This window comes from Semicossyphus pulcher, unplaced genomic scaffold (genome assembly GCF_022749685.1).
Source record: "Semicossyphus pulcher isolate SPU_LCO1_2020_fin unplaced genomic scaffold, fSemPul1.0.p SCAF_16, whole genome shotgun sequence".
Lineage (NCBI taxonomy): Eukaryota > Metazoa > Chordata > Actinopteri > Labriformes > Labridae > Semicossyphus > Semicossyphus pulcher.
Genome location: NW_027211670.1, coordinates 9203651 through 9325707, shown reverse-complemented (window position 1 = coordinate 9325707; position 122057 = coordinate 9203651). Strand labels below are relative to the sequence as shown.

Genomic DNA, 122057 nt, shown 5'->3' with positions numbered 1-122057 from the left:
GAAACTTTTCAGGCAAGTGTGAGTTGTTTCTCCACAGGACATCGGGGTTCTCCACACAGGCCGGCCCTGCGCGGGGACGCTGACCCGGGAGTGTTAACGGACCTAATGTTCTGATGCTCCATTGCAACTTTATGGTTTAAATCCCGATGTTGTGCACCACCCAGATCTGCATGGATTGTTGTTTTACAGCAGGAGGAGGCACGCTATATGTACTGCAGAAGCTGTACTGCACTTATGTTGAGTGCTTCTGCCTGTGTTCCTGCACATGTTGTAAATGTAGGATTAAATAGTGCAGGAATGAAGTTACATGCTATGTGAAGGTCCTTATGGATGCACAAAAGCACTGTAAAGCCAATAGTCATTCTGTCAGTGGGGAGGCTTCAGCATCCACCACATGACCGCATGCGGTAAACCCCTGCAGTACAACTCTCGCATGTACTGTAAAGCCCACCCATCTGCAGTCAGGGCCTGGATCGTCCACAGTTATCTCTCTCTGCCTCTCTGTGCACCCGGCTCCCTTCCTGTCCAGGATAAACACGCAGGGATCAGACCCTCCACCTCGCTGCAGCAGTTAACTTCAGCCTCCGTGAAAAGCAGCACGACCGCATCAGCACCGGAGAAGTTTTACAAGCCCAATGCTCTCCGTCCTGCCCTGGTTCAGCCCACCTCCTTTTACCCCAAAGGCCCCATTCCCCTTCACAGACCACTCCCCCAGGCCCCATTAGCACTCTCAGGTTGAGGTTTTACTTTAAGAAAATGTTCTCTTAGGCGCAGCTGCTCCAGAGACAGAAAGCATTTCAAAAGAGGGGAACCACAGAGCAGCTTATTTTGAATTTTGCTAAGTAGCTTAGTTAGCTGCACACCTCTGAAAATATTCAAGCTTGTGAACATTTTGTCCTCAAAGTCGATGTGTTGGAAGCAGGAGAATTGGGCAAGCGTAAGGGAACCGGGTGTTCAGTGGTCAGTACCGACCAAAAGTGGTCCAAGGAAGGAAAACTGGGGAACCGGCGACGGCGTCATGGCTCATTGATGCGTGTAGGAATGGTGAATCATGGCTTTAGAGCCCCTTTTATAGCATCAAATAACAAATTTAAACGAAACTTCTCAGAAAAATAAACACTTAGAAAATTAAAGCTACACGGTCGCAAGACGCAGTAAGATGCAGTATGCACATGACCGGTAGGGGCAGTGTAGAGGCAGCGGGGATGTGACAGGGTCAACATAACAGCAGTGAAAGTTCTGAAGACAAGCTGATAGACCAAGTCCACAATAAACACGGCTGTACGATGTGTCATTGCCACTGCAAAGCAACACACATGCCTGTCAAAATAGCTAACGACCAATAAGTTTCATTTTAGAAGTCGGCATGGAAACCTCCAAGTCCGGGACTGTTACGTCCGCGCACGGAGGAAAATGTTGGAGAAACGGAGTGGGGGACGGTGCAGACGGTGTGTCCTGTCCATCAAACATACAAAACCTTTCTGCTATGATCTCAGAATAGTAACCTACTCAAGTGTCACCATGTATGTCGTTGACACCCTGATCATACGGTAGTTGCGTACGGCCTACGACCTCTCTGGTGAGTACGAACATGACAAAGGAATTTCACTTGGTAAGGAAGGTAAGGTTTTTATCTAAAAGACGAGGCTGCGATGATGTATCAAGTGCAAGAAGTTACCCTGTGACCAACCGACAGAAAACTCAACATGTTTGCATGAAAGTGTAAAAACCCAGTGTTTCCCACTTCATCTTACAGACTTTCACATTCCTTGCGATCGTCTGCAGAGAAAAGGGAAAAAGAACAAGGGTCCAATAACTTCTCTAGAATGTGGGATGTGTTTCAAATCTCTGAGAGCTCCAAGTGTTCAAGGGGCAAATCGAAGACGTTAATACTATGTTTTGCCTCCAGTCTGAGACTCCTCACTGCCCCCACTGCTTTTTGTTTGATGTTAATAATGACATTTCTTCTCACTGATTTCTTCCAGCTATTCCTCTTTTGCACTCTCTTTCCCCTCTTCCTCCCCCTCACCTCTCACTCTTCCTCCTCGCCTATCTGTCCTCCCATCTTTTCCTTAATGTATCCCTGCAGACGAGCAGGCCACGCCACAGCCATAAATCTCCGCTCTGTATCTGTCCATCACATCCCATAAAAGTCTTATTCGCCCCAGTAAAAACTCCAGCTTCTCTCCCTGTGAAGGTTTTTTTTTCGGGTGGTGAGGATCCCTGTAAATAATTTGTTGCAATGTATTTTTACAAATCATCCTCCCAGCGCAGTGTCCATCTTGTTTCAATCACCGCTCGGTATGGATGATTTGATGCACAGCATGCGCAGATTGTTACAAGGTGGACTGGAGCTGGAATCAAGGATGGATGCACGCATGTAAGAATAGAAGAAGACTGTGTGTGCATAATGCATCCTGACCTCTGGGTCAAATTGTCTCCACCTGTTATTTTCTATCCTGTTGCTTTTCTTCTTTTTTGGCAAATTCAAAGGTACAAAGAATCTTTTCAGCATGTTGTGAATCGTTTATGGAGCTTGACCTCGGACCTGATAAATACAACCCTGCAAGGGAACCAGGATGAAAGAGTTTCCATCAAAAGCTGCTGAAAGATCAGTAAAGTGCTCGTCTGTAAGCTTTATTGGTCGAGCGGACACAGAGAACAAACTGTTACTGACACACGTTGATGATGTGATATATATTGGTGTAAATCCAAGCGACACGTGGTATGGTGGTTAGCACTGTCGCCTCACAGCAAGAGGGTTCCTGGTTTGAACCAAAAGGAAGGGGCCTTTCTGTGTGCATGTTCTCCCTGTGTCTGCCTGGGTTCCCTCCGGGTACTCCGGCTATCTCCCACAATCCAAAGATGCTCGTTAGGTTAACTGGTGATGCTAAATTGCCCGTAGCTGTGAATGTGAGCGTGAATGTCTCGTTAGCTGTGTGCCAATTCAGGGGCTGCATCCTTCGAAGGACGTATTTGAAGGGCTTTGAGGGCTGTCCCATTTCGAGGGCTCCTTCAGATGCATCCAACAAATGCGTCCTCCTTCTGGGTGGGTGCTACCTTTACGGACCAACATATCCTGAGATTGTGGGATCGGGATTGTGCGCCAATTCAAATGAGATGGCGGACTCTTAAACAACAGGAATGCACTGTTATATGTAAAAGTTTCTGGATTCAACTCAATCGAATAGCTCGTATTACACATGTTAAAATAACGAAAGGGGCCTTGTAACAAATTATCTATAAGATAATAGGTTAGGTTACGTGACGTTAGTTATGATAGGTAGTTAGCCTGCTAGCTAGGGGTAGTGTTTTGTGACGCGAGGGTAAGGGCGGGACCAGCTGGTGACACAAACAGGAAATCCTCTGTAAACCAGACCGTCTCATTTCAGTTCAGCCTTAGCGTCTACACAGGCGTCACTCGAAGGATGACTCCCCTGAACTGAGACACAGCTTATATTTTCAGCCCTGTGATTGACGGGCGATCAGTCCAGGGTGTACCCAGACCTTGGCCAAGACTGCGATTCATAATCCTAAATCTGGCTGGAATTAGGCAAAAAATGCACTATTGCTCAAGTCAGGTTCAACCTGAGACAGATTTAGATTGGAGTGAAAGTAGCTATAATATTCATTTTTGTACCAAACAACAATGTAACAAGCGTCACCGGTGATCCTACAGGAATGAATTAGTAAAATCTGCGGCTCCCTTCAGCTGTTCTGAGCTTTATAGTGAGTTTCAGCTCTCACACTCTGAAGCAGGAGTCTTTTAGGTTAAGCCTCTAAGAATCCACTTTACACTACCCCCTCTGCACCAAACAGTCGAAAAACAAAGTTAGCGAGTAGCAGGTGGACAGGATGAAACATTTACCTCAGGAAATGTTAGAGACCAAAAACAGAGGTTGAATCAGCTGGCCAGAAACACAACTCCAAATGGATGACGTCAATATTACACAAGACCATGATCTAGTAGTGCATAAGCCTGTCCATAAAAACATGCAAAACGGAAAATTATAAGGTCACCAACAATGTTTTACACATTGGGATATGCTTTGTCTGGAAATTTAAGATGTTCTCTTTATTGAGTCCTCATCAGGTTGACAAGGAAAATGTCATTTAGTTGCTATTAAAGCATCACTCCTGAAAGATACTTCCTACTGCAAAGTAATGTTACTGTAACTTCTGAGAGGTAAAGTCTCTGTGAGTGATCATCTGTGAGTTATATTAATGTTCCCTGAGTCCCAGCACTTAGTGAATCTATGCTAAGCTGATGTAAAACTACTGACGCCATCAGCCATATGATCTAAATGGAATCTCTTATCACAGTACGCCCAAAGCCAGAAGATGGCAGTGCAGAGCTTCAGTTGGTGTCATTATCAGAGCCTGTCGTTCTGCCACATGTCTCCCAGCTTGAGACGCATCGGTGCTTCTCAGCCTCGAGGTCTGACCCAACTATTAAATCATAAAATACAGCGCCTTCAGGACTTCACTGATTTAATTGTAGCCTTTGTGCTAACTGCACTTAACCCTGATGAAGAATGTGCTTTACATTTAAATGTACTGTAGTTCAGCACTTTATACTTTTTGTGTGTGTGTGTAAGTGTGTCCATTATCAGTGTAATTCTGTGTGCTTGGCTATTACCAGAGCAGACAGACCATCAGATTAGTGTGTGTATAAGTGTGCATGTGATATATGCGTGTGTGCTGTACCTGCCTAAGGATGCCAGCATGTTTGCAATTATTAAAACTCTGCGCTCTGCTGTGACTGTGCGTCTGCAGACTGAAGCAGAAGGTAGGATATTCTGGTTCACAGATAGGGGCGAAGATGCCACTTCACAGGAAATATATATATATATAAGTAGAAAAGCAACATTAAAAGTAATGGATTTGGATTCTAATACAAGACTGAGGGGAGGTGGGATCAATTCATTTGTGTCTCCAAATTCTGATCATTGTACGTCACAAGCCACACTAAAAGGTAGGGTTTGATCATCATGCAACCTGTTGTGCTTTGGATGACTGCAGAGCCGGCTGCGGTTCTGTGATTCCACCCGCTGAGGTTTAGCTCGACTATTGTGATTATCTGCAGCTTAAGAGCTGCTTTTAAGCTTTCAATTCATCCAATATCAACATTAATAACGACTGAGTGCTGAGAGGAACTCAGCGTCTGTCACATTTACACTCCGTTCTGCTTCCTGCAGGGGAGCGCAGCGCTGTTCCAAACCCCTCACACTGACGACACACGGCAGTGTGTGGTTGTGAGCGCGCTCAGTTGCGCCGCTCTGTTCACTTAGTGTCGTGTGGAGAGAAAATTGTGAAAGGCAGTAAAAATTCCATTACAGCCTGTGTGTGTATTTCTGTGCTGATACGTGCATTGGTACAGGTGAGAGTGTATGTCTGCTTAGTTTAGCCGTTCTGTTGTGTGTGTGTGTTCGTGTTTCCATGTCTATATGAACAGGTGTATAGTTGCAAGCACTGTGTGTGTATGACATCTGCCATTACCTCACTGTAATAATAACACCACCATTCTCACTAACGAAGATTCCATCCTCAACTTTTTGATGACAGTGAAAGCTCCTCCAGCTTTGCCGCGTGTGTGTGTGTGTGTGTGTGTGTGTGTGTGTGTGTGTGTGTGTGTGCTTCCCTGCCAAAGACAAATGCCCCAGGAGTCACAGCTGAGCCGGCTGGTGGGAGCTAACGTTTCACGGCAGAAAATGTGTCATCTTTTTCTCACTGTGATGGATATTATATCCCTGCCTCCTCCAGGTGCCAAGGCTCTGTTTGACTGCGTGCGAAAGTGTGTGTGTGTGTGAGCATGTTTCCTGACTTATTGCACCCTCACCGTAATTTCATTAATCACAACCCTCCGACATTCTTCGCCCCGTCAAAGAGCAAAGATGAGAGACAGATGAGCTTTGTTTCCACAAAATCCTTCTTTGATTTCCGACAGCGCCCAAACCGCTAAACGGGATACAAAACATGATCTCTTTTGACTCCCATTCAAAAGGCCCGACTGGCGCTGCAGTCGGCAGGCTGGCCTGTATTGTCTTTAGATATGGGCTAGATCGTATAGAATGTGCATGTGGTTTTCCTGGCTTGGTAAAAATGCAGGAGGGAGAGGAAGGGAAATGTTGAATAGACATTACTGGAGCCATTTATTTTACACTGCTGAAGGGTATCGGTATCAGGGAGGGATACAGCCCATTTACTCAACTTCTGCTTTCCTGAGTTAGATTCTCCCGTTCTGCAACACACACTGATTTTTGTTCGTTCACTTATATTTCATCATCTTGAATGTGCACTTAACAGTCGTTGGATTAAATTGCTGTTCTGGCTGAAGTAAGATGTTATAAAAAAGAAAATAAACCAAAAGTATAATTTAAAAAACAGAACTGGATAACACTTATAAAGACTTTGAATCTCAGTGAGAGCCATTGAAACTTATGTCAAATTGAATGAGTATAAAAATATACAATGTACACTTACAAATAGTTATCCAAAATTATATGAATGATAATGCAGCTCAAAGTAGACCAAACATGTGCAAAAGTACATCTTTGTCTTTGCAGCTAATTGCTTAATGTTAGCATGCTAACACGCTAAGCTAAGATGATGAGTGGTTTAAACATTATCCTCTAAAAGTGGAGAAAACACACATCTGCCGTGTCATGGTTCTCTGTAAATGGTAAATGGACTGTACTCATATGGTGCTTTTCTAGTCTTTGCGGCCACTCAAAGCTGCTTTTACACTACATACCACATTCACCCGTTCACACACTCATTAATGGCAGACGCTACGTAAATTGCCCAACTGTCAATCAGTTATCACATTCACACCGGGAGCAATTTAGGGTTCAGTGTCTTGCCCAAGGACACTTCAACATGTAGCCTGAGGGAGCTGGGGATCAAACCTCCCACCCTCTGATTGAAAGACGACCGACTCTACCACTGAGCCTCAGCCGCCCCCATGTCCAAATACTGTTCCGTGATTTCTGAGTCCCTAAAGACACTGCGGAAAGTTCTTGCTTACATTTAGAAAAAAAGTTTGGGCCCAGAAACGCATTGTTCTCAGTCTGCAGTCCTTTAAAGATTATTTTTTGGGCTTCATGCCTTTATGAGATAGGACAGCTGAAGAGAGACAGGAAATGTGGTGAGTAGAAAGTGGGGGATGACATGCACCAAGTGATCAACAGACTGGGAGTCGAGGTCTGCCTGGGGCGCCTGCTCTCAAACTAGCGGCCCTTTAAACTGGTTATGCTACAGTGTTGCAAGCCTTCAAGTCTCCGCTAAACATCAGCGTGATAGCGTTGTCACTGTTAGCATGTTAGCATGCTGATGTTAGCATTAAACTCAAAGTACTGTTGTGCTTATGCCATGTAAGGCTGCTAGCATAAGGCAAACTTACTTCCTGGTTTGTCTGGCATTGTCCCAGTTTCAACCTGAGTGTCCACAGACCGGAAACACTAAAATGTCCTGGTATTTAACTTTCATGACCAAATTTTATACGATTTATACGACAATTAAAATAAAACTCATTATACAATACTTCAATTCACACTGATGTTTATTATGTTCTGTGTCAGTATCAGTGACTGTATATATAGATGGATGACGCGTCTCCATCTACTTTCATTGTACGGAGTTGATACCAAAATAGCCCCTGTGATAGGCGCTGCCATCTTGTGATGGTGACGTCATTTGGAGCCACAGATGGCGGAAATCGGCGGGTGGAGCCGCCGTAGCCACTTCCGCTAAAACACATACTTAAGATAAACTTGAAAAATGAAGACTTGTTTGAGAAAGATTTATTTGGGGTGTATTTTGATTTTATAGTTTGACCCATGTCCTCATCTGTTAACATGGAGAAGGCGGACTTTATGAGCTATACTGCAGCCAGTCAGTTTGGCTTCACTTTTAGGGAGCTGTCATGTTGTCCATCTTTTTATACAGTCTATGTTCAGCACGGTTAGAGGTCACACCAAAGAGAAAGTCAGCAATCTTGTTCCTTCATACTCCTTTGTAACATGAAGTGGTGCGTTCATGGTGCCTATGGTGTTGAAAGAAGCGCTTGTTATGTTTGCTCATATGAGTGAAATATCATGACTGATTAAAAAAACTTGAGAGAAAGTGCATTAGACATAAGGGTCCTGGTTAGGGGGTTTGAAATTATGTCCACTCTATGCTAGCACGGTTAAAGAGTCATACACTTAATAATTGTGGGTTAAGGGGTTGAGGTGTTGCTCTAAGTGGATGTACTGACCTGCTGTCAGCTCTATATTAGTCTGGACTACTATAAATCCCTTTCGTTAAGTATAAAACCAGCTTTAGCCGTTCTGTCTGGTCATCAGGACGAGCTCTCCCGTGGACTATTTAATCACCACAGCATCTGGGTCCAATGCCCATTTCGCAATGACTTGATAACATTTGCAGGCCTACTCTAAAGAAGGGAACATCACACTTTTGGATGGTCGATGTGCCAAAGTCCATAAAGTTACACGTTTTCGATGGATCATTTCCTGCAGAGCTTCTGTTTCTTCCTGTGGGCATGAAGTGGTTTGCAGGGAGCGGAGCTTCTAGTCATGCAGCACTGATATGAAAACACAACTCAGCACATGGATGTGATGTGATGTGAGGATAAACCAGCTCTCTTTATGGTTATTGTTACGGATAATATCTTTCTTGACTTAGTTTTCATGGTGGACCAGACTGAATGGCAACAAATGGCTTTTTCTAAAGAACTTCCTCCAACTAAAGAACTAGAATTGTCCATACATGAATTATTCTTCTTATTCAAAAGGCTACAAGGCTACACCCACGAACTTGGGTCATTCCAAGTGTTTTGGGCGGTGTCATCTCCTCAATATTTATGGTCAGCATTGTTGTGTATCTGGCTGAATTCCCGTGGTTTTTGATTCATGCTTTAACGGCTTGGAGACGGTTCAATCTTGGGCCGTCGGTTTGGACATATCCGTAATCACTAAATCATCATAATTATGCGCACATACAGAAAAACATGCAATCAGAGGCTTACACAGGTCTGATGGGAAGTGAAAAAGCATTCCTGTATCCATCCTCCATACGAATTTCAGAAACAGGAAGTGGTTCGTGAGAGTTCTGGGCTAGCTTCCCAGACCGAGACCGACTGACCCGGATCATTTCCAACAAAGATGTTCAATAGAAGTCGAGTTCTTTGCCAGAATCAGGTCTTATCAGGGTGTAGAAAAACATCTACTGTGACGTCCGCGCTTTGTACAACACAGAGCAACCTCAGTGGACAAAGCCAAGCATTATCCACAGCCGTTCCTGTGTTGGTGTATCTAATCATGCTAAATACTGTTTATATGTTCAGTGTGGAACTGATTTAAATGCATATTTTCTCTAAGCCCCTGGCTGCAGTGGTGATAGCTGTTGTTGAAATGCTACTTCGAACTCAAGGTTATTTATTTCTTCAGGCTGTCATCGCAAGTCTGTCTCAAATCAAACTAATCAACAATCAAGTATAGAAGAAACTGCAGCGATACTATATGAAAAAAAAACACGACATATGGAGGACATAACAAGCCTTTCTAATCTACAGGAGCCAGGCTACCTGGCACCAGCAACATCAGACCCTTACATGTGTTTAAGGAAAAACTGCCATGAAAACGTTCATACATTTATTTATCCTACATCTTTCATAAGCACTGGAACAAAACCTACAGTCTCCTACAAACCTCTCTGCCGAAAGCCCTGCTCTCATGTCGTAATTGGAGTGGTCAACCTTGATTTTAATCCAGTGCAAATCTGCCTTAATTATTATTTGTTCAGTTTGAAGTCTACAGCATGAATGGCCTTCCACATGTTGTTAAAGACAGAAGTGCGTTGTTCAAAGTAATCCCACACGAATCATAAACATGAATTCTTTTCAGACGTCTCAGAGAAAGAAGTTCTAAAAGTAATGACTGGTTATAACGCATGTTTTGTTTAAGGGTTCTGGGTATGAGGGATTAGGGGTGCAACAAATCACTATACTCAGATTGTATCACGTCGCAGATCAGATTCTAGATGCATCTTAATGTAAAAATCTGACCACAACAGACAATTTCAATACCATTATCTGTGTGACCCACATTTAGTGGACATTACAAACTCAAAACATTAATCCTTCTGTAGGCTGGTGCATTTCAAGTAGCAGCTTCAGCTACATTTTCTACAACTACACTTTCTGACCTAGTGTTGCAGCTCCCAATCTGTAAACGTAATTGTCGTTCCGCATGACACCTCTTATCATTACAGTTAAGAGGCAAACACAACTCTGTCTTGTCTTCTTTCACTGCAGCTTGTCATTGGGATTTAGTAAAACTGTATTTTACACCATGATGTCAAACTGATCCACAAATCACACTGGAGAAAATCCACTAAAGTAGAAAGTGTGTAACGGAAGTCGCTCTCCATTACTGTCATGTTGATTATTGACAAAGTATATTTGCACAGCATGATAAATATCGCACATCTTTAATATTTGCACCGCTAAAAATTGCACAGTAGTGAATTAAAATGTATTGATGATGTTTTGATCATAATAAAGGTAGTAGGCAGGCAGTGGTAAGTTAAAGCACTCTATTGGCATTGCTTCCGGGAGACCCGATACTCCATTGAAAAGGAGTGCCTAGCCATGAAGTGGGCCACCGAGTCTCTGAGATACTACCTACTGGTGCGCCAGTGGTTGCACAGGATGAAGGATGCAAATATGCGCACCGCTGGCTGGTACCTTGCCTTGCAGCCATACAACTTTACTGTCAAGTACCGGCCAGCAAAGTCCAACGCTCTAGGTCGCTCTAGCTGTAGAAAGTATTTCTTTGATTAATTTAGGATAAATTAATCACCTGATGTGATTTATTTATTTATTTTTCAATTGTGTGTATTTATGTGGTCTCAGGATTTTAATATAGTAATAGAATATGTCACCGGTGGAGCAGCCCTGGGTATGGTAGCACCCACTGGGGCGAGCCTATAAAGCGCTACGTTCAGTCCATTGTGGGTAACTGGGCATGGTGGTTAGAGGCGCTGCTATTTTATTGTTGTATGTCATCTTTTCACTGTTAATATTGTAAATAAATGCCCGCTGCCAGGGTTTGCTGCATCTCCTGCCTCTGCCTCCTTCACATGGTCAATACCGCTCCTATGGTCAATCTTACATAGTGCAACATTGATTCCACTTTTTCTCGTTAGCTACAGTGGTCAATAAGCTAGTTATTAGCCTTCTCAGTAGCACACATTGTGTTAATGACAGACCTGCAAATACATGATGTGAGACATGCATGTGTTTTTGTTTATATCTGTTATACTGGAGGCCAGTGAGATAAAAGAGAGGATAAAAGTCAGTTCACAGATATTCATCCACTGCAGGTAAACATGGAACTTACTGTCAAATGAGGCGTTGGCAACAGGCTGTGACTCAGTGGTAGACTCGGTCGTCTCTCAATCGGAAGGTTGGGGATTCGATCCCTGACTGCTACAGTCACATGTCGTAGTGTCCTTGGGCAAGACACTAACCCCAAATTGCTCCTGAAGGCACAGCCATCGGGTATGAATGGGCATAGATACTGATTGTAGATTGGCACTTTTGCCTTTGCCATCAGCGTGTGCCTGGAATTTGGGAAGCGATTCTTCTTTTGTCCCTCACAAGATGGATGGGAGTGAGATTCTTTCCAACACAACGCCCTTAGTGGGCCTTAGCCGTTAGCGAAATGCATGGAGAGGCATTGATAATGCTAATAGTTTCTATTTCTAAAACAACAGCACAGGTTAAAAGCACAGAAGACTCCTGACATTAGTACCATGAGCATTTAAAAGGTGATATTAGCATAAAGTGTATGAAATTCCTACTGTTTGACTGCCCGCACAAGTGCTGTTCATTAAGAGTAAATCTTCTTTCTCTCCAGTAAACATGGTGATGGATTGAAGAACTAAAAAACAAAAGTACAGGTCAGGACCCCGGATCACATGTTAGTCACAATGAGGTCAGTTTTCCCACAGAGAACTTTATTCTCCGCGCCTTCATGCATTAGTTCTCCTATAATAACATTCTTCTGAATTGAACATGGAAGTGTCAGAGCAGGATAGATGTAAGGCAGACACAATGGCTGCTACTGTGTGTTGAGCCGTGTGATTGTGTGCTGTTTGTATTTTCATGAGCGGACCATTAACCGGCCCCTTACAGAGAAACTCTGCAGGGTTCAGATGTGTTTTGTTTTGCTGTTGATTCAAGCTGCGTTGCTCTGAGGCGCCACAGTCATCATGGGTGGCCACATTGAGCCTTTTGGCATGGCAGGCACACATACTAACTTACCCTGTGGTATACAGTGCGACCTCTCGCTATGTCTCACATACACACATGCTAACATCAAAAGAGACAAAAGTATGCATTTAAAATCCACACATAAACTTCTCAAACACACGTGAGCATACAAATGAAGTAAATGTGCGAAAGCAAGACAAATGTGCTTGATGCATGTTTATATAACCTAAGCAAGAATTCAAAGAGACACTCATGCTACTTCACACACTCGCACCCCACTGGGCCGTAAAAACAAACTGCTCAAAATATGGCATTTGTCTTCTGATTAAACACTCACATTCCAGCAGACTGTGTTTGGCCTGCCAGGCAACAGCCGTCATACTGACAGTCGGACGTGCGGTTTGTCCGGGTGATCTCTCATGAAGGGACGCTTTATGGCACAGCCAGCTCCATATAATCAGCTTTAAATGGCCCAAATGCTAACGAGAACGACAGCACCCGCCCTCCCTTCATACCAGCCGGCCGGCCCCTAGGAGTCAGGAAAGAAGGAGACAACAGCGAGAGAGGCCATGAAGAGATGAGGAATGTTAGGAGGCCCAAAGATCGCCAAAAGTCACATTTGATGAGGTGAATTTAGGATAAAGTTTCAGATAAGTCCAAAACCATCTGTCTGGATATTGGTAATCTGGAATGATGATGCTTGCTAGGTTGCTGCAGATATGCATATTTGAGGAGGAAGTCAAACAGCAGCCAAAAAAAGTGAGGTTACTTCAAATTGTCATTCCTTAAAATAATAACCCTTTTAATTGCCTGACAGTGATATGTCATTTATTTCAGGAAATGTTATTACTGCTTCAGTATCTCCAGAAAGTACAACTAGGAACAAAATTGTAATGACCCAAAAACGGTTGAAAAGGTTCTTGATGTTTTGCCTTCTTAGGACGATTATCCACCTACGCACAGTGATGTCTTTCTCTTGACAATGAGCATGTAGGCAGGTGTGTCTATCCCCTTTACATGGACATTTAGATTTTACTTCATTAAAGACTTACTGGTGCTACCCATATAGTGATATTTATATGTGTAAGCAGTAATGTAGGCCTACATGTAGAACATGTGGAGGGGTAGGGCTGTGATGGTAACCACATGACTGCAATACTGCGGTCATGTGACGCCAACCACAGGGTGGAAGCAGTGACCGTCATCACTGCTTGTTTGTTTTTTTAATATCATAGAACTTTAGTTTATTAAAATCCAAGGTTCAATTAATTAACTGAAATAAAATGTGAAAACTTAAAAATAAAAGGTCCATTATTTGCAGTGAAGCACCGTTTTTTCCTGCCACGTCACATTTACTGGTTGCTATGGCAGCTCGGAGAAAACAGTAGGACCTGACTGTCAGGTTTCAAGTTTGCGGAACAAATATCAGGAGATGCAGCAGTGAGACACTTCTCCGTTTTTATCCCATATAGTGAATGTAAAAGTAAAACTGAACCTATGTCCGAGAAAGACGGTAAAAAGGGCAGTATGTGTAGTGGCAGGCGGAAGAAGGTAAACGGTCAGCACTAATATATACATGTGGAACTAGAGTCTCCAACCGTCAGTACATCAGGATGTTGGATAAAGAAATGTACAGCACAGTGAGTTGCTGCTTGTGTTGGCTCTATAGTAGTAGTAGTATAGTAATAAAGTAAATAACAAACAAAGAAAATCAACGTTTCCTCCTTCTCTCAACATTTTTACGGTATACTGTATGCATTAAACAACAAACGAAGCATATATGCTGAGACAGCTTCACAGACCTACATGGGTTGATACAGTTGCGGGCTGGGGTGGCGTTAGTGTGTCACCGTGGAAAAATTCAGTTACGTATGTCACAGTCTGATCTAGGGGCAACATACTTTACATGTTATACATTTAAACACTTATTTTAAAGTAATAATATAATGTCTAAAATACACTGAATGTCCATAAATACATCATATGTGGCACAATCTCACTGGTATAAGGTCTTTAATAACAAATATATAGTTTCTACATTACAGCACTCAGAGAGGTATGTTGTATGTATGTATGTAGGAATGTATGTAGAGTATTCTTTTATTACTCTACTCTAGGCTTCACTATCTGACCAAAACCTTTCATATCCTTGAGTAAAACATTTTATCTATCAGGTGATACAGGCAGGATGCCTTCACGGTTATGTAGCATCTACGTTTCAACACTTGGAGATGGAGGGTACAGAAAGAAAACAGTCTGGGAAATGTCAGGCTAAAGTCTGAAGAGCTCTGCTGCATTTTGTTTATTAAGATTGATTGAAGAGAACATGGGCATTTTAACTTAATGTTCCTCTAAAAGATGGTCAGTCAAGATAGTTAGCGGTAGTGCGAACATTGTCAGTGGAGTGTGTTACTGCAAAAAGGTAAAATTTAAATATTTTTAATAAATACACGTTTGGTCCAATAAGTAGGCTACAAAAGTCCAAACATTTACCAGGGATATTTACATCTTAGCACAAAAATAGTGTCAAGTTTGCTGCTTCTGAAGTTAGCTTGTCTGGACACGCATGGATGGAAATCCCTTTACAAGACAAGGAATCTTCAGTTTCTTCACTTTACTTAACTTCGTCAGCTAAGTACTGAACATACAGTCATTAACATCAGCGAAGGCGATAACTGGGCTGGGGACTGGCAGCTAGCTTGGGCAGCAAGAACAGCAAGCTAGCACTGTCCATGCGATGAGCTGTGAGCACCATTCAACCGTTTTTTAAGACTCGCTGGATCTCGCTATGTCTCATTAACTTCACTAACACTCTTGTTGACGAACCAATCATGCTACAACAAGCAACATATTTGTAAGGGAACAGAGGGGATACGAACTAAAACTAAATTAGCTAGCATGAACTGCCTTACAACAGTGTAATAGTGTAAACAATGGCCTCTTTGTGTCTCAGCTAGTTAGCCTAGCTTCTTTTGAAATGTGGAAAAGTCATTCAGATAAACCCAGACTGGTATTTTCACTCCATATAGAGGAGGATGACATGGGTGTAGGAGCTGCGGTGGGTAAAAAAGTCCCCTGTGAATTTACCACACATAGCTGTGGGTAGCTTCTTGAATTGTTGACTTCATGTTCAGCCATGCAAATCGTATTAAATGAGCTGAGCTACAATGGGACAAATGGGCTTAAGTTAACAAGGCAGAGAGCATCTGGTAAAGTAAGTCTTTACAAGCCACGGACACACAGACAGAGCAGCACAGTGAAAAAGACGCTTTATACAGAGATAGGAAGAGGATGGTTTTACGGGACAGCTGTGTAACCCAAGAGAGCAGGACGACGTGTTAAAGGATGCTACTGAGGCGTGTTGACATCAAATGTGTCGCATTGTCATATTGTTGACATGTGTGATTCAGAGACATGATGGTTTGGGGAGAGCAGAAAGTACAGCAATAATCTTTGGCATAAAAAAATCGTCCCATGTAGGAGACTCTTTCACACCTCCTCCCTGGTGGGCTGCATGTCTGAATCAATTGAACCAGACCTTAAGTGTACTCATCCTGCCAGCCCCCCTACTACAAAGTCCAGCAAGCCCTACCCAGCCCCCCTTATCTACACCTAATTGACTATTTCTTTTAGGGAAACCAAGTCCGGCACAGACAATCTCCCGCTGTGTGTGACATATGTGAGAGGGCAAGTTTGGAAAATGTCAGGACCTGAATGTCTGGAAATTGTCTGGGAATTTTCCAGAGTTTATGTATGGAAAGGGCTTCCAGTTCTTTAGATGATCTCTAAAAAGTTTCACATGTGGTGTCTAAATGTGACTTTAAGGGATGAAATCAGCCTTTGAACCTTTCAGATTCTTTCTGGATGAAACTTTGCTTTACCTGCTCTCATAGTTTTGATATTTGTCATCATTGCTCAGATCTGAAGCAAGGATTTCTCCCTGTGTGTGCAGCTTGTAAAAATATCACTGCTGCTGTGCAACTGTGGAGTCGAATGGCTGTAAAAGATGTGTGTCTCAGTTTGAGTGTGTGAGTGTACTTGTTTTAGAGCCAGCACTGGTTGCTGCAGGCCTGCACGAGCACTTAAACCACAAAATACCACAAATTTACAGGATTCCTATTTTGCATAGCAGACATAATTAAAACCATAAAAATGTTAGTTATCCTCATAGAGGGAGAGTCACTAATTTGAAGTATTCTAATTACTGTAATTATAAAAAAGCTGTTTCATGTACTGAGAACATAAAAATTGAGTTAATGACAGTTGTTGTTTTGCAGTTACATAGGCAGGGCTGTACAAACACCTTGTTTCAGTGCAAACATCGAACGTATTTGAGCCTGGTTTCAGCTCCAGTTGATTGCCCCTGACTCATTGTAGAATCGGGCCACAACATCCAACTACCGTAAAATCCAGAATGTGAGTCGCACCGGAGTATAAAACGCACTCTGTTTTTGGGGTACTACAGAGGGGGGAAAGGGTTTTTCATAGTTATTTATTACTTAAAAGGTGTATACGAGTTACTTCAACACTAGTTCAATTTATTTTCGTTTGAAACATTCAGCCTTCCAACTGTTTTCGCCACGTCCAGCGTGCAATCCTGCTAGCTACCAATGCGCTAGTTGACCTCAGCCTACGCTAACGTTGATTGATGTGAAGTTTGTGGCTGCACTGGCGTTTATAATGGCGCATGTCTGTGACGAAACATTAGCAGGATTATAGCGCCATTGTCTGGGTACACCGTAACACAATGAAATACCTCTCTCTGTACTGGTCGCACAGATATATAGGACGCAGCCCACTTTTTAGATGAAACAAAAAATAGTAAAATTGTGTCTTATAAACCGAACTCAGAATCAGCTTTATGGGCCAGGTATGTACACATACAAGGAATTTGACACCTGAATTTTGCCTGAACAATCAAGGCAGCTCTTGGATGAAAGGTTGGATTTCTGGCAGGTCTGCTCTCGGTATTTTGAGCATTCCTCACCTACTATTTTCCTACCTGGCTGCTGTCAAAAGAGAAACTGAAATCGTCAATGGAAGTGTGAGTGTGAAAAAAGGCTGATTAAAACATGTATTGAGAGAAAATGTACAAAATAAGCGAAGGCGATCCAGAGGTGGGAGTAATGAACTACAAATACTTTGTTACTGACCTAAGCAGAGTTTTCATGTATCTGTGCTTTCCAGAGTTCATTTTTCTGATAACTGTATAAGAACTTTTGTTTTCCCCATTCACTTTACCTCAAATATCTGCCTCAAAACAGGTGCTTAAAAGGGTAATGGATTATTTCTATATTGCATCCTAATGCTTAGCTTTTCCAATATCAAGACTGATTTCAATCTAAATGGGACCACAACAAATAGAACAGACGATTTCTTTGAGTTTCAATCAGTGTGTATCAAGCAGGAGATGCGTAACATGATGAAACGACTTTAAAGACGTGGAAGAAGAGGCCTCTAGTGAGTGCGATGTCCGTGACCTACAGGGAGAACTTGTAGCAACATGGTTGAAAGTGAACCAGCCAACACTGCCAATGAAAGTTAATGTTCATAGTTTTCAGTAAAAAAATCTTTTACTTTTATTTATCAAAATGATTTCAGTTTAATTTTCTCCCAAATATGACGTGAGGTATATGATAGTTAGCGTTCCGCCAAAACAGCTGGTAGAAATGTCTTTCAAAGGCCCTTTCTTTACTTTTATACATAAAGTGCATTTCAGAGCCTGTACTTTATCACTTTTATTTCAGTAAAGAAGGTGAATCAGTACCCTTATCTTTAACAGAATCTCCATTTCACCATTTCGTTAAAGAAAACTATGACGAAAAATGTTTGTCAACAACTTTTTTTTCCAACGAGATGTTGAGTGAAAAAAAAAAGTATCATAATTGTCAAGGTGTGTAGTAGTTGGACCCAAAAGCAGAGACAGAAGGAGAAAGTCCAAAGTTATTTATTTAACTTGCAATCGAAGTTGATGAGAAGTTGGTCTGGAGTTACGTGGGAGCGGTGGAAGCAGCAGCTGAAGCTGAGAGCACGGAGAATTGAGGCCGGCAGACAGAGATCCTGGGTGGCTGATGAATCTGTGACACAGGTAAACCAAGAGTTATTCAAGAGTCAAAAACACGAAAAAAGATCCACAGATCAAGAATTAAGTTTGGCCGCAGCACAGTACCACTGATGCAAACTGAAGAATCTGGCGAAGACTTGAGTGAAGAGCCAGGGTATATATACTGCAGGAGCTGATGAGTGAATGGATCCCAGGTTTGCAGGTGGATTGGCAGCAGGAGGGTAATTGATAGCCACGCCCACACACACAGACAGAGAGAAAACACACAGGGGAACAACACACACAAGGAGGGGAAAAAACAACTGAAACACTAGGAATGAGGGAGAGGCACAGCCCAGACCAGGACAGTAATAATAAAAAAACTCTGACAACACGTTCAGTACGTTTTGTTTTCGTTAACGAGATGAGACCGGACTAGAAAAGGGGGCATTTTAAGCGTCATTTGATTCTTCTTCCACACAAAAATGAGCGATCACCTGCCGCTTTTGTCAGACTGTTTAAATCAGAAGCGATGACGAATATATACGTCTCAACGGTAAATACCAACACGGCTGCTGCAAATAAGGTAAGAGAGGAATGTGCTACTGTAACTGCACGGCTTCATTCTGTGACTTTACATGCGGAACGTTCCTGAAGTTTCCATATACATATAACCTCAGGTGAGGATCTATGTTGCCCGTGCAGAACATTGTCAGAAAACAATTAATAGGACGGATGTAAGGACTTCACAGCAGATTGAACCTGTATCAGGCTGATTGAATTACTTTAAAAAAAGAAAACATTTTGACTGAAGGTAATGACTTAAATGTGATGATTTTTTATTAACTAAAGCCGGACTAAAAAAATTTAATTTTTGATTTAAGACTAAGACTAAATCTAAAGTAGCTGCCAAAATTGCCAAAAATCTGCATTCCTACTTGATTAAAGACTGCTTGTGTTTTTGCCACCTCTGAAGCTATCCAATGTAGAAATACTCGTACTGTACTCTTGTCATTTTTGCTCATACTGAACTCAAAGATGAACTGTCTACTTGAATTTACCTGCCCAGCTGGGCTGATGTCTCTGAACCAAGGCACGATACGGTAGTTTTGCTCTTTATGACTATCTGGCTACGTCTTGCGACTTTTTGAGCAGCCAAACGTTCTTTGGCGTGATTCAAATTCCAAAGTGTCCAATGTTCCCTTGTGTTCAGTTCAGCGCTCTGGAAAAGTTTGCAGGTCCCAGCAGCTGTAGTGTTTAGTTGGAAGAAACCCTGCAGGACCCAAGCGTGCTGGCTCACAGGGAACACTGGGTGCAGCTCACCTCTGCGAGTGTTTTCTCAACTGAACTCCAGAACGCGAGACTCAGCACTAAAGCGCTATCCCAGATGTAAACTATGCATCAAGCTATTTGATTGCCGTCCATAGGACACGGCGCCCAAATGGCCGTAGATCCGATGGCTTCCCAGTGGCTTTATGACTTGAGATCTTAATAAAGTGTCTGAATGACTTTCCAGTGCTTTTATTCACCCTCATTCTCTTTACTGGAGGGAAAGCGAGCCGTCTCTGAGTGCTGCGAGGATCTGCCTTGAAGAGCTTTGCAGGTTTTTTTTTGCCTTTGAAGGATCTGTACAGCAGGGATTTTCCCACTCCAATTCATCACTGTCTGTCTTCTCTCTGTCTGTGTGTGTGAGTGTGTCGGTCTGCCACAGGCCTTTACCGCGATTATTGGGGATTTTGCCATCTCTTTGAGGTGGTGATCTGTTTCATTTAAATAGGTGAGAAGTTGGATTAGTTCTGAATCTCTTCCACACATTGTAGGATTCACGTTCCCACAGGGCGCTGCAGTTCATCATGTCGTAGACCACCGTTTCCCTGGATGTGCGGTGGGTCTGTGTTGTGTGTTTTTAAAGAACCCAAAGGATGAGATCACGTTGGGAATGTGGAAAGCATGGTGACCAAGAAGTTACACAGACTGTCATGTAAACGGAAATGTCAGAGTTTGAGTAGCTGCTGAATGTTCTGGATAAAGAGCCAAATATCTCCCTCAGGAGTTGGTGCAGACCAAAATGGAGCTACAAGGGAAATAGTGAAAGTATTCTCTGGGATTAAACAAACACAATAATACGAGAGCTTTTACTCATTTGCTGCATTGCATTTGCTCTGCCAGAAGAAATAAGTGTGAACATTTTCCTGTGCAAGCAAGTTACGTGCAAACAGAGAGGTCAGACTTTTATTAGCTGCTAAATGTTCTCAAAGATTTGACAGATAAGAGCCAAATATTTTCCATGTTGGTTGGTGGAGAACTAAATGGACATAACACAGAATGACTGTAGATGGTTTTCCATGATTGCTAAACAACTTGCTGCCCTAAAGAGTCAATAAATCAATTAATGCTGATCTAAAATGACAAGTTAAAAAGCTAGGTTACAAATAACGGCCCAGGGCATGTCTGACATGCAAATAAATGCCTGTCCCAAATAGAGCATAGGGGGTAATAAGGGTGGATAAACACCGGTTGGCTTTTGTGCCTGCCAATTCACCATAATGTAGCATAATTACCACAATTAATTAAAAATTATCTATCTTTAATCAACTCAATATAAGTCATGTAAAGTCAAAGTGTTGTTCAGTCACTGCAGGTGTCTCTGTCTGATCTTAAAAGTAACAAAGTAACTTACATGCAAGATTGCAGTAGCTAGATTTCAGGTGATGTATAGAAGCTGCTCCACAGAACTGCAAATGTTTTCACAATAAAAGTCTGGTTTTGAAATTAGGGATTTTGTCCACTGAAATGCTCGAAGGCTTTGAATTTGAAATAAATACAAAAAGTGTTGAGAATGTATTACCAGAATTATGCAATGACATTTGAAGGATAGACAGGAGCAGATCAACACAGGGCCTTATTCTTACAGAGTCATACTTATCAGGTAAAATGGATCAGAAATAAAGGCCTGCCTCTAAGGGTGCTTTTACACCTAAAGTAAATTTGTTTGATCCATCTCAAAGACCAGTTTGTTACAATGTTGCATTTTGAGTTTGGGTTGTGTTCACAAGGCAGCTTTTACCAACGAACAAAAAGTTTTGATGCGTGAGCAAACGGCTTTCTGATTGGTCAGAATAACCATGTGGGAAAACTCCCTGAAGTGAACAAAGAGAGAGAACAAGAAACTTTAATGTTTTGTTGTTGGAGTTTTTTTTTCTTTAAACAACATTGTTCCACTGTCTCCAGTATCAACATCCGTTAACAACCCACAATGCACAGCTTTATGGTTTGTTTCTCATATTAGGTCCTACCTTAAGCCAAATTATCTTCTCACCTGAATCGATCTTGACCGTGGTTCATTTGGAAATGGACAGACTCTCGTCTTTGCTGGCAGACCATGGTCAGGTGGTTTGATCCACCAGAGTTCGAATGCGTGTTCTTACCTGTCATAACCAACTGGACTGTCAAAGTAAAATCCCAAGCCTGCTTTTAATAAAGGCCTGGTAACTTCTGTTGTTGAGGTACGTGAAGGTCCCGGTCACTATGTGAGGAAATACAGTATGTAACCTTAGAGAAGGTGCATTATAAATCATGTCATACCAGTAAAGTTAAATTAATAGCAAATAAAACATCCTTACTTGATTCAGTAAACCCTCCAGTCTTACTGGGTCTGGTGTGACCAGGAGCTTTTTGGGGCTAATAGTCCACAGATACTGCTGTGAAAGTGACATTACTGAGAGAGTTAGCAGACTTGCTGGCCACAAAAAAGGTTGCGTAAATATTGCATCAGTAAAGCTGTACACAGATTTTGTTGTGTAACAGTGTTATATCCTTAATTCTTGTCGGCTCTTGTTCTGAACGTTTACGAACCTGGTTAATTTGTTCTGAGGAAAACAGAACATTGAGAGTGAGGTGATAAAGATTAAAAAAAGTGTTTGTGTATTTGAGTTCAACAGAGTCTGACAGATCATTTCATAAGTACTCAGTCTCAAGTCTTTATTTGCAGACATGATTGACAATTTACAGCCCTGGGGCTTGTTTTCAGACCCGTATGTTTTACACACATTCATGCAGGCACATACCTATTTGAGTATTTTGCCAGGGAACCTCAGACACTTTCATGTGCTTAAGTCATGTCTATCACATTAACCTTAATTGGTGTGTGCAAGCGCGAAGAACAACAAACACGCCCTGAGAGCTGCAGAGACAGATCGGGCCCGAGGGGGAAGCAAATACGTTTCAGATAAATGTGAAAGGAGAAGACGCTTCAGGAAAGACGAAACCGCTTTCTCTTCTGTAGAACAGAATGTTTTGAAGAGCTGACCACAGAGCTGCTACTGTGTGGAGGGTAGTAAAAGTGAGGTACACACTATGATTGAACAAACAACATCAACTCTTTAATACACTGACTGTGCACAGACATTTTTGTGCATGTTATCTTGTGAGACTTTAAGGGCTCCATACTTTCACCCATATGAAAAAGTGACCAAAATGTGTAACAATCTAAGATGCTGACTTCATTCTAAATTCATTACATTATTTACAGTACGATTCACTTTAAATTAGGTTCAGATGCTCGACCTCTGAAATATCACCGTCACACGTTACCGCAGTGTAAACCAATCAGGCAAACACCAATCAACCCAGCAGGGTGTTAAAAGGCTTCACACAAACAAAAGGAGAGAAATGATCAAAATGTCCAGTACCCACATCTTTATTCTTTTTTTCTCTTTACTCTTTTTGTCACAAAAACAACTCTTTGGTCTCCAGGAAACAAACAGCAGCGCTTAAGAGCATTGTTTATCTGACAGGACAGATTAAACTGAGCAGTTTAAACTGTTTCATCATGAGATAATTTCATCGCTCAGATAATAAAAAACTAAAAAAAGCTTTTTGTCCATTTTTAAACATTTGTGTGTGCACGGTAGATGCATGTCTCTATCAGCTACAGATCATCTGACTTTTCCTCCAGTGTCATCATCAGGTAAAATCTTTCATTTGTCTTTAATTCATGACTAAATATTTTCATCACAAACATTCCCATCAGCCTCAGCTGCACTTTGTGCTAAGTGCTAATTAGCAGATGTTAGCATGCTAATATTCCAAACCTTTGAACATCAGACTATGGCTGTGTCTCAATGCAGGGGCTGCATCCTTTGAAGGACGTGGTCTATGGAGGATGAGTCATTCATAGCATGCGTAGACTGCTAAGGCTCAACCGAAATGAAACAGAGGATTTCCTGTTTGTGTCACTAGCTGTTCCCACCTTTGCTCCTATGCCGACAATTGCCGACTCCTGTTGCTTAGCAACAGGTAGCCTACTTGGCTAAGTAGCTATCTGACTAAGTTCACATAATTTAACCTATTACTTTAAAGATATTTTGTTTCAAAGCCCCTTTCGTTATTTTTAACATTTGTATCGTTTGCCTTTCAATTGAGTTGAAACCCAAAAATGTCAATTTAAAAGTGTGTTCTTCTGCTACTTCAGAGTCCGCCATCTCGTTTGAAGCGGCGCACGATGAATCTCGCATCTGTAGGTGCCTTCGAAACGGGACAGCCTTCGACACACCACAGTGTCGCAATAGGCCTTCAAATACGTCCATCAAAGGATGCAGTCCCTGAATTGGGACGCAGGTTATGTTAGCATACCAACATTAGCATTTACTGACTTACTAAGTTGCTAACCGTTGTGTTAGTTGTTGTCTGAGTAAAAAAACAATACAGTAGTCCAGTTATCTTAACAATGTTTTATCTGCGTAGATCAAATTACATGGATACACGTGTTTAAAAAGATGGACAACATGACAGCTCCTTAAAAATGAAGCCCCCTGCTGACTGGCTGCAGTATGTCATAAAGCCCGCCTCCTCCATCTTTATCAGATAGAACACGAGTCAAACTATAAAATCAAAATCACGTCACCAAGTGTTCATTTTTCTGACAGGTTTACTTTTAATTACTCATTTAATGTTATAAAAAAGGGGTCTAATGTCGTGATTGACAGCTCTGTTGACAGATACAACCAGAGTAGAGGTAGGAACGGAGAGAGGAAATGTAACTAAATCGTTAACTACAGTCATTGACCTTTCCATATACCTATCTACTTCAAACCAGTAAAAGTGAAATGTGTTTTGGTTTGCCGAAGGGGCGATAGGTCAGTGCCGCCTCTCCACCAGCCAATCTCTACTGCGCAGACTCTAGCTCCTAACATGGCAGCGCCCACTTCTGGGGTATTTTGGCTTCACTTTTGTACAATGAGAGGAGGTGGAGACGCGTCATCCATCTACAGTATATATACGGTCATTGGTGTAGCCACAGTTGAGGCCCCTTTTTTTACTAGCTAAACTGCTGCTTAATAAAGACGCAAACAGAAGTGTCAAGATACCACAGATAACACCAAATTACCTTGAGGGAAGTTAGCTGAATGCAGGTAAAGTATATTTATACATTTATTTTAGAAAACTGTTGGTAGACATGCAAAACTATGACAGGCTCCTTAATGTGTTTATGTAAGTCTAGGGAAAGCACGAGTGGAGCAGCTTACTTAAGTGTTTGATTCACACCTTCACACCCCTACTATACTTGTACATACACACACACACGCACGCACACATGCCCTCAAACACACCTTCCCCTCTCCCACCATTCCTGGCGTCAGTTGAAGCACTACATGTGAGACACCCCTCATTAACTTTGTGTGTGTGAATTTTGACTGGCCCCTCTCCTCGCTTATTAAACATTCATAGGAGGGCGACTACTCTGATGTATAAGTTCCCTTAGTTTATGTGTGTGTGTGTGTGTTTTCTATGAGGCCTGCAACCTGCGGTGATCGCGCAGGGAGAGTGTTTCAGTCTACTAACAAAGAACCACTGTTCTACACGTTACCATACCACACTGTGCAGAGAGGCAGTGTCTCTGCGTCTTGGGGCAGAATATGCTTGTAATTTTGCTTGTGTTAATTATGCAGATGAATAATGTCACCTCTATTATTTAAGTCTTCTTTATTGCCTGCCTGCACATCCATTTTGACCTCCCCTAACCCCAGAAAATAATGAGGAAATTACCTCAGTGTGGACGACCTCATGAGGCAGAAAATGTGAACCTGATCCGAAACAGACCATTTTGAAAATACCTTAAACCAACAGAGAATCCAAGAACGTTTCCTTATATAAATAAATAACTAAAAATCCAGTGGCCCTGAATGCACCCAAAAGGAGCCGGAAAAGAAATACTGACAGCCGCCAACTTAAATCTATTTCTCGCAATGTTTATACAGTGGCCTTTGTGTGTCCTGCATGTTCAGAGGCATAACAGGAGAGGAGAGAGAGTCCAACCTCCGTCTATTCAGAAAAAGAGTCTACCGTAATATAAGCAATGCACTAGATTCAGACAGACCTGGCTTTAAAAGGGAGCAGGAGATGGAACTGTGATTGGTTTGATTCATGTTACATCCAAAACACACCTAAAAATAAATTAAGACAGGAAACAGAACTCTTTTGAATCTAGCTCCTATTTTGCGCCCAAATTAAGCACCGTTAAACTAGCAATGTGGGGTTGGGCCAATGACTGTACAGATGGACGACGTGTCTCCATCTGCTCTCGTTGTACGAAACTGATGCCAATATAGCCCCTGTGATGGGTGCATGGCAACTGGCAGGTGACGTCATTTGGAGCCAGATGCGCCGTAGCCACTTCCGCTAACCAAAGCACACATTTAACTTACCGAAAAAACAGCAAGGATCCCGCACGCCAGTGTATTTAACTGCAGAACAGCTTCTTGTGTTGATCTGAAGCAGACGTTCACAGATATGATATATATTTGTTTATCAACTAATTAATTAAAAATAAACTTGTCAAAAAAATGGACGTAAACCAGCATGATAAGTACTAACTTTAATGAGAGAAACCATGTTTGAAAAACATTTAATTGATGTGTATTTTGATTTTATAGTTTGACTCATGTCTCATCTGATAACATGGAGGAGGCGGGCTTTATGACTTATACTGCAGCCAATCAGCAGGGGGTGATTAAGATTAACACTTTGGACCATGCACAGCAGATCATTTAAATAGGACCCATTGACATATAGACCTGAGGCCTGCAGCAATACTGTGGGGCTTCACCTGACCCAACTGGACCTAAAATATGTACATATAGATGCAACCCAACTAGTGGCTCTGGCTGGTTCTCAGTAGTGGATCTATGAGGACTTCTACCTCAGTGTCATCGATGCAGACCTGCTTATGTATAATCCCCCTTGTGGCCCCTTGTGTTTAAGCTGAACTTTTCCTCCTTCTCTACTTTGCTTCCTCATTACATTCCACGCGTAACCGTTGTCCCCTGGTCCCAACCGTGAACGGCTTTGTCAGTTCCATAATATTGTATTTTCTTTAGTTTGTTGTCTCTTCTACAAACCGCTGACACAAACAGCTGATCTGACACCATACACGCAAGCGTAGTAACACGTATGTGTTGCGGTCCACACAAAGTAGTGCCAAATAAAGAGGCGTTCTAGGCGAATTACTCAAATATAGCGTGCAAACAATACCACTATTAATATTTAGAGACGTCCTTATGTGTGGATAAATTACATGTGGAATTGATCCTGTCTGCAGCGGCATATAGCCTAGCTTCCGTGCCAGCACTCCGGCCGGTTTCTAAACACCGGGGGCCGTGCTGACCGGCATCCACTGTATGTAGTACACTTACTATTGATAAGTACCTCATACAACCCCATTTCTAACAAATCGAACTATCCCTTTAAAGAGTTGGGAAACTCTTAAAACAGTTGGTGCACTAGCCAGCCACTAGTGCGCTAACTTGTTTACCCTTTTTGCATAATGTATTCAACAAAAAAATACAAATTTAAAAGTCTAGAGAAAGAGCCTTTTCTAACATCTTGTCTGCCTCTGCAGTCGTCCTCAAGCCAGCAGGGTTATAGATGGTTTGGCTATTTTAAATCCTCTCTCCGGGGAGCTAATCTTCCATTCCATGCCGAGAGCCAAAGAAACATTTTAGGCGATGCAATTATTCAGGCCTCAGAGCGGCTGCAGCCTGTGTACCTGGCTGCTCCCCGTGCAGGGTTATTTGCTCAACTACAAATTGCTTGTAAAAATAAAAACGAAAAGCAGCTTCTGAAACAGAACAAGTCATTACTCCTCGTAATCAAGTTCAGATTCGCCTTATTCATCGACTGCTGCTTTTCCTTGTGCTATGAAACCAGGTTTCATTTTCTTTTGAATGAAATGCTGTTGGTGCTGACTGTGTGAAATATCAGGGTAACAGTGCAGAGACGATAAATGTGTTTATTTAGTAACAGACATTAAAATATGGATGCATGCTGTGGCTGCATAGTAAGACGTTTTAGCTATAAGGGGGCTGAAGTTTATTAGTGCTAAAGAGGCAACATCTGGTGGCACAGAGTCCTGAAAAAGGGTTGAACTGAAGTGATTCCAATAAGAACATATTTGCTACAAAGCTAACAAAATATAGTTTCACCTTGTTTAAACTCGAATGAGTATCTAACCTAAACCGACCAGCTTCAAAACACCACAGTTTCTACCTAACATGATTAAAGTTTAACCTTCCACCTTGTTTTCACTGCAGGAAACGACATTATTATTCTATTAAAAACTGTGTTTAGTTTTGAAATGAAAGCTGTCCACTCTGGTCAGCTTCATAGTTAGGAGCTTAGATCTGTTTTATAAGTTCTCAAAGACTCTGTGACACAACCTTGTAGACACAGTAATGAAATAATTGTCTGTGTCGCTCCGGCCTTAACGGAGATTGAACACAGAAGAACCAGTGTGAGTTTGTGTCTCTGTGTGCCTGAAAAGTCACCTGGGAACAATTGTATACAGGTGTAGATCTTTGTACATTGGTTATTGATTCTAATTATACTCATGTATTACACAGTTTATTTACTATTGTTTGTTGTTAGATAAACACATTTATGTCCCTACTTGAAAATTTTCAGACATTCAGCATCATCTAAATCAATGTAAAATGAAACAACCTGGTTTTAATAACACGTGGAAAAAAGCAGTGGATGACTAAACCAAACCTGAGCTTTATTAAGAGTAATGTAATGTGTTGTCTGTGACCACTTGGCAAAAAAAAAAATCCCTTTTGTTCTCACTCAGCTTTGATCTCACCACCGTTTCCTCAGGAGAACATGCTGCCTTTTGGCTAGTCCAGCTAAGCTACTTAGCATGTGGCCAGTTCATCAAGTTCACTAGTAAATCTGTCTGTTGGTAAGTCCACTATCAAATGATGTTTTCATCAACTAAAGAAAACATCTGGTCGTTGAGCGAGTTTAGCTTAAGCAGCAGTAAGTTAGCAGTTTAGCCAACTATTTAAGAATGTTCTTAGCTGCTTCTCTATTTTCGCTAGCTAGTCGCTAAATGTTGTCTGTTGATTAGCACTAGGCACTTATAACAGTGGGTTTATCAGAGTTTTCTTCATTGAACACAGCCGCTTGCTGCTAAGAACGCACACAGTTGCTGGCCATACAACCTAAACAATTTGCTAAAACATGCTAACAGGCTTCGTACAGCTCAGAGGATGCAGAGTCAGGTGAAAATGTGACTTACTGCGAGTCAATGTCTCACATTATAGGTAGTCATGCAGTCCATTGGTATTATATACTGTATCATTAACTGTATAAATAATGGACGTAGCCACCGTGACGTCACACTTGCGTAAATAAAGCCTCGAATTCAGAATATGGCCGCCACCGTGTTGGAGCAAGGAGCGAGGGGTTGGCCAAGTTATCAAAGCCAAATAGTCTGTGCCCATAGCTAATTAGCTGGCGAATTAACTGGTTTGACTTCATGTTTTCCACAAAATGAGATTCAATTTAAGGTGGTGATTGACTGAAGTTGTTTATTTATCAGACTATAGAAGTAACAGACTTGCCATTCTCTCGGCCAGTGAAAGAGCGGCGGGCATACGACAATACCGGGAAACTTAAAATAACCAGTCCTCTCATCTCTACAGTTTGCCGTAATCTCTCCGGGGAAAAGCCAACAACAATCCTGACTCCTATGCACTAGCTGACGAATAAATAAATGTATTATAAACACTGAAAAGGCGAACAAGCCAGGTATGGCGAGCACAGTATACCTGCTAAAATGTTTCAATAAAATAAACTAACTCACCAAAAAGCTGCAGCTCAGACTTTACGGCCAGATAAATCACACAGCAAGCCAGATTATGTCTGATTTTTGCATGAAAAAGGCTGTAAATATGTTTATTTCTGCTGTAAAAATTGGCCGTAATGTTATTTCTTGGTGTCTGGAGACATTTCTGGTTCTACACGGAATTGAAACTCTGATCTCGTTGTTTTACGCAGGACTTAAACCCTAGTCTTGTGTGTGATGTTCCTGCTTCAATTGACCCATCCATCCCCTCTGAGTGCCACCATAAGTACACTTTATTGTTCTTTTAACGACATCACTCCACGCAGTTACTCCATGTGTCAGATATTGCCCTGCATGGGTTTTCATTGGAGTTAGTTAAAGCCAGACACTAAAGGGTACCTTGTGCGTCTGCATGAGACGCCAAGTGGCGGCAAAAAGCCTCAGTTTTTGACAACTTGGGAAAGAGAAGAGGCTTGACAAAATTCCACAGCAGTACAGCGACGTGATAAAATGAGAATATCTGGGATTGTGGTTAGGTTTAAGCGTCACCACTTTCTTTTCTCTTTCCTTTTAGAAAGGAAATCCCTGCAGGGCAACATTTTTTTATACCGATCTCATTTCTCTGGATGCCAACAACACAAATCTTTTCAAATTCCAAAGTCTTTAAGTAAAATCAACACGTGAAGGTCTGAAAAAGTTTGGAATGTTACCGTTTAACCCAGAAACTCTGCTTTCCTCTTTAACGTCCCCTGTTCCCTCATCGTTGTCATTTTTCTCCGTTTCCCCTCCTCACACATACAGTTTGGTTATCAGTTCAAAGCACAAAGGAGGTCAGCGAGGGAGCATGTCAGTCAGACAAGTTGTCACCCAAATGATGACAAATTGGCCGCCTCTCCGCTCGCCTCCCAATCAAGTCCAGACCTGGCTTTCATGCACGCTCGGTTCCTGTAAATGGAGATCGATGGCACTCAGGTGAGGCTCACAGTCCCTTGGCTCAGTCACACAGTCAGACTCCGACTTTGCCGTATGGACTTAAGAGCAGCTTAGAGTCAAATAACTGCACCAATCGAGAGTTTTAGTGTCTCTTGATTGCCTGAATGCTTTTGGACCGACTAAACCCACTGAATTTGCTGCTTTTGACAAGTAAATTGTCATATTTGATCATATATATCACGGTTGCTGTTGGCCTGTACACAGCACAGAGACAATATGACGGAGTGAGAGCCTTCACCTGTTTCTGATCTCGACTGGACTACTTACCCTGCCGCCTCTCCAATGGGCTTGTTTCCAGGGAGACAAACACCATGTAACCCAACACTTTCTTGCAATAACATTGTCTTTATCGTCAGTGATGGATGGAATTTTCTCATCTCATGTCTTGAAGCTTTGAGAGAATATGCAGGAATGCTTCTGGTGAATGAAGAGCGGAACATGAGGCAAAATATTTCTTACTTTCATGCTATTCTCCCTGACTTCTCTGGACCTTTATTGTCTCTCTATCTTCTTTTATCTTTGGCCTCTTCATTCATACTGGCTATGTTTGCTTTGCAATTTGACATGGAGCTGGAGCTGCTTGTGTTTCATATTCAGAACACATTTAAGAACTTATAAGAGAATAAAATAACACACGGTTGAAGAAAAAAAACTGGGATTTCTGAGGGACTACTTTATTACTCAACATTTTTGGATTTTTGTGGCTTCGATCTTTTTGTTTTGCAGTTTGTCTTTGAATGAGGCAAGTTCTTCTGCTGGTCCCGCCCTTACAGTAAACCTGAGAGTTTCAATATAGCATGTGCTGAGCCCTAATGTTGTGAGGCTAGCAAGATTTTCAACGTCCATTTTTGGCCTCTGAAGCGGGATGACTCTACGGATGGACAGTCGGTGAGTCAGTCCACACAAGTGAAATATCTTGGCAGCTATTGGATGGATTGCTATATAATTTGGTACACACATTCATGCTCACCAACAGATCCTTCCTACTGATGTGGTAAAGTTTGACTGGAATATCTCACCCACTTGTGGAGGCATTGTCATAACATTTGGTGCAGGAAATCATGCTGCCCTATGAATGTATTTTAAAGTTGGAGATTATCTGACTTTTCAACTAGTGCCACCACCAGGGCGAAAATATAATGTATGCAATTTAACACAATAATTGCAAAAAAATGGCACTTAGATCCATGCTTAGCTTTAGCATGTTTAGCTAGGTGCTAATGGGTTTACTAACTGTAGCATTAAAACTTAAGAACCTATGCGCTAATGTAGTACAACCTCACAGAACGCTCTTAACTCTTAGGCTCATCTTAAACCTGGTGCAAAACAACGCAAATGTCATTGCTAGCAGCTACACGTCCAGGGGCTTTTGGTCTTACAATGAGGCATGGTCAGGCGCACAGGTGGCATGTTACTATCCTTAGGACGCATGAAGCAACTGCGCCTTAGACTTTAGATCAGGTTTATGTTCGTCTGTGGCACAGTCACTTCTAATATTCTCAAGATAGAACCCCTTTGCACCCTGCATATTACTAAGCGCTAAGATTGTGTGCCGTTTCCCTAGCAAAAGTAAGTAAGACGCACCCTAAATGACCCTACGTCAGGTACTTTGTCCGTGTGTTTGTTTTATGTTTAAATAGGGCCCTAAGTCTTGCTAGTGTGTTGATATTTTGAAACAATGGAGGAGGCTCATTTGTGAGGATTGAAAAGGAGTCGAAAAAGTCTGAAATATGCTTACCAGAGAATATCCTCCAACTGCTTCAATGGGCCTGACAGCTGAGCGTTAGCTGAATTACTGTATATTAAAAAAAGGCTACAGGACCAGAACAAACAAGTCAAACTTTGATTTTAAAATCTTATTTTGGCCCTGGAACACAATGCATTCAGGATACACTTTGGCCCTAAGTTCATTCAGATAAAAGCTGTTTTCCTGTGTTGACATCCATGTATGAATCTACGTACTGATCATAACAGAGCAGTTGGAGCAGGAGAGAAAAGAGAGCACGGAAAATACCAGGCAAAAGTCACTTTTAGGTTTTTTTCAGCCTCTTGAACTTCTCTTTGTTATTGTTGCTCCTGTGAAACCTTCAGGGATCCATAAAGTTTAATGATCTGTCACTGTATAAATCCCCCATTTTACTTTAGCTCTGCACTTTTGTTCCGGCGACCTCTCCGATCACTTGGGATGAAGTAAGTATTGAGAGAGTTTGAAGCTTAAAAGACTTTTGCCGTTAAAGGACAAATTATTCAGAGGACAAATACAGGACAGAGGCTTCTACAAGGGCCTCTGCTTTGATGTGGACGAATCCCAGGAAGATGCTTTTGCCCTGATTCATTTCACTAGGATTGTTCCCGTTTGGCCAAAAAGTAATTTGGGGTGGGAGGGATGTGGGTGTTAGAGGGGGCAGAGGTGACGTCCAAACTTTATGACGAAGCCACAAGGTTTGCATAATAAACTTGCCTGGTCTTAGACAGCGAATGTGAACAAAATAACCGGACTCATTTTCTCTTCTGTACCACAGGCTTCCTCCAGGCGGGGGTCCGCCAAGTCGCAAATTAACGTTGATTTAGAAACAACAGAAGCCTTTTGTCTCAGAGGGCTCGGGTTTTTTCTTTCTTTCTCTGGACTATGGAGCCACTTGGCTCCGCGTCTTGTTATTTTTCCACGCATAAAACTTTCATGATGAAATAAAGCAGAGGGTGTACGGCAGCAGGGACGGGGCGGCTCGCAAAGGCCTTTGGCTGCTATCACTCATGAAGCTGTCTGACTGATGAGATGAGGTCGAGCGAGCTGTCCCTCTCTTTCCGTCTCTCTCTCTTTACCTTTCTGCTTATCTCCTCTTTCTCTCAAATAACTTGTGTTGCCTTTTCCCCCTGCCTCTGTCAATTCATTTAAACTCAATTACCCGACCTTTTTATTGGCTTTCAAGTCTGAAAATCTATCTTGCTGAAAATTCAGAAACACTCCTGTTATCTGTATCATTCTGTCTCTCATCTTCCCCCCACCAAACACACACACACACACACGCACACTCAGGCTCAGGTTCCCTCAGATGTCGGGCTTTGGGATTCATGGACGTCTGATGAAGGAGTGTGTCTGGGTCATTTCCACGCGGATGTTGGTTTTGCCTGCAGAGCGTCGCTTTAACGTTGATATCTGATCTTCATATTGTGTCATTTCTGATGTTTTCCTAAGCCCCCTCTACCTGTCCTCATAAATAAGGATAAACTGTGGCTTTAACGTGGCTGCTGCAGACACCGATGACTGCTGGTGTGCCTGTCACCACATTTATCTCGCATATCTTTAGTTTGGTGACTCAGTTTCATGTTTTATAGCAGGGGAGGTGAACTTTTTACAGACCTTCTTTAACCACAGTGGGAGGCGGCTGAACAAAGCAACACTTTTTATAGTCTCAACTAAGACTAGCACTGATTTAGGAACCACCACAGTGTTAAAGTCTGACTCGACTGTCGAGCAAACACACCCTAAACAAGTCCTTCCTAAAGCTGCACAAGTAGCTAAATCCTTTTATATTAACTATGGATTAAATGGCTACATGATTTAAAAGGTGTCATTTGTAAAGACAAATCCACAGAAACCACTCATCACTTAGCTCTAGAGAGCCCCTGAACTTTTCTGAACTTGTTAGCATCTTTGAGCTCATTGTTTTAGTTTCACAGCCTGCAACTTTACTGTTTTGGAACTACTAGTTACAATCAAGCTAGCTAGCTAGCAGTCTGTGAAGGTTCTCAGTCATCCAGGTCATGGTAACACTTGAACAAACATCTTCTCTAAACATATTTACGGCCTTTCTTAACCTTTGCAAAACATTACACACAACTGTTAAACAAAATGATGATGTTTAAAAAGTATTTTCATACCTGTAGAGCAGTAAGGACAGCACACAATGTTAGTGTTGTCAGCTTGGCGCATGGTTTATTCTGCAATGTATAATGAGCTTGTTAGTTTTGATGACATACAAAAAAAATCAGGGGGGTGTCTGTTTTTTTATTAACTTTAAATAGAGATAATTTCCAACCCTCTAAATATGCTAATAGATGTGTGATCAAGGGTGAGTCGTTAACCTGAGCTGTTGACCTAGTATCAGCTAGTATAGCTAGCTAGTAGTTTAGCTAGCTAGCTAAAGCTACTTAAAAACATCAAGACCACAAAGTGTAAAGAGTTTACATAAAGTACTTTCTCATCAGGCATTCTTTATAACAGCTTTAGAAGCTAAAACTTTTATTAAGACCTTCATAGTTCTACAACATTTACGAAACATTTTGACTACCTAAAAGTTGGTAGAACAACTTCAGTGGTGTACAGGTAAAGGCATTTTGTGAAGAAAAAAAACTAACAAAGCATTAGAGTGTATAAATCTTTGTCATTTATTTATTTTTATAGTATAGTATTAGTTTACTAAATTTGTTTTTTGAGAAAAAGTTACGTTTGCATTCAGTTAGCATCTAGTGCCTAATCTAGCCATTAGAGGAACTGCACTTTATTACACCTGGGCACCAACGTCAGTGTTCGGCATCTGGTTGCAGCTGTTTTGGTTTGTGCCACGAGAAATGCACATCTCATGACTCTATAATAATAAGCCTGTTCGGATTCTTGCTAGGGTGGCAGGGGGGTGCCGTGGTTAGAACTATAGCAAGAAGGTTCCTGGTTTGAATCCTGCTTCAGGCAAAGGAGGCCTTTGCCTAAGCATGTTCTCCCCGTTTCTGCGTAGGCTCCCTTTTGGATACTCTGGTTACCTCTCACAGTCCAAAGACATGCTTGTTAGGTTAATTGGTTTGGGTAGACGGTAGCCCAGTCTGCAGGGCTTGGGAACCAGTTCCTTTCCTGGGCACTGTCAAGGTGCCCTTGAGCAAGGCACCGAATCCCAAACTTCTATGGGCACATGTCCATGTGCAGCCCTATCACTCTAACCTCTCTCCGTTAATGCATGTCCATTGGTTCCTGTTTATACATTTTTTTTTTAAATAAAAGTTCTTCTTCTTCTTCCTCTAAATTGCCCGTAGGTGAATGTGGGCATCAATGGTTGACTGTCTCTATGTTTCAGCCCTGTGGTTGACTAGCGACCAGTCCAGGATGTACCCCGCCTCTTATCCAATGACAGCTGGGATTGGCTCCAGCCTCCCCACAACCCTTAACAAGAGAGGCGGATAATGCATGGATGGATGGATTCTTGCCATTTGTAAGCATGTTAGTTCATCCAAACACCAAACGATCCATAAGAATGAAAGACACTGTTTGTCTGTGGAAAGTGATCATCATTGAGCGTGAGGCACGGCAGACGTTGAAGCTATAATAACTGTACTAATGGTTAATGGATCATTTACACCAGCTTTATAGAGCCATAACATTGATGCTCCAGCAGAAAAATGAAGTAGTGCTATCAAATATCTTACTGAGAGGTTTTTGGCAGCACGTAGTGACTAACTTCCCTTCTAAACACGCGTGTGACGCACAGAGGAACAGATTGACTGACAGGAAGCACGAAAGCAAAGAAAGCGATCCGTGAGCTGGGAGTTCCTCTGATTTGATAAAGGAGGGGAACAGACGGAGGAGGGGTTCACTGTAGTTTGATAAAAAGTTCAACAATCACATCACACTCCATTTGGAGTATTTGATGTCATAGGTTCAGGACTGGGTCATACGTTCATTAATGGCAACCTGAGAGGGCCTGCAGCCGCTCGCTGTGTGGTGGAAGTGTGTCGTTAGAGAGGTAATTCAGTCGGAACCAGAAATTAGCTTCACTCAGGTCAGTGCTGGCTCACTGACAGTGTTATGCAGTATGAGTGTGTGTGCCATTAAGCCTACTTCAATAGAAATATGGGCTCATAAGTGTCAGTGAAAGTGGAGACTGCACAGTTATACCTATACAATCAAAACATACTGCTGAGTCTGCAATAACAGGACTGCAGGTATGTGACCTTGGAGGCTGACTCTGTTTGGGATTTGTCAGTGTGATTGTTACTTTAAACCAGCATTTTGAACTTTATAGATCATGTTTAGAGCAACAGAGACCAAACAGAGACCAAATCAAGTCCAGGCTAAGAGCAGAAGGCTGAACGTTTCAATTTCCTATGCAATAAGAAACAAGATGAGAGAGGTCAGATTAAAGCAGAACAATTAAGTTAAGGTTTGAACTTTACTTGACCTTTGACCTATCTATATATCTATCCATTTCTTATTTGATATGATAAAAAATGTTGGTTATACCTCCTGCTAATCTATATATTTAATTAAGGTTTATATCCATAACCCTGTATAACACAAAGCAAAGGGGGGGGGGGGGGGGGGGGTGGATCCTTCGTGGCCCAACGAGATTCATTGTGCGCCAACTCAAAGGAGATGGCGGACTCTCAAGTGGCCAAGGAATACACACTAGCGACACAAATATTTAAAAAAATGAAAGGGACCTTGAAACACATTATCTTTAAAATAATAGGCTAAGTTACGTGCACTATTTATGTTAGCTAGTTACAAGGGTAAGGGTGGGAGCAGATGGTGACATAACAGGAAATCCTCCAGATTGCCTCAGTTTGGCCTTAGCGTCTACGCAGGCTACGAATGACTCATCCTTTGTAGACAGCCTTCTTCGAAGGACGCAGCCCCTCATTTAGACACAGCAAAACAAGACAACCATTCACTCTCACATTCACACCTAAGGGAAATTCAGAGTCACCAATTAACCTGCCGAGCATCTCTTTGGACTGTGGGAGGTAACCCGAGTACCCGGAGGGAACCCACGCATGCACGGGGAGAACCTGAAAGATGGCCCCCGACATCTACATCGGGATTTGATCTAGGACCCCTATAGCTGAGAGACGACAGCGCTAACCACAGTACCACAAGAAAAGACTCGTTAAGTAACTGAGTTAAGTTGTCTTAAGTTGTTAAGTTGTCTCTGGGGCAGCTGTGGCTCAGTGGTAGAGTGGTTGGTCGTCTTTCAATCGGAAGGTCGGAGTTTCGATCCCTAGCTTCCTCAGTCTACATGTCGAAGTGTCCTTGAGCAAGACACTGAACCCCAAATTGCTCCCGGTGGCATAGCCATCAGGTGAAAGTGATGACTGTTTGACAGTTGGGCACTTTAGGTAACAGCCTCTGCCATCATTTGACATGTAGTGTAACAGCAGCTTTGAGTGGTCGAAAAGACTAGAGAAGTGCAGTCCATTTACTCTAAGGACAGGGTGAATGCTTAAATTAAACTGCAAAATAAGTATTCAATGTGATGTTTTTACGTTGCCCCTTTACAAAGGGCAACAGCTAAGGGCAGTACCAGAGCTACATAAAGTCAGTATAAAACTTTCTCACCAGAGGCCAGGCCGTCCTCAAGGCCAGAAGAGGAGCAATAGATTACTATGTATCTGTGTGCATTATGGTTTTACATAAAATGCAGAAACAAAAATGACACATAAACCAAAGATAATAGCAGGAAGTAAAAGTAATTTTGCAAACATCTGAGCTCAGAAATAATCTGGCTGTTGAACACTTGTGGGTCGAGCCGAAGACAGAGAGGCTGAGTAACATGATATCGCCTCACACTTATTACTCCATGAGAGGAAGAAACCCCCGAAACCACAAAAACCACTCGAACTCAAAAAGCTGATCAACTTACCATTAAATAACCTTAATAAAACATCAATTTTCCTAATGTTTGTACTGAAAGCTCCATTTCCATGAGAACGGACATTTTCAGTTTGAGCTCTCCCAGCAGGGTCCGACCATTTCAAGTATTAAGTTAGTTTCCCCAGGAGAAAGGCTGCAGCCAGCAGTGGAAGAGTGAGTCTGGCGTCAGTGTTCACTGGGAGAATAATACGCAACAGTTCTGACATTAAAGAGACATAAGCAACATAACACATCATCAGTAGTAGAGACATTGAATATTAAGTTCTGAAGGGTAACGTTTGGGAAATACTTGTTCACTTTTGCCAAGAGTTAGATAGAAGAGAAAGTAGTTTTATATCTCTACAGTAAAGCTTAGCATCCTGTTAGCTTAGCTGTTGTCTCCAAGTCTAAGACAAGACACCAGGGAGTTCCTGCTTCCAGCAAAAAACAGAGTTAAACAGCTACTTTTTTAGCCTTTGTCTTTTGTACAGATCTAATATAATGCATTTGTGAGCTTTAAAGGTTCGTGACACTGTAGTAGACCGTTATGTATTCCCTCAGAACAGCCAGTGTACTAACTGTACAGTCGTTAGCTGTTAGCTAGCTAGCACTGGGCAAACGTTTTGCGAGATCTCGTAGAGGTTCTCTTTAGGTCAGTGTACTACTTCCGGGTCAGTTCAACCACAACAATAATGGAGCGCACGCACCCGTGGGAGAGGTTCATTGAATTTTCAAATACAAAGACATATCAGTGCTTGGCAGCAGGCACGGTTTTCATATAAGCGAGAGACATCTGAAAAGAATACTTAGCGCAAGGGGACTATCTCGTTGCAGCGGTTACTCTGACCTAGAGGGGACGGTCAAATTGGTAAACGCTTCACAATAATTACAACTCAGTACATGTAAATGATGAGTCATCTGCGGTGTAAAATAAGACATTAACTGGTCCACTGGAGTTTGAATTAACTTGTGATGTTCTGCCGTGTGCGGCGGGTGTGGTTGCAAAGGTGATCTCAGCTTGTTTTTATGATGCCAATAGCATTGACGTGCACATATGACCAAAACGTCTCCAGTAACTGTCATGAACTCTTTAGTTTCTACATTATCTTGCTGCACAGTCTCAGGGAACTCCAACCTGCAAATGGGTTTAAAACAATAAACGAAGCGTTTACCGATTTGACCGTCTCCTCTATTTACTCTACGATTCTGTGGAATAACGTTATTTTAAGAAAACAGAAGCAGAGCCGATCAGCAGTGGCGAGTGTACAGTCCACTATAGTCATATGTTGTCCACAACAAACAACAAACTGTGTGTCTTATAATGTCTCAGAAGACACCGATTAATTCATGAGACGTCCACACACATCTGTGACCGTCACCAGTTAATTCAACACCAGTTAAACTGTGACACTGGAAGTAGCACTCTTTTTTTTTTTTCAACCTTAGATTTTTTTCCCTCCATGTCCCCGCCCAGGCTCCATACTATAAAGTAGATTCATAAAGCACATATATAGATTAATACATATTTTTTTATTGTAACATTTTAAACTCACACAGTCGTGTCTGGCTGCACGGTGGTGCAGTGGTTAGTGCTGTTGCCTCACAGCTAGAAGGCTCCTGGGTCAAATCTTGGTTCAGATGTAGTGGGCCTTTCCGTGTGGAATTTGTATGTTCTCCCCGTGCATGTGCTGGTTCTCTCCGGGTACTTCGGCTTTCTCCAACAGTCCAACAACATCCTCGTTAGGTTTATTGGTGACTCTAAAGTTGCCCGTAGGTGTGAGCGTTAATGTGTGTCTGTCTCAAAGTTGTATCTAAGTGGTTGCCCTGTGATTAACTGGCAACCTATTGCCCAACAACAGCTGGGATAGGCTCCAGCGTTATGCTTTCATGACCCTGGCATCTTGCCGGAACTACTTATTCTACGTTCAGAACCGGCTCGGTGAGTAAGCTAATAGTTTTGCATCCACTACACTACCAGCAAGTATTTCATAAACTTGGTGTCCAAAAATCTGGACTATCGCTTTAATGCTAAGCTAAGCTAACTGGCTGCATTGGGCACACAGATGTGATGATGGAATTTACCTGACCCGTGTCTAAGTCTTGAGACGATAGCAAATAAACGTGTCACACGATATCAAACATCAAAAACGTACTTTCGAAGGATTTTGGACACATTTTTCTGTCTATTGTTGCGGCAAATGTGTTTCAATGACAAGCTGGGCAGTGACTACCGTTGCATCTCTTCCATTTCAAAGTCAGTGATGTTTAAAATTGTAAATAAAAAACAATGTTGCGCCTTAACTTTCTGCTCTCACATCACTCCCCTGGTTTTGTTCCTTCTCATGCTATCAGTGCTCTTTGTGCCTGCTGCCTCCTTCTCTCTCTCACTCATCAGCTCTCTGAGACAGGAAGCAATTCACTAACCTCTCTCATCACCACTCCAGTTGTTCCCGTCTGCAGCGCTTTGGCAAGCCATTTTTGATAAATACCATGACAATTCATATACAGCGAGCCCAGCCATACCATATTAGCCTCAATATGATGGAGTGTGTGAATATGGAGCACAAATCTAGGCCCCCTGACTGAGTACAGCGCAGTATCCTCTTAAATCCCTTCAAAAAGCAGCATTCCCTCATGCATTCATGAAAAGAGCCCATTTATAGACATGAAAAAAAAAGCCTGTTTCAACAGACTTTAAGTTCAGCGGCCAAGGAAAACAATGTGCCTGGCCAGAAAACTGAAGTCTGTAATGCAGCGACTTAATTCCATTCTCTCGCATGAAAAGAGAATAAAAAGTTCAGGGCTGGCTGAAACTTGCTGTCTGAATTGTGTGCGATTGACATACAGGGTATCAGTCTGCACGAAAATCAACTAAAGGCTAACTCACACAGCAGGCGGCCTCAGCGGGGGCGGAGGACGTCACGGTATGTGATAGACAGCTAAGCCAAAATGATGCAAAGAGGAATGAGGGAAAACGTGAGATTGAAGTGAAGAGAGAGAGAGAGCAGGAAAGGGAGAGAAAGTATTATAAAGTAAGGGGGGGAGAGCGCTCGGTGCCAGTCGTCAGTCCATTTGAGCCATTAATGTGCAGAGTAACGGCCTCGCTGACTGAGGGATGATGGGAAAACGGCTCTTCCTCGAGGGGTAGCCCTTGGAGTGATGCATCGTAGCGAGGACAGAGCACAGCGCCTGATGGCCGATTCCTCCGTCCTCAGCTCATCACAGGCATAAACAACAGGAGGCTTTCCTGCACACGGAGGGCACTTTCACCAGACAGAGCCAACACAAACTTTAAGTGCTGCTGCTGGTGTCTTTTTCCAACCTAATATTAAAAAGACAGAGTTTAAAGCTGTTAAAAGAAAGCACAACAAACAGTTCAGTGAGTAAACTTTACCTGCTATATGGTACCCGCACAGCTAATGGTGAAAAAAAATGACACTTGCCGAAAAAGGGCAGAGCGCAATGCATCATAGCCAAGCGCTGAACTGCAAACAATATGCCTGTAACAAGCTAATTAACCCCAAAAAGAACATTAAATGTAAAAACCAAAATTATAACAACTAGGCCTATAAAAGAGGTCAACTTAATATAACTCTACTTAAGCTGAGAAGAACTTAACAAACAGACCTTCCATAATGAGATAACCAGGAAACATATATAGGGGTTGGGCCAAACCAACTCAAACACAAGGGGTAAACAATATGGACACTAAGTGAAACTTAATACAAAGCTAAACTAACTAAACCCAAAACCCCCCCATGACATCAGAGCATTTGGTTTCTTCCAATCAGCTGGCTCCAGCATAAGAGAGTTCATAACCCTTGGCCACGCCTTTTGCTCCCACCAGGAAGTGCCATCCCCCAACAGTCAGGTAACTCAAGGACAAAGAAAAATTGATAACAGAAATGTGTGTCTAATCTTACAGTGTAAAAATGTGCGCACTAAACAATGTAAGCTTAAATGCAAAAATAAACTAATACCAAACCAAACTAAGCGTATACATTGTTTGTGTGGTGAGGGTGGATACCCTTGTGTGGCTGTGGCCATCACATTAATAATACAACATTTCAGCATGTTAAAGGGCCCTGTGTTTATGAGAGGAAAAGACTCAGGGGGGAATTCACTAAAGTATTGCACGGCTTTTGCGTGCGCTAAAGCTGTGCAAAAGACTCGGAGCACAAGCAGAGGGTTAATTGCACCCTAAAGTGCGCTGCAGAGCAAACAGCATCTCTGTGCTCCTGTGCTGTTTGCGCGAGTCATTATACAGACATTCAGGTTAAATTTGGCCCCTTTCTATGTAAATGAGCCTCGTTGCAAAAAGCACCTCGTTCACAAACACCAGCGCTAACAGCACTGTGCAGTTAGTGTGAAAATATTATGGTGGTAAATGCGGCGCAGTATTATAAGGGCTGTCACGCTCTGAGTTTCCAGGGATCATGGTTCAACCTTTTGTGTGATCAAAAAACATTAAAATGTCTGTAAATTCAGTCTGTAAATAATATATTATTATTATAAGGGAGACCAATCAGTCCGAGGCTGTGCGGGGCTCAACCCCAGCACATGGGCACGTGACCATGTGTGTGGAGACGGTCTGGAGCTGTTACGAATGCACAAAACAAGAGCAAACTGCACGGATCTGCGAAACTTTATGGGTGTGTTTGCACTTGAATATCATCAGTGCAATTTGCTTTGTGAATCGGACCTTGAGATGGAGCAGATAGCGGGTGCAAATGATGCGCAATTTATGGAGCTATCAGCGGCCGCTGTTTTCTTATATATACTTAAATGTATAGTGAGTGTAAGTATTCAATCAATCATTCAAATCAGCGGTAACATCAACATTTGACCTAACAGAGCTCAGAACCAGGCCTCATAGAGTGTTTCCCATTCTTCTTCCCTCATGTCTCATAAGATTTTTTTAACCCTCTTTTAAGTAGTTCATCCCACCTCACAACAGCTGAAAATTGTTTTAATTTGCAATGTGTGCGACCTTCATTGTGCTCTGTCTCTATTGAGGTCTCGTGTGAATGTAAGACGAGGTTTGAGGCAGGAAATTAACTTGACTGGATGGGAAGAGGTCAGGCCCAAAAAGACTCTCAGCTGGCATGAAATGAAAATCTTGTCTTGTGTTTGAAATGTTTCTCCTTGCTCAAAGCTCCAAAATTTTGTCTGGCTGGAGAGTTTTTGCAAATAAAGTCATTCACAAGATCACATTCTTTTTGGATGTGGGAGAAGTGCATTCTCTTCTTCTCCCTATACTAGGCCTCCGTGCCTGCAAGTGATAAGCATAAACACAAGTATAAACCTATTATAAAGTCTGTTGTTGTTGTACACAGTACTCTGTGCTCTATTTCATACTGGCAGCTTTCACTCCGCCTGGTTCTCCACTGTGACAAACAACAGCACAGCTTGGAGGTAGTCCACAAAGAGAGTTAATAAGGTGAAGCCAAGTACGAGCACAGGTCTGCTCCGGGAGTGTTAAATCCACTGGAGCATCTGATGCTGTGGATTTCTCTGACTGGCACAAAGAGAAATACAACCATGGCCGCCCTTTAAAGCCCCCCTCCAATGAAAATAAAGTGTTTAACCTTGTAAACATCTCCATGTGGTGTTCTTCATGTGCTACAAGACATATCAGAGACAACATAAGCAGTCATCTCCACGGCTGGGCCTGTCTGCTTTTAAACTGCAGTGTACCAAGGACAGGCTGAACAACACGTTTTCAGATCGGCAGGTTTGTGACATCACAAACCTAAGGAGCCAATCCCGTTAATGGACGGGGTGACGCTATGCATATCATTATGTGCGCCAGCCAGCTGTAACCGTCGCTGTAATTTTTGCTGTAATTTCTACTGACGTTAACGTGACTACTACTAATTACTAAATTTCGAGCTAGCTAAGTTTCAACAAGTTGCCGCTAAACAATGGCAGAGACGTGTTTTGTTTTCAGCTGTAATTTTATGAAAGGAAAAACATAGTACGAAGTGGGCGGGGCCTATGCAGATTCAGGAATTTTTAATGAGGGAGAAGGAGGAGATGCCTTGGGAGGATTTTTACAAGGTAATTAAACGTATTTGGCAGAAAAAAAACATCAGACACAATTTTTTATTTCAGGCAGAACATTTTATACGTCTTCAAACATGACTGGAGCTGCTGCAGAAATCTGAGATGTGAATAATCGGTGCAATTTGAGACTGTTATCAATTTTTCAAATACCTGACAAACACATTGTGGATGATTGTTCTCAGACGGGGCCTCAGAGGAGGAATTACCAAAGCAGCTCGCTGCGAGAAAATTGCAGCCTAGAAAACTGTGGAGGAGAGTGATGACCGTTTACTAATGAAAGCTCTCCTCATGGGAGACATTCAGACTCGCCGTCACAGTCACACACTGACATTTGGTTTAGAGAGAGTTAGGGCCTCAGCTGTGAAGGCTCCCTATGACAGGGTTCGTATGATTACTGAGCAAGAGCTAAGTGGGAGCTCCTCAGTGGAAATCTGCTGTCGGCTGGCACAGTCATTTATCTTCAGTAAGTTTTGGTCTGTCTGCAGGTTTTCAAGCCTTTCTGCAACTGTCTGTCTTTGGTTTCTGAATTCAGCACTCATCGAAAGATCTGCTTTCTCACTTTCCTTCTGTGCACAGGGATTTCCTAACTCCTCACTCCTAACCATAATGAAACTAAATTTCCTTCTTAAAGTCAATCCATCGTCCTTCTCCAGTTCAGTGCGTCAAACTCTGGATCAGACAGTACAACACAATGACGACTCAGCTTTGTTGAAGGAAGAAAAAACAACCCGCAGAAGTTTTTTCCTAATTGGTCCGCTTGAGGAAAAGCGCGTCAGGGCTGAAATCCATCACGCTGATTGCTGGCCTTGTCTGCGTGGAGCCACATGGGGGTGGTGCTGTGCCTGCGTGGGGGTTTGTCGGGGTTCTTGTGGTTTTGGATCCTGCACATGCTAGTTGGATCTCTGGAGGGAAGCCCTCGCACCGCCGAGAGCAGCTCATTACCTCGGTTAGTCATCAGCCGCACTGTCTGCAGCGGGATGATAAATGAGCAGGCCGTCATGTGTGGCTCTGACAGCCCCGTGACTCGGGGTCAACAGACATCTATCGAGGGGCAGACAGCAGGGAGGCCGAGCGAGAAGCAACCAGCCTTCAGAGAACCTGCGAGGCTTTCTGGGAATTTAAACACAACTTCAGTGGCTATAGAGGAGTTTGTTTCTTAAAGAACAACTTCCCATCCATGTTATTACACTTGCTGTGTAGAGGCTGGACTGATGGCCAGTCAATCACAGGGCTGATACAGTTGAGGAATATGTCTCATTATCTTTAGTTTTAGTCTTAAGGCAACGAGTACAGCACACTTTTTTGGAAGCAGAATTTGAAGGAAGATAACAATAATTACTGACCGAACCATTACCAGCAAACTGTCTAACACTATTACCCAAACTGTAAACTCTGGCTGACTTCCTGGTTTAACTTGGACCTGTTTGCTGAAGTGGTGCGCACACAGTTTTGGTGTGTAATTTGGGATTATTAGCAACATCAGGGGTGGGCTCAGTTTTGGTTTTCCCCTGAATAAAGTGCCAAACACCCGTCAGCATATTTACAACCTGTGGGGTCATCCCTCCAGTTAAGCTCTACCCTTTTCTATTTCAGCAGCAACACTGGGTTTCCAGATTTATCTTGTTATCTTGGTGTGTATGCAGTTTACAATAAACCAAACAACAGAAGGGAAATTGAAAACATTTGGATGGAAATTGGTTGAAATTGGATTTAAAGAAAAACTTTTGCAGTGCAAATATGCTGAAGGTTCAACATTTATGTTCACACCAAGAGCTTCAGAGGGTTTGCACTTTTTGCACTACACATGGGTCTGTATGTGACTGAGTGAGTGAGTGACGGTACTTTCAGAGCCAAATAAAGTTTAAAAAAATAACCACGGCCCGGGAAACACTTCAAAATAAAAGCATTGTGTACAAACGAGGGGAGTCAGAATTCCAGATCCGGCTTTTACTTTGAAAAAGCATACCGTCAGTTTTGACCTTCTTTACTCTCTATGCCTGTGACTTTTACTACAGGAAGAGATGTTAATATTGCTGTCAGAGATCAATAGGACTCATCACAATTCATTTTCACCGGCTATTTTGACAGAGAACCACGCCTGGCGTCACAAGATACTTGCGTCACGCCATTCTGAAGACCCATCTGTTTTCATATATTTAAAATGAATATGAACACGTCCCGCAGCCGTCACGTACATGCCACGTTTCCAGTGTTGCCTACAAAAGCGCACATTGTCCTGATGCGATCAGCCACATACTAGGTTTTAACCTAGTCTTGTTACACTGCATTACTTATCCAGTTTTTACTTTCATTTATCTGAGAGAAAAAATGAGTAGTCGACAATTAACTGCAGAAAATTAGTTTGACCTCGTCCCCAAGTCATCTGATAAACTAACCATCACCGCTTTGTTTTACATACACAAAATATTTAGTTTATAATAAGCTAGCAAGTTTAATGACCTTGTGCTTAGTTAAAGTGTCTACTATTTGGTCAACGCTGGCCCACACTAAAATATTTTTAAAGTCAGATGTTGAAAATGTGAGAGACGCCACACATGATGACCCGCGGTGGGTAGAGTAACCAAAAACGGGACTCAAGTAAAAGTACTTTATAACTATATTTACTCAAGTAGGAGTAAAAGTAGCTCCAGAAATAACTACTTAAGTAAGAGTAAGAAAGTCACGTACAATGTGCGCAGATTCACAACTCAATCATATTCCAATTAAATGTAATCCTCTTTACCAAAATCTGACCATGAATTTATTTGTTCACTTATCTTTTCTGACCGGAACAATATTCCATAAATGTTTAAGACGACACTGATGATGGTTAACTTAGTAGGGATTGGTTGCATTAGCTTATTCACTAGAAATCCTCTGAGTGAGTGTAAACTTGCAAGTTGTCCGCAGCAGCAGAGACGTCTCCGGTGTCTGCTAAAGGATTAGACAGTGATGTCGTTGTCATACGGAAGTCCTGCTGTCCGCTACACGGACACGTCCACGTATGTGGTGAAGTCATTAACTGATCCTTAACAGTTATACTTTGGACTGGTGGGTGCTTGATTTCCAACCCTGGTGTCAATAAAAGTAGCGAGACGTGTGCAGCCGAATGTAACGGAGTAGAAGTAGGCCTTCATAGTTTTTATCGCAATTTGATTTGAAATCGGTGCGGCCTTAACGTTCTTACGAGCAGATCGGGGGAGTATAAAATCACTCTTATCACACCTCACACCACGGGAACATCTGCCAAGATAATCGTTAGAATCGTCAAAAAATCTGACTTTGCGTACTTTTGTCGGAAGGGGGGAATTGGGCCCAAAATCGGCTTGATTATCTTGTAGTGTGTACGCTGCTGAAACATTAAGAGCAGATAATCATAGCCGATTGTAGCCGAGCTATAACTCAGGATTTGAGGGGCATAGTGAAGGAGTACACGTAACAGTTCTCGAAAGGCCAGTCTCTCCAGTTAGTTAGACATGTATTTGCTCACAGCTTATTCCAAAGTCTAATTCTCCGAGTCCATTTGTCCTCTTCTGAAATGTGAAAACTTTACCTGGAAGACAGGAAACATCTGCGAAACAGGAAAGTGTCTGCTTTAGGAAGTCACATCCATCACCGACACGTACACAGCGCCCGTCTCTCACACACACACGACGCCGATGACTTCTCTGTCAGCGAGTTGCCCAGGTGCTGCATGAGTGAGCAAATGTGCTCTAATGCTCCTCAGATGTCAGCCGTTGTTTTTTCACCTTAAACTTCTGGCAGATTGCGGCGATTTGCAGTCATAAATTTGTCATGCAGAAGTTTCCTCTCTGACTCCAGCAGACATTCCTCTTTCAGCTGGCACTGCCGCGGCTACTAATGCATGAGACAACCGGATATCTCCCACAGAGACAGACGTGTGTGTGCGTGTGCGTGTGTGGACCTGTCACTCGGGGTTGAGTGATGTTGATGTGAGTAGAAGTGGCATGACTGCGGCTCTCTATGAGGGAGGTATGGCACAGAATCCAGACTAGAGTGGGGCATGGTGTGTTTGTGTTTGTGTGTGTGTGTTTGTGTGTGGATGGCTTGGCAGACATCAGATGAGGGGATGTCGTGCCCCTCCGACTCTCTCTCACACACACACACACACACAAACACAAACATCCATATCCAACAGCAGCAGGCATGAATGGTCATTCAGCTCCAGCCAGCAGTATGAAAACAAGTCAAAGGGAGGAAGAGGAGGCGGGGAAGGGGGAGGATGGAGGATGGAGGATGGGGTCTCGGGCCAAAAGAAACACGGTGGGCTCGTCTGTCCTCCTCCCTGTCCTGATGAGCACCCCAGGCAAATATTCTGTGAATGAGAGCATATTTTGGGGGGCTACACTTCGCCTGAGAAGGAGAAGCAGGAGGAGGTGATGATGTCATAGGAGATTTTAAATTAGTCTTAATATGTAATAGAGGACGTACATTTTGGCCCGCCTCTTTGTCTGGCACTTCCATTACTGTACAACAACTCTGGGTCTCAACCTTCTCAGCTCCCATGATCCCCCTTTTCCCTGGTCACCATGGTCACCGTTTCCTCTTTATGTAGTCAAAATATCCATAAGGTCCTTCGGCAATGTACAAAACAGCTGAAGTGTGGCATACATGGACGATGGTTAGAACGTTTCAAAGCTCTATCCATGTCACATCCGCCCATTCATACACATGACGCCATGTAAGGCTCGTCACCATCCTCTACACTTACACACTCTCTGTCACTCTCTTGCCCAAAGATACATCGTAATGCAGACTGTAATAATGCACTACATGTCACATTCACCCTTACAACCACACACTGATGGCAAAGGCCTAAGTGCCAATCTCCAAACAGGATCTTTGATTCAGGATCTACGCCTTTGGGAGCAATTTGGGGTTCAGTGTCTTGCCTAAGAACACTTGTGACCGTAGCAGTCAGGGATCGAACCGCCAACAGTCCGATTGAAAGACAACTGACTCTACCACTGAGCCACAGCCCCTGAAAACGCACGTTTTACAGTACCATCTAGTCCCACTTACTGTGCTGTGATTGCTTAGAAATATAACTGATCAAACACATCATTTTTAATCAACCGTTTCATGTATGAAACCAACTGTCAACAACGTAATATTTATTTGATCTTTCCTACGCCTAACCAAGTCGTGTTGTATCCTCAACCTAACTAAGCTGTGACTCTTTCACAACGTTAACAATTTACTTGGTAAAGTTTAGGCACCCACTCTCTCAGGTTTCGTTAGCAGAAATACTCAGTTTCATTTATGAAACAATCTTGGTTTGGGTTACAAAGCTGATGTTTGGTTTCATGCAAGACTTGACAGCTTTCTGCTGACTGAAAATCCTGTGTTGGACATATTGGCTTTCCTAGCCAATCGCAGCACAGAAAGACAGCATGAGTCCCGATCAGACAGTGCGCGTCTTAGCAGCTGGCTTTTTTGTAGTTGTTTTCAATGAGAGGGACACTTTTTGCGCGCTGCTTTTGCGTTGCAGAGCGCCTCGCGTTTTCTCCGATTATCCAATCGGATGAATAGAGAGGCGGGCCTTCTGTCAGTTAAAAAAGTAAAATAACCATAGACTGTATAAAAAGATGGACGACATGACAGCTCCCTAAAAATGAAGCCAAAACATTTCTGGCTGCAGTATAGGTCATAAAGCCCGCCTCCTCCATGTTAACAGATGGGACATGGGTCAAACTATAAAATCAAAATACACGCCCGATAAATTTTTCTCAAACATGGTTTCTGTCATTATAGTTGGTTCTTTTCATGCTGATTTACATCCAAGTGTTCATTTTTCTGACAAGTTTATTTTTAATTAGTTATTTGATGCTGTCAAAATGATGATTGGCAGCTCTGTTGACAAATTCGGCTCCTGCAGCCGATCTGTTCCGGGTGAGCAGAGCAGAGGACGATCCGCGAGTGGAAACATAACTAAAAGAATCACTACAGTCACTGAAGCTTCCATACCTGTGAACGTTAACCTCAGACCAACACAGAGAAGCTGTTCTGCTGTTAGACACGCCGGCGTGCGGGATCCTTGCTGTTTTTTTCGGTAAGTTAAGTGTGTGTTTAGTTAGCGGAAGTGGCTACGGCCGCTTCACTCGCCGATCTCTACTGCGCAGACTCTGGCTCCGTATGAAGTCACCATCGCAAGATGGTAGCGCCTATCACAGGGGCTATTTTGGCATCAATTACGTACAATGTTAGCAGGTGGAGATGCGTTGTCCATCTATATATACAGTCATTGAAAATAATGGTTAGGTTAATGACAGCTAATGATTCGGTGGTTGCCTTAACAACAGTAAAAAAAAAAGGCGCAGCAAGCTGCTCTTTTTTTAACCGTAGGCTTCAAGAGAAAAGGCTGTGCGGTGCGCTTCGCGTTTTACAGCCTGCAAAACGCGCTCTGTCTGATCGGGACCTGAGACAAGCAACATTTGGAAAACGTTGGCGAGTAACATCGGTGCATAGACCTAACCGAACTGTGACTGATTCACAATCATTAAAGGAAATTGACATGAATTTTACATGTGCAAAAACAACTTACATATGTGAAACATGTATTTTGAACACACATTTGATCAAATTTAGTCCTTGTAAACTCAATGAATGATGAATAAGCTCAATGAAGTGACAGTACCAAGCTAAGAAATTATCTGCCACATTAAACCTCAAAGGTACAGCAGGTTCACTAACCGTAGAGGAGCTGGTTGGTGGATTGTGTTACCAAAGCTGTTTCACCCATCCTCCTGTCTTTATGGTAAAATAAGATAAACAGCTGCTGGTTTGAGCTTCTTATTTAAAGAACGCTCACAAGAGAGGAATTCGATATTGAAATCCAACTGTCAGCAAGAGAGCAATTTCCCAAAATGTTTGACTTCTCCTTTCAAACGCAGAGGATAAGTTGAGATATTTTCAGCACAGCTACTAAAGTGAAAAAAAGTTTAGAAAGTCATTATTACACTTTTTTTTAAGTTAAAAACACTCATGGAACATAAAGTCTCACTCTCACTTTTAATATTTGTACTTTAACACCTAATAATAACTATATTTCTACATTCACTCTTTCTTTACTTACACTCTCCACTTTGTTTAGCTGCTATATTGGTAGCCAGGCTGACGTGTGTGGGACACAGAGCTTTGACATGCTCCTCTGATCTCTGGCTGCAAACCCACCATAATGAGGTGCCTTAATGAACCTTCAGAATTTATGCTCATTGGAAAAAACTGTTTTCAATTCAGCGAATTATGATCTCTGTCGTTCACAATGTCCACTCTGACATTTTCTCTGGCAGGAAAGCCATTAACTGCGAGGTCTTATGAAGTTTGCTGGGTGTGACAAGTACTCATAAGGGTTTAAATTACCCTTGAGGTGGCAGCTAATCACTGTGGTGAACAGGGTTTGGCTCGGTGGCTACAGCAGCGTAACCAGAGGATTTGATATAGCTTGTTGAGGCCTATTTCCATAATGTTGCGTGACTAAAAAAGTTTGATAATCTTCAGAAAGAACTGGCCTGCATTAGGTCTGGACTCACAGATGAGGCGTGTACTGTAGAGGACGTAAACGATGCACTTAACAATATTTTGTGACGACCGCACCACATGAAAGAATAGTAAAGAGTGCAGCTGGCTTACACTGGCGCTGAGGGTGTTTGGTGTTAAGCCTGGGCTAGCGAGGCGGCTGTCTGGATTAAAGGAGGAACTGACAACCACTCTTGCTCCTTGTCTGCACCTCAGCAGCACTGCCTTCATTGGAGTTCTCAAATTCTTAGCTCCTCCAGTCTCCTTCACAAACTGGCTAAAGAGACTCTGATGTCCAGCGCCTAATAACCATAAATCCTGTCTGTGTCTAAGCCACTTATTCCTTGTTACCTGTAGTCAGTCCTGGCCAATAGCCAGACCAAGGTCCCATCAGCTGAGGCTTCACCTGATCACCAGTTGGCTGTTTCTGAAGTCTCTAAATCCCAACCAGCTATCCATTCCAATGAACAGTTGCCTGTCTCCAGGTCCCCAGTCAGTGGCCTGGCCGGCACCTGTTACCGTAGAGCAACAGCAATCTCCTTTTCCGGTAGAAATGCAGCAACCTGGTGAATGGTGAGCATCTCTTTGCTCACCATTCCTGGGCAACACCTCCTCTCTGCACTCCAGTAGTCTGCCCAATCGTACCCCAACTTCACCTTCAGCAAGATCCTCAGCTGACATGCTGCCTCTCTGAGGGGTCCTGCCTATGTCGCTGGTTTTCAGGCCAACCCCACAGAGCTGCTTGGCCCATCCGGTCAACCTCCTGCACAGTCAGGGGGAAGCTCTACCCAACTGCTTGAACTCCTGCCTGACTTATGGAGCAGCTTTGCCCTCAATCCCCTGCCTGGCCTTCTGAGTGGCTTTGCCCATGTAGTTGACCTCCTCCAGACCTCCTACCCGCCCTGCTCGGTGGGGGTTCTATCACAGCCTGTCTACCTGTTCCTTCTCACCAGCGACATTCCCACTTCCTGAGGACCCTTGACAAAAATGTAGCTGAGCTTGGTCTCAGATATGAAGGTCATGTTCATTGTGCCCCCGATCATCTTCCTTGACATCCTCCTCAAGAGGGTTTACGGTACCAAGACTGTCAGGCCCCTATCAGGCCCCTAGATCCCAAGAGACTGGGAAATCAAGCCCTGACTAGGGCAAAGCATCAGCGACCACATACATGGTACTTTTGAGGACTTGTGAGGACAGCCAGAAGAAATGTTTTCAGTCATGTCAGTTCAACACAGCTTTCCCAATTCCACATCAACGGATTTTGAAACCATTTACAAAAAACTTCACATCATCAAAAGAAAACGAACAAAAGCAACATCAGTTTGTCTTACCCCATTAAAAACAATTAGACAACCTCACGATGAGTGATAAGTGAGTTTGAAAGCTCCCTGGGTGGAGACAGATGCTATCTGGCTCTTTCATTGAAGTATCGCGACCTTTAAACACAACAGTGTTTTACTGAAGGGAATCCCAGTCCCAGTTGAGTCCTTTATCTCTGATGTAAGACACAGTGGTGTCAAAGAGCCCCTTGTGATCCAACTCAAGGCAAGTAGGAGGTATTTTAATAGCTGCCTGACCCGTGGTGGCTCTAGCCTGCTGCCATCAATCCCACACAGGGACACTATTGTGCGGCATCAGAGAGCAGAGGAGAGCCTTAAAATAAGTCAGTCTTTTTTTTCTGTTGTTGGTTGCTTAAATGGAGCTTTCCTGGAGGAACATAGCTCCACCTGCCCATTCACTGGTCAATGAAACATCCGCTGAAAACGTCACTCCAGTAGAACAATTTCTTCCATTGAGATAGTTCCTAGTTGTTACCATGTTGTATTATCCACAGTAAAGGCCTGGTCTTCAGCATTAATATTAACTGAAAATAGTGTCTTTCAATGGAATAGTTGCATTAAGTCATTTGGCACATGGGGGGTGGTGTGTTTAATCTACACATTTTGGGGAACATGAACAGTGACATTAACTGCTCAACTAAAATGATTTGCAGACAGTTCAGAAACAGAGGTTAGTGTTACATCTTTGAAACACAATCCTTTTAGCAAGTCATGTTTTGGGTTTCCATCTGTTAAAATTAATCAAATTAATCGTGTAGCCTTCTTATATTAAACTGCTAGAAAATCATGCTCCCACGTTTGCTGACAAGAAAAGTGTTCTTGACTGTTGTCCCAAAGTTGCGGGACAGATTTTCATCCTTCAAACTACACTTGGAACATCATCTCTCTTCAGTCTTTTGCAGAGAAAGAAAAATATGAAGAACGGCCTTGCCAGATAATGTTAGTCAATGTAAGACCCTGGGAAACACAGAGGCCTGTAAGCTAGCAAACATAGAGCGCTTGTTTAGTTGCCATCTTTAGTGACTCTTTCTTAAAAACTTTACTGTACAATGTTGAGAACAAAATGCTCAGTGATGTAAACTGCACAGTTCAGAGAGAAGAGAAAAAACTTATTTGAACTATTTGAAGTAATTAGCCCAAGCATGTTCCTGGCTTGCTAGCTTGTTAGCTCATTAGTTAAGTTCACCAACTAACCTGACTAGCCTGGATGAATTTCACTCTACCGCTTTCTAGTGTAACCACGACATAAAGCAGCCTGACAGCCTCGATTATCCAGCCGACATTGCGTGTGACAGTAGCAGCAGCAGCAGCGTCAGGTGCTTGTTTACAGGTGACACACAGATTGCTGCATGAAGAGCTGCACTAACATGATATCAGACAGAGTTTTCCTGACGATAAGTCGTGAAAAACCAGAAACTGGTGAGTTTTCCTTCTGCACCAAGCAGCAGTAAAGTAGCAGCTTTACAAGTTTCACTTGCTTCGCTATCGCACGTCCTGCGATGTGACTGCTGCACATGCGCACATGAGTGGCTTTACTATAGTTGCATCTGTGCCTTGAAATGCTCAACTCGCCTCTTATAAAGCAGCTTGCAGAGTTGCTTCATGAAAAGGCTGCACACTGTGGCTGAGGAATTAATACGACCCTCAGCTATGATTAATGAAACAACAGTCAGCAAACTTAAGGCTCTCCCTTTGTCACCAATGCCATTGTGAGGCGCATTTATGACATGTCAAAAGATATCGAGGAGCAGCACGTGTCTGATAGCGTGTGTTGGTGTTCTCTCTCTTAATGCTGGTGTGCACTGATGTTGCATATTTACAGTGTACGTTCACTTTGGAAGCTGTGGTGTTCTAAACTTTGCTGTTAATCAGAACTTGTAAGCACGTCTTTTGAGAGGCTGCAACGCCTCTCGTTGGTTGTGCGCTCCGAGGCGTCACCATCTGTCATCCAGCAGCGGAGCTTCATGCGTGCGTCCTCCTCTGGTCTCCTCCCATTGTAGAAACAGCTGTAGACCGTGAACCGTGCAGTGCGGGTCTGACGCGGATTACCTGGATCCTGGCTTGAGTGTGGGTGGGCATCAACCAGCGAGAGACAGAAACGCAGCGCTTTTTTGTGATAAAGTTATTCCACGTTTCTTTATATTGGATTCATTACCAAGAACTTCAGCAATGGCGAGTCGGCTTTTTCACACTCTGCATTTAATTCTGATTCTGGAGTCGAGTTTGGGTAAAATGTTGGAGGATCTTGGTGAAGCTGCGCCTCAAGGTGCCGATGTGCCGCTGGCACATGTGGAGCAGCGCGTCTTTACGCACGAAAACGCAAACCAGGACATGGTCTCCATCAACATGTTCAAAGTGTACGAGAAGTACAATAAAGAGCCGCAGAGCCAGAGGGACGGGAACACCGTGAGAAGCTTTAAAGCTGTCCCGAGTGAGTGAACACACGCGTTTATTCAATGATTCATCCAGTCACAGTGAAATGATCGTTTCTGCTGGAGCTGGACGTTTTCAGTATGTGTTAGAATTAGGCTACTTTGTGCTCAGTTAAAAAATCCTCCTGTATCTTCAGGTTATTGGTTTTATTTTGACTTCTAGTTATTGGTTTGGTATGTGTTTAAAAAATCGTCTTAAAAATCAGTGAATTTGTTTTGTATTTAAAGCTTGCTTGTGTTCTTAAGTCCTAATAAATAAACTTAAAGTCAGCTGGATTGTTTCCTTCTGCAATTTGAAAACTATTAAATATGAATCAGCATAACGCTGAAAAAAATGTTATTTTTGATATAACATAAACTTTTTTTGAATGAAATTTCATCTAAAATCCTAATTTTATGTTTTTCCACTTTTAATCCACTTGTTGTAGTTGCTTATTTCATCACAGATCAACTTTAAATAGACTGAAAATTGGCAAAAATTTCATATAAAACCTTAAGTCCATTCTTGTGCACAAAATCATCTCATCTTTATTGTTTCCCCAGCAAACAACGTAAACATCCTCAGCGCAGGTGTTTTGTCAATCACACAGCAGCTCTCTCGCTCCCCTTTGGCTTAAACATCTTCACCTCTCTGCTCGGCCTGCGTTTAAGATTTACTGAACTGGGGGGCTTTTAAGTCTCAGGCGCTGTTAGTTACCCGGTAGCTGAAACAGCCTAGGTGTTAGACAAGAGCCCATTATCACACCCAGACACCGGCCGCACAGCGAAAAGCCTCAGAGGAGCTCTCTCTGTTATAAGCATTTCCATATGCCTTCGACAGACCTGCTGGACCGACCCTGTGTTTGTCTTTCAGGCTGTGGTGGTGGAAGTGTGGGAGACGAAGGGTGAACTTCAGGAGTACAGCGATCTAAGTTGAGGCCTTTGGTCATGCGTGAGGCAGACACTTAAGCGCGCCACGCTTAATATTTTCCATACTGCTGCATGTGTCAGTCAGATGTGTTGAGCAACATTTTGCAGAAGATAAATAAGGTGCGATTATTCATGTCAGGAAAGCGTGCCGGAATGAAATGAGGGAGGAGGGGAGAGAAGGGAGAAAGGTTCAAGGCAACGTCATCGCTGAAGTTATCTTTATTGTTCATTTCACAGAGATACTCCTTTAGAGTTATAGCATCTGTTTGACCAAACATCTGTGAAGTTGAGTCAGTAAACACATCACTGTTGCAAATCCTTTTGAAAGCCAAAAAACAAAGTACAAAAATGAAACTGTTTTCTCAGAAGTTTCTGTAACTAGGACCGTTTTTCTTCTCATCCTCTGATTCTTCTTCTTCTTATTTCTTTCCCATCTTTCCAGGAGTCTTGTATGGCAAAGACGTGTTCCAGTTCAACCTGTCGTCCATCCAAGAATCAGAGCTCATCCTCTCCGCCTCTTTTCATTTCCTCTACAAGCGGCCTCGCCACCACCAGCGACCGTGGCGTTTCCGAAGGCCTCGCCACCCATCCAGCGGCCTCCAGCATCCCTACCCTCCCTCCCCGAAGCTCTTCTTCCATGGATCAAACCTTAACTCTGCTTTTGCAACACCGCTGGGAAACATAACTCTGTCTCCTTTCAAGAAAGGCTCTTGGCAAACAAGGGATGTAACAGCGGTGGTGAAACAAGCCAGGGATGTGAAAGAGCTTGTGGTCACGGTGGAGTTTGATATGGGGCTCGGGGCGGCTTGGTTGCAGCAGAAGGAGCACCTCTCTCCAGCTAATCTGCCGTATATTTTGATATACGCCGATGATCGAGCCATAGATGAGCCGAACAGTGTGGCCATGTCACTACAGAGGTACGGGTCCTTCCCTGTAGGGGAGGATGCGTCCCCCTCAGCTTCAGCGTCAGCATCAAGGATCCGGAGGGAGCTTCACCTCCAGCTCCAAACCAACGACATCCCAGAGGTCCAGTTCAACTCCCTGAAGAACCATGAACTGTGGCAGAACACGTATTTCCCAGCGAAAGCCAAAGCAGCAGTAAAACCGGGAAGGAAGCAGGGTCAGGACGGCAGCGAGGGCCTGAGTAAGCCTCAGGTGCTGAGCTTCGATGAGAGGACAATGAAAAAGGCGCGTAGGAGGCAGTGGAGCGAGCCCAGGGTTTGCTCCAGGAGATACCTCAGGGTGGACTTTGCTGACATCGGCTGGAGCGAGTGGGTTTTGGCACCCAAGTCATTTGATGCCTTCTACTGCGCAGGGACGTGTGGATTCCCCATCCCGAAAGTAAGCAAGCAAAACATACTTTAGATAAGAGAAAAGTACACACACACAGACCCTGCTCATGCCACATTAGCGTCCCAAATCACGACGTTTGCTCATACTTGCATGTTTTGTAAAATGTAAGATTTTTCCTCTTCCTCTTTTAAAATCACTTGACATGTTTGTTGTATTATTGCTATGATTTATATGGTCGTAACATTAAAGGTTAAATGTTAAATAAAGGTTATAATAATAATAACGGTAAGATCTTTTCTTAGGTGGTGCGTCCCTCGAATCACGCCACCATCCAGAGCATCGTCAGAGCAGTGGGCATCGTCCCCGGAGTCCCTGAACCGTGCTGCGTTCCAGAGAAGATGAGTCCGCTCAGCGTTCTTTTCCTGGATCCACACAGGAATATGGTGCTGAAGGTTTACCCGGGCATGTCTGTGGACACCTGTGCCTGTCGATAGGGCCGGAGCCACGGGACGTTTGATAAAAGACTAAGAGGAAGACGTACATGTAGACTCTGTGAGGAGAACAGTAGTGATGAGGACAGCTGAGGATGAACTGATGTAATTAGCACGGCACTAGTTGAGTGTCGATGTGGGAACTCTTTGCTGATTGTTGGACTACTCTCCTTCTCCGCCGAGGCCTTCTTTGTTAATATTTTTTATCCCCTTTATCCAAAAGCAGTTTTAAAAAGTGCACTTAATACAAGCCTGTGTGTTTAGTAGTGGTACATTTTCTGTGTGTTGACCTGCTTACCTGTGCGAGTAGATCATCTCCGTTGATCCTTCAAAAACCTTTTCGATGCTTTTCCACTTTTATAAAGTGATTTTGGCTGTTTTACTTTAAGACCTTTTCTTTTCTGGCCTGATTTTGGACTTGTTTCCATCCTGACTGAGCTCATTGTCTGGGTTTGAACAGTTTCTGAATCCTTACATCAGTATCCTCTCTTGGTTGCTCCTGTGTTCAGGATTTGCCTGAACTTTGGACAAAGTGATGAACTCCACGGGTACTCACAGACTCAGGAGGGACACAGAGACTACATCCTTAAGTTAATCAACACTTATCATGTAAATACTTTAGTTACTAATGCAAACTAAATGGAACTTATTCGTAAGTGATGTGTCACATGGAGTGACCCTATGTTGTCATTTAACACCTCCCATTTATTATTTATGCATGTGAAGTCATATCTGGTCTGAACTATATTTTCAATAGTCATCATTTGTTTATATCTTGTACATAATGAGTGTATTCTGACACCAACTGAGATTTACTGTACTACAGGCATTGTGTGGCTACATGGTACGGCAGGACAAACAGTGCTTTGCTGCCACCTGCTGGAACATTTAGGAATGTTTAATGGACACATTTTAAAAGAGAACGTTCTAGTACTGTGGCAGTATTTCCTCTTATTCATAAGTGCAGTTTATATTAAGATGACATGTATAGTTTTTTAATAACAGAATAATTTTTATAGTACAAAAAAGGATAAATGTATCCAACCTCCTAACTGTGTGGTTAAAAGTGTATTTGAATAGTTATGTGATGTGTGCTTTAATAAATCATAGATCTGTATGCTTGGTAAGCAAATAAACCTAACTGTAGATACTGTTAACTATCCTTTTGGACTTCTTAACATGTGTAACATAAAAGGTAAAGACTAGCACTGTCTAGTCAAATGTGTTGAAGATGACACATGTGGCAGAATCCACAGCATCTGCTGCCTGAGGGTGAGTTGGTTTAAGAGGAGTGCGGTGCTGGAAAACCTGTTTCTGTTTGGTTTGCCTGTTTCTATATTAGCTGAACTTGACAAAAAGGATATTGGATTAGAATTGCAGACCCCACCTTTAAGTACCATGATGTGTTTCTGGGTATTTTTTTTCTCTGAAAAATGACCCAGTTTAGAAGTACTGAAGAACATGAAGGCATTGGTGTTACATGTCAGTTAATGAAGTTGTTTTCACACTGCGGGTGGGAAAGTCAAATGCTGCTATAATATCGTACTGCTCTTTTCCAGGGTGTGTATCATACAGAGGCTAACAAATTGTTAAAAATGTAATCCCTTCTCAATTGACACAACTGAAAAACAGTGGTAAGTGAAAACCTGGAGGGGCATCGGGCCATATTTAAAGGTAAAACAACATGCTTGTTAACCCATTAGCTACTACTAAAGACAGCTATTAGCATTTAACTACTTTCTAGCTAACTTTACCGTTAGCCTACTGAGAAAGCAGCCTTATGCTACTTCAATTATATGACAGCCAGAGGAAAATGGCTGCCATATAATGGTGTTGAATTGACCATATTCACACTGCGGCCATTTAACTTTGTTGTCACCCTTAAATCAGATAAATATAGGCCTATAGAATCTAACAAACTCATATAATTTGATCACTTCTCGTTTGACACACAACTGAAAAACAATGGTTAGTGAAAACCTCGAGAGGCATCAGTCCATATTTGAAGGTAAAACACGTTTTATAACGCATTAGTTACTACTAAAAACAGCCAGCGTTAGCATTCAGGTACTTTCTAGCTAACTTTAACGTTGCTGAGAAAGTAGTTGCTGCTTAAAATTATATGGCAGCCAGAGGAAAATGGCTAACATGTAAATGTGTTGAACTGACCATATTCACACGGCGGCCATTTAACTTCGTCGTCACGCTCAGGATGGTAAACTTAAATGCTGTGTTAAGGTCGTACTACTTTGTAGTAGGTTATAAATCATTTAAACAGATCTAACTGCAAAATAAAATAAAGGGTAAGTGAAAATCTGGAAGGACTTAGGGCCATATTAAAGGGTAAAACATCAAAAATGATTACCCATTACTACCGTCGCACTACAGCTGATGTTAGCATTCAACCACTTTCTAACTAAAATCATTGCTAACTTGGAAGTGGCTGTATGTTACTATTTTTATTATAGGCCTAAATGTTACCATTTGATGCTTTGTACGAGAGTTAGCTTAAAGCTAATTTTATTTCAAAAGGAAAAGCAAAAATTTCTAGCGAACAATATGTTGGCTATTTATAATTTATGCCTGTCCTTTAAAACTATCAGATAGTATGGTTAGCAGTCAGCCACTTCCTAGCTAACAGGAATATAAGTTAGCAAGTGGTTTAAGCTAGCATTAGCTGTTGTCTGATGGTTGCTAATCGGTTATCAAACACATTGTTTTTCTTTAAATGTGGCCTGACGTCTTTTCAGCTGATAATCATTCAGGAAGCAGTAAAACAAGGACAATTGACGGATTCACTACATAAGAAACAACCTGGAATCCATCAGTATGACATTATAAAAGCTTTTGAGGTTCCCATGTGAGAGTGAGGCTAACTGGTTAATAGGTTTCACTGCATATTTTTCAACAGTCATTTGCTCTGCAGTAATCAAGGCCTCAGATCTTTCTCAGTGCATTTTCCTCCTGTTTGTTTTCCGTCTTACATGATTTGTTGTATTCATGACAGTATGTTTTGTCTTCACTTTTTATCACTGATTGACTCCATAGAGAGAATCTCTTCAGATGGCCACAATGAAAGCATTTTTATGAAACTTGGCATGAACCAAGAACTGTGTGACTCAATGGGTGAAAGACAGAAATTCCAAGATACGCCGGACTCAGGCCAATGTCCCCAGAAACATTGGCTTTGGTTCGGGCTCAGACCCCCCACAGGAACATGAAGCAGATCCCATCATCCATCTATGACATACAGGATGTAGTGGTGAAGGCCACCACCATCATTTCTTTGTTTCATCTGGCAGCTCGAGGAAATATTCCGCTCTCATGTCCCTCAGATTTTATCGATTCCCACGATAACGCACTCCCACTATCAGTTCATGAACATTTTCCCATGTGTTGTTACCAACATTCTACATTTTGCTCTTTGTAAAGGGCAATTCTGAAGTGCTGGAACAATCAGAAGAAGAAGGCCTATGGCCCACTGATGAAAGCCTTTGTATTTGCTGTATATAGTATTATTATGGACTGGGTGTCTGTGGCGACATTCACGGAAAAAATCAGAAGGGCCTTTCAGTCTCTGCGAGAGTTGCGAGTAAAAAGTAATCTTTGGCTGAACAAACAAAGAAAAGATCGATGACCACAGATACAACTTCAAAAATAAGTGAAAATCCAAAGAAAAAGAAACAAATTCAACGTTCAGATGAAGGCAAACAGTCTGAAAAGGAAAGCGACCGACAGCGAGGAAAATAAAGAGTTACAACCGTAAAGACCAGAGAAAACCATAGACGTCTGGTCAAATTTGGTATGTGTATGCCCACAATTACCGTTTAACTGAAATCTCCTAGATTGTACAAACTGTACCTTTAATATAGCATTACCAGCATATTAGCTTGCTGATGTTAGCAATCTGTTGCTATCTTTGGCTATGTAGCCTGACTACTGGGGTAACAGTGTAAGCCGCATCTTCATACAGATATTTTACCAAGAAAGGATGTGTTCTGTCTGGTATCAATATGAGGCTGTTTTGTTATTGTTTGTCCTGGTGATTTAAGAGCACAAGTAGTTTTTAATCCATCCTACAGTTCAAGCCGTGGTCAACAGTGATGTCCCCACAAATGTCCACAAAGCTTGGGTCAGAGTTCAACAAATTTAACCTTTCCTGCTCGCCATTCTGCACACTCTGCCCACCATATATCAAAACATTTTTTTGTATGAACTAATAGCTGGACCTGGAAAGTGACATAATGGGTAATCAAGTGTCCATAGTTTATGAAATATTATTTATCAAATTGTTTTCATGGTTCTATTTGTTCTATTTTTGGCTCTGCCCTCTGCTCTATGTCACTGACTCCTGCGCATTCCTAAAGCTTTCTGTATCTGGAACATGTGTGTGATCTGTAATTTGCAGTGACTGTAGACTAGGAAAAAAACACTAACCTGTAATAAATATGCTATTATGGTTATGGAGAATGCAACGTGTCTTTTTATTAATAATTTGTTTCCACTGGATCCAAAAGGTTTCACTCTCAAGCTGGGAAAATTCATTTCATGGAAATGTCTGCTTGTCGTAACCTCACAGTTTCCAGTGCCTCCCTCATTATCGCCGTCAAGTGTTTACAGTGTCTTCATTAGCAGCCAGCCCCATAATGATAACAAAGCTTAAAAGAAGGCATCAATGGCAGTGATAAGCATGGCCAAGCTACTATTTTGGTTGACACAAGTCCCCGTGTTTACTCTGGGAGCATGGGAGCGGACACCAGGACTGTGGTCCTTGCATTGGGAATCTTCATTTTCAAACCTTGCCATTGCAAAGTCTGTTTTGAAGCCGGGAAGAAGGTGAAGTTTGTGTCCGATCAGCTTAGAAAGATCAGCATTTCAAGATGCAGACCTCCAGATCATTCCTGTTCCAGATGTGTGTGAGTCTGGTGATTTCCGTTGGCTCTTGTACCTGTAAACCTCTCAACAATGACATCCAGAGCGAGTACAGTGAGGAATTCTACTCTCAGCTGTCTGAGGAGGACATCCTGGAGGAGGAAGACACAGACTCCAGGATGGAGAACCTCCTGGGAACCATGAAGGAGGGCTTTCTGAGGCAACTCAACCTGTCGGATGTTCCTCAGGAGCACAGCAAGATCTACCCTCCTCAGTTCATGATGGAGCTCTACAATAAGTATGCCTCGGACAGCTCGACTATCCCTCAGTCTGATGTCATACGGAGCTTCTCTGTGCAAGGTAAATGAACAGGGTATAACTTTGAAGGGGGAAAATGTCATCTGCGTCATCATCTGCTCAGCTTATTTGTGGGAGACCATACCTGATAAAGATAGGCTAGTAATCTCGGAGTTGTGTAAAAGACTTGATATGAATATTTAGAATTCCTAATCTGCTTTTAGACGTGTTGTGAATTTGACATGAAATAAACCTCTAAACCAGTGCTTCCCCACCTTTTTGGCCTGTGAACCTGATTTCTAAAGGCCTAAATATGTAGAAATGTCTTGCAATTAAAAGGGAACAATGATAAAAGGAAGTAATGATGGAACAAAAATAAACAACCCTTGGGAGAATTCTGCCTTTCCAGGTTCCTCTTGGTAATTAGCGCAGACCCTCAGATTTATCTTGCGACCCCTCGTGATTGCCCCAGCCTCTTAGGTCAGGAACCATTGATCTAAAGTAACCCAGGCCATTCTTTATAGTGTAGCTGCAGTACAGTAATTCATTGTCCATTGATTGCCTCGTTACAGCTTCAACAAAAGTAAAGATTTTGCCCAGAAAAGGTCAATTTGATTTTGGATTTATTCACTTTAAAGAAGGCCAGTTTGACCAACCAACCAGTTTTAGAGTAATAGCCCTGACTGAAACACATCATAGCTCTGTTGCCTGCTGATGTGGATAAAAGATGGTCTTTTCCTCTTTTCAGAAAGCATACCATTGCTTAACAATCTCAAACTCAGACAGCTGTCCACTTACAACATTCAACATGTAGGAGGACCCGCTGTGCAATTAAGTTTGTATTTCACCGAGAAGTTAGCAAGCTAGGCTAAGTAGCGTTAGCATCCCTTACACAAATTTCAAATATTAGCATGCTAGGTTAAATAGCTTCCACGTTGAAAGTGAAGCTAGCTTGCTAATATTTGCACTTATTCCACATGTTGGCATGCTAGGCGAGTTTCAACAGTGAGTAAGCGTTAGTTAGCGTAACATTTCCACTAATTCTAACTGGACACTATTTTTGATGAATAATCTTTCAGCACCTGCTCCTGCACACCCACTGTAGTATTTATCCTGCATTATAGAAAGGAAGGGGGCTAGCTAGGCTTCACATCAGACTGGCAAATCTTAACTGCTGTTTCAGATAAACGGTCTCACCTCTTTGTATCTCTCCAACAGATATCACGCTGTCTGTGACAAATGGCACAAAGTCAAGACACAGGCTGCAGTTCAACGTCAGCATTCCCAACCATGAGAAGATCAATACTGCTGAGCTACAGCTCTTCTTCTTCCCAGATGCCAGGTCAAGGGTCACTTCCCGCAATTTCAAGGCCAACATCAAAGTCTATGAAGTGGATTACAGCAATTTCACATCCACCACTCAACTACTGGTGGGCAAAGAGGTGACAGGCTCACAGAGCACATGGGAGACCTTTGATGTGACCACAGCTATTCAGAGCTGGATCAAGTCGGGCCATGGAGCAACTGTTCTTGATGTAGTGGTCGATAGAAAGGATTGTGAGGCTTCTAAAAGTGGAGAAGAAGAAGCAGACTGTTTGAATATGAGCATGTGTGTTGGAGATAACACTTCAGCGGCTCTAATCGTCTTCTCGGATGACCTGGGTAGCAGGAGGAGGGAGAAGAAGGAAGAGTTAAGAGAGATGATCCTTCATGAAGAAGAAACCATCTTACACTCAGGGGCTGATTGGAGCAAAGAAGGTCAGCTTTCAAACGAGATCCCTGAGGCTCAACATCCACGAAGAAGAAAAAGAAAGGCAGTGAGGGAATACTGCCAGCGAACATCTCTCAAGGTCAGCTTTAAAGACATCGGCTGGGACAGCTGGATTGTGGCACCTCCAGAATATGACGCCTACGAATGTCGAGGCCTGTGTTACCACCCGCTGACGGACGAATCAACCCCATCAAAACACGCCCTCATCCAAACGCTGCTCAACATCAGGGACCCCAAGAAGGCCAACATGGCCTGCTGCGTCCCAATCAAACTGGATCCCATTACAGTGATGTATCAGGAGAATGGACGGCTTACTATAAGATACCTTTATGAAGAGATGAAGGTGGCAGAGTGTGGCTGCAGGTAGTCAGAGAGAATTGTTTTGCTGTGGTGATTAAGCTGGTTTTGATGTTGCATTTAATTCAAGTCAGTCGGATGTTCATGCCTTCAGTGGGCCAAGGTCTCAGAAGAAACACAGATACTTACTTCTATGTAGATCCCTATAGCTACTACCTAGTAATACTAAATATTCCTTTTGTGCAACAGCACACATTACACCAACAAAAAGGCTAAAAGTCTACAGTCATGCTAGCTGCTCTGTAAGGCTGATAGAGGTGCTTTTAGCTTAATGGTATCCTCAGATTGGCATTTGAGGTGTTTGCACGTTAGCATACAACCTAAAACACGTGTTAGCATGTTAGCTTTGAGCTTAATGGTATCCTTGGCAAGAACACAATGATAATGAAAACTGATGTTTTGCAGGTAGCCATATTATATCATATTTATGATCTTAAATCTGCGTGTTAGCATTTTAGCATTTGCTAATCATCAGTTAACATATTGGACAGCTGAACTTTATGGGGATGTCTTTCGTTATGCAGGTAATTAGACATACAGCACAGAATTATAGACCAAACAAAGAGCCTGATGATGATTAGCGATAGATAAAAAACATGACATAATATGCACAACAAAATATATTAGAAGTATATATTTTTGCCACCCGGCAGAAAACCAAAGATAACATATCTCTACATTTTTATTTAATACTGGTTGTATGTTCATAATAATCTTGTTATTATAATATCTTTGTCCAATGTGTTTCAGTAAAACTGATGGAATTGTATTTTTAAGAGGCAAATAGTGTAAAACAGAAGATAAAGTATGTTAAAGTTAATCATTAAAAAATTTATATTTTCAGTATCACAAGTATAAAATTACTTTTTCGTGAAAGATTAACAAAATATCTCTAATCTTTAGTGACTAACAACAATAATATTAAGTCACAGCCGCTCATCGTAACCATGTGAATGTAAACTTGTACATACAATTGTGGTTGTAATTTGTTTGTATTATTATATATCAGGAGTCTGTAAATTACTGTCATACAAATGTGTACAATGTTCAGCTTATATCACTTTCTACTTTCCTGTTCTTGCTTACACGTAAATGATTATGTTATACAATGCTGATATTTTTTTAAATAAAGTCAACCAGAATTGGATGTATTTACCTTTCAGTGTCAATCTGTCAAATGTTCTTTTTACTTCAGGTGGTGACTGTAGGGTATTAAAAGGGACCTGTAAAGCATCACAGATTAGTTTGAAGAGTTGGTTGTCAACCACTGGAAAATAAGTTTTTCCACAGCACACATTTTGAACGCACTAATGTCATAAATATCAGAACAAACTAATGCCAAATAGAACCATTATTAATTTATTGTTCTCTTGCTACTGCAACATGGGGTGTGAAGGCTCCAGGCTGCAGCCAGGGGGCATCATTTCTCAGGATTAAACGTAGCAAAATAAAATCTGTTACCAGTAATGGGTTTGCAATTGTGGTGTAGTAACCAATCACAACTCAGATTTATTACTGTTTGTCGGTAAAAAAAATAAAAAATCTCTTCATTTAAGACATGGTACCAAGAGAATAACATTTTTGGATCACATTGATATTTGTTTACATGGTTACATGGTTAGATGAATGTCATATACTTTGAAAGGCCTTAAATAAACACACAGACAAGAAATTAATATGTATTCATGAACATTATTCTAACGTTACTCTCTGTTTTATGGATTATTGAACCCCTGTAGACTTAAAGTTGCATCCTACTAAAGATGACAGTGATTGCTGATGGCATTCTGCTTTTTTTGTAGTTTGTGGTAGAGGACAGTTAAATAACAATTAAACTACTCAGAGGCTTATACATGTCTCTTGCGAGGCAAAGACACTTGCACGTCCTTCTTGGGTAACATAAAATTGCTTTGTCTAAAAATAGCATCAATAACAAGCCAACAAAAATAAGATCATTAACTCAGTTGAACTTACATGTTACAACAGAGCCTGTTAATTGTTCATTTCATATTGACTAGGTAAATTTAATGTTAATGATCAACAAAGTAAAGATCATAAAAGTTAAGGCCATATCTCTGCCTAAGTTACCTTGCCTTTAACATCATTTCTTTTTCTAAACATGTTTATCTCTTAATTAAAACTAAACTTAAATGAACGCTTATGAAACCAAAATATAAATAAGAATTACACTAATGACAGAAACCATGTTTAAGAAAAAAAATATTTGAAGTGTATTTTGATTTCATAGTTTGACTCATGTCCCATCTGTGTCTCTAGAGGAGGCGGGCTTTCTGACCTATACTGCAGCCAGTCAGGAGGGGGCGATCAAGATGTTAAGGGGACTAACATGTCATCTTTTTATAAAGTCAGTAGCTGATTTCCTGTTTGCGTCACCAGCTGTTCACCCGTGGGGCTAACCTAGCGGGCTAACTAGCTATCCTAACTTACGTCACATAACTTAAATTATTTAAATGATAATTTCTTTCAAGGCCTTTTTTTGTTATTTTTAACATTTGTATCGCTAGCTATTCGATTGAGTTGAAACCAGAACCTTTTACATTTAAATTGTTTTCCTCGGCTGTTTAGGAGTCCGCTATCTCATTTCATTTGGCGCGCAATGAATCTCGGAATTACATTGGGCCGCAAAGGATGCACCCGATGGATCCTTCGCGGGCCAGGAAAAGGAGGATGCATTTGTCGGCCGCATCTGAAGGAGCCTTCAAAATGGAACGCGCCACTGTGACGCAACCAGCATTCAAATACGGCCTTTGAAGGATGCAGCCCCTGAATTGGGACACAGCTAATGGTTTTAAAAGGGAAGAAGCTTTAGAAAGGAATAGAACAGCTCTCAAGTACAGCTAATTTATCTTTGTACCAAAGGTAAGTTGAAAAAGACACAACATCAGTTGATATTGCTAATGTGTTAGCCAAAAAGGACTACAGAACTATGCAGGCCAGAGCAACATCAGCATTCACAAGCTAGTTGCTAACTTTGTCTTGTTGTTTGTTGATGGGCTGTAGCATATAGTGCTATTTTGTGCTGAACACATTTGCCTTAGAACAGTTTACAGGCAAAAAAGTGAAGTGGCTGTCTTGTCAATAATTTGTTGAAGAATTTACGTTGTTAGAGTCTCAGCAGGCTAACTAGCTTACTAAAATAGCTACTGTGTGGTTGTTATTGTACTCTGCCAACCGTGAAAGTTATCCAATGAGATTATTTCAGTCTACAGAGCAGCCTTGCCTCCGGAGTGAGCGGCTAAAAATCCACACTTGAAACTTCGTATTCTAAGCAAGTTAGCAGTTTAGGGACATCAAAACCATTGTTGTGTAAACTGTTTTATAGTCAGCCCACAGAGGCAAGGATTTTTAAATGCACAATACGGTGTTCAGAAGTCATTGTTAGTGTCCTGAGAATTGGCAAAGGGGGAAGTATTAAGTAATGCTTAAGGGGGTATTAACGGTTAAGACCTTAAGATTAGCTGAGCGCTGTCTAGCATTTTGAAGGAGATGACGGCTAGCTTCACAATTTTGAGCTGCAAAATTTTCTGGATCATTGTCATAAAGGGGTCCTGGCATTGAAACAGTTCAGCCAATATAGAGTTTGAATTAAATGAAAGGGTGAAAACTTTGCAATAATCTTTATTGTTTTATCAAATGGACACTTTTCCTGTAATAGTAAAAAAAAGAATCAAAAACTAACCACTGAACGAGAGTAACCTATGAAATAACATTTGTTTCCATACTCTAGATTGTGGGTGTGTTCCTCTTTTTTTTAACCCAATTCTGATCCTGCATGTGTTTTAGGAGGCTTTGCCACGTGTCTACAAACTGTGTAATCATGTCACCAGTGGAGCGACCCAGACATGACCCCTAAAGCTACCAACGGCACCAACATACACTACCATTGGCTTTCATAACAGACCCAGGAGAGAGAGAGCAGCAAGAGAAGGAGCGTGAGAGTTTCTGATCTGGCTTTCAGATCAATGAGTCCAGCCTGAACGAGTTTTGCCAAACCAGTTTATCATCTATAAAAATCACGGAGAAGATGTCAGTATAAATAAGATAACAGATGGTGGGTAATTCAAGCCTAAATTCAATACAGTGTAATTGCAAGTAATAGTAAATCATTTCAGGTACATAATCCCCCCTGGACAAAGACAAACAACTGCATAGGAGTCAAATAAAAACAGGAATACAAACATTAATTGTGTGTATGTGGGAAAAAGTAAGAAACTGCACTTTGACTGATTATATTGTCTGCATGTTGAAGCATTGCAGATAATACGATTAAAGGTTTATTTGGGACAAAAGCCTCTTATGTTGATTTTGTCCAAAATAACAGACAATGACAGTGTTCCCTCCTACAAACAGAATCTCTTGACACAGATAAATGAACTAGCACAGCCCAGTGAAGATGAAAACAGAGTAGTTCTCTATCCACTGGTGATGATGAAGACAATGGCACAGCGGACATCACCGCTGCTTTTGATGCTCCTCCTAAGTACCGCAAGCTCAACATTCCAGCCGGCCCTGGTGTTAGAAATGGCAAATATTCTGTTGGACAACTATTGCTTTCCTGAGAACCTGGTTGGGATGCAGGAGGCCATCCAAAAAGCAATCAACAGTGGAGAAATCCTGCAGATTTCAGACAAGAAGACTCTGGCAACTGTGCTCACAAGCGGAGTACAAGGGGCACTGAACGATCCACGGTTGACTGTGTCATACGAGCCGAATTTTGTGCCAGTGATGCCACCGATGCTGCCGTCTCTCCCTATAGAGCAGCTGGTCTGGCTGGTGAGAAACTCGGCCAAGCTGGATATCCTTGACAACAATGTTGGATATTTGCGGATGGATCGAATCATTGGTAAAGAGACAGCAGCAAAGCTTGGCTCTAGGCTGAGGGACAACATATGGGATAAAGTTGCTGAGACGTCATCACTGATCTTTGACCTGAGGTATAGTACAGCTGGAGAATTTTCTGGAGTTCCCAGTATAATCTCCTATTTCTCAGACGCGGAGCCTCTCATTCATATTGACACTGTGTATGACAGGCCCTCCAATACAACGAGGGAATTATGGACCACGGCATCAAAAATGGGGAAAAGGTATGGAAGGAAGAAAGACGTGATTATTTTGACAAGTAAGCGCACCATGGGGGCTGCTGAAGCAGTAGCATATACATTAAAAAACATAAAGAGGGCCATCGTTGTTGGGGAAAGGTCTGCAGGTGGGTCAGTAAAAGTCCAAAAGATCATGATCGCTAAGACAGAGTTCTACATAACAGTTCCTGTGGCAAGATCAATAAGTCCAATCACAGGCCAAAGCTGGGAAGTTCGTGGAGTTTCCCCAACTGTTAATGTCAACCCCAAGGAGGCTATCGCAAAAGCCAAGTCCCTTCTGGCTATAAGGAGAGCCATTCCAAAAGTCTTGAAGAGTATCTCTGACATAATTGGGAGGTTCTACGCATTTACTGACAGAGTTCCAGGTCTTCTTCAATGTCTGCAATCTACAGACTTATTCTCTGTCGTATCTGAAGAGGACCTAGCTGCCAGACTCAACCAGGACCTTCAAGCTGTGTCTGAAGACCCGAGACTTATCATCAAATACAATCAAGATGATCCTGCCACAGAGGAGGATCCTGAGCCTGACAATGTACCTGATGATGTGGAATTATTAAAAGAACTCGTTGACACAACCTTCAAAGTGGAAATTCTCCCACATAATACCGGCTTTCTCCGCTTTGACAAGTTTCTCAAATTGTCTACTTGGGCTAATCTGGAAGAGCTCATGGCTAATAAGGTATGGGAGCCCCTCAAAGACACAAATAATCTGATTATTGATCTACGCTCTAACACTGGCGGATCCTCAACCTCTCTATCCCTGGTGCTGTCCTACTTGCAAGATACTTTCCAGAAACATCACTTTTTCACAATATATGACAGAATTCAGAACACGACAACAGAATATGACTCTTTGCCCCAAACAGGTCCGACTTATGGCTCCAAACGTGGGGTTTACGTGTTGACCAGCTACCACACTGCAGGTGTCGGGGAAGAGTTTGCCTACCTGATACAGTCCCTGCATCGTGGCACAGTCATTGGGGAAATTACATCTGGTAACCTGATGCACTCAAAGACATTCCCAATAGAGGGGACAGATATTGCAGTCACAGTCCCTTTCATCAACTTCTTAGACAATGATGGTGAATGCTGGCTAGGAGGTGGTGTCGTCCCAGATTCTATTGTGCTGGCTGAGGAAGCTGTGGAGTACGTTCATGAGATTGCAGATTTTCATCAAGGGCTCAGGTCCCTCGTCGAAGGAACTGGGCAACTGTTAGAAAAACACTATGCGATCCATGAAGTGGCACTAAAGGTCGGCAATGAACTGTTGAGCAATTGGGCTGAGGGAGTGTACTGGTCTGCGGTTGACTTTGAATCGTTGGCATCTCAGTTAACGGCCGACCTCCAAGAGACTTCAGGTGATCATCGCCTTCATGTCTTCCACTGCAGCGTCGAGCCTGAGTCGCTCCATGACGTCCCAAAGATCCCTACTGCTGAAGAAGTGGGTTACATGATTGACGCTTTGTTTAAAATTGAGCTTCTACCAGGTAATGTTGGCTATCTAAGGTTTGACATGATGGCAGACATAGAGGTGATGAAAGCCATTGGGTCTCAGCTGATCAAATTAGTTTGGAGCAAAATAGTAAACACAGATGCCCTTATAATTGACATGAGGTACAACAGTGGGGGATATTCAACAGCAATTCCCCTCTTGTGCACATATTTCTTTGATGCTGAACCTCTGCAGCATCTTTACACAGTCTTTGACCGCACAACAACCACAATGACAGAAGTCTTGACATTGCCTCAAGTCAGGGGTCAAAGGTACGGGTCATCCAAGGATGTCTACATCCTCACCAGTCATGTGACAGGGTCAGCAGCCGAAGTGTTCACTCTGACTATGATGGACCTAAATAGAGCCACAATCATCGGGGAGCCAACGATTGGAGGGTCTCTATCAAGTGGAACCTATCAGATTGGGGACAGCGCCCTGTACGCTTCAATCCCCAATCAGGTTGTGTTGAGTGCAGTCACTGGGAAAATGTGGAGCCTTGCAGGGGTTCAGCCGCATGTTATTGCCCAAGCCAGTGATGCTCTTCCTGTGGCGCAGAGAATCATAGCAGCAAGGTTGTTGAGGAGAGAGCAGAGAAAATAATTCCTCATGTTGTATTCTAAGTCTTATAAATCTATCAGTAAAATTGTCCCTTATCCCCCTCTGTAATGTCAAATCCTAGTTTGATGTGTGGCAATGGTCATTCGGTCCACAGACCACAGCTCATGTTCTTCAAACAGTCTTGCCCTATAATCTAGTTACCATCTATGTTGTTCATTAAAGGCTCTGGTGTGTTGCAGATCTTTACATTCTATGTTTACATGTGATGTTTTAAGATCATGCATTTGTCTAGAAAGAATTGTATCTGTAAGGATTAAATGTCTCATTACAGGAGGGAATTTAGTGCTCGAGCTTAGGATCAAACCTCAAATCCACCAATTAGCCCTGGCAAACTGTTAAGAGGGTGTAATGTCCGATAAATTGACATTACAAAAGCCTGATTATTGTGAGAACTGTGAATAAGTATTGTTAACCAAAATAATCCAATTATAATTGTGCTGTAAGCAACCATGCTTCTTAAAGTAAACAGCATTCACTGTTTTCGGTTAAACAATGAACCAATGTATCCTGTCCTGTCATGTTTTATTTTATTTCATGTAAGTTGTATTTTCCCTTCTATTTAATAATTTCTGCTTTTCTGTTAGATTAAATTCTAAAAGCCATGTGTTGTTAGGTAAATGTTATATTGACCTATATTAGTACATGAAGAATGATTTGATCATTATCTAAATGTATCTAAAGGATTTATTTCATTTGTTGCATAATTTGTTTATGCCAAATTTCTTAATCGTTTGCTTATTGTTTTTTTCTGTCTGCTCTAATAATGTGTCAGCTGCTCTGGTCCTGTACTACAAAGCGTCCAGCAGAGGGAGCAAGCACCAAACATACAAAGTAGCTAAAGTGAATCCTACTGTTCACTTTGACACTTCAGAGTAGATACAAACATTGTATGCTTGTTCATGTATACCAATTATGATTCAATAAAAGTGAGTAGTTCTGTATTATTTCTGATTTACCCTCCAGACAGCAGGTCAGCGGTGAGTTGACCGGTCAAGCAGGGTGAATATAATCACCACAAATAAACCCTATTTCTATCTATTGTAAGTTACAAAGCTTTCGTAACATGAGGGGCTTTAAATAACTTTGTCTTGATTTAAGAAGAGTATCTTTGGCAGAACCTCCTTGTTAATACACCTGATTGACATGGCTATTATTGCCGTACAGAAGCACTCAGGATAATAGGATTAGAAGTAAATCCTCTTAAGTGTGTGTTAACAGAATCCTTGCAACCAAACAGAGCCACTTGACAAAGAACCTCTCCGGAGAAGGAGGTTTGGCTCCACAGCCTCCACTTCCCGTCTACTCACTTTTTTTTCTGTCTAAACCAACAAAAATGGCAAAGGCCACCTTTCTTTTGGCATCTCTGCTGCTGTTGGGAAATGTTTTCTTTATCCGTGCTGCATTTCCCCCCAATGTCATCACCGATATGGCAAAAATTGTCATGGACAATTACTGCTCACCTGAGAAGCTGACGGGCATAAAGGAGGCAATTGAAGCAGGCGGCAGCAACACAGAGGTTCTCAACATACCGGATGGGAACTCCTTGGCTAGTGTCCTCAGTGCTGGATTTCAGCTTACAATCAGTGACACCCGTCTGGTGGTCTCCTATGAGCCAGACTACGTCCCAGTGGTGCCCCCGCAGATGCCTTCTTTGCCCCCTGAGCAGCTCGTTGCCGTCCTTCAAACCTCAATCAAGCTTGACATCCTGGAGGGAAATATTGGCTACCTAAGGATCGATAACATCCTTGGGGAGGAGGTCGCTGAGAAGGTTGGCCCTTTGCTCCTGGACTTGATATGGAATAAAATCGTGGCAACCTCAGCTCTCATCTTTGACTTGCGCTACACCGGCACCGGGGACATCACAGGTATCCCCTACATTGTGTCTTACTTCACAGAAGCCGAGCCTGAGATTCACATTGACAGCGTGTATGATCGCCCCTCAAACACCACCACTAAGCTGCTTTCTAAGACCACACTGCTTGGGCAAAGATATGGCATTAACAAGCCCCTCATTATTCTCACCAGCAAAAACACCAAGGGCATTGCTGAGGATATCGCCTACTGCCTCCAGAGCCTGAAGAGGGCCACCATTGTGGGTGAGAAGACCGCCGGGGGCTCTGTGAAAATCAGTAAAATCAAAGTGGGTGACACTGGCTTCTATGTTACCATGCCAACTGCAAAGTCCATCAACCCCATCACTGGCTCCAGCTGGGAGGTTACAGGTGTTAAACCTAATGTGGAGGTCAACGCCGAGGACGCACTCGCAACTGCTATCAAGATCGTCAACCTCCGTGCCTTGGTTCCAGCCATCATCGAGGGATCGGCAACCCTGATTGCCGACAACTACGCCTTTGAAGATATCGGGGCCGAAGTGGCAGAAAGGTTGAAAGGTAACCTGGCAAACGGCGATTACAGCATGGTTGTCTCAAAGTCCAGTCTGAAGGCGCAGATCAATGATGAACTGAAGACCCTGTCTGGGGACAAGGGCCTGAAGACGATCAGCAATACCCCTGTCATGCCACCAATGGTGAGAACCTTGTAGAGTAGTGTCTTTTGTTGCTGAAAGTATCTTTAACTGTAACTTCTTAACATTCAAACACAGCTGTTTTTTTAAATAGAGTTCTTATGTAGGACCAAAAGTTCAACTTGAGGAGTTTTTCCACTTTTGATTCACTTTTCTCAATGCTTTGTCTACATTGATCTAAAGATGTTGGCTCAATAAACAATGGTAATGGTTTAGATTCATGCTCCATGCTTACATTAGAAATGCTGACTTGTTGCTTGTCCCCTCCCAACAGGAATATTCTCCAGAGATGTACATTGAGCTGATCAAAATGTCCTTTTACACTGAAGTTTTGGAAAACAACATCGGATACCTGCGTTTCGACATGTTCGGAGACTTTGAGGAGGTCAAGGCCATCGCCCAGATTATTGTTGAGCATGTCTGGAACAAAGTTGTTAACACTGATGCTCTGATCATTGACCTCAGGTCGGTAATCCTCCTCACGGAGCAAGTCTATTTGAAATTCAGTGTGCCCATTGCATACAAATCATCCGCTAAAGCTGCTAAAGCTCATCAGCACGTCTTTAAATAGAAGACGTAGTCCGGAAAAGTTGAGCATTGTATTTAAGGATTTGTCTATTTTTGCCTCAGTGCCTGCTTTCATAAAAAGCTCAATTTAATTTCATAATGTTTCTCTAATTGTTTGCAGGAACAATGTAGGTGGCCCGACAACAGCCATCTCAGGCTTTTGCTCTTACTTCTTTGATGCTGACAAGCAGATTGTGCTGGACAAGCTGTACGACAGACAAACTGGCACCACCTCAGAGCTCCTCAGCCTGCCGGAACTCACTGGTAATTAAACATTTAGTTATTGTACTTAATCAGTAAATCCTGCCGTAAATACAAAACTTTGTGGTTAGCAGGTGAAGCATTTGGCACCTATATATATTTTCAGTTGGTTGAGACAAAAAACTGAGCTAAAAGAAAAGTGGATGTAACCCCAAACGGACAAAATGCAGGTTCACTATTTTAGTCGTGTTCTTTGAACCAAGCAAATCTGAACTCTGCGACTCTACGAAGGGAAATTGTGACTGCTAAAAAATAATTGTACACCTTCGAACCCCTTCATCTTTTTGTTTGCATAATTCACTTCTGTAGTAATAATATGTTCATCTATGAATCCTTGCCAGTTCTCTCTTTTTATTCAGCTTGGAACCATTTTCCTTTCCCCTCATTACTTCACCACTTTTTCTACCAAACATTTTAAACATTGTTCTGGCTCCATTTTATTCTCTTCCTCAGGCAAACGGTACGGCTCAAAGAAGAGCCTGATCATCCTGACCAGCGGGGTAACTGCTGGCGCCGCAGAGGAGTTCGTTTACATCATGAAGAAGCTCGGTCGCGCCATGATTGTCGGAGAAACCACCGCCGGGGACTCCCACCCACCTAAGATCTTCAGTGTTGGCGAGACCGGCGTCTCCCTCAGTATCCCCACTATCCACTCCGACACTTCCACTGGGCCAGCCTGGGAGGGAACTGGAATCACACCTCATATTCCTGTGTCGGCTGACGCCGCCCTCGGCACAGCCAAGGGCATCTTCAACAAGCACTTTGCAGGCCAGAAGTAAACCAAGTCCTGAGCAAAGCCAGGCGGTTTTTAATGGTTACTTTTGCTTCGGCAGCCAAATAGTTACAAGATTTAGAGTCTAGAATAGTTTAAGAAGAGAAGAATGTTGGATAAGTACAAAGTACACAGTGTAATCTGTTATTCATCATCTGAAAACGTAGGCCTTTTAAGCCTGCTTATGATGTAGAGCAAAGGTTCAGCTGTAGGATTTACTCCAAGCTTTAATTGCTGTTGAAACTCACACGAATGTAACACGCTTTGAGAATCAATATCACCGAGAAGCTGATTCTTCATTTGTTGCAAGTATCAAATGTAACATAAAAAATTACATTTTTGAGAAGTAGCACGCAAATAAAAGCGAGAACAACACAAATACTCTGTCAGACTAAGTGTGCTGTTCATGCATTATGTTGGATATGTGGTGTAATCCACCTGTTGGCACTTTTCAGAAAACCATCACATGATGATGTCATGTGTGTGGGAAATACTGTGCATCCATTATGCCATGTGGGCCTACTTGGGTTGTATAAATTTCAGTGCTAAGACACAATAAAAAGACAATTTAAATACAAAACAAACGTGTGTGTTCGTAATTTATTGTTTCTATACTTGCATGCAGGCAGTTCCTCTTTAAATCTAACTTTAGTTTGTCAGTAAATGCAACATTTATACACTTAAAAACAGCTGGGAAAGAGGACAAAACATGTCATAATGCTGCTAATGTTAGTATTAGATCACCAACACTGGAGGGAAAATATGGACATCTGATTGACTACAGACAAGGTCTTAGTACCCTAAGGAACCATCTCACAGACAAGCAACAGAAGCTTTGAAAGCTTGTCTCTTGCAGTGACAGTACAATTGCAAAGATTACACTGTGTTTAAGGGCCATTATGTCAATAGCTAGAAGAACATGTTAGTATTCAATGGCTGACAGTTAGTGGTTTCAGCGGTTTTTGGTCTTCAGTTATGGCCCTGTGTTGTTCAGAATGAGAAAAAAAACCTTGGAAAAAAAAATTATCACATTTTTTAAGGGAGCTTGTTTGCAAACTGGATGCTGAAAATCTTCCAAACTTTTAAACAAAACGTGTTTTACTGAATCAGTTTTAATCTGACACTTTCATTTGATCTGTGTTTGGCTCAAACTAGGCCTAATCCAGTTTGATCCACTGTCAAAATAAAAGCTGAAAAAGATGTAATCGTTGTGTAAAAGCATTTATAAGAATGACAGCTCTAATCTCAGTGCCATCGCGTTTCCAGTGATGCAGCTGGAAGTCAGAAATGTTTAAATTTGCAAACACAAAAACATAATACAGCTCTGTCAGCACTATTGGCAAGTTAATAGTATTGTTAAGATGATCAATCAAGATAAAATTATAAACTTGATTATGTAGCTAGGCTACATGCATGTTTCCTCTACTGCTTATTAAGACAAATTGAGTCCAGGACAGGATAGGCAGATCCTGCCATTAATAATAAATGCTAGCATGTGTTTAAATTGTGAAAAAGTGCAGAACATAAGGGTTTGATCTTCTGATAATTTTAGGGATTATATTATATCATCAAACAGATACAGAAACATGGAGCATATTCCAAAATGAATAAACATATCACAAATTTGTACACATGGGCTGAGGCCATGTAGTGTTTCAAAGGACTGCTACAAAACACAGATCCGGTGAGTTAAAAGTGGCACAGACGCTCAATTTTACCCTCTGGCCCCTCGAAAGGTTTCTCTGGACATGCTGATAGGGATGATGAGGATGGTTCCGAGGACTAACACATGCTCTGTGTGTGTCCTCTGTGAATACAGTGGGTGATTTGCAAACTGATTTTAACTTTATTTGTCATTGAATAGGTTGTTGTGGGATTCCTTTAAAATCAGGTTTGAACCATAAGAATAAATGTACCATACACTTGACACTACAAAAACAAAACGACAACATTTGCCCTGACTTTAAATGTGTTATGTCGCAAGGTTTTCTTACTTTCAGTTTAAAAGTATAACATGTATGTTTTTCAAATAAAGCTGGAGCTGTCAGTTGTTCTGTCCACTCTGCCCCCGAACAGACACCTCTGCACGCTGGATCTCATACGGCTCTCATACGGATTTCTCGGCTGACAGAATTGAACAAATTTTTGCCAGAAACATTCTAAAAATTATTTTGCGTTTCTCTACAATAAGGCCAGATTAGATTTTAGGGGTATTGCTAATATTACATATATGCAAGTGATAGGACAAAAGGGCTGTATCAATAAACATAGTAATCAGACTACTATCAATGTAAACATCTTCGCCAAAGTGTTCCGCATTAATGATTAACAGTGTTTGATTCACCCTCATGTGTTTGATGAACAACAAAAACACATTAGGTGTAAGTGTAGTTTTTTGTACTCTTTAAATGTGCTAATCACCATATGTTTGTCACTCTCTACTTAAATCCTCCCGTTTATGATGGTAATTACAAAGGATGTTGCTGTATGAGCCCCTTCTAATTAACATGTAAAAGCAGCACAGAGAAAACAAAACAAGCAACCCAGTAATTAATGAGGACAAAATGTTAAGAAAAAGGATAAATATACGTTAGTGTGTGGTGGGTGGCATATATTAGCAGTGACAATTTATGTCACAGTAATCCCATCTGCACTGCGCCGATTCCCCGCGAAATGCGCCAGTCTGCCACGTGAGGGAGGCGCAAAATGGGATCTTGACCCATTTTCCCTCTTTTCTCTCCTCCTCAGTTTGAAATATGAAACCTGGTCCATTTCAGCCAACTCTGTCCCCCGGGCTCCCAGTTCCTCCAGCTCCAACGCTGCTCTGCATTACCCAGCTTCATTTGGCTTTTTTTTTTAACATGCCATTCCATCATTTGATCCATTTATCCCCTTTGGATTTGTGTCTGCAAAGTTGTTTTTAAAACTTTTCCAACTCAGCTGCTTGCGTGTGGATTTTTAAATATCCGCCAAATTTTATTTTTCAATCATTCCCATTGAGAGAAAGCTTCTCTCCAGCTGGCTTTGTGACCGGTATGCGGCGGGTCACGAATGTAAACTGAGCTCCAGATAAGACAGACGTGAAAGCATCGCCTGCATCCTTTCTTTTGTCTTTGTTGCATCGTTGCCTCTTGACTTAACTGTCTCTGGGATGTAAGGAGACACTAAAGCGTTTTGGTTTATTTTTCTTTTTTATCCACAAAGGAATTAACTTTTTTTTCCTCCAAGGACTAACAATGTTGTTGAACATGCGTGCTGTCCTGGTTTTATTCGGATTATTTTTGCTCCCCTCTCCATCCGCAAGAGCCGAGCCGGAGCTGCAGGAGGAAGAGGAGGAGGAAAGTTCCTGTCAGGGCGCTTTTGACCTGTATTTTGTGCTTGATAAGTAAGTGGAAACAGCTTCAAACTGCTTTCTAGTCATAACGTCTAAATGTGAATAACATTGGGATGTTAGTTTGCAGCAGTTGCTTCGGTGAAAGAAGTTAGCAAAGCACCAAAATAAGCTAACATCTGCATTTACTTTTCGTGTTAAGACTTTATTGCTGGTTATTTGCTTGGTTTGTTTCATGCTGTGATTCTGGAAGAAATAAGCACTTTTTTTTTTAAGTATGAGCTGAATAAAACCGAAATTATAGCTTTTATCATAGTTGTTTTAAAAAGGTAAAACATACATTTACGCTAACTTGTTCGGAATTGGTAATTAGCACAGCTGCATCTGTATGGTCGCGCGCGTGCATGCGCGTGTGGTGACGCTCGAAAGGAGGCTGACTTGCAGAGTACAGTTTGCTGAATAAGCAGAAAGAGTGGTGGCTATTTTGGATGTTTCAATTACGTTGTCTTTCTTTGTATTTCTGCAAGTTAAAACCTATATCTCTCCAGTCATCATAAAAGTAATCTGGAAATCAAAATAAAATAAAAAACTTCTACTCCTAGTGACAAAGAGGCTTTACTTGTCCTCCCAGCCATGCTACAGACTTTTTTTCTCTTTGCTCAGTGACTGCTCACCGTTCACTCTTTCATTTCCACTCTCCTTACGCCCACATAGGAAAAATGTTGTGGTTATATGACATCTTAGCCCTGGATTTTAGCTGGGGAGAAAATAAAATGTCAGAGAAAAGCAGGAGAGACATCCACAGTGCCTGCTTCTCTTTTTGTGTCTTAGTGTGCATTAACTTATATTTTCAGATGTAATGCAATACAGGACTTGTCTTCAGCGCCACATTGTGACTCAATTTCCGCTAAATAATCACTGTAACCAAACAAACCATCATCATTGTATCAGATGGGCTTTAAACCTTTAGATGAACTGGTCTGGATTTAGAGCATGTTGCTGTTTCAGCTCTTCTCCTTCATCTTAAACTGATGGAGCAATGCCAGGAATGGGGAGGGGGAACAAGAAAGGACAGGAAGCAGCAACATTTATGGAAAATGTGGTCTTAATTTGGCAAACAAGATGTTGCACGCAGCACCTTTAAAGGCCTGTTGTTTTTGTCCAGAAGGTTGCGAGATAGAGGAATGAGAAGCCTCATGCAGATAAGCATCGCAGATGACTGTTAAAGATCACACACTGGGTGGATGGCTTTAACAAAAGGGCTCGCATTTTTCACACTGATGGCCCCCAGTGGGAATCAGTGCTAAGTAACTATGTATGTATTGATGTAAACACTGGACTTCAAAGTAAATTTGACAATTCCCCTGATTTCCGAGCAGAAGTGGACACAACAAGAGACTGCTCTCCAGATGTGGAGGGCTACATTTGGCTTGTACTGTGTGGTAAACACTGACACATGTAACAAATCAGACAACAACCTCTTTTTTTTTTTTCAACGTCCAATGCTATTGTTAGCTTGTCTGCGTGCTTTGGTGCCCACTCTTGGGGTGACTAACAAGTTATAGCCATAATGGTGGACTTCAAAACAAGAAGAAGCTCATTAGAGAACTGTCTCAGCCCCGTCCCTCAGGCTTGTTTTATGAGACAGCCTGAACTCTCTGCCCTGGTTGATCCATATGGAAGACGTAAAGTGTGTGAGAAGGGGTTTCAGTGCGTAGAAGACCAGAGAGTACAGGGTACTAAAACGCTGACAGTCCTTTCTTCAGTGTTGAGACACAAAGAAAAGTACTGCAGGGATTTTTTTTTTAGGAGTTTGAATCATCGCTTGTTCTCTAGACTCGAACCCTGCATGGTTTTGTTGTTGGAACCACCCAGTCATAAACCTGCGGCTTTTATTTTCCGAAACCTGTAAACCAACAAAGGCTGCACAACAATTTGTATTTTTATTTCAAAGCATTAAAAACAGACACAAGAGATTTTATTTGAGTGACCCAAGGGCCAGTCTTTCTTAAATAAATCACATTAAATTACTTAATGCTAATTTACAATAAGTGGCACAGCAGACTAGAATAAGCTCTGTTGTTTAGCAGAAGGGAAAAAGTATCTATAAGCACCTTATGTCACCTTTAAGTTACACCTCTCTGGTTGAAGCTGTGGTTATCAGAAAAATCTGATGTAGACTGTGTCTCAATCCAGGGACTGCAGCCTTCGGAGGCCGTATTTGCAGGCCGATTGTGCCACAGAAGCGCGTCGAAGGCTGTCCCAATTCGAAGGCGGCCGAGGAATACACTTTAAAATGTAAAAGTTTTTGGTTTCAACTCAATCGACTAGCTAGCGTTACACATGTTTAAGAAAACGAAAGGGCCCTTGAAACAAATTATCTTTAAAATAATAGGTTAACTTACTCGACGCTAGTTATGGTAGCTAGTTAGCCCGCTAGCTACCTGTTGCTAGGCGACAGGAACGGCGTTTGGTAACGCAAAGGTAGACCAGACCCTCTCATTTGAGTTCGGCTTTGAACGCAGGCTATGAATGGAGCATCCTCCGTGGACCGCCTCCTTCGAAGGCTGCAGCCCCTGGATTAGGACACAGCTGCAGTGTCATCACGGCCTCCTAATACGTTTAGACTGCAGGAATCTGTAACGTACAAATTAAACCCACTGACAACTTCAATTAGCCGTGCAAGGAACACCGGTTGTGTGTTGAAAATGTAGCAGTAGTTAAACCACTGGCAACTATGTGTAGCGGTAACAGCACGGTTTGAGCTTAATGCTACTGTCAGCATGCTAACATGCTCACAATGACAAGGCACATCAGTGTCAGCGTTCCACAACCCCTAAAAATAGATGTATGGGAAGCAGATAAAAAACTACAAGCACAGTCAAGACTAAGGCCTACTTTTCTGACACTGTTTGTCCCTAATGCCGCTCACTGTAGAGTTTTCTCTGAGGATGCAGACGTGTGTCAAAGCTTAATTACACAGGAAATAGTAAGGGTGCAGAAGTGTTACATGTGCAGACGTCCCTAGAAAGTAACCTTATTGGTTTAAGAGAAATAGTTCTAATAAGCGGTCCATAAGTTTAACTGCGGCTGCTAACATGGAAACTTGCAACGACAAAAGCTGTTATGACCCACGCTGAACCATCAACGTCCACAAAAGTAGTCGCACAGAAAATATATGTATGTAGTAACTTCTTAAACATCACCATCTCAGTTTAGCATTTTAGGATTAAAGCATCTGCTTATTAGCACTTAACATTAAGTACAGCTGAGGCTGATGGGAATGTCATTAGTGTTGATGAGGTGTGGTAGATGGACCGACCAACTGATATTGCCATCCCTTGAGTCACAGCGCTTGTATTGCTGAAAACATCAGCACTGAACTGTCCAGAATTATAAATGAGTGTTTGGCTGGAAAGAAACCATAAACACATGGTTAACCTGCTGGCATTGGTTCGTTTGATTTGACAGTAATGAGGAAAAATAGCTGCTGATGTCACGCCATGGCTCCAACATGGAGGACACTGAGACATATGGGTGGCTCCAGTCTCTAGTGTAAAGAAGGCTAATGACTGAATGGTTGCCAGTTTGAATCTAGGACATCTGGGTCTGGGTTTGGAAAATCTGCGCCGTGTCGGGACACGCTAGCTTCAACTGCCTTGTGCCCTGCAGACCTACATGTGATGTCCTAAAGGAAAGCAGGGTTGTTACGATACCCACTCGGCGTCAAAGTGGTGGGTTGCAGCTACACAACATCCAGTGACGGGACTAAACACACGGGCACTGTTCAGGCATTAAATGGTGACACGTTAGTTTAGTGTGTTGGCATGCTAACATCGGCTAATTAACACTAAAAACAAACTAGAGCTGAGGCTGATGGATATGTCACCAGTTTTGCAGGTATGTGGTCATAAAGTAAGCTAAAATTTGGACCTGATGTTGGCACTAAAGAACAAGTCAGATGATTGTCACAGTTACAGGGATTCATCGTCAGTAAACCTTGTATGTTTGTGCAACATGTGATGGGAATTGCCTGATAATTTCATGTATACCCTAAAGCGCTGTACGCCCACGTATATGAACACACGGATGTATTTTTGCTGACTCAGAGCAGGCGGGGCTGCAGCTTGCTGTTTTATATGGAACACAGTGCAGGAGGACGGGATATGGGTGTGCTCATATGGGAGAAAGGAATTCACCTACTGTATAGGCCTAATGCTAATGTTCAACTCTTGATAAAGACTGCATTTAACAAACATGACCAATAAGAAGACATAATTGCACGTAACACAGAGTTGCCATCACTGCTGAATCTAGGGGAAACACAATCAGCTACAGCAGGTGAAGCAGAAGAAGAAGGCTTGTATGTCATTTGAAAGAAATGTCATTGAGAGCAGGCAACTAGCATGCAAACTCATAGCCTTAAAAGCAGCCCTCCCCTTGTTCTCTTTGTGTCAGTGTCTGAGAACATTTCTTTTCCACATGCTATTCCCATTTATCTCTCTGTCTTGTTTCCACCAGACTCACATCGCCTTCTTCACATGCTCCTCGCTGCATGCTTGGCAGGCCTGACCAAATCAAATTCTCGTCTTGTCATTAATTGTGAAACACTAATCACGGCTGCAAAGTGTTTGTGTTGTTGTTGATGAAGTCACAAGTTGGCACACCGGTTGGGCGTTGGGTCATGCTGCCTGAATCCTGGCAAGTCTGCGGAAAAACTAAACTGCAGCTGCAGTCCATAAATATCTGAGATTTGTCTGGCGGTGGAAGACGTTGTAGCTGTGGAATGACACTTGCTCTGTGTTCTGTCATCTTGTCTTTTGCAGCGTGCTGCTTTGGTGATTTCAGCAGGAAGTCTTGTTAAATGATATCATGCTGTCTTCAGTCCCTCAGGGACAAAAACAACACAATGGGTTTTAATGTGGATGAATGCTGCTCGAACTCGGATCCAAACCTTCTGCTTAGATCTGATACATGACTCTGACTAAGTCTACGGGAAAAAATACACAATATAGTTTGAGATGTTAAATTAAAATCAGAAAACTTTTGTCACAGTCTTAAATGCCTCTCCACCACTTTAGTTATCCAATAGTTTTTTCCCAAAAAATTCCTCCCGGTTTTGGAATAGACATACGGCATTAGCTCAGCAATCACCCAGTAAAGAGTTTGACTTCTGCAAAGGCTGTAAAAGTAGGTTAGTGGTTTTAAACAAACAAATCCTTGTGCCCAGTCAGTTAAATTGGAGCACCATCATTGGCTGCAGGCTGGGGTGGTGTGGGTAGCTCCAGCTGGAATCGCAGACAGCCTCCTTAGCAGAGTTGGGATTTTTTTTTTTCTTTTAGTTTTCCTTCTTCGACACTTTGAACCGTGAGAAAGAAGCCGAGAGCTGCTAAGCCCTTCAGACCGATGGAGCTTTTTCCCACATGCCGTCATACCCCGGCCTTCTGGGACAGAGGAGCTTTTTTGGACACTTTAGAGTGAACTGGGTTGAGAAATGACTGAAGAAAAACAGCGAGTCTTCAAGTCTGCAGGCGTAGTTTACTGACATCCAACATGGCTGCATAGAGCTCTGAGCACAATCAGCTTTAATTGAAACTCTCACAGTTTTCCCATCCTGAGGCACCTCAGAAGCAGAATCATTATAAATTTTTGTCACATGGGGGCAGCAGAACAAGCTGCAAACACAACAGGGATAAAGAATTGTGTCCCTATCACCTTAAGTTGATGTGAATCATTGTAAGTAAACAGTTGCCTAGTTAAACCCAGCCCACAGCGTCCTTTGGAGTCTTGTCTCCAGCTTGTTGCTAAACTTTCCTGACTGCTGTTTGGTGCTGGACAGGTGGCTTAAAGTGAGCTTTCTGCTGAAAACAGTTGTCTGCTCTTGTGAATGAGACTGAACCAAACAAATAACAAGAAGTTTCAGGCTTTAAACCAAAATAAATTAGCAGAAAAATGCAAAAACGTTCCAATAAGCGAGTCTTTAAAGGGCCATAAATAAGGATTTTCATGTTGAGGCCCAAGCCAGTCCTTCTTGTCTATTGATTTTAAACCGTGCAAGCAATGAGGCTCCGGGGACAGCAACGTCAGCCCGACACTCACATGGTTGGCCCACGTTCTGTTGTTGTTATTTCTCTGTCCTCTGTTTATTCTTCATCTGTCTCGCTGTTTTTCTGACTTTCTGTCTGAGGTTTTCCACTCCTTCAACTGTTATCTTTTAAGCGCACACAAACACATGCTCACGCTGTCTGACTCATTTTCTGCTGATGTAGCCAAGCCAATGTTGCCCAGCCAGCAGATAAAGACATGAGTAAAGATAATTGAAGATGTTTTTATTCTTTAGGTCGTCTCGGACCCTTGGGTCACCTCTTGAAAGGGTCTGTTTAACATGTGCTCAACTGTAAGGATGCAGATTACTTCCTGTTGTGTCCACAGCGGTTTGGTTACAATAGATTGAAGGATCCAACTATGAATAATTTAGGACTACTAGGTGCAAACATAACCTTTTATAAAAATGTACAGTAACTTCATTTAAGGTTACTTGTGTCCTAATTAGAGATGTGGCAGTAAAAAGATCAAAGGAAATAACGCTCCCCAGGCTGCATGGAACCCTTTAAACGTAAACTCCACTGGGTATATGGTCAGCCTCTTAGTTCTGAAGAGCTCACAGGGTGCAGGCTGTAGGGGACAGTGGTTTCAGCTTCTTCCTTAATTATTTCCTGTCCTTGGTCTCACTAACTGTACCTGGTCTTTTGTCACGCCGCTGATGAAGCAGCTTTAAACAAGCTCTTTTGACCCTGGACAACAAACCTTACATTTTAAGCACTCACTGATTTAATGTAATGCCTGGTGGTGGTGCTGCTTCAGGCTGTTTTTCCTATGTGCCTGCCGTGTTGGCTGAAGCACACCGAAGCAGGTTGGAGGACAGAAACTTGGACCTCGCATTCGAAGTTGTCATCAAATCATCGGCATGTTTCCTCTGGCGGACAAGCTCGCACCAAGGCCAACAGATTTTTTACATTATCTCACTCCCAGTCAGCGGAATTTAATGAAACCTCGTCGATAAGGCTTTTTATCTTTCCCTTGCTCTTTTCTTCCTCTTCTTTTCCTTCGTGTCTTGTACTCTCTGCCCTCAGATGGCGTCCAGCCAGACACATGCTCTACATCTTGCTGCGAAATCTGTCCGTTCACGCAAACTCTCGCCTTTGAAGATCTGCTATGACATAACTTCAAATTGCTGTTGGGCTTGATCACTTTGTCGGCAATTTCGACGCCTCTCACCTCTCACAATACTGTCCAAACCTCAAACCGCTGAACACTAGAGATCAACTCAGACCATTAAAATTAGATCAAAGAATTTAGGGGAGGTTAAGGCACCGCATAAAATAGTTTAACCAAGAATCATAGAAAGAAATCGACCACTTCCTTTCCCAACGCTGTTTGGACAGGTGAGTGAAACTGCAAGCTAGGCCTCGATCCCACGACTGCAGCTACCTCAGACAACTGAGCCGCTCCAAGGCAAACAAGAGCCATTGTGGTTTTGGTATGAAGATAAGCAGCTAAAAACCAAAGGTGGGAGTCCTCAGATTCACCCTGATGTTAAATAAATACTCAAGATTGATCCTGACACCTCTACAGGACTTTTAGCTGAAGGAAAGTTTCTTCTGTTTCCCCTTCTCCGTTGCTGTAATGGAACTATTTACAAAAAAGCTGGCTCCTGCCGTCCCTTCAGGTCAGAGGCAGTCTGTCTTTCTGTTTGCGCTGCACATTTTGTTGAACATCCAAGCTAAACTTCTCCCCTCCTCCAGGTCTTTATATGTTGGGATGATTTAGTTTAGCTTGTAAGGTCTTGTCCTCTCTCTTGCCCAGTCAGCACTAAAGGAATGTAAAGCCTTGATGTTGGGGGAAAATTCACGTCATCAGTTCTTCAAAAAACGTTTAGGTAGGGTGTTTAGTTGCTCCGCATTTTTCTCCGTTCAGAATAGACCAGGGAAAAAACTGAAGCTTACATAACATGGCTATGTCATTGTGGTTCCTTTGTGTTTGAATCAGGGGCTGAATATTACCAGCATGGGTGGCCCAAGGGAGCCCGAACCTGAACCTCTTGCTTTGGCAGAAGTGCAGTGGTCTCCTCACCCTGCAGGACTCTTGTTTTTACTCAGATTGTTGAGCAATGAGTCTGTTTGTTTTCTTTGGATTTTAGGGGTTGATGAAGTTTGAGTGCGAGCTGGCTCTCATCTTTCTATGACTGCTACTGTTCCTGGTGCTGATTCGACTTCAGATGCTTCTGACTGCAGAGCGTTTGTTTGTTTTCCAGTTTTAAATGGCAAAAACTTCTGCATCTGCAAACCACTGGTTGACATCTCCATTGATGCTGTGCCACAATAAAATGTGTTTCGTTTCCTCTTTAAAGCGAAACAAGAAGACCAATCAACAGTATTTGTTTCACGTTGTCCGTACCAAACGGAAATAAAGAGTCCTGTTTGGCAGGATGAAGAGCCTTAAATGACTGATGCATGATGGGGAAGTCCCTGGTATTCCCTGTTTTCCCCTCAGCTTTGCCAAATAAGTTGCCAGGCAATAACACAAAAACACAGAGGGGTATAACCTCCCTGACGGGCAATTGCAGGATAATAACATTAGTCACAATTCATTTCAAGTTTCGGGCAAGCAGCTGGTGTTTTTTTTGCAGAGCAGCTTGAAAGAGTAAAAAGCTCTGCTGGTTATTACATCTTGAAATATCTAAATAAGCAAAGTACACTGTAAAGAAATGAATCTATGTTGATAGTAATCTAATTTACTGGACAAATGTTTTCTTATCAGCCCCAGGCAAGAACATCCTATAAGCAAGAAGTACTGTATTATGTCTAGACGTGACTCAAACGGATTACTGAGTGTGCTGGGAACTAATATAACTGAAAGGTAAGCTAGGAAAACAGAGTCAGTGTTTAGTCTGGTTCCTTTTGACTCCTATACACCCCGTTTCAAACTGATGATTCTAAGGTGTGTGAGGCTTTTTCATCACCTCTTTTACTGATTGTCACCTATAAGTCAGTCTCAGGCCCAACAATGGTAAAAGTTATCTTTTTGTGGGTATTCCTAGTGTTATTTTTAAGTTTGTCATTTCCTGGAAACATAAAAAAATAATTAATTCTGCACTGACCGAAATTGCATCTTTTGAAACGCTTTCCAAAATGTTTCTCTCTCCCCCTTCACACGCAATTTAATTTCTATTAATATAGCTCTAAATCACAACAAAAGTGATCTAATGAAACGTTACAAATAGAGCAGGTCTAGACCACATTCTTTGTATATTATTAAAGAGCAGCTCCAGTCATGTTTTAAGACATATTAAATGCTTTGCTTGAAATAACAAACTGTGTCTGGTATTTTTTTCTGCAAAATTTATTTAATTACCTTGTAAAAATCCTCCAAAGGCATCTCCTTCTCCCTCATTAAAAATTATCGAATCTGCATAGTCTCCGCCCACTATACACATTTCCAACCGCCCCCTCCGTCACAAAAACAAATCGTTTAGTGGCAACTTGTTGAAACTTAGCTAGCTTGAAATTTAGTAATCAGTTGTAGTAAATAAAGTTAGTACTCAGTAGTGAGTTTGCAAAAATTACGATGATGGTTACACCTGGCTCGCGCATCGCAGAAGTGGTTGCCATCGGTTGCACATAATGATATGCATAGCGTCAATCCATCCACTAATGGGATTGGCTCCTTAGGTTTGTGATGTCGCAAACCTGCCAATCTGAAAACTTGTAGTTCAGCCTGTCCTTGGTACACTGCAGTTTAATGGCCAGCCGTGGAGATGACTGCTGATGTTGTCCCTGATATGTCTTGTAGCACATGAAGAACACCACGTGGAAATGTTTACAAGGTTAAAAACTTGGAAGGGAAAACAGCCAGAAAATCAAGCAGAACCAGGTTCATTGCTCAACAGCAATCTTCTGTGACTGGTTGGGTCGAGTAGTTGGGATATAGAGAAAGACAGAAAGCCAGAGATCAATAAAGCCTGATCTGATTGTACACGTTGATTGTAGTCCTCTGTGCAAGCCAAAGTAAGCCACGGAGTTCCACAAGGTTCGGTTCTCGGACCAATTTTATTAACCTTTTATGCCCTCTTTAGGTATCATCCACAGGAACCAACTTTGTATAAGAAGAAATTGATACAATATTTGATGCAGGGTCCCTTTCTTCCAATGAAATATGTTCAGTAGCACATCAAGCAAAAGAGTTCTGGCTCTTTAAGATTGGCTTCAAAGCTTGGCACATTTCCTCGCTCACATTCAGCGCTATTGGCTGCTGTTAATGTTTATAAATATTCAACCTAACTCCTTTCTTAATTCCTGAAAAGCTCATTCCAATGAAAACCTGTTTATTCTCTGTGGATAAAAATTGGTTTTGACCTTCTGCTCCACACAGAGGAACAGCAACACATTAATGCTGGCCAGTTCTCGTGTGTCTAATGCTGTTACATCAGTTAGTCAGCACCTAGAATAACATTCAGTCAGTCCTGCACTTTGTTCTAAGTAAGCTTCAGCCTCTAAACAGGCCTCCAGTCAATTAGCTCATTTCCCATGTGTCATCTCTCTGGCCCACTCATTAGCTAACGCTTGACCTGCTGACTGGTCACATCGTGCCAGAAGCCTTCTCCCCTAATGCTCACACTTAATAAAATTGCCACAGACGCACACTTACACATACACACAGTCCGCCTAGAGGAAATGAAGGTAGCTCCGTAGGGAGTTTGTTATAATAGTCCAGTTTTATGGACGTTCCCTGGGGAGACCAGGACCTCTTTCCTCAGCCTCCAGGGGCTTATTCAGGATAGGGGAGGGTGCTGAATTTCACACCGGCCATGCAACCAGCTTCTTTTATCTCAAAAGTCAGCTACCCTTCACTGAATGAAATTAAGGTTTAATATACAAGATCTAGCAACAGATAAAGGAAGTAGTAGCTATCTGTACTGCATGGTGCTAGCTAGAGCGCTACATAGCATGAACACTATTATGTAAGCAATGTTCCTTCTATTAAATAAACTTAATCAGCATCTTTGTTACAAATGACTGTAGCAGATAGTAAAGTTACTATAACAGGTTAAACAGTTGTGTTTTGCCAAGACGCTTGTTCTCCATGTTGTGGAGCTAATGATTTTACCCCCTGTTGTTTTTGGCTAACAAAGCTGTACTTTCCTTGTTTGACTGCTCCACCATATGGAAGTGAGTGTGTGTCTGATCACAGCTTTGGTCTTCAGGTTTTCAATCCTTGCTGAACAAATCAACTCACAGAAATATACAGAACGTATTATCTTCCAACCATGCTAACAGTGCTAATGAATGACAGCTATTTTTAGCTAGCACTTAGCTAATTGGGGATATCTGTTGTGCCTTCCTGTTCTTATCGTCGGGCACTTTGGAGAAAGCCGTATGGGCATTCATGACTGTTGTTTCAGGGATGTTGGTGTATCTATAATCACATGATCAATACTGTTCTTAAATAAATGCTGTCTATTTATATGCTATCCCCTTTTTCTTTGTCCTTAGGTCCGGCAGTGTGAAGAATCACTGGGAGGAAATCTACTACTTTGTGGAGAATTTAGCAGAGAAATTCAAAAGGTAAGAGGCACTTCATGACACATAAAGTAGATGTACATGTTAACACATTTAACCCATCAAATATTTAGGACAAAATAGAAATAGGTGGACTGTATGCTGTAACATTTGAAAGACACTAAGCTGCCTTGTTGCCTCTGTACTTCCTGAAGCTCCGGGCTGTAGATCACTAAAGAGAAACACATACTTTGCTCAGCGGTCAACCCGGTAAAGTAAAATGAAATATGTCCCTACAGCTACAACCGGCCATATGCTAAGTCACTCAGCGTCCAGGCGGATGTTTCCCTCTGCCTCTGCAGTAGCTGAGATGATGTCTGGTAGCAGCACAGTTACCACCAGTGACTAAAAGCTGGAGTGTCTCTCTGTTTATAAGCCGTCTGCGTTTTACAGCCTATTTATACTAAGAGGAAGGCAAATAGTTCTGGATGACAAAACCACCATTTTACTGCAATATCAAGTTCCTCAACTCAGATCTCCTTTCCCCTCAATGCAAGTCAGACATTTAAGAGTATGAAGGATGAAAAGCTCCATCGCATTCCTCAGAGTTAATTTGCGAAAGTAACAGGAAAGAAAGAAAAATGTGCAGAGCTTCAACAGAGCTTTAAATCAGTGGTTCCCAATTGGTCTTGCCCACCACCACTTCCTTCATGACTAATCGCGACCCAGATTTCAGATTTTTTCAACCACTCAAATTTATCAAATGAAAATTGGCGCAGTTTGGACCTGAGACAGAACGAAACATAAATGCAACTGCTGTAGGGCTCAAGTTTCACGCATGTAAGTGTAGCTGGGATTTCTGGGGATACATTGAGTGTGACTAAACTACACTTCAAACAAGAGAGACTTCATTAAGAGTGAACACTTATTTATTTTACAAGCTTGGAAAGAATGAAATGTGCAATGTCTTTGGCGATTTGACTCCTTCATGATGTCTTCATGTACTTAAGGGGTAGAGAGGCCGAGAGCAGGATAGGATACCCCCCGATGGAGTCTAGACACTGGTGAAGACAGGATGCAGGATGAGCTGAGTAGCTGCACTTGGAGGTGAACAGGGTCGCAGGAGGATCGCATTGATCGAGCTGAAACGACAAACTGTCTGTGGAAGAGAGGAGAACAGATTTAAAGTTTGACAGCAGCAGGATGATTGGTCGACAGGCGTCAAGGCTAACTCTGGTTGGTTTAGCGCCCATAATCAGCTGATCACCAGACAGGAAGAACAGAGATAGGGAGAGAGAGAGAGAGAGCATGACATGATGAATGAGGGCTGATAAATGAATCTTGAAGTTACGCTGAGTTGCATTACTTCTGCACGCATGTCATAGGAAAACCATGTCCTTCAAAATAAAAGCGCAGCATTTTGCCACAACTTTTTGTTTTCCCAAGCACACATCCGCGACCCGCTGAAATCAGCTCTGCGACCCACTTTTGGGTCCTGACCCACCAGCTGAGAACCACGGCTGATAAAATCTAATGAAAAGTAATTTTTTATAATGAGAATTATTTTTTAATCTTGCATATAAAACTTTCTAGAAGCATGTTTTACCCCAAATGACAAATTGAAAAATCAAACTCAAGTGTAGTCATTAAATGTAATCTCTTATTGTGAAGGACAACTCTGTTAAACCTAGCATGGACACTGCTAAACTATATTACAAAGAACTCTGAGAAACTTACACATCTGTTGTGCAATCGCATTAGTAGAGTCTACATCGACATCCACTCAAACTGTATATTTTAATGAAACATCTGTTAGTACGTGTAAGTTGTCAGTAAGTCACTGCACCAGTTAAAAACAACACACACTCATATTATGTTAGTTATGGTCATAATCACTTGTATTACTTATGTTCAAACACAATATTTGTTTCCCCTCTTGGCTTCAGTATGAACTGTATTTGAATACAACGCACTTCTGAAGCAGTAAGTTTGCAGTGTTTAATACAATGTTTCAACTAATGGCCTTCTGCTCGTGGGTGGTTTTGTTTTGTCCGTGCAGCTCAAAGGCCACAACAACACCTGGAGCTCGGTGCTTCAGCCATAACAAAGAACCGTCCTCCTTCATACTTTCTGTTTTCAACAAACATTAGAAAATCTCAAGCAGCCCGAATCTGCATTTACTTTACTTTTCTCAAAAACAATTCAACACATTCAATTCAGACTGCTGCGTATGTTTACATGCATTTAATTCCTTTCTAAATATAATTTTTCAGGGGTAAACAAAGATAACAAAGTTTCCCACATCTGTGGAGTCGGTGACGCAGTTGGATTGTCAACATTTGGGTCATTGTCACGCACAGAGGGCTCAAACCCTGCAGGCCAGAACAGATTCATGCACCCCTCCATCCGCAGCCTGCTGGAGAGCCCTGAAAGCAAAGCAGTTTGTCCGTAATGAGACATTCATTGTTTTAATAAACTTTGTCTTTAACTTCTGGCATGAAAGTGGAGCTTATGATGGAGACGGCCAGCCTTTTACTGTTTCTGAGGAAAACAATAGGTCGCAGTATTGTTTGTTTGTGATTGATCTCAGATGCTATAGAAATGTTTGTTCTGCTTATATGTTGCATCAGTCTTTCGCCCGTATCATCAGTAATTGGTTCATCTGTGGGGATTTCACAGCTGCAAACTATTCAAACCAAACTGTCAGAAAATGTGGTTCTCTGAATGACTGTGCAGTTTTTCTTCTTCTCCTTCAGTCCCATGCTGAGGATGTCCTTCATTACATTCTCCTCCCGAGCATCCACCATCATGAAACTGACGGAAAACAGGTAAAGCCCGTTATGACTGACAGTCTGTTGATGAATTTTATGAACATATACTTTAAATGTAATAAATTAACTCTATCTGTCTGTCCTAAAATGTGTTATAACTATCCTAATTGTTATTCTAGCATGGAATGCTCTTACACAACAGAAACAATCAGTCGTAAAGTCAACTCAAACTATTGAGTGAAAGCAGATGCTCTCTGTCCCTGCATAAAACTTTAGTGTGAGAGCATTTGCATAGAAGATTAGCCAATCCAACCAGAGATGTCTCAGGTTTGCATTAGTGCTCCAGTGATCTGAACATCTTTGTAAAAGGTAGAGACTTTAAGATATAATCTTGAAGATTTTCATGTAAATAAATGTCTGTTAAGTCACTATCTATCGCCCAATGAGGTAACACAATGGTGATTGAGCCTCATGGCCCACTGATGAAAGCATTTGCATTTGCAGTATTTAGTAGAATTACAGACCGGGTGTTAGTGACGCGTTTTCCATCACCCAGCAGTGGTTGGTCTGCCAGAAAGGGTAGGCGGAGCTAAGCGGCTGCACTTCCAGTTTCTCTAAATGTTGCGAGTAAACACAACTTCAAAAATAATGAAAATTCAAAGAAGAAGAATTAAATTTGATGCTCAGGTGAAGGCAAACAGTCTATAAAGGAAAGCGACTGTCAGCGAGGAAAATTAACGAGACAAAGGGAGCCAACCGTAGACGTCTGGTTAAATTGTGAAGCGTCCTTTTCCACAATTACCTTATATTTCCATTAGGGGGCGCCCAAGAGAACTAAAATCTTTGAGAGTGTCAGTTTAATATTGTACACACCTGGAACGGGGAGATGGATTACTCCCCACAGTAACAGATATGACAAACAGGTCAGTGCCGCCAAACCGACTCTGCTTTCCTCCTTGTCTGCAGAGTGGACATCAGAAAGGGGCTGAACGCTCTGAAAAGAGAGATCCCTGGTGGAGACACATTTATGCACCTTGGATTGCACCGGGTAAGCATTTGACCTATTTTAATGTTTTTTTTACACCAGGAAACTTTTTTCCACGTGTTTCCTCTCAATCTCACCACAAAAATGTCCTCTTTTTAAAGGCAAATGAGCAGATCAACCAGGAGAACTTTGGTAGGCATCAAATAAGTCATTCATATAAATTTCTTCAAAGCATTTCAAGGTTATAGCGTGTGTGTGTGTACGTTTCTTCCAGGCACGGCCAGCGTAATTATTGCACTGACAGATGGAGAGCTGCAGGAACATCAGCTCATCACTGCACAGCAAGAGGTAAGCTTCACGCTGAGGCTGCAGATTTAGCTCTATGGCTCATTTAAAGGCAGAAATACTTGCACTGCTTGAGTGCCAGTTTACTGGAAACAATACCTTTTTTTACCTTTTTTCCAACAGGCAGAGCGAGCCAGGAGTCTCGGGGCTATTGTGTACTGTGTTGGAGTCAAAGACTTTAATGAGACACAGGTAACGTCGATGCAAATTCTCTCAACTTCATTTAAGCTATCATTAAATGTTCATGTTTGTCTGCATACCACATCTGCTTAGGAATCAAGGGTTGTGGAAACTTCCTAAATGCTTCTACCTCCATGTTGTATGGTGTGTGTGTGCAGTGCCCCCCCCCCCCCCCCCGTGCAATTTGACTAACCCTTAATTTAAAATTTCCTGAAAGTTAATCCAAGTGGGTTTTGACCCTGATCCGCGCCTCAGGCTGCTGCAGATGCAAACACACAACACACAAAGGCTGGAGACTGTAACTGTAACAATTAGGTTGAACATGATGACGAGGTTCCTGTATTTAATGTCAGCAGACATGGTCTCCCTCAGGTTTCATTCAAGCTCCATTTGACTGATTGTAAATGGGCCCATTACCTGATTGTGGATCCTTACCGTAGAGGTCTTCATGGGCCCAAAATTTTGTGCCCGAACCCTAAAAGACCCGTAATTGTGTGACCCGGAACTGAACTGGACCCGTCTATTATTTGAAAGCTGAGACCCGGACCTGCACAGAACCGAGAAAGGCCAGACCTGGACCCGTCTATTACTTTAAAGCTTGGGCCCGAACTGAGTTATGTCTGACCCGACCCCGGCCGGGCGAAACAGACCCGGTTACTGCTAATCAGCAGTCAAAACAAAACGTTTTGTCCTTCCTGTGTGACGCAGCCTTCTCCCCTGTGCCAGACCGTGCATATAATCCATCCTCTGCCAAGTAAGTTCATAAAGCACATCCAGGTTTCCTGTTATCCATGTCGTGTTGATAAAAACAGCAAAACTAATCCACTTGTTAATTCAGATTAAAAGTCCACTTGCGGGCACCGGTTCAGCTCAGCGGTTAAATAGCTGACCATGTACAGAGGCTATAGTCCTCGATGCGGCGGCCCCGGGTTCGGCTCCCGCCCTCGGACCTTTGCGGCATGTCATCCCCACTCTCTCTTACACATTTCCACCACTATCCACTGTCCTCTCTAAAATGAAGGCATAAAAAGCCAAAAAAAAGTTACCTCTTTATATTCATTTCCTTCCTAGCTTTTTTGTCCACATCAGCAAGGAAGGTATCCATCATTACCGGCTTTGGCTTCAACTTTTCTCTGAACCTGCAGATTTTCCACGTACTTTTGTATTAACAGTTATATTTCTTTTTCCCATCCACATCTCTGTCTCTACCTCTCTCTCCCCCTCTAGCTGGCCACCATCGCAGACACTATCGAGCATGTGTTTCCTGTGTTGGGCGGCTTCCACGCCCTCCGAGGAGTCATCGATTCGGTAAATATACTCTGATCTGGGACGGGACGCATTTCTGTAGCTGAAGGTCACAAACAGGCAGTATTCCAGGTGGAGACAAATGTTCATCTTGAATCTGTTCTGCATTAGTGCAATAACCTTTAATTGTTCCCTTGAGTGCCAGCAATGACGTTAGAAAACATTTAAAGGGGACATATCTTTTAAAAGGATATTGTGCATGGGTTCCACATATCTGGGTGTTTATTGCTCACAGTGAAAAAGTGAAAACTGCCGTGTTTTTCCAGAATGACATATTTAAAAAGGTCGCCTCTGAAACAGACCGTTCAGAACAGCTGCAGGTTTCTACATAGAACCTTGCTTTCGCTGAAATCGACCAATCGTCATTCACCTCAGGCAGCCCTCTTGCACTAGCTTGTAGTCACGTCAAGATCTCTACTCACCATTCAGAAGCACACAATTCCACTGAGCCCGTGACTCCCTCTTCACAACACTCTTCATGCCTTCCTGTCTCTATAAGTGTTTAAAAAATGATCCCTGTCTTTGCTCTTCATCTTCCCTCCAGATCATCAAGAAATCCTGCATTGAGATTTTGGCAGCTGAGCCCTCCAGTGTGTGTGCAGGAGGTGCGGATCTGAATACACACACTCACACACATATTAAAGTGGGTCTCCTGAGTCGTCCATAAGGGCAGGCCACCCATCAAATCTTCAGCTGTGCCCAGTTTCCCCTCCTCTCACTTCAGTAATGACAATCCCAGACTGAATAACGTCCTTATACGGGCATCCAGGTCACCTACAGGAAATCTATTGGGACAAGGTACCAGAGTGGGAATAGTATTATAGGCTGTCATTAAAGGGATTGACTGTGAGAGACGGGCATTGGTGAGATTGTCTGCAGCCTAAATGTCAAACAGACAACACGCTTTAGTGTCCTGCCAGCAGAAAGATTATAACAGTTATAGCAGCGTTAAAGACACCAAGGAACAGATAAAAGCAGGCTTGATTAAAAAAGCTTGGCATAAGCAGAGGGAACTTTTACAGCTCTTCACATCTGCTTTTGTCTTTTATTAGGCAGTAAATCACTTTCACTCTTCAGGAGAGAAAATATTTCACTTGAAAACAGAAGAGAAGTCTCTGGTTTACAGAGAGATTAATACTGTTCGGTTTTTACTGCAGGTTCAGCCTCATCTTCGTAGATTTACAGCCGATCATTTCCCCTGATTTACAGGCAGCTTTATAACTAATTATAACTCATATTCATATTAGGCGCCCAGTTGTGGGGTGAAAAAGCTGACTTAGATGTATTTTGTTTATTCAGATTTCAAGAAAATTAGAGCCCATAAATTACACATGAATAACTACTTTGCTTTAAGTTCTAACAACCTTTGTCACTTCCAGAGTCGTTATAAACACTGTGATCTCTTCATGTCTCTTTTTGTGAATGATAGTAGACAGTATGTTATATACGCTCTTCTACAGTGACAGTAAGTAATCTCTGTACGGCCACATGTAAGCAAATACCTCAGTGGTTTAAATAAGGCAATCAATCAATCAGACTTTATTTGTATTGCGCTTTTCATACATCTAAAATGTAGCACAAAGTACTTTACATAGACAGATAATAAAATCAATCAGCATCCCCACCCCCCAAATCATGCTAAATAAAAACATGTAAACACTCTGTGTTTCAATAAAAACAGGAACTGATGAATTCATAATGAGGAAACACGGGAGGTACGATTCAAAAGAGCAAAAGAAAATGGAGAACATAAATAAAACATTTAAAGGTTATCCATAAAAATACACAAGAATAAAATAATAAAACACTCAATAAGATGATAAATAAATAATCATCCAGTAAACACAAATCAGAGTAAAGTAATAAAACTTTAAATAAGATATAACACACTAAACGAATATGTATGAATCATTAAAACAGACTTAGAAAAATAAGTCAATAAATAAAGTAAAATTCAGTTAAAAGCCAAACATAAAAGTTAGTTAGTTTTAATTTGCTTTTAAACATGTTCACGCTCTGTGCTGCCCTCAGGTCTTCAGGTAGGCTGTTCCACAGGCAGGCGGCTGTCATGATATGATCAAAAATGTTTTAAAAGAATGTAGCGATGCAGTCTTACACATGAAAATGAGTCTTTCTGACGATACATGAAGTCATTTGAGCTCAAAGACGAATGTTTCACTGTCAACATGTTTTGTGTGACCAGAGTCTTTCCAAGTGGTGGTGAGAGGAAACGGCTTTCTGCACGCCAGGAACATCAACCAGGTGCTCTGCAGCTTCAAAATCAACGACACCGTTACAGTCAGTGAGTACAACAACAGCTTGCTCGCTTCTTTTAAATACAAAGCTAGCTTTAGGAAGGTTTATTTCTGTTTCTGTTTCTGTTTCTAGTATAAAATGTAAAGGAATTTAGTGTATTTTCAGTGTTTATCCAAAAAAGTGGATCAGCTTGAGAGGAAATGTCATCATAATTCTTGTTTCATAGCAGGACATTTGGCATTTTCAAATGTACTAAATATGGGCTGAAAATATCAGCTTACAGCAGTATCAGCAAGTATTGTAAAGCACATATAGATATGTTTATAGTACCTGTCACCTGTTTCTATAGTAAACAATAATACACAGGTAAATAGACACATTTTCTTGGTCTCTTCTCAGATGAAAAGCCGGCCGAAGTAAAAAACACACTCTTGCTGTGTCCAGCTCCTGTCATCGATGAAGTCGGGAAGTAAGTGTCTCTATTCTTTCATATTACTCAGGGGGAAGGACTCGTGTTTCACACCTACTGGCATCACGAGCATCTTAAATCACATTCTGTGCCTCAAACCCAGAGGAACACATGTATGCATACACGCGTGTATAAGCACAGACCATAAGAAGCCTGCCATACATTAGCTCCTTTTATGATCCCTATCCGCGGCCGCATTCCTCTTTTCTAGATCCCAGTACAGCTTAGCACAATATAAGGGGCTCTGTAGCTGTGCCAGCACATGCAGTGGTAAACCCTTCATGCATTTGTCCTACTTCTGTCCTGAATTAGAACAGAGCAGTGAAAACAACTGGAAACAATCGGGCTTTGACATTTATAGACCCTCGCACGTCAAGTCAAAAAACGTCGAGATCCAAAGTGACTCAGGACGTTTTTTGCTTCATCATTTGTTTTCGGTGCTGACGACAAAAGAGAGTCGATGTTTTCTTTGAGTCCTTTGTCTCAGAGCAGTGGAGCCAGTGGGCCAGAAGTTCAGAGTAGCCGCACTCTTTAATGTTTTTATATCAACAATGAATCAAATTGTTATGTTTACTGTGTAAGGGATAGTTCAAGTGACAAACCAGCAGATAATCATCATCAACTCCCCTCAGCTCTGAGGGGAGTTTAAGCACCTTTAAAGTCGAGCTGAAGCGGCATTTCGAGAGTATCTAGCTTCCGTATCGTGACGTATTTCCGAGTGAAACAGGACGTGCAGGCGGGACATATCATTAGAGGGATCTGATTTGATCGTTGAGAAGTGGGCGTAGACAGACGTTCTCAGCTAGCTAGCTAACTGACCGAGCGTTCTTGGTGCTCTGCGGCTAAATGTTGCAGATTGATTGGTTGAAATTGTTTGGTGCTAACTTACGTAAGCACGCGTGAAATTTAGTTTTACCGGAAGAAAAAAAGATCAGATTTTGATATAAGAATACGAAGAAATGGATTTTCTGTATTTTCCTATATTGTTAAATAGATGCACAATATAACCGGGGATGTGATCTAAAAGGATTAAAATGACATTTTTCATTTCACCTCGACTTTAAGCTCATGTTTTTTGGGCTTTTTATTTGCTACCTATAACCGAAACTGTCTTGGTGCAGTTTTTTATTGCAGCCAAAGCAGGCTGCTCTAAAAACACAAAGTTGGCGACTAGCTGTTGAACATAGTGAGCTAAAGAACCACAGACTGTATATCCATTAGGAGTTTGGAGCCAAAAGCAGAATGAATATAACATAACATTTGTCAGGTAGCTCCAAACACATCTGCAAAGTGTCGCTCTGGATCTGCAGTGTGTCTACATAGACTACTGCAGAGGTCTCCCACCCTGCTCCTGGAGGGTTACCTTCCTGCATGTTTTAGGTTCCTCCGCACTCTAACACACCTGATTCAAATGTTTTGCTCGTTATCAATCCCCTGAGACGCTTCAGTTGGTTGATAACGAGCAGATCATTCAAATCAGGTGTGTCATCACCGACACACAAAAAAGGAGCCACCAGTAAAGTATTTCTGATCAATACCTTATGTATTGTTTCAGTTTTTGATAACTTACCAATCGCCTGTGAGAAAACACAACTTTTGCCCTCAGCTGTAGCTAACTGCTGGCCTCCGATAAGTCGGAGAACAGTGGATTGTGGGAGATGTTTCTTCTTAGTCCAGCATCAGATCTTTCCTTTCAGTGCTGCCTGGCTCTCTGCAGGGTAAGAGGGAGGCGGTGGGACGAGAACACGAAGACAATTGAGGTTATTTAATTCAAACATTCTCTTTCTGGCTGTGGCCGAAGTCGCTCTGTATTCGCTGTATTCCCTTTTTAGAGCCACACCAGATTCCAAAATCAACAACCGCCTAACCTCTCTGACCAAAGCCTTTATGGGGAGAAAAGTACAACAGGCCACAGAGGAGAGGGTTCAGTGGACGCTGGTTAGAGACTCTAAACTGCATGGAGACAGAAGGAGGGGAAGATGATATTAACAGTCTTCCTTCACCTTTAACAGCATGTGTGTTGGTGAGAGCACCACTTCTAAAATAAGGAGACAAATTCCTCCACTTTATGGCCCCACTGAAGTTATAAATCCAGTTTACAGTTCATATTTGCCCTGGCAGTGAGGCGGAAACAGAGAGGGTTTGAGTTAAGTGGGGAAAGATTTAAACAACCTGGACTGATGACTCCAAGCTTTAATCAATACTTTGACAGAAGGCTCATAAAACTAATGGTACATAGTGTCCTGCGGCCTCCCTTTAACTTCCCATAAAGCCAGGTCACCTCCGCCTTTGTGTATTTGTTCTGCTCCTGCCTTACTTCCCTTAAACTTTCCATCCATCCCCTCAACCTCCTGACTCCACCATCCCACACTTATCTTTTCCCCTCCCCCCCCTCCCCTCTCTCTCCACCTCTGCCTCGGCTCTTGGTGCCACGGTGGCTCTTTTTTCACCCACTGCTCTGCTCTGCCTTCCTGCTTGTTTTCCAGCTTCCCCACCTCCTCCTCTGTCTGCCCGTCTGTTCACTTTGCTCTCAGTATCTGTCTCTGTCACACACACACACTCCCTCTTTCATCCCCTGTCAGTCTTCCACTCTCTTTCAACAGACTCTTTGTCCAGTTCTGGCTGATCAAAGCCGTGTAGCAGCCGGGTCTTTTAAGTGTGTGGCCGAGAGTTTGTGGGCAACTTAGTTCTCAGCGGGGTGGAAGAACCGTCAGACAGAAGCTGCTTACACTGCTCGGTTACTACCAGAGAGAGCGAGTTGTTTTTGAAGGATTAGCAGCTTTTTTTGCACATTACTCACTTAACTCAAAACCCAACCGTCATCATTCCTGCATTGCATTGTGGGCGGTTATACAGAGGAAGAAGTAAAGCAGGTTATGTCACACTACCTGTGTAAGTGTTATAATGTACATTTATGTGACCCACAGCAGCTAATGAGCAGCAGACAAGCTGTGTCACTGAAGTGGGTCCATGCTTGGACCGCCTGTCTGTCTGGTTTATTTCCTTGCTTAACAGCTGTCAGACAGGGTGCCCTACAGCCCACGTTTCCTTCCTACATCCTCAAACACTGGTGGTCAGTTTTCTCTTTCTTCTCTTCTCTTTTTTTTGTTTCTCTTAGTATCATCCGTTCTCTCTTTTTTAAGCATCATTAAATATCAGACTAATCAAGTTGGATTGACCATTTTGTTAGCAACACCAGGGTGAGATCAGTGTTTTCAGAACTCTGTAAGAAGGAAACAGGAAGTTTGGTGAACTCCTTTCCTGTGCAGTTTTTTTATTTGCCCTGCTGATGAGCAAGAAGCCAACTTACAGTATTTTCCTCCAATGATCGGGACTCTGAGCTTTCTTCTGACATAATTATCTAGTAAAAGACAAACTTATGAAGCTAACAATTTTATTATTACCAAAAATATCAATGGATTGATTTTACAAGTAAAGGGGAATCTACACCGACACTGACACACCGACGCCGGCTGTGACTACAGCAAAGATGAGTCTCAAAGTAAGCCAATGGTAGTTGCAATTCCTGGCCATTAATATGGTTGGCAGTGACACCAAAAAGTGCGCAGTCTGCCGGAAACAGCAGAAGAAGATAACTTTGCAACCGACTTGTTGACTTATTTCTTAACTGTGCATACATTCTGTATTTATGTGAAATGTAGACGTCAAATGAGAATGAATTAACAGGATTGTATACCCAGAAGAAAAGTACATATTCATTTCTCTTTCAGCAACTCTTTCCTGCTCATCTAGTCCATCAATAACGTCAACAGCAAACTGAAATCGAAGTTGGCCAAAATGAAGAGATGACATCGTTTAAAATGGGTTCCTTGGTTGTGTGCATGTATTTACATTAGGGCTGTCAGTCCGTTAAAATATTTAATCGTGATTAATCACATGGTTGTCCACAGTTAACTCGCGATTAATCGCAAATTAATCACACATTTTTTCCCTGTTGTAAATGTAACTTAAAGAGATATTTTTCAAGATTTTAATTCTCTTATCAACATGGGACAAATTTGCTTCCTTTATGCAAATGTATGTTAATATTATTGCGACATTCCAAAACAAAGACAAATACTGTCCAGAATATTCTACAGAAGAACCTCAAAGGTGCATGCTGGCAAACTGAAGCCCAACAAGCAACAACAGACGGACATATTGACCTGAATGTAACATTCCTGAGTGATAAGTCACCGAGCCTGCAGTAGGAGATAAAAATAACATCCTTTTGGTCAAAGTTTAATCACTTCAAGACATTTTTCACAACCTCTGCATCAGCTGTGTGCTTGTCCAGCAAGTGGTATTTAAGACTCGATGTACTCCGGTGGTAACTCCGTTCACGTCGACAGTAAATACAAATAACTTTTGTCTTGTCCAGAGAACCATCTAGCAGGGCTTTGAGGCCGAACATCTAAAAGACCCTTTTGTTTATCCATTTCTGTTCACGGAGGTTTGTTTCTGCTTGCTATCAACAACATTACCGCTGCATCGCTTCCTGATTTCCCAAACTACGGGGCAGACTGAGGGTCATAATAATAGAACGCGTGTGCGTTAATCGCGTGCCAAAATAAATATTGGTGTTAAAGGGAATGCATGTTAACTCGTTATTATCGTGTTATCTTTGACAGCCCTAATTTACATCGCAGTCAATCGCTTTCTACGTTTCACTGACGCGCAGCAGAGGGGGAAAAATACACAGCAGAAAATTACTTGCTTATTACGCCCACCTCCCGCGCAGCGTGCGTGGCTGCTGGAGATTGCAGCATTGAATAATATGGAGCGGTTCTGTCCTGGCACACGTGTCAAAAACACACTTCAAATACGTAGCCTGTGTAGGTTCCTCGTAAGTCTTCCCAAAGTCTTTTATGGCTTATTTTCAGAGAGCTCCTTTGAGAATTATCGTCCATCATCACAAATGACCTGTTTAGCCTCAATCCCACATTCAGCTGCAATCAATCCTCACGAGAGAACCGTTTCTGTATCAATCCACCACAGAAAATAGTCCCCAACAAATGGTCTATTTACTGCTGTTTGTGTTACAACAGTGTCCAGATGTTTTAGGAAATCACTAAAAGAAAAACTTGACCTGATTTATATTAAAAAAAAAAGCATTTTCTCAGGATGTCGAATCCTTTTGGGACGGACGTGTTCGCGAGGTCAGAAAGCTTTCTTAGACGGACACATTGTTGGTTTTGGCTTAAAGCTGCAGCCACTGATCAGCAGATTCTACAACAATATTTACATTCTCTGTGGGTTCCAGTGTTTTTTTACTTCTATTGTTTTTAAGGCTTTTTTTACCAAACTGTTTTTGTCCCAGAGATGTTTTACATGCAGCCATATGTGGTCACACTGTGCTTAGCGTAGCTCTTCCTAATGACATTTGCATTTAACCACACAGAGCTGCATTAAAAACATGAACACAAGCTGCCCTTTCTTCAGCTTTAAGCTTGTTTTCAAGCTTCAGACCTTTAGACTCCAGCTCTTTGTTTTCAGCACGGTCCGTATGTTGTTGATCATGAACGTCACCCACTGACCCAGCTCGTCTCCCTCCGCACCCTCCTGTCTCTTTAAACCAGACAGACAGCGCTCTGAGTCAGAGTAAAGCCAGGTTTATCGGTCAGACGGGCTGCTTTTCATCTGTCAGATCTCATCCACAGGCTCAAAGCAGCAAATGAGAAGCGGGGGGGGTGTTTCAAACGAATACCTTTCATCAACATGTTTTGAGGGTCTGACGGAGAACCGGCTCTGAGGAGGCCGTTGGAGGTCACATGAAATTCTCAGAATTGTTTTTCCACACTCGGGGTAGGAAGGGATTCAGACCATCACGAAAATATCTCTCAGTCCCAAAAGTCTTAAAGGCAGAGTTTATATATTGAAGAAAGGCATGAAGACGTTTTACTAAAAGGGAAATTGATTACTAGCTCCCAGCACAGATTAGAGACTTTATTCACAGAGGCCTCCTGGCAGAGACTGCTCTCATTCCAGAGAGTCCCAATAGTATGGTGTCATGTCTTGGAAAAATACAAGACTTGCCCAGCACCATAAAAACAAATTTTCAACTAGCAGGTTGTTTTTTTTTCCATTTCCATTTCAAATTCATTTATCCCAAGTTGGCCTCCGTGCTGCTGTGCAGCTCAGTGGCTCACTAGACCTCACCTGCAGCTTTCCCTCTCTTGTTTTGAACTAAAATGGAAAACGTATGAATTTTGGTTCATTTGAGTTCAAATTGATCAATTTAAAATGAAAACAGGGCTCGCAAACAGAAGTCACTCGACTCAGCCAGAAGCTAATTTTTTGGACTGAGATGTTGGCAGCTGCACAAAATCAAAGACGAGTCTAACGCCAAGCTCTGTAACCCGAGATGAAAGAGTTAAATGTGAGCATCAGTCACTTGTTTCTTTGCCTGAAAGTTTCCTTCAGCTCAACCTCCCTCGTGTTCTGTGGTTGTTTCCTGTTGGTTCAAATTACGTTCCGACTTCTAACAAACACGCTCGCAGTTTGCAAGCGTTCGGTTCGGTGACGTTACTTGGTGTGACCTGAAGTTCAAATGACCTCATTCTGCTCAAACAAACTGAGCTTTGGGAGGAAATGCTTCAGACGAAATAAGCTGCTCCTAATTTGCTTGCTGTGGAACATAATGTTACATCCGCACATGAACTGACTCGTCCTGTGTGCGTCTTTTTGTTTCAGGGTGATCTATCTTCAAGTGAGCATGAACGACGGCCTGTCCTTCATCAGCAGTAACGTGCACATCACCACCACAGAGTGTGTAAGTGGCTTCATGTATTAAACCTGCGTTCTGACTGCAGATTATTCATCTTGAAATGTCCGGTTTAGTCGAAGATTGTAACTGTTTTTTTAATAATTAAAGGTTTTCCATCCCGTCTTGTTTGGCATGCGGTTCCACCCTTCCAGCGTCTGCTTCTTCTGTCCTCTCCGACCGTCTCTTACACACTTTTCCTAGAAGCCTGTTGTTTTCTTCTCTGCAGTGAGTTCCCTTTGCCCCCTTTTTCCCTTTCATCTTCCCTTTTCATTTTTATTATTTTCGTCCTTTTTTGGGAGCAAAACCACAGGAGTGTGTAGTAGTAATCCACCCCAAAAAAGACCCTCTGAGCCCCTCAGGGTGGCTGGAGACAAGAGGTTAGAGAAGCAGGTCCGTGACCGCGGGGCTGTCGGTTCGATCTCAGCATTTCAGTCGGGAAAGTGAAAGAGAAGCACCTCGTAACAGCCCCGACTGAGTGCTTACATCTCAGTGTGAGCGGCTCTTCTAGCTCCCAGGTGTGTGAATGTACATAACTGTGTCAGTGTGAGGCTGGGTGGAGCTTCATCCCCTTAAAACCGAGATTAAACCAGATGCAATTTAAGACAATTTAAAGCAATTTAACAAAATAAAACACGTATGTTGGAACATATGGACCGAAGCCACAGCAGACTCCCACCAAGCCAGAAGGAAACACGCTCTTTGAAGCTGTTCTGCCTCAGTCCATGTGACTTCGTATCCATGGAAACGCTGTGTATTCAGATGGCTGTGTTGTGGTCCGTGATATACAGAGCACAATTAGCTGCTTCTCGCCACTAAACTAAACCATAGGCTGAAGTCACCTCAGGATTAAAGAGGCATGACATGTTGCTGACTTGGGAACGCCTAAACAACATGCACGCTATCAAGAGTGAAGCAAACCCTGCAGACCCCTCCCCAAACCTTCCTAATGTGCCATTTTAAGAAGATTTAGTCTTTGTGGTCAGTCCACAAAAAATGCACATATAGCATGAAACACACACATTGTATGTGACAAAACACTGGCGTGGTCAGCGTCGGGATTGTTACTTCAAGAGTCCTGCTCGTCAGCTGGTTAAAGTTAAACATAACATAAAAATGCTGATTGGTAAATTCACAGAGAGAGAGTCACTCCGGTGATGTGCTGTCTCTGACGGACCCCACTGCTGACATCAGATAAATCCTCCCGTGTCTTTGCCACAAGATAGATAGGGGAAAGTCTGGCCACATGTGATCCTCATCTGTGGTCTGTAATGGGAACCATGTTTGGCTCATGGACGACTGCCTGTCGGTACGTTACGTGTTACTCTGATGCCACTTCTTTTCTGTGTCTAACACTACTGCGACTCTTTTTAGTGCCACTACTTATCCCTGTACATCCATCACTACTTCTCACGGTGTAGCAGTGTAGGAACTACTTTTTTGTACATTTACTGTTTAATTCTTTGTCCAGCTGGGTAAATGTGAGTGAAGGAAGTAAGCTGTGTAATCAGACCTCCCTGTTCTCGTACAGTATTACTGTTGCCTCTAGTAGTGATTGACTTTATTGTCCTCTGTGTCTGCTCTCCAGTTTGATGGCACCATCCTCCTGATCACCCTGCTGGTGTTGTTCCTCCTGCTGGCTATGCTCTTCATGTGGTGGTTCTGGCCTCTCTGCTGCACTGTGGTAAGAACCTTAAACTCCATTCAGGAAGCGAGCAACACTTTATAACATAAGAAGAACACGAGAACCCTTAAGATGCCCTCTGAGACATGAAGCACTGATGTGATTAATGCAACTTCATAATGTTGTATCTCTAATTCTTCCACAGGTGATCAAAGAACCACCTCCTCCACCTCCACCTGAGCCTGTGAGTCAAACACACATACTTAACACCAAGTCTGAGAGAGAATGTTGGCTTCGACTCAAGCCATATCGAACTAAATACATCTCAACAAATAGGAAAAAATAGTTGTAGAGTTGATGGACTTGAGTCTGTGAACAGAAGTTGGCAAACGTTCTTGGTCAAGAAAAATCTACTATATATAAAAATCTTTATTGCAAGAATAACCAGCAGCATAGAAAAGAGTTGGTGCAAAAACTCTTCACCTGTATTTGTAGTGGCAGGGCGGCTGTGGCTCGGTGGTAGAGTCTGTCGTCGCTCAATCGGAAGGTTTGGGGGTTCAAGCCATCGGGTACGAATGGGGCATGGATCTGATTGGAATTTGGCACTTAAGCCTTTGCCAATAGTGTGTGAATGTGACATGTAGTGTAAAAGCAGCTTTGAGTGGTCAGAATATAAGTACAGTCCGTTACCATTCCATTTAGTGGTAGTACACACACGCATCAAGGGTTATAAATGGATAATTCCAGCTCCAGTCATGTTTTAAGACATATAACATGCTCTGCTTGAAATATCAAACTGTACCTGATGTGTTTTTTCTCCAAAAAATGTTGTAAAAATCCTCCCAAGGCATCTCCTCCTTCTCCCTCATTAAAAATCTGTATAGGCCCCGCCCACTTTGCAAAATTTCCAACCACTTCTCCTTTCGTTTGTAGTCAGTAGTGAGTTCGCAGAAATTACGATGCCGGTTACAGCTGGCTCACGCATCACCAAAGTGGTTGCCATAGGTTACACATAATGATATTCAGAGCGTCACCCCGTCCATTACCGTGATTGGCTCCTTAGGTTTGTGACGTCTCAAACCTGCCAATCTGAACACATGTTGTTCGGCCTGTCCTTGGTACACTGCAGTTTAATGGCCAGCCGTGGAGATGACTGCTGATGTTGTCCCTGATATGTCTTGTAGCACATGAACAACACCACATGGAGATGTTTACAAGGTTAAACACTTTCACTGGAGGGGGTCTATAAACTTGAAAATTTAAAGTGTCTTTTTATCCCTATCTAAGAGTTTATATTAGCTGACTTTAAAGTAGGGTGTTAGAAAACACATAAGAGAGTAATAAAGCCAAATTTTTTTTGCATCATTGTTTGTGTTTTAGGAGTCAGATGATGAAGACGGCCTGCCCAAGAAGAAGTGGCCCACTGTGGATGCTTCATATTACGGAGGAAGAGGAATCGGAGGGATCAAGAGGATGGAGGTGACATAAACAACTATAATCAAATCTACTGCGAAAACAAGCTCCAATTCTGTTGCATATTAATGTTCATGCTGTCTGTAGGTGCGTTGGGGAGGAAAGGGCTCGACCGAGGAGGGAGCAAAGCTGGAGAAGCCGAAGAACGCTGTGGTGAAAATGCCGGAGCAGGAGTACGAGCCCTTCGAGCCCAAACCGAAGAAAGCTCACAACAAGAAGGCGCCTCAGAACCGGAAGTGGTACTCGCCCATCCGGGTAAACACACACTTATCTTCCCCTCAGGACTAACAGACAGTGGGGCTTTAAAATGTTGACATGGAGTTCATTTAACCACGCAGAGAAGCTACAGAAGAACCGCAGAAGTGCTGTCCTGTAACAAAACATCAGCTTTTTAGGAACTCCAAAATCGGCCTTATTTACAGTCTGACCGCTGTGCATTTTTGAGCTCCAGCCCAGTGAGTTTCAAATAACTTGCGGTCGGCTGAAGTTTCTCAAGCCACAGAGAGGCCCGAGCTCCTTCAAGTGAGGTCAAAACATGAAAAGCATCACGAGTGGAGTTGCAAACTTTTCACAAGACAGCGGGGAGGACTAAAGCCTGATCTGGCCATGTTTGTGTATCATTAGTTTTATAAGCACTGAATTCCCCAACTATCAGTGTGCACACAAAGTAATGCAGCACATGCTCCAGACAGAGAGACACTATTGGACGTGGCGTCAGCACTTAGTCTTATCTGAGCACTGCTACCATCCAGCTTTACTTTCAATAAGACTCAGGCCATTGTTATTGAAATACATGTAGCCCAGATTACAATAGCTGTTATGTTTGGGATCATGAAGTAATCTGCTGCTCTGTGTCTGTACAGTTTTATCTGATTATCCCTGGAAGGTTGTTGTTGTAGTTTAAGGAACCCGTTTCCTCTTGGCTGCAGAGAATTTATTCACAGAGAATTAAACTGCATGTGTCTTAAATTTAACAGACGTCAACCCAAACACGATCTAATGACTAATCAGCTTCAACCAGAGAGGAAGGAACTAATCAGGCGAATCGGCTGCTGCAGTGTTAGTTTGGGATTAAAACCTGCAGACTCTTGGCTTTGAAGGAACACGGGCTGAGGACCACAGACCAAATGTTCGCTGATACAGTAGAATCAGTATTAATAGGATTTTATTAAGTTACAGATCGCGGTGTGGAGGAGTCTGCCGTCCAGATGTGGCCAGCTGTTAAACCTCTCCCTCTGCTCTCTCATGTTCAGGGTAAACTGGATGCTATCTTGGCTCTGTTTCGCCGCGGGTACGACCAGGTCTCCCTGATGAGACCCCAGCCCGGCGATCATGTGAGTACCTCAGCAGTGCACCATGGACATATATCCTTTCATACAATGCTTTTATTTCACATTCACTTCCCCTGTTCCTCAGGCTATGGTTCCTGTTCGTCCCTCCTGCAGTGTTTTACATCGCTGTTGAACCAAAGTCTTTCTGTCCCCTCCCTTTCTTTCATCCTCCCTGTCCATCATTTTTAACACTGATTTCTGTTGCGCACTGATATAATCAGCTGTAGTTAGTTAGTTACATTTATGCTCAGATAAACTCTTTGATCTCCAGCTGACTAAACTCTGTTCAAGGGTCTTGAAAGCCCTTGGTGGCTACATACTGTACAAGCCATAGTCCTCAAAGACTGACGCTAAAGCTGGGAGTAAAGACACGTGATTGTTCTTGTATTTCATTTTAGAGCTAGTGACTATTAGTTTAATAAGTATGGAAAGTAATTTTGTAAGATCAGACCTGTATTTCATTTGAACACACCAGTGTTCAGCTACTTAGCTTACATACTTCAACAAGAAAGAAAGAGGTTATATTTAAAGTTGTAATCTCAAAGATCTCAGTTTGTTCTCTTTGGCAGCACCTGTGGCGATAAACGGTAATTGCGGGAGCCAGACAGTGTTGCATGTGTGACGTCCACAATGGCTCTTGATTTTCCTCGCTGGCGGTCGCTTTCCTTTTCAGACTGTTTGCCTTCATCTGAGCGTCGAGTTTGTTTCTTTTTCTTTGGATTTTCACTTATTGTTGAAGTTGTATCTGTAGTCACCGATCTTTTCTTTGTTTGTTCAGCCATAGTAGATTACTGTTTACTCGCAACACTTGCAGAGACCGGAAAAGCAGCCGCTTAGCTCCGCCTACCCTCTCTGGCAGACCAACCACTGCTGGCTGATGGAAAACGCGTCACTAACTGGGCGCGTTAACTTTACCCTTCACACTACATTATAGCAGTATTTTGGAGCAGCTTCCACGCAGTGAAATTGCCACTTGTAAAGTCTGTTTCCATCCCTGCGTAATCTGTAACCCACAATATAATCCTCTTTGGCCTTAAACGTATATTTGGGTTAGGATACAACTGTGTGTGGTTTGTTATTTAGGCAGACTGACACCCTGTTTTACAGTTTTGCTCTTTTGTTTTGGTTTTGGGAGGGCAAAAAGAATTAAATCTAGTAGTATTGACAGCTGGGGCAGTGCAGACGGGGCATCAAGACCACTGTGGCACAGGGCGTATCACTTTAGAGGGGCATAAGCCCAGCTGAGGTGTCACGGTGCCATTCATGACCCTCTTAGATTCCTGCCCTGGCGTGTGTGACAATCCCTCCGTAGTTGAACAGAAAAAAAGCTTTTTCCTCCAAGCTGTCTTTCGTGTCTACAGCCTGAAAATGCTTCAGTCATGTGCACCCATTACTCATCCCATCCTTTCCCGTCTGTCTCTCCGTCTCATTCACTCCCGGTGTTTCTGGGCTGGCTAACACCTCCGCTGGCCCGTCTCCATCCCCGTCGAGGCAGCCTCGCTCTCACACCTGCTTCACATTAAACGCCATAAATCGGATAGAAAGCAGAACCGCAGCTCGCACCCGGACACATCCTTTTAGCTCGATAGGAGGTTTTTTTTTCATGTGTGTATAAAAATCCTCTCTTCATCTCGGATCAGCCACATGGTTCAGTTTTCATGCTCGGAGCCTTTTCATCAATAAACCACGATAGGAGTTTGAATGTGGAGAGAAGACGGGTTCACTGAGTACAAACAGCTCTCCGGGGAGGTTTGAAATCCCCCTGGCAGTCAGCAGAGTCTTGAGTCAGCTTATAATTTCCCATTTCACCAGTCTTAACTTGAACAAGTACGGCTTTGCAGAGCTACTATCAACAATAAAACCATCATGTGACACTGTTGGTCATCTTCTTCATGTGTTCTGCTTAACTTCTTCTTCCTCCCGCTTTCTGTTCTTTTATTATGCGTTGTTTCCTCTCCTTTCCTGTTCTTCATACTCCGCACAGCCGCCTCTCCCGCTAATCAGACCCGCCCCAGGCTCTAGTTAAAATCATGCCCTATTAGCTGAAAATTTCCAATGATGTATTTTAACGGGAATTCCACATTTAAGAGTGTTTTCTTGGCACCGCAAACAGGAACAGAGACGAGATTTGCTCGCAGCTTTCCCTCAGAGAAATCAGACCAAACACTATTAGCTTGAGATTACATCTTTACCAAAGCAAATCGGCAGTTTGGTAAAAGGATTTTGGATTTGATTTCCACAGTCCACAAACTTCTCCCACCCAGAGGAGCTTTTAGTGATGGCCGCACACGTGAGCTCTCCATGATGCAATGCCTACATGCGAGAAGAAATCTCTCTTCCTGCTCATGATGTCGCCTCCTCGAGTCATTCGCGGTTCGTAACAAAGCGGTGGAAACATCTTCCAGGCCGGCGGCCGGCTCGCTTCCAGGTTGTGTAATGTTTTATTTTAAACAAAGAAGAGTGGAAACAAGCGCGGGATCCCTCCCTGCCTGCTTTAGGTGTTACCTGAAGAGATATTTGGTGTTAGATTTCCTGCCACAATCCCACCCGTAACACAACGTGTAGGGGAAAGTCTCACACCTCAAAGCTGGCAGACTTTCAAACTTATAGAGCGCTCGCTCTTTACACGTAGCTGCGATGCTTTTTCATCACCGTGCCGACTGTTAACAGCTGCAATCCTGTACGGTGTAGTCATGAGCCTCCTCATACCTGATGTCCTCTCCTGCAGCGTTTATATACCGCACTGAGACACACACACACACACACACACACACCTTTCTGCTCTCAATGAACCCAGTAACCCCGCATCATGTTGGTCTAGTTAAGGCTCTGTACAGTAAGATTTAGAGCATAGTGGCAGTGTGTGTGTGAGTGTGTGTGTGTGTGTGTGTGTGTGTGTGTGTGTGTGTGTGTGCACATAACCATATAATTAACCAGTGACTGTCCACAGTTAAGCTCACCAGGATGAAGTTATCTTCATTTCATACAGCAGTTATCCATTATGAGAGCGTGTGTCACCAAACCACATCCAATTACACTGACGTCAGAGTGAACAGTGTAAGGCAGAGCTGGTTAACATACACACACACACACACACACACACACTCCCTCCCTCTCTCTCTCTCTCCCTCATTCACATAAACACAAGTCTCCCCAGGGAAGCATTTAGCAGGCTAAAGGACATGAGGTAATACCTAAGCAGACGACTGGCAGGGCCGTCTCCACCAACTGACCGACCATGTCTCACACACACACACACACACACACACACACACACATTATGCCAGCCTGAGACAATTTTATGACCTCGGTGAGACTGCAGACATGAAGGAGGTCAACTAGAAAGACCAAGCGAGTTTGGCTTTCGGAAAATGTTGGTGGATTTAAACCACAGCTGGAGCACACAGAACAATGTGCATGAAGGCGGGCCGGTGTTTAGCTTATACCTCCACACTGCATCTAACACCTTTTCTATTCTTAGAGGAGGAGCTCCACAACATATGCTTGCTAGCTTTTAAAGCAACATGAGAACATGGATACCAGTCTCACATCTGTAACACCCAGAGGCCAATGAGTTTAGTGAAGCATAAAGCCTGGAAACAGCTTCCGACACCTCCGGGGCTTGTTCGTTTAATCCATACAACATCAATCTCAGTACCCATTGGCTGTCGTCTTACATGATACAGCCTCTGGGATCGACGGGCAAATTTTCAAGGCTTCCGGTTTAGCCAGCGGTTAGCGATAACGTACTTCGTAGTCTGACTGGCAACTTGAGAAGGGAGAACAGAGCAGGAGTTGACAGACGACATCAACGCTTGCATGCAGATCTGTTTTTATTAAAGAGCTAAATCGACACCAAATTAAAGCTTATAGGTTCCCAGATTGCAGTATAGCCGATGCGTTCCTCCTCTTTCGCTCTCCCAACAGACAGTTTTCCTGCGTGCGTGTCGCGGCTTCGGTTTAAACAAAAAGGTGAGGACCCAGAAGCAGACTTATATGGATTTAATTAAACAAAAAGGCAAAAAGGCACAAACAAAACAGAGCAAAAAAACTTACAACAAAACCAGGAACAGGTAATCCAAGGGACACGAGGGGTCAGGGGAAGCACAAAGAAAATCCAGGGAAGAAAACACAAGGAACCAAGTGCAGGTCATGGACATAGATTAAACTGGGACGACAATGACCAGGCAACAAGACAGGGGAGCACAAAGACTAAATAAACTTAGGAGGTGAGGCTAATCAGGCACAGGTGAGACAATCAAGGGGCAGGTGAAAACAATCAGGGCAGGGCATATAATCAAACAAGCGGGGAACACAAAGGCAGGAAGTGGACCAACACGAGGGACAAGGTGACAAAGTAAAACAGGACATGATCTAACCAAAGAGACACAAGTGAAATACTTGAGACTAAATTGTGACCCGAACATGGAATACACTAAACACAAAACTAAACAATGAGAACTCATGACAGGGAGACAAAGTGACAAGGTAAAACAAGAAATAATAACTAAACTCTGAAATACAAGTCAACAACATTGCTAAACAAGAATAACTCATGACAGTGCAGCTAAAGCCCGTTAAAATACAAGTGTCAGATTCTTCTCAGATCGAAACAGAAACTAGAATGCTTCAAGATTCAAAACTCTCGTCACTTGCCGAACAGTTCTGCATCCACACACAGAATCACACACAGCATGAAGGTCTATGCTCGGGTCTTTCTCTGCAAAAAAAGCTAATAAACTTATATATAACAGGTTAGTTGTTCAATTGGTTTTTAAGGTCGTACTCGTCATTAAAACGACTTCTTATGAAACAGAAATGATGAAGAAATGATGAAAAGATAACTCTAAGATTAAAGCCTGTTTTAACCACTCAAAGCTGCTTTTACGCTACATGTCACATTCACCCATTCACACACTCATTCAAGTGCCAATCAGGATCTATGCACATTCATACCTTGATGGCGATGCCACTGGGAGCAACTTGGGGTTCAGTGTCTTGCCCAAGGACACTTCAACATGCTGTAGCAGTCAGGGATCGAACCCCCAACCTACCGATTAAAGAGATGACCGACTCCACCACTGAGCCACAGCCGCCCCAAGTTCTAATTTATTCTTTATTTTTTCACGTTGTTCTGTGGAAATATTGAGAGTTTGTGACCCAAAACTCTCGTAAAATTTAAGTCACTCAGAGCGGCTGTAATCTGTCACAGCTGAAGAGTAATAAACAGATGATTCATTTATGTCTCTAGAAGTCCTGTCGGGGATGGAGCCAAAGTCCAGCTGTAGTTTAGAGAGAAGTTTCTACACATGTCCTCTCCAAACATCTTCCTTCAAGCTCTTTTTTTTATCGATGTCTAGGAATGCGGGACTTGATTGGTGTCGACAGACCAGAAACGGGCGGTCACTGTTAGACTCTTGTTCTTTTCTGCTCTGTTTGATTCAGCTGTGTTCGCAGCAGCAGCTGTCTGGATGAATGTGATGTGTCCATTGTGAATGTTTATATTTTGATTTTGCCCCAAATGGTGTCTGTTTGACTGTATGTACGTGTTAGAGGGGAGTCTGCGGTCGATGTAGAGATGTTCAGCTAAATGGAGGAAGACAGGAGGCCTGCAGAAAGAGAGGGCAAAAGTTTAGACGGGGACATTATCATGATTTCTGTTCTTTCCTCTCTTTGCCTCCAAATATCTTCTCTCCGTCTGTCTTATTCAAATCTATGACGTTTAATCCACAAGAATGTTTCTGTTAATCCTCAGAAGAGATAAAATTGTGACCCTTTCTCTGTTTTTGTAGCATTTTCTCTGTATTTTTTTCCATTGACAAACTAGTTAATAAAAAGCTTTTTTAAGACGACACAAATACAAACACTATTTGCGTAAGCCGAGTGGGAGCTCATTTTCCATCAGTAAACCATGGTCCCGTACTGGTTATTAGCAGATTAATATTACTTCACTCAAATCTGGCAGCCATCCACATACAATAATAGAGGGGGGGTCAAGTTACCATGGTAACAGTGACCTCTGTGAAGCTCGTGGTTTGTGTAAAATTTTACGAGAAGCTCAGGAGTGAAATCTGATTTCTGCCGGAACAAATTCATTTGTTTTACAGTCTGATAAGTTTGCTTTACGGTGTTGAAATTTCCAAATAAACCGTGACCTTTAACCCCCTCACCTCACCACACCCACTCATACATCATTCAGACACACACATATGGTCCTCTCTGTAGAGCCCAGCTGCAGATTTGAGCTCAAACTTATTTTAATGTGTCTTTCCTTCCCTTCAGGGTCGCTGCATCAACTTCACCAGAGTGAAAGACGAGTCAGCGGCAGCAGCCAAGGCCAAACCTCGCACCCCGATCCACACACCCTCGCCCCCGCCACCGGACTACCCCTCCGTTAACGGCACCGCCTCCCCGTCTCCCACCTCCACCAGCCCTCCTGCAAGATCACCACCCCCGTCAGGCCAGGTACCCCCAGGACCGCCACCGGCCCGCACACCCCCGGGGCTACCCTGCCCACCGCCGTCACGTCCCCCGCCCAGTCTTCGACCCTGAATCACACGGACAAACCCCTCTCTCTCCCCCAACGCACCCGCTTTGATATCACAGACAATCTGCCTAGACCAGCTGCTTCAGTTTGAAGGTTGTGGTCCTCGATGCCAAAGAAACTCCTGCTAGAAGCCAAAGATCGACACAATTTTGAATCCCGGTCCTTCTGTTTTCTTCATTTGTTTTTCATGTTTGGTGAAGAGTGAAGTCAAACTGTACCTGAATGAATATTGGAAAAAGGCTTCCACAGTTTGAGTATTTTGAAATAAGCAACAAAAATGAATTTGAAAAGCAGTTTGACTCGACATTCAGGCCCCTACGGGAATTATTTGTACTTATTGTCGGCATTCGTGAGATCAGGGAGGATTGTTGCTGGACAGCAAAGCATGTAGGGACATGAAGTCCATAGAAGAATAATGCAATGGATGAAATTTCTTTGTTGTCTTTATCAACTACTGAGTGAAGCCATTGTCGTAAAGAGTTAAGTTGAAAGGTATGTCTCAAATGAAAATCGGAGTTCAAACTTTGAGCAGGAAACATCGGCTTAGTTCTCCATCGCTGTGAAGGTCAATCAGAGGTTTGGGGAATTAGATTTCAGAGCGAATTCAATTGTCGATGTTGTTAACGGTGTTGAGTCACTAACATAAAACATGTCTGGTTTGCTTGTCCAACCGACCATTTAGTGATATTTGTTTTATGCAACAAATTCCAGACGTCATCTGTAGAGCATTTTACAGTTACATGATTTTGTAGTCCAGTGTTTGAACAGTGACAGGGACGTGTACAGAGGTTATATGGAAGGGATGTTTTTTAATATGTGTTTGAGATGCGTTTTTGAATGTTATGTCGGTTGATGTCTTTGAGGCTTTGGATATCGTCCTTAAACACTTTTTCATGTAGTTGAATTTAGAATACAGCAATATATATTTTTGTGTTTGTTTGTTTTGTATCTGCGCACATAGACTGCTGGGCAACTACAGTATGTATTTGTTTTAGTTAGCATTTGGAAACTCATGAAATCAAGTAAGCAGAAATCAGGTTAATTTCTCTCCTAACATTTATTTTACACCATACCGATACTGTACTTTGATACCAATATGTGAGTTTTATGTCTTCAGTTTTATCATCACCGGTCACATTGCAACTGCAGGGCAGTTCAAAGAGCATCTAATTTATTTTACTCCCCGAGAGAAATAGAGGAGAGTACTTGAATATCGACAAGGTGTCCAACCGCCAAGACGGACACTGTGCGCAGAATTTAGAAACACAACAGCTAGCCAGTTCAAAGTCATACAAGGCAACCAGCTTTTCTCAACCCCTCAGCTACACTGAAAAACATTGGACATTTAGGTTGAAATAAAACATTAATAATCAAACTTAGTGATTGGAAATATGTGCATTACGTGCTCCACAGAGTAGTGCTAGCAGGCTAAAGAAGGTGCTTGCTAAATGGACATGTAAGCAGAGAGTAAACTGCTAAATGCTACAGAGCTATGACTTCAGCCTGTAGAAATGAGGTTGAAAAATGCTGGTATTCCTTTTGTATCCAGTGCCTTCTGGAAATTTCTTCTTGTTTGATTTGTTCTACTTTTATTTTGCAGTACGTCATTCAGTTTTGTCTTGTAAAGTTTTACTACCTGCATACATAAACGTCTCGGTGCCTTAGAGCTGTGGCAGAGTAAGGAGAGATCAACAGGAACCTTCAGACTGCACCTGGGATTGGCCTGCTCCTTTATCTCCTCTCCTGTCCTGAGAGAATGAAGCCAAAGGTCTCAGCTCCTCACTCTATGCAACATAGGAGGAGCGGATGAATTATTATGTTACAAACACAACACAAGCACAAACACAAGCTTGGATGGAAATGCAACACCTTCTTACTTTGAATAAGCAGTGTGCATTTCCTTGTTTCATTACTCTGCCCAGAACATACAGATGTAGTTGCTAAATGTTCCACGTATTACTGCTCACAATCGCTGAACTTATAACGTTTCAAAGAAATGTATTTTGAGAAACCTTTTATTAGTTACAGTGTGTGGTTATTCATTTCATCTGTAACACCCAAGAAAGACTTTCAGAATAAAGGCATTATTGATGCAGGATCAGTGACGTACTGCAGCCCTGTCCGATGAGATACATTATGTTAATCAGTGTTTATTACACGTATAAACAGCAGTGCTGAAGCAAATATGAAAGACGTATATGATCTTCTCTTATTGGTTGACATGAATTATTTTTAACAGTATCAATAAAGGTTGACTTCCAAGCTTCTACCAGAGCGTTTGTGTGCCTGATTTCTGCCTGGAGCCGCGTGAAATACTGAATTCTCTGTCTCGTCTGTCTAATTTCCCTTTGGCAGCTCCACCCCTGCAAGTGTAGACAGAGGGTAACTGTACTAGTCACAGTTAGCTCTGTATACTATCCACACACACATTTTGGCTACATCATAAGCACAGGATTACCTGGCTTTTGGGCCGATTAGGTCCCACTTATGTCAACCTATTCACATGAATATGATACTGTACAAGCAACTGAGTCTCCTGATTCACAAAGACAGACCACAGTACATTTTAAGTCATCATAAGACATAACATTAACATGCATTAGTTGTGTAACCCTTCCCCCGACAAATGAACCAGCATACGTAGTGCAATAGATCCCTTGAAATGAAACAGCTACACCAAAACGTGATCTGTTACACCTGTGTTTGACAGGTAAAAGTGTCTGCAGTGAGAAATGACAGCAAGTTTTTTATAGGAGGGAAAAGTACAGGAACGAATGGCTGGATTCCATTTAGCTGCTTCAGTTTCAGGGTCCTGGCTCACTGTAACACTGTCATGGCTTCCTTAAAACCTTGAATAAGACAGAGCCAGGGCCGGAACCGTGACATAGGCAGTATAGGCGAATGCTAAGGGCGCATCCATCCATAGGGGGCGCTGCACCGACGCCTCATAAAGTTTTTTATTCATTTTATACAGTATCATCACACATCCCCAGAATCAGCACCTGAGCTAACTGTACATGTCACTCAACAGAAAGGTCACTACACTATAATGGGGGATATCAGCCTGTAAAAGACAAAAAAAACGGAACTTTAAGTGAAGTGATTTGAAGCTTCTAGCTCCTACTGTTCATGAGTTATGCCCATTCTTTTGGGCAGAGTCTTTGGGCGTTTTATGCCAGGAATTGTCTTTTTTTCCCCTGCCAGTGCATTTCCTGATTGGGCGCAGAGTCGTCAGATTTTTCTCCTCCGTCAAAAATCAACTGCAATGCCTCAGCTGTATCATACCTCTTTTTTTTCTTTTTATATAAAAACTAAACCTCGAAAAACGTATCTCTTCTCCCTAACAAAAAAGTATACTTCAAGTTCATTTTATTAAGTAAACTTAAGTAAAGTTCAAGTATATTTCCCAAGTATACTTTATGTTGTAAGTATACCAGTGAAGTGAACTTCTAGTCCACTTTTTAGTTTATGAAAGTATACTATGAAGTATACAGCAAGTAAACTTATAAGTACACTATCGGTGTACTAGTTATGTCCTACTAGTCCACTTATTAGTTTATGAAAGTATACTTTGAAGTATACAGCAAGTAAACTTATAAGTACACTATCAGTGTATTAGTTGTGTACTACTAGTCCACTTATTAGTTTATAAAAGTATACTTTGAAGTATACAGCAAGTAAACTTATAAGTACACTATCAGTGTACTAGTTGTGTACTACTAGTCCACTTATTAGTTTATGAAAGTATACTTTGAAGTATACAGCAAGTAAACTTATAAGTACACTATCGGTGTACTAGTTATGTCCTACTAGTCCACTTATTAGTTTATGAAAGTATACTTTGAAGTATACAGCAAGTAAACTTATAAGTACACTATCGGTGTACTAGTTATGTCCTACTAGTCCACTTATTAGTTTATGAAAGTATACTTTGAAGTATACAGCAAGTAAACTTATAAGTACACTATCAGTGTACTAGTTGTGTACTACTAGTCCACTTATTAGTTTATGAAAGTATACTTTCAAGTATATCACAAGTAAACGTATAAGTACACTGTCAGTGTATTAGTTATATACTACCAGTATCAGCGAACAAATCCTCTGTTTTGCTCCGATGGCAATAAATTACTTTGTCTGGACTACTGGGAGGCATTACACCTCCTGACCACCAGTCCACTATTTAGTTTATGAAAGTATACTTTAAGAATTTTACATATATATATTGTATATTCTGGTAATGACTGTATAATATCAGCCAGAAAAGTCTGTTACAAGCTTTGATGTTCACACTTTTGTTAAAGAATGACTAAGTCATCAATTAAACACTTGAACCATCTTT

General features: G+C 42.3%; 5 protein-coding genes across 5 annotated transcripts; all 5 read left to right on the top strand.

Annotated features, from left to right (window-relative positions):
* Nucleotides 1–55118: 55118 nt before the first annotated feature.
* Nucleotides 55119–59258, top strand: LOC138593575 (growth/differentiation factor 10). The gene is made up of 3 exons (XM_069664647.1): nt 55119–55432; nt 56785–57683; nt 57938–59258. The coding sequence occupies exons 1-3, from the start codon at nt 55171–55173 to the stop codon at nt 58127–58129; spliced, it is 1353 nt and encodes a 450-aa protein (XP_069520748.1). The 5' UTR covers nt 55119–55170; the 3' UTR covers nt 58130–59258.
* A 3611-nt stretch (nt 59259–62869) lies between these two features.
* Nucleotides 62870–65433, top strand: gdf2 (growth differentiation factor 2). Its single transcript, XM_069665063.1, has 3 exons — nt 62870–62962; nt 63037–63358; nt 64514–65433. The coding sequence occupies exons 1-3, from the start codon at nt 62870–62872 to the stop codon at nt 65431–65433; spliced, it is 1335 nt and encodes a 444-aa protein (XP_069521164.1).
* A 4448-nt stretch (nt 65434–69881) lies between these two features.
* On the top strand, nt 69882–72638 carry irbpl (interphotoreceptor retinoid-binding protein like). The gene has a single exon (XM_069664747.1). It carries the CDS (start codon nt 69882–69884, stop codon nt 72636–72638), a length of 2757 nt encoding a protein of 918 aa, XP_069520848.1.
* A 1351-nt stretch (nt 72639–73989) lies between these two features.
* On the top strand, nt 73990–76787 carry rbp3 (retinol binding protein 3). Its single transcript, XM_069665106.1, has 4 exons — nt 73990–75183; nt 75455–75645; nt 75869–76011; nt 76462–76787. The coding sequence occupies exons 1-4, from the start codon at nt 73990–73992 to the stop codon at nt 76785–76787; spliced, it is 1854 nt and encodes a 617-aa protein (XP_069521207.1).
* Nucleotides 76788–79666: 2879 nt separating this feature from the next.
* On the top strand, nt 79667–119985 carry antxr1c (ANTXR cell adhesion molecule 1c). The gene is made up of 18 exons (XM_069664987.1): nt 79667–80165; nt 91664–91735; nt 94426–94497; nt 95407–95488; nt 95587–95617; nt 95700–95773; nt 95894–95962; nt 97178–97258; nt 97800–97860; nt 99459–99557; nt 99911–99980; nt 106674–106752; nt 108332–108427; nt 108573–108611; nt 109748–109846; nt 109928–110095; nt 111094–111174; nt 117454–119985. Exons 1-18 carry the CDS (start codon nt 80017–80019, stop codon nt 117721–117723), a joined length of 1692 nt encoding a protein of 563 aa, XP_069521088.1. The 5' UTR covers nt 79667–80016; the 3' UTR covers nt 117724–119985.
* The last annotated feature ends 2072 nt before the right edge of the window (nt 119986–122057 follow it).

Coding starts and splice junctions, on each gene's coding strand:
- rbp3 (XM_069665106.1), top strand. CDS start 73,990: ATGGCAAAGGCCACCTTTCTTTTGGCATCTCTGCTGCTGTTGGGAAAT. Junction 75,184..75,454: donor CCCCTGTCATGCCACCAATG/GTGAGAACCTTG, acceptor CCCTCCCAACAG/GAATATTCTCCAGAGATGTA. Junction 76,012..76,461: donor CAGCCTGCCGGAACTCACTG/GTAATTAAACAT, acceptor TCTCTTCCTCAG/GCAAACGGTACGGCTCAAAG.
- antxr1c (XM_069664987.1), top strand. CDS start 80,017: ATGTTGTTGAACATGCGTGCTGTCCTGGTTTTATTCGGATTATTTTTG. Junction 80,166..91,663: donor CTGTATTTTGTGCTTGATAA/GTAAGTGGAAAC, acceptor CTTTGTCCTTAG/GTCCGGCAGTGTGAAGAATC. Junction 108,428..108,572: donor GGCCTCTCTGCTGCACTGTG/GTAAGAACCTTA, acceptor ATTCTTCCACAG/GTGATCAAAGAACCACCTCC.
- gdf2 (XM_069665063.1), top strand. CDS start 62,870: ATGGGAGCGGACACCAGGACTGTGGTCCTTGCATTGGGAATCTTCATT. Junction 62,963..63,036: donor GTTTTGAAGCCGGGAAGAAG/GTGAAGTTTGTG, acceptor TTCCTGTTCCAG/ATGTGTGTGAGTCTGGTGAT. Junction 63,359..64,513: donor ACGGAGCTTCTCTGTGCAAG/GTAAATGAACAG, acceptor TCTCTCCAACAG/ATATCACGCTGTCTGTGACA.
- irbpl (XM_069664747.1), top strand. CDS start 69,882: ATGGCACAGCGGACATCACCGCTGCTTTTGATGCTCCTCCTAAGTACC.
- LOC138593575 (XM_069664647.1), top strand. CDS start 55,171: ATGGCGAGTCGGCTTTTTCACACTCTGCATTTAATTCTGATTCTGGAG. Junction 55,433..56,784: donor AAGCTTTAAAGCTGTCCCGA/GTGAGTGAACAC, acceptor CCATCTTTCCAG/GAGTCTTGTATGGCAAAGAC. Junction 57,684..57,937: donor GTGGATTCCCCATCCCGAAA/GTAAGCAAGCAA, acceptor ATCTTTTCTTAG/GTGGTGCGTCCCTCGAATCA.